Raw genomic sequence first — 144179 nt, 5'->3', positions numbered from 1 at the left:
CGTTCAGGTCTCTATGACTCATTGTAGAAAATCTTCCTCAAAAGAAACACGTTTGCTCAACTGTGACAAACTGCTAATAATAATGGTTAGTCTATAAATCAACCATGAAAATGAAACTAAGCAACTAGACATTCAACAATGCGCCATCAAACTGGCATTCTGGGTTGCCAAATGAGACTTAGACCGAATTAGAATTGCAGTCGCAGGTGGCGTCAACCCAGTGCAAAATATGCCCTTGGGCACAAAAGTCAAAGTTTTTTTTCGTTATTATTTCCCATTTTCAAAAGGAATGATGGGCGATCTGTTATGTTAAAATGTGTGGATAAAAGTCGTATTTCAAGATCGCTAAAACTCCTCTACTGTTTACTAGTTTCAGATCATTGACGAGACTTCTTCAGATCTAAAATACAAAAAGGTAGCATAAAAGAGAGCAACTATAGCATAATACGTTTTATGCTTAAAATTTCATTCAAACATACAAGTAGTAATATTTATTGGTACGTATCAGCCACCAGGCATTACACAGCGCCATAATCTGTTGAGCTGAATCGCTCTTGTTGCCATGCACACACTGAAAAATTTTATATACCGTGACAAAGATAATGACATGAAGTGCATTTGGTAAGTGGTGTACAGCTTTAACCTCAGCTAGTGCTTGATTTGTAAAAAACGGGTTCCGATACTGGTGTGACCTTCCACGGTGGCAGTGTAGGGGGGGGGGGGGGGGGGCAGATATGTGTTTCTCCCAACTGGCCTCTTAAGACGCTATTTTAACGCTTTTCTGTGCATTTCAAAAGTGACTGTACAACATCTTTACTACTAAAAAGATAATGTTCTATCATACCACGTCTCAAAATTTGCAGTATCGATCCTTTTTTTTTCCCAAGACCGAGACACCAGCGGGGAGTACCTATGCGTATCGTCACAAATCAAGCACTGAACTTGCCGACAGTAGGTCGTACTGGATACGCAGTGTGCAACGTCAGCCATACAGGTCCTCTGCTCATAATGCCACTATTGTGTTGGAATGCACAGACTCTGACAGAGGTAACTATCACTCAGCCCATGTGCGGAAGTAGATATGGCCCGTCACTCACAACGCTGCAGGAACCAGGGAGTGGCAGTACTACGGCCGTCAGGGAACTGGCCGCGTATGTACTGTATATATGTATGTATGTTTTTACTACACGAAAGCGCCGACTGCCAGATGGCGCCGCTAACCATGGAGTGTGTAAGCTCGATTCACAAAAATCTGCCAACGCTATTGACATCAGTGTATGGAGAGGCGGAGTACAGGCGAATTTCACAATGCTATATATTTACTCATTTTGATGTGTAAAAGAATCCTTTATTGATTTCAAAATGTAGGAGAACATAGGATGTTACTTTATTGACGTCATTTTCGTCGCATCAGTTCACCTTGCTACCAGGTGATGGAATGGAAACAAAAGCAAAGTGAGGATTTGCTCAGAATAGTCCTATTACATAAAAACTGACACTTTAGCCTCAGAAAACGAAGTAGGGCAAAAGTTCTACAAACAGTAGACAGCAGAGTTTGACTATATAAAATTACCTTTTAGGACAAGCGTTGGTCAAAGTAAAAACGGCCCAAGTCATAGTTGTAGAAGTGTGTCTGTACTCTGGCAACCCGTTAACACCGTCAGTGAACTACAACCGACGTGGCACAGTACAGAACCGTTCCACATAGACATGAGCGTACGGCGTAGGTAAACATTCCACATCTAGATGTGTTTTGACCAGTGTCGTTAGATGTGTCTGGGTTGCTCATCCAGTAAGAAGTTAGGGTCAAGGTTCAAGGCTGAAGTCTCATGTAGGACACAAAAGTCAGACCGGTTGACGACTGGGCAGGTAGATCGCCATCGCAAAATACTGGACTGCCGGCTGGTGATGGGGAGCTCGTGAATGAGTCGTTCAAATGAACGCTACACTCCAGTGGACTGTGAACTAACCACTCAATTTCAATGAACTGGTACTTCAGATTCTTCACAGATAGCAAACTCCACACTTTTTTCTAGTTCACTCACTCTGTTCCCCTCTCCCTCACGCACGTCACTCATCCTCCCTCTCCCTTCAGTCCTACCTCTACTGCCTGTCGACGAATCGCGCGGTGTTTGTGGGGAACGATAGGGTTAGGAGGGGTTGGGAAGGTGAGGGGCGAGGGGAAGGCAGCGTCAGCTGCTTCCTGCAGTGCTGACAACATTACCCGTGACTATTTGTGCAGTTATACTTCGCGTCTACCGGTAGCCTACCGTTGGCAGCGCTAGCAGACAAATGAATATTAAAGATACAAACGAAGAGGCTGGCTGTGTGAGCACGCACAGCCAATATGAAAGTAAAATGCTTACCCTCTAAATCTGGAACTGAAGCATCAGTCGAATCCACGCTTGAAAGATAATCGTTCATGTTGGATTGTTTATCTCGTACACATTATTGAAATAATTACACTAAATGTGAATTTTATTTCGTTTAGGCAGATACTGTTACAGAAGCCTTACCCGTTACTGATGGTAAGTCACTTTTAGGGAATTATCGGTAGCCGCTGACGCCAGATTTACCGACACTTTAGCATGATAAAGTACTCAAAATCTTGAAGACTTCTGAAATGTCGTATATCATTTAGACTGCATATCGTCGTCAAACGCAAATTTAAGTACCAAAACTATGAAATTGCCAACTTTAACTTCGCAAACACATAGATCAGCACAGCGACTGTTCAGTTTGCTCGCCGCATCCAATCGCAGCAAAGGACGCGTGATGTCACATAAGAGAGACTGTCTTCACACGTGAGGGACGGGATGATTAAATAAAAGTTCCACTAATTTTATAAACAATGCGGAACCTGAAATCTGAGCTCCAGCTGGTCCTCACTTTCGTGACACTTAAGTGTGTGTGGTGGTTTCCGTTCTTATACTCGGCTGTCACAAAATGTGCAACGCAATTGATGCACCGAATTGAAGACCTGTCCAAAACGTCTCGTGTGTAGCGAGATTAGTAGTGCTGAATTGTCGGGAAATGTGACGTTGACGGATGAAGAGTGGCCGCAGCCAAAACAGTTTCAGAAAAAGGCCGCCATTTAATCGATAATGTGTGTTATTCGCTCTCTGAAGCACACATCGATTGCCCATAATTACGGATTAAGGCCGCTGGTGACTTACGAATGTGAACAATGTTTCTGAGTGCTTTTAATTCTTCGTGTGTTCTGTCCAGCAGCAGAATATTTGACAGTGTGGTGTCTCACACGATACTTGCGCTGGCAGTAACGGTACTGTACCACTGGGTGCTCATAATCTGAAGTTGAGCCACTCACAGGGGTCCAGTGTGGACTGTAACTATTGTATGGCAGCGAAACTTGGTACACTAAAGCCCCCTTGCGGAACCGGTTTACACTGGAAAGGAATTATTTCCGATTTTGGCCACCAAATGGCTCTATCAACGGAAGAAAGACGTATAGAAATGTTTCCATATGTAATGGATTGGCAACGGAACGTGGGCAGGAAGGGTCAAACAAGTGAGAAGGGCAGAATGTAGATCTTGTTATTAACCGCCAGCTGCACAATTTGTTCAGTATGAACACCTAAGACTTCGGCGAGACGTTGCACAACGACAGATTCGCACCTGGTAACTAAAATCGGAACTGATTTCCTTCGGCGCAAACTGGTTTCGCATTAACGCCTCAGCATACCTGCCAAGTTTCGTTGCCATACGGTAATTACAGACCACAGTGAACTTCGGTGAGTGGCTGCATTTTACTTACGACCACCCGGTACTTCTATGCCTCTGCTGAAGAAAAAAGCGATTCGCGAAAATTTCGCTGTCGCATTTGTGGCCCATTTGGTCATAAACCATTTAGTAGTTAGCCAGTTAAAAAAAGTCTGCAGTTGCCTGACTTCCGTCTTGTTTCACCTTTTTGAAGCTTCAACACTCCTTAGGTTGTGCAAATACCCGTCTTCCCAGTACAGGCAACTGGAGCGGGTCGCAGCTACCGATAGAGGGTGTCGACATTGCCCCGAGGCGTAATGATGTACTCTGTGACGTCATATATACTTACGGATACAACAGAACGCGGTGATGTTTACATGGCTGCTATATTACGTGTTTTTTCTAATATAGGTTGTGGTGGAAAAGTGATGTGTTGCATAGCCCGAGGTCTAGGCTGGGTTGACAGGTTACAGTACGGTTGTCAGCGGAGCCAAAGAAATGGAGTGTTACAGTAACGATAATTATTGCTGTGTCAGATATTTCATGCACGTTAGATTTCGACGAGTGTTTTATGTCCGTTTTGATGTCGTCATGGATCGAAACACAGTTGTAACGACAGGTTCAATATTTTTCAGCACTGGGCACAGTTCGTAGCTAATGTAAACTTACGTTTACACCTGTGTAAATTTGCGTGTGCACAAGACGGACGCAGACTTCGCACAAAGAGGCATCGGTGCAGCCAGCCTCGTACGCCTGTTGACACGTGGGCGCGGGCAGTCAACACGTCCCAGGCGAATACAGGCCGTGCTGTCCCGTCCACGGTTTTGTTTCGTTTGCTCCGTTTTGCTGCGTCGCACTATTAAGTTCTAGTCTTTCGTGCGGTTTCAAATTTTTGTTTACCCATTGGCCGAGTGGCCTAAAAAGGAACAAATGGATCTGAAGAATATTATCGTGCATACTTATGACGCGAGTTATCGGTGTCATCTAGTGCGTCTTCTGAATGATATAATGGATAATCGAGTTGAACTTTTTACTGCTAATGTTATGAGGAAACGTGCTTTCCAATGCAGTGGTAATGCCTATTAATTACTAATGGCCTTTTGAATAATATTCATGTTGATTTGGGACACACTATATAGTGCCTGCTATCTATCGCTGCATTCTCGAAAACAAACAGCATGAGAAACCAGGCTGTAGTAAAATTATAAAGATTATAACTCAATTAGAGCAGTCAACCACGAATATGATATGCAAAGTTTATTTACACAAAACCGTTACCGGTTTCCGATTTAAAAAAAAAAAAGGAGTTACGTGGCTTTCAAAAGCTGATCAGTACTTGCGTTAACCGCCATTTAAAAGAATATTCCTTTCTGTGCAAAATATCAAACCTTCACGATCGGTTTTTCTCTGCAGATGTGAAATTATCGACTAAATTTTCCCATGCAATTGACGTCAAAGCTTTGTGTTCGGGCACTACATCACTAGATGGAACGCAACAGTGAACCCAGCTACAGATTCAGTATGCCTTAAATGAAAAATAAACAGGAAGCAGGATCATTCGTGAGTGGTAACGAAAATGATTGTACATTATCTGTACATGTCATCGATATAGTACAGGCCCATCTGCCCTTTAAAGAAAGTTAGAACAGTAACTGTGGCACTTCGTATCTTGTAATCGGTATTTCAGGTAAGGAAAGCAGCCACTCGTCACTGATTCTATAAGTAAATTGTCAGTAAGACGCGAATTAAAAGTTAATGAATAGCAGCACTGATAGCTCACCATACGTGTTAGAAAACACTGTCATACATAAATGTCTCAGCATTGTTTTGCAGGAAGAATAAAGCCATTGACGTATTAATTTTTCGTTCTTGAGGCTGCACAGAAAGAAGTTCTAGATTTAATTACGGAATTCAAACACACGCTACCTATTGACGATACCTGTGTCTTGGTCTATGAGTACGTCAGTCAGGTGTGAAATTGCGTTGGGTTGCATGTTCGTACTTAATGAATAGTGTACTGGAAAGGAGTAATAAAAGTCGGATACAAGCAGGCATATACTCACCATTTACGTACATCATCGTTGACTGCTTACGGCAAGATGGCAGATACTAATGTACGCAGCATAAATAGTAGCATTGAAGTCACTACATAGTTTTGGCAGTATGTGATTAGTTAGTACAGAAGTGCTAGTACATTTTGTGAATGAAATATTAGTCGATGTGGTGATTAATTGGAGATGCACAGAAGTACTTTGATTTTTAATATTATCAGGAGAATCCTTGGAGGCAGGTTTTGTGTGCAAATATTATCTATATTATTAAAAGAATTTGTAAATACAACATTGTCAACCTTTCCGACTAATAATTAAGAGAACTTTTGGCGTCACACGAAAACAACAACGGGATCGAAATCATGAGTTGAGTCGCTCAGTGACCATACCGTCACAGCAACGGAAGACGACATAGGAGGCGAAATACAGGGCTACCAGTAAATCATTCACTGGTCTCCAGAACTCTACATTTTCCGAAATATTTTTCGCCTCGGCGAGTTAAGACTGTGGCGACCACCTCATGGTAACAATGCAGCGCCTTGCGAAAATCCCGACAAAGCGAGAGAAGAGTTTTCGTGTGTTGGAAAGTACGGGATGGTTGACCAAATACGGCAGCTGCGGACGTGGAGGAGTGTGAGCGAGATTTTTGTACAAAGAAGTCAACAGCAGCGACAAGCCGCGAACTCTGAATACCGCAGCAAGGTGTGTGGAAGACCGTGCGTCGGCTGTTACACTTCGAACCGTACCGTCTGCAGCCCGCACAACAATTAAAAGCAGAGGGTTGCGGCCGGCGCATTCAGATTCCGCCACAACGGAGGGAGCACTGGAGGATGAACCTCCATGCTGAACCTCCATGCTGATCTTCAGCGACGGAGCAACCTAGAATTTATCTGACAAACTTAATCTCCACAATATGAGTGTGGGCGACTGAAAATCCTCATGAAATTGCGGCGCATGAACCAGATTCGCACATGGTTAATGTTTTCTGTGCAGTCACAGACAAAGCTGAACGGGCCGTTTTTATTCTGTGAAGGAACTACGACGATCCTCAGGACGTCACACTCTCACATGGCGGAGATAAACATTTTCAGATAAATGCGAGGTTGCTTCGTTGCTGAAAATGAGCATGGGGACGAAATGTCCATCCTCAACCGGTCCGTGCATTGTGGCGCAAATCTGAAGGCGCCGGCCGCAACCTTCTGCTTTTAATAGTTGTGAGAAATGCAGACGGCGCGGTTCGATGTGTGACCGCCGACACACGGTGTTCCACACACTTTGCTGCGGTGTTTAGAGTTCGCGGCTTGCGCCTGCTGTTGACTTCTTTGGACCGCGTACAGAAATCTCGTTCACACCCCAACACGGTTGCAGCTGCCACATTCGGTCAAATATCCCGCATATTACAACACGAGAAAACTCTTCTCTCGCTTTGTCGGCATTTTGGCAAGGCGCCGCATTGTTAATGTGAGGTGGTCGGCACAGTTTAAACTCGCTGAGTTTGCTGTTATATTCATGCTCCAATCATATTTGTACAAGCAATATTTCCGAAAATTTAGAATTCTGGAAACGAGTGAATGATTCATGGAAGCTCTGTTTTTCGCCTTAAGTCGGTCATCATCCGTTTCTGTGGTAGTATGGTTACTGAGCGACTCAGCTCATGGTTTTGATCCGCTTGCTGGTTTTATGTGATGCCAAAAATTAGTTCAGTTTTTAGTCAGATCGGTTGACAATATTTTATTTACGAATTCTTTGAATAACGTAGGAATATTTTCACAGATAATCTGCCTCCAAGAACACCCCCTACAATGTTTACAAACAAAATACTTCTGTGCCCTTACTATTAGTCACAGCAGCGCCTAATCTTTCTTTCACAGAACGTGCTTGCACTTTGCCCCTTCCTGACCTCACAGCGCCGACACTGAAGGTACCGCCTCTGATGCCAGTACTTACACTGTCTACGTTACTGTCCGGAATCTTTCCGTAAGCAATGAACGATTACGTACGTAAATAGTGAGAATAGCCCACTTGTATCGGTCGCATAATACTCCTTTCTGTTACACATCTTATGTACGTACAGTCATGCTCAAAAGTATCCGAACGAATCGAATTGCATTTTGCCTGAATCGCATGCAACCCGCATAACGCAGCTGTTTAGTAGGTCCTCTAATCGCCCCTCAGTACAGTCGTTTGCCTATTGAAAATGGTTCCAACAAGTCACCACTAGGAAACACTGCCCTGTATCGCAGTAACTCAAGATGTAAAGTAATACCACGATACTACAAATATTAGGTAACCCCTTATCACATATAAACTGTCCTTAACGCTTGTAAGCTCACATTTATTACAATAAATGACATACCTCAAATGTTATCACTCTCATTGTTATGTCGGATAGGTAATACATATAGTAAGTTCGTCATATTCATGATTTTTTCTTCAAAGTAACATACCATACTTATTATTTAACGCAAAATGGCATTAAAAATTTAAGTTATTCACGAGCAGCTAGTTGAGAATATCTATGAACTTCAAATGACACGACGAACCGTCTCGTTCTGCATATGGATTCAAACCCAGGTCATGTAGACTAAGCAAAGATTTCGTGACCGACGGAAACTAACAGTCATTCCTGACTAGGCGTACAGAGAGTGATATACCTCGATTTTAGACAGTATCAGTTAGCAAATATCAACTATAAATTACATAACGTAAACATTTTTAACGGACGCGGATTCCTACCCAGCATCTATTGTCCTTCTTAACGAACTACGAGAGATGTTAAATATTGCTTCTTCACATGTAACTTATTTGAAATGCCGTGACGTGAAGCTTTGTGTTGGACTGGGGTTCGAACCCAGAACCTATTCTCAACAACATTTCTCCTCATACTATTACCCGCCTACTCCTGTTCCGTTCGCGAATGTCGCGTGGTTGGGGAGATCGTCGGCAAGGCCTCTTATATTGACTGCATTTCCTCATTTTTCCTCGTCGTGGTCATTTCGCTGCAAGCCTGAAAGCCTCGAGGAGACGCGTTGGCACGCCACTTTTTCAATTACAGGCCACGCGTCCTGTGGATACATTCAGTCGAGACCGTTCATAGCGACATCACTTTTAACGACTTATTGGCTATAACATCGAAATCTAATGGTTCTATCTAAACCTTACATCAATGCCGTATTTAGGCTATAACACAGGAATATAATGGTCCCATCTAAACCCTATATGAACACTGTAGTTATAAAGTCCCTTAGGACGTCTCTTTTTGTGACTTACCGAATAAAACTACGTATTTTTATTCCATTTTCGGACAAATGTATCGGCTGTAAGATCCAATGTTAGTTTTTTTTGTTGCTTATTTGGGGAGGTAACTCTGATTTTCAAACATTCGATTTATGCAGATTTTTGGTTTCAAATCAGGCGTCGCAACGAATACATCGTCAAATGCAAAGTAAGTACGTACATCTTAGATGCTAAAAGCAAACTAATGTAACAGATTACGTTAAGTAGGGCAGTATATTGTGGTATGTGTTACTGTACAGCGTGTAGTTCAGAATCGCTAACAAGAGATCCATTTTTTGCATTCACATGATACAATTGTATCGTCAGTTGTTTTTCTGTTTTCAGGAGTGAAAATTTTTTTGATTGATTCAGATACTTCTTTCCCAGGTGTACTTCTTCTCTGAGGTTTATGGACCAAGTTCGCAGAACCACTTTTACATATTCTTGGAGCTGCTTCTGGATGCACTCTACCAGAACTTGTAGCATTTTGGGAGTGTTGTCTGTGTGCATTGTTTCTTCATTGCTCCCCCCCCCCCCCCCTGTATCTTCTTTATTTGTATTCTCTTCAATGTCTATATAATTCGACTCGAAATCCCTTAACTCGTTCGTCTATTAGATGTTAAGCGAAAATTTCCGCCTCGTTCAGGTCTCTATGACTCATTGTAGAAAATCTTCCTCAAAAGAAACACGTTTGCTCTACTGTGACAAACTGCTAATAATAATGGTTAGTTTATAAATCAACCATGAGAATGAAACTAAGCAACTAGACATTCAACAATGCGCCATCAAACTGGCATTCTGGGTTGCCAAATGAGACTTAGACCGAATTAGAATTGCAGTCGCAGGTGGCGTCAACCCAGTGCAAAATATGCCCTTGGGCACAAAAGTCAAAGTTTTTTTTCGTTATTATTTCCCATTTTCAAAAGGAATGATGGGCGATCTGTTATGTTAAAATGTGTGGATGAAAGTCGTATTTCAAGATCGCTAAAACTCCTCTACTGTTTACTAGTTTCAGATCATTGACGAGACTTCTTCAGATCTAAAATACAAAAAGGTAGCATAAAAGAGGGCAACTATAGCACAATACGTTTTATGCTTAAAATTTCATTCAAACACACAAGTAGTAATATTTATTGGTACGTATCAGCCACCAGGCATTACACAGCGCCGTAATCTGTTGAGCTGAATCGCTCTTGTTGCCATGCACACACTGAAAAATTTTATATACCGTGACAAAAATAATGACATGAAGTGCATTTGGTAAGTGGTGTACAGCTTTAACCTCAGCTAGTGCTTGATTTGTAAAAAACGGGTTCCGATACTGGTGTGACCTTCCACGGTGGCAGTGTGGGGGGGGGGGGGGCGGCAGATATGTGTTTCTCCCAACTAGCCTCTTAAGACGCTATTTTAACGCTTTTCTGTGCATTTCAAAAGTGACTGTACAACATCTCTACTACTAAAAAGATAATGTTCTATCATACCACGTCTCAAAATTTGCAGTATCGATCCTTTTTTTTCCCAAGACCGAGACACCAGCGGGGAGTACCTATGCGTATCGTCACAAATCAAGCACTGAACTTGCCGACAGTAGGTCGTACTGGATACGCAGTGTGCAACGTCAGCCCTACAGGTCCACTGCTCATAATGCCACTATTGTGTTGGAATGCACAGACTCTGACAGAGGTAACTATCACTCAGCCCATGTGCGGAAGTAGATATGGCCCGTCACTCGCAACGCTGCAGGAACCAGGGAGTGGCTGTACTACAGCCGTCAGGGAACTGGCCGCGTATGTACTGTATATATGTATGTATGTTTTTACTACACGAAAGCGCCGACTGCCAGATGGCGCCGCTAACCATGGAGTGTGTAAGCTCGATTCACAAAAATCTGCTAACGCTATTGACATCAGTGTATGGAGAGGCGGAGTACAGGCGAATTTCACAATGCTATATATTTACTCATTTTGATGTGTAAAAGAATTCTTTATTGATTTCAAAATGTAGGAGAACATAGGATGTTACTTTATTGACGTCATTTTCGTCGCATCAGTTCACCTTGCTGCCAGGTGATGGAATGGAAACAAAAGCAAAGTGAGGATTTGCTCAGAATAGTCCTATTACATAAAAACTGACACTTTAGCCTCAGAAAACGAAGTAGGGCAAAAGTTCTACAAACAGTAGACAGCAGAGTTTGACTATATAAAATTACCTTTTAGGACAAGCGTTGGTCAAAGTAAAAACGGCCCAAGTCATAGTTGTAGAAGTGTGTCTGTACTCTGGCAACCCGTTAACACCGTCAGTGAACTACAACCGACGTGGCACAGTACAGAACCGTTTCACATAGACATGAGCGTATGGCGTAGGTAAACATTCCACGTCTAGATGTGTTTTGACCAGTGTCGTTAGATGTGTCCGGGTTGCTCATCCAGTAAGAAGTTAGGGTCAAGGTTCAAGGCTGAAGTCTCATGTAGGACACAAAAGTCAGACCGGTTGACGACTGGGCAGGTAGATCGCCATCGCAAAATACTGGACTGCCGGCTGGTGATGGGGAGCTCGTGAATGAGTCGTTCAAATGAACGCTACACTCCAATGGACTGTGAACTAACCACTCAATTTCAATGAACTGGTACTTCAGATTCTTCACAGATAGCAAACTCCACACTTTTTTCTAGTTCACTCACTCTGTTCCCCTCTCCCTCACGCACGTCACTCATCCTCCCTCTCCCTTCAGTCCTACCTCTACTGCCTGTCGACGAATCGCGCGGTGTTTGTGGGGAACGATAGGGTTAGGAGGGGTTGGGAAGGTGAGGAGCGAGGGGAAGGCAGCGTCAGCTGCTTCCTGCAGTGCTGACAACATTACCCGTGACTATTTGTGCAGTTATACTTCGCGTCTACCGGTAGCCTACCGTTGGCAGCGCTAGCAGACAAATGAATATTAAAGATACAAACGAAGAGGCTGGCTGTGTGAGCACGCACAGCCAATATGAAAGTAAAATGCTTACCTTCTGAATCTGGAACTGAAGCATCAGTCGAATCCACGCTTGAAAGATAATCGTTCATGTTGGATTGTTTATCTCGTACACATTATTGAAATAATTACACTAAATGTGAATTTAAGGATTATCCTAATTATATTTTTAAAAAATACATATATATTTATGAATAAACATCAACGGATTTGGCGAATGTTCAGAGATTTCCGTTTGATAACGTGATTTGTTCCACTTTTTCCTGTCAGGCGATTTCTTCTGTCAGTTATAAGGTGTCCTGCCTTCGAGAACACTCTTTCAGGCGGCGTGGAGGTTGCAACAATACACAGTCGTATTTTTCCAAGTTCAAAGAGCGAGGGGTATACCGACAGCCTTGTCTCTGTAGCAGGGGTCTTGTAAATGTTTGTCCCCTTCCACTATTGCAGCAGCTCTCGGGTGTGGACTACCCTGCAGCCTGGAAAACACTTCGTCAAATTCGAGCCAGAGACTAGAAGTAGATTCAGTGGTTGGAACTGAGATTGTTGCAGTAGCAATGGATGTGTTCGTCACAAATTTCTCACAGTGCCTGATCAGGTTTAATTTCACCTTCTCAGCAGAATTTTTATCAGAAAAACCTTGTAATTTGATCCGGGGATTTAATGAAGTTGCTTTTGCGAAACTGGAATTTTCTTCTACATTTCGAAACCCTCATTTTAGGTCCTTAGCTAGCTTTTCGGCCATTTGCTGCACATCTACATGAATTTCAGTGTCATTAACAAACCTGCAACACCATCTTTTCAGCGAGCGACTAAGGAGTATAACTTTAGAAGCAGTGACAACATTTTCACTTTACCTTTCCTACGTGCAGTGTTTGAACACTTTCAACAGGTCACAGGCCTGTGTTACACTTGCAATGTCCTCTGCAGCCAGATTTGGAAGATCCGGATAATTCAGAGTGATAACTGTCATTGTTGTTGTTGTGGTCTTCAGTCCTGAGACTGGTTTGATGCAGCTCTCCATGCTACTCTATCCTGTGCAAGCTTCTTCATCTCCCAGTACCTACTGCAACCTACATCTTTCTGAATCTGCTTAGTGTATTCATCTCTTGGTCTCCCTCTACGATTTTTACCCTCCATGCTGCCCTCCAATGCTAAATTTGTGATCCCTTGATGCCTCAAAACATGCCCTACCAACCGATCCCTTCTTCTAGTCAAGTTGTGCCACAAACTTCTCTTCTCCCCAATCCTATTCAATACCTCCTCATTAGTTACGTGATCTACCCACCTTATCTTCAGCATTCTTCTATAGCACCACATTTCGAAAGCTTCTATTCTCTTCTTGTCCAAACTAGTTATCGCCCATGTTTCACTTCCATACATGGCTACACTCCATACAAATACTTTCAGAAACGACTTCCTGACACTTAAATCTATACTCGATGTTAACAAATTTCTCTTGTTCAGAAATTCTTAACCTCGATTGTTCTTGGCAGCATATCATAGGTTGAATTCCATCTTGTAACAGTGTCCTGTCTTTGTGTCAGAACTGGCTCATTTAACTGTTCCTGCATCATTTTCAGTTTCATGCAGGCCTGTGAACTTTTTAAAAAAATTCAACATTTTTTTTACTTTATTCAGAATCGGTTGAATGTGTGGAAGCCCATTCTGAGCAATTAAATTGATTGTGTGTGCAAAGCAGGGGTTGTGTTTCCAGGCTGTGAGTCTTATAGCTGCCACAATATTAGCAGCATTGTCACTAACAACACAAACGACTTTTTCTTGAATGCCCCATTCCCTTGTTACATGTCGCAGTTCTTCGGAGAGTTTTTCTGACGTGTGCCTTTCGTCGTATTTAAAGCACTCTAGGAGGGAAAATGCCAGCTCCAGGTCTTTAACGTAGTGTGCTGTCACCGACAAATAACTCTCATTTGTGGTTGAGGTCCACCCATCAATTGTCAGCACAACCGCTTCCGCAGAATTTATTTTGACTCTTACAATTTCTTTCATCATGGTGTACTGTTGTTGTAGTAGTGTATTGGAAATGGTCTTCCGAGCTGGCATTCTGTAAGCACCATTTAGTTTACCTACAAAACTTTGGAAATGTTTGCTTTCCACTATGTTGAAGGGCAAATAATCCTTTACAACAATCTCCAGAAGTGTGAAATCTATCTCCTGATTTCTTTTGTTCGAAAGAGGTTTCGAAAAATACGTCGGTAATGTCCTGTGTTATTGATGCCTGCTGTCTGATAATGAAGTGATACTGTTATTTTCTGGCACCGGCTGCTGTTCGCTTCTGACAATTGCTGGTGTTGGTTCCGTATTGTCCGGGTTATTTGTCCAAGAAATATCGGAAGATGCAGGAGCAGGGGGCGCTAAGCGCCTGACTGACATGACACTGTTGGATGCAGCACTCGAACATGACGCGCTAGATTAAATATATTTCCTCCTTTATATGAAACACACTTAGAACAACAGCTGCACTTTGCTTTCCCATCACCTAAATCGGCGAAGAAACCCCAAATTCCACTGCTTTTACGCGATCGCGATTTGATTGCCATAGTATAAGAGAGTGTTGGGACGAGACGACGCCACCACTCGGCTGAAAACCCGAGGAGAATTCGTCGAGTGACGCCTCGGTTTGCGGGCTCGCGCCCCTCCGCCAGGCCCATCAGACTCAAATGTCTCAGCAAGCTGGAGAGTAATCTCCCCTGCACAGCCGACACAGCTGTAAGACTAGGCGACAGTGGCAAATGGTAGAATGGCGATGTTGAACAGCTGAAAAATTTTTTTTTGTCATTGTCTCTTTCATGGTTTCAGACCACTCTTTCTCACTTCTCTTTCGCGCTGCATCTGTCATTTCCTCACTGACACAAAATTTCCGCTCTAGTTTCCTGTTGCACTTTCTCGCTCTTTGGCCAGCTTGTGTCCCAATTCATTCACAGGACTGCAGACTTCTGATCGTTCCAAGATGAGGTGCCACTTCCCCTTGCGCTGTTCTCATTTATGCCCTTATTTATCTAAGATTGTTGTAATTTTTCAGGGAATCCAGCGTAACTGGACGGTCTGTGCATATTTCTCGTGCGTCGTCCTGAGCGTCTGTGCCTATATCTGGAACAAGCAGCATTTTCTAAAATATATTTTCCAGTTCCTAAAATTATTCTCTGTTCCGTGGCTCGAAATGCCTCGATTATGGCCACACGTAGCTCATACATGTCAACAGTCACAGCTACTTTCATCATTTCCACCGGAAGATAGCGATGGATTTGCAGGTATGTGTGCAAACTGAGGAAGTAACTTGATGAACCATGATCGCTGCACCTCAGAACTCTGACGATTCTGAAATGACGGTCGAGAGGAGGGTGATTAAATTTTGCTATCAGCAACGAGTAACTGGCCTTTTCCACTACTACAGACATATTCGTAAGGTACAAAGAACAAAATACAAAAGGGCTGACGCGTCAAAAAGAGTGAGAGGTAAACTATTTAGTGCTCGTTCCACAGTATCGAACGTGAAAAAGTGCTCATAGCTCATAAGGTATGCATTTTAGAACCTCGTTTACTGGACCGTTTCTCTCTGATCGCCCTTTATAGAAGTGTCCTTCTTATTCTACTGAACTGGATAATGCGCTATATTGCAGTATCAGTATATAATGAATTCTACTGTAAATGATGAAAGTCTATGTGAATGCAGCTTGCCGCTAACTTGGTGTAATGTGTTGACTGTACAGAAGTGTATCTGTCGCCTTTATCGCTCTTTCCCTCTCACACATAAATCGGTACAATAAAGTCAGGGCTTCGTGTTTTCTAGTTAGGCTGATCCGTGAAAAGACAGAGAAACAATTATGCTAATGGAGGATTCTCTCTCTCTCTCTCTCTCTCTCTGTCCTTTATCTGTGTGCAGTTTAAATATATTATTTACGTGAAATCAGCCTAGTAGAATCTCTGGTGGAGCCCTTCGTCTTAATATCCAGCGGCTGGCTTGCTAGAAAAGATCTTTACATTTGTTATTATTATTAAGCGCTGCATTCAGTTGGGAAAATCGATCGTTTGAACAATTCGTTCAGTTTACGACAGATCTAAAATTTCAGATGTGGACGAAGCCTTTTTGGACGATTTCTAAAAACTCAGAGATTGCAGGCTCTCTTCGTCACAGCTGAAACCTCTCAATTAATTACAGGGCCCAGACAATCATCAATGGTTCAGACAGAGAACTCATTCGTCATTCACTCTAGAATAAAATGGTCACAAACCTTATTTCTGAGGAAAATTGTATATTGAATCCATTTCCGTACATGTTCCGTTTTCTGTTGGTTCCAAGTCTCATGTAATTTTCTTTTACAGGTTTTTTTTTTTCTCTTTATCTATCACGCTAGCGGCACAAACTTTCCTAGCTCGCTTTAGCGCGAAGAAGAGTAAATAAATCTCCTTTAGCAATCCGACAATCTTCCAACCGATACTTCCGAAGCTGTTCCTCTCTCTCTCTATAATAACCATGGAGCATACATTTCTGTACCTCTGTTGTTCCAAAGAATAAACGTACTAGAAAAATACTTTGGCGTCGACGAGCTGTCGGCGCATATATTACTAGAAAATCTGGATACTTTTCAAACGTAAATACATGTGGATGATTTGGTTGACCATTATTAATTATTGCGTGGTAGAGGGTAATTTTCCGTGGGGAGATTACAATGCCCCTCGCAGCGAGCGAAGTTTGTGAGCTCAATTTTGATTCACCGAACACACTTCGCGAGCTATCTATTAGCGTGGATAACCCGGAAGTGATGATTGTCAGTCCTCCGACTGAAAAAGAATATTATATTTGAGACAGACGAAGAAAAGAAATGTTGAAGACAGAAGAAATGAAGAGACCGGTACCGCGGCTGTATTGCTTTTACGTGCATCTAGGTGTTATATTTGCTGTGCACAACCAAGGAAGATGATCTTTCATGAACTGATGACAGGGTCTACCCATTCGGGAACTTTCTTAAGCAGGGAAACCTTGGAAAACCTCTTAAGCCTAGACCCCCAGCCTACGGTACATAGAAGATAGGAAAGCCTATACAAGAAAAAAAAATATAATTTTGAAATAGATCTCTAAAGGAAAGACAGGGATCAATTTGTATCACGATTTGGAGAAGAGTGGTTTGTGCCTCTAGCAAAAAAAACGTTTTACAATAAATAACGTGAAATCTCGTTTTACAATCTTGCTCCTGGTACAATATCTTGCGGTGCTAAACTCCCCCGGGTCTTGCATGTCCCCGACGTCCACATTTGTAGTCGGTCTTCTACGCGGCCCCCCTCTGTAGTTGATCTTCTACGCGGCCCACAATGGGAAGAGTTGAAGGAACAGGGATACTCGAATTCACATGCAACATTCATTCCAAAAGAATTAGCAATGACCAAAAGGAAAACTCTTCCTGTAAGAGAACTGATTAGGTTGCACCGTCCAAGATTCTCCTTTTTGAAAGCAAAATCCTTATGGCTTCATGGATCCTTTTTGTTACGACGTACTTCAAGGAATTCAACCATTAACTAATGATGTTGCCAAAAGCATCATCCGATTTACTCCCTTTTGAATACTCCTTTTGACTTTGCCTCCCCACTTGTGCTTATAAGTCCAAAAGTTCTAACACATTTTCTATCACTGATTTGTTCTTCGTAATTTAAAGGATTCATGTAACTTACTATAGATTTTGGATTCAAATCATCGAATAATGGAAAGTGTAGTTCATTTTATACCAAGACATCATCCATATTTCCTTGATAAGTCATACAATTTAGCTATACTCAAAACTTTTTATTCTAAATACATATATTTTTACGCTTGAGTGCTGAAATGTAAAATTTATTAGCATTGAGGAATGCGGATTCACTTCTTTCATTTACTCTCTGATTCATACGGCGTTCATCCATGCTCATATATGGAAATGGATTTTTCGCACAAAATTCCCAAACGAACACGAACCATTAAATTACTACTGAATCTATGAATATTACTTTCTTTAATCATTCGTTAATAAATTAAAAACTCTTAACTTCTAATTATAACACCTATTCCTTTTAAAGTTCAACATGAATCAGTTTATCCTCGCGTTTGGTGCGAGTCTCTTACAAAGCGTATCTGTGTCGTCTATATCGATTTTAATTCTCGCGCCGACGTCAACTGTTTTGCGCGGGAAATTATCTTTGCGGCGTTAACCGTCACTCACAATTCACTGCCACAACACATCCCTTCACTCGTTTACACATCTCAGCGTTCACATGAGATTATATATGAATATTCACTCGGAACCTCTTTTGATTATTCAACGTCATTTGCGGGAAACATTTCATTCTTCTTGAAGGTCAGTTAGATCCTTAATCATTCTTGATGACATTAGCAATGCTAAAGTTCTATGTTCACCCAAACCACAGGTGAAGCCTATCTCCACTATCTTCTTTACAACACTCGATAATAATAGTTAGTCACTATTTCTATACTCTATGTCACTGATTAACTATTTCAATTTAAAGGTTTCTATCACTACACACACAGTTTATTGTTATGTTTTTTACGAGCGTTCATTTCTGTCACTCGGAACACCATTCCTCCCTATCTTCTAATCTTCATTATACTTTTTTAAGTCGTTATGAGAAAATAACCCTTTTATTTTGTTCGATCCCGGGTATGCTAACAGATAAGCCCCCGGATTCGGAATTTGTAGGATAATGTATGGTCCAGTATATAGTAACTCCCATTTCTTTATACTTTTCTTTATTACGGATGATTTGGTATGTCGTTTAACTAGTACCTTCTCTCCGACATGGTATGTCTGTACCCTTTTGATTAATTTGTCGTATCGTTGTTTTCTTTGATCAGCCTTTTTCGTCATATTTATGATAGCTTGTCTTATTTTTTCTTCCCAAGGCATCTCAGTTTCCTGAGTTTTGGGGATATGGTCAGTCCAGAAGTTTTCCTCTTTTGCTCCGAACATCAATTCACAAGGTGTATATCCAGTTGAGGAGTGGGGCATGTTATTGTATATCTGCTCAAACTCTTCCACATAATTTGCCCACGCAGTTTGCTTATTATGGCAATACGTCCTCATAAATCGATTGAATTCTCTAAAAATCCTCTCAACCAAATTACCTTGTGGGTGGTAAAATGATGTTAGTATATGTTTCACACCGACTTGAGACAAAGTCTGCTTCCATCGGAGTCCCGTGAATATTTTAGCATTGTCTGTTATGATCGCCTTAGGTGTACCAACATGTGGAAGATAATCCCTTATCAATCTTAATACAATTACTTTGGCTGTAGCCGCCTTTATCGGGTATAGCTTTACGTATTTCGTACACACATCGAGAAATGCCAACACATATTTAACACCACCTCTTGAAGTAGGTAACGGTCCACATAGATCGCATGATATTAATTCTTTTGGTTCTTGTACTAATATTGAGCATAATGGATGCTTAGTCCCTTTTGAATCGGGCTTTGCTTTTTGACAGATTATGCATCTCTTTAAGATCTCATGCACTCTGCGCTTTATGTTGGGAAAATAACAGTACCCACTTATTTTGTCTGCACATTTTGTCGCCCCGAAATGTCCCCAGGTTAAATGAGTGAACCATACAAGTTTCTCTATTTGTGCCTCAGGTATACAAACACACCAACGGACTTTGTTTGGCCTTCCACAGCGGAAAAATAATACGCCATTTACCAGCTTGTAATAGTTTGCCATCTGATCCGAAGGTTGCTGTTGTAACCTTTGAATGACACTTCCCCATTGAGCATCCTTTTTCTGTAACTGGGCCATATGCACACACAAATTGACGTAGTACGTCTTAAATGGATTTTCCTGCAGCAGCAATAAAGCGAATTCTGAGGAATAATTTACTTCAATCTCTTTTGTTAAACCCTGCGGTGACCTTGATAGAGCGTCAGCAATAATGTTTTGCTGCCCTGAGACATGTACGATCTTAAACTGGTATTGTTGCAGAGCGAGCGTCCATCTAGCCAGCCTGGGGTGTAACAGTTTACACGTTTGTAAAAACGTTAATGATTGGTGATCGCAATATACGATAGTCTTCGACCCATATAAATAATAATGAAATTTTTTAAATCCCCAGACGACCGCAAGAGCCTCTAATTCTGTCATCGTGTATGTTCGTTCACAGTTGGACAAAACACGACTAGCAAACGCAATAGGACAAAAGGTAAGCTGTCCATTTATCTTGCGTACTTGGAAAAGGCACATTCCAAGACCCACATTTGACGAATCTGTTGACAAGTAGAATTCCTCTTGCATGTCCGGATGGTACAAAAGCGGTGCATTTACTAATTGCTTCTTTATCTCTTCAAATGCTTCTAGACACTCTAATGTCCAGAGCCAGGGCACATCCTTCTTCAGCAAACTATTTAGAGCTGCTGCATTCATGGCCTGATTCGTTATAAATCTTCTAAGAAATGAGGCAAGACCCATAAACCCTTTTAATTGCCTCCTATTTCTCGGTGTTGGAAACTTACTAATCGCAATTAGCTTCTCCTTGGTCGGTAAAATTCCCTTTGCGTCAACCATATACCCCAGGAACTTGATTCTGTTTAGTGCAAAATGGGATTTCTGTAGGTTAGCAGTTATTCCCATGGTTTTGAACACGTCCAACACCCGACTCAGTAAGGTAATATGCTCCTCCCAGGTCTTCGATGCAATAAGCATATCATCAACAAATACTGTTATCCGGCTTCTTAGTTCTGGGCCTAGAGCATAATCTAGAGCTGCTATAAAGATTCCAGCACTAATGTTGAGTCCGAAAGGAACTACAGTAAATTGGTAACTTCTTCCGGCATAAATGAAAGCTGTATATTTCCTTGATAACTCATCCAGCTTGACCTGCCAATACGAACTCCGCAAATCGATGCTCGTCAAATATTGGACATCCTGGAACCGTTGTATCAGTTCGTCTATGTTTTCCGGATGTGTTCTCACTGGAATTATGATTTTATTTATTTCCCTGGCGTCGAGTACCAGTCTCACAGTTCCATTTGCTTTTGGCACGACCAACAATGGGGAGCAGTATGGGCTTGTAGAGGGTTCGATCAAACCCCATTTCAACATGCGATCTATTTCTTTTTGAACTTGAGCCTTTAACCTCCAGGGAACAGAATAGAAAGTTCTACAATACGTTTCGTGCGGCTTAACGTAGAGATGGCATATGTATCCCTTAATAACTCCTGGCCTTTCATCAAACACGTTTTCATACACTAATAATAATTCTTTGAGCTGCTTCTTCTGCTCTTCAATAATGCAGTCGGATTCCTTTAACTTCTCATACACTAATTGACCGAAGTCTCCTTTGACTTGGAACTCATTATTTTACGTGCTGTTTAGAATTTTGTGCAGTCCTGATTACTTGCACACTGATCCCACTATTATATTTTCTGGTAAGGCTTTCCTTTTTCAACAAGTCCAACTCAATTTCTTGTTTATTTACATTTAACCAAATTTTTCCTGTTTTAAAATCTATTCTGCATCCGTATTGACGTAGGCTGTCGACTCCTATAATGCAGTCTACCACCAAATTTTTTACAACAAGGAATGTGCTTAATATTGCTACATTTCCGACTTCTACACTAAGTAGTGACTGCACTTTTACATTAGCCGATCTAGCCCCAACGGCGCCTATTATTCTGCAATTTTGAACTGGAAAAATTGGTACACGTCTTATATTTCTGACCTTGTTGAATAGAGCCTCCGAAATAACATTCGTGGTTGCAGCTGTGTCCAAAACCGCCACTATAGGTACAGTCTCCAAAATGACTTGCACTTCGGCTACTGCCACCCGTTCCTTATGCTCATCTTGGACTTCTAAGTCCTCGGTCAATTCATCTGCCAGTAATCGTCCATCATTATACGTTAGCATGGGTACACATATCCTGTTGCCCCTCAACCAATTGTTGACCGCTCCTCCGGGGCACGAGTGGGTCCTTACAAGTTTGTTGGATTTTGATTCGCCTGGTGGTTGACATCGTCCGTCACTTCGGTAATTACCGGTTGATTCGTAGATGTCCGTCCCCACTGATGTTGGTTATTTGAATCTATTCCCCCCGGTTGATTCCACTTTCTATTACTGTTATTGTTCCAGGCTTGCGGTCTGAAATTCCTTTCGTTCCCCCATACGGGATTGTATCGTTTCCCATTCCTGTTGTTCCTTGGATAGCCCCTCGCAAGACTATTGCCGGTATTATTATTGAGATTTTGAGGGGTTTCTTCACTATTTATCGATCTCTGTGCGTTCCCTTGCCTACCATTTGGCGGAGGTTCTATCTCCCTATATTGGAATCTGTTGTTACGGGCTTTCTGGTTGCTCTCTTCTATAATGTGTATATGATCTAACGTCGTGAGGAACGACTCCAAGTCTTTATCGTTCCCGTAAATTAATTGATTCCGGATGTTAGTTGGTAATCTTGCCTTAAGTATGTTTATTATGTCTGGCAAAGGCATAGGTCTGTCCCAATATCTATTTTTGTTTATATATTTTTCAAAATACTTCCTAAGGCTTCCTTTTGAAAAAGAGATAGGCTCTGGGTAGAGCACCTCCTGCCTTAGGCGTTCCTGTACCCCTTCTGACCAGAATTTTGCTAAAAACGCTTTCTCAAAATCGTCATATGTCGAGCAAACAGAAGTCATGTCCGAGGCCCAGATCGCCCCCGAACCTTGTATATACCCAGTCACGAAACTGATTTTCTGCCACTCCGACCAATTTCTGGGTAGCACTCCCCTAAAACTTCGGATAAAAACAATCGGATGAACCCCCCTTTTGTCAGTGTTAAAAATCTGAAATTGCCGATGCTTTATCATTTTTTCTTCAGCATGGCAAAGACTTTCGTAATCTCCTTCAGATAAAACTTCACGCGAACAACTAGCTCGTGGCAATTTAATATTCGAGTTACTCACACAAGTCGGTATCGTGTGCGAATGTGCAGTAACTGGCTCTACAGACGCTGCCGACTTCTGCTGCTGTCCTGTATTCATTTGTTCTGAGCCTTGTTGTGAAACGCGTATCGACTCTGCTATCGTTTGTTTCCAATGCTCGAAATCAGCCCCTAACTGCTGTCGCACTTCCTCAAGTCCTTTCGCAAACAAATTCTCTTCCTGTTTGCCACATAGACTCTGGAATGCTGCTTTAACATTTTGCTCAACGTTTGCACACATTAGCCTTTTGTTTTCTAATGTGATTTCGGATAATTTACCCGTTAATACATTAATCTGGTGATCTATAACGTCTTGACGTTCGGTCAGATGTTCAACACTTTCCTTTAGGTTCGTCTGCGTACCAGTTAATTTTCGCTCCGTCTCTTCGGCCTGATCTTTAAGTTCCTTTGTCTTTGCCTCTATCCGCTGCTCTAATTCGGAAAAACTGTCGTGTAACTGCTGCTTAATCTCAGCTTTAAGATTTTCCTGCCCCTCATTAACTGAGGCGAACTTCGCGTTAATGTCAATTTTTAGATTTTCTTGCCCCTCAGTAACTGAGGCTAATTTCGCATTCAAATCATTTCGCCCCTCGGTAACTGAGGCTAACTTCGCATTAATGTCGGTTTTCATATTATTCATGCTCTCGGTTATCATCTGCATCTGTCTCATGATAATTACTAATGGATCTAATCCATGTTGCATACTTGCTGTTACATCTCCAGCCGTGTCTACCGGGCGTTCTATTGCACTATCTGTAGCGATCGGTTCTACAACACTTCTTACTACATCACTATTATCCGTGCTCACAGCTGAAGGCTGTTGCGTGTTGCTCTGCTCTGCTTGACTCATCTTAAACATTGCCCTAGTTAAAACCATATAAATGTTCTACAGTCAATATGTATATATCTCCCTTCACACAAGAATACTTCTGTGGCTACTTTCTTATAGTACTTATACAGGTAAATGCAACTAGGACAGGTCAATCAAACTACGTCTGGCATGAACACAATTAGTAAATGTTCAAATCTACGTCTACTTCCTCAATACTAGCAAGCTTTAATAAAAAATTATAGATCTGGCCTTTCTCTTTTCTGCGCCCAGCGTGCTGCTTTTATTTGTAGATGGACTTAACCATATAAATGTTCTACAGTCAATATGTATATATCTCCCTTCACACAAGAATACTTCTGTGGCTACTTTCTTATAGTACTTATACAGGTAAATGCAACTTAGGACAGGTCAATCAAACTCCGTCTGGCATGAACACAATTGGTAAATGTTCAAATCTACGTCTACTTCCTCAATATTAGTAAGCTTTAATGAAAAATTATAGATCTGGCCTTTCTCTTTTCTGCGCCCAGCGTGCTGCTTTTATTTGTAGATGGACTTAATTTGGCTGCGAGTATTTCTTCTCTTTTCCAAGTTAAGTAGTCTCGTCGTATTTCACATGAAACAGAGAACAAAATTATTTTAAGAACGTCCAAAAACGTGTCCTGTCACGGATTGGCCATTATAATGAATTCTACTGTAAATGATGAAAGTCTATGTGAATGCAGCTTGCCGCTAACTTGGTGTAATGTGTTGTCTGTACAGAAGTGTATCTGTCACCTTTATCGCTCTTTCCCTCTCACACATAAATCGGTACAATAAAGTCAGGGCTTCGTGTTTTCTAGTTAGGCTGATCCGTGAAAAGACAGACAAACAATTATGCTAATGGAGGATTGTCTCACTCTCTCTCTCTCTCTCTCTGTCCTTTATCTGTGTACAGTTTAAATATATTATTTACGTGAAATCAGCCTAGTAGAATCTCTGGTGGAGCCCTTCGTCTTAATATCCAGCGGCTGGCTTGCTAGAAAAGATCTTTACATTTGTTATTATTATTAAGCACTGCATTCAGTTGGGAAAATCGATCGTTTGAACAATTCGTTCAGTTTACGACAGATCTAAAATTTCAGATGTGGACGAAGCCTTTTTGGACGATTTCAAAAAACTCAGAGATTGCAGGCTCTCTTCATCACAGCTGAAACCTCCCAATTAATTACAGGGCCCAGACAATCATCAATGGTTCAGACAGAGAACTCATTCGTCATTCACTCTAGAATAAAATGGTCACAAACCTTATTTCTGAGGAAAATTGTATATTGAATCCATTTCCGTACATGTTCCGTTTTCTGTTGGTTCCAAGTCTCATGTAATTTTCTTTTACAGGTTTTTTTTTTTCTCTTTATCTATCACGCTAGCGGCACAAACTTTCCTAGCTCGCTTTAGCGCGAAGAAGAGTAAATAAATCTCCTTTAGCAATCCGACAATCTTCCAACCGATACTTCCGAAGCTGTTCCTCTCTCTCTCTATAATAACCATGGAGCATACATTTCTGTACCTCTGTTGTTCCAAAGAATAAACGTACTAGAAAAATACTTTGGCGTCGACGAGCTGTCGGCGCATATATTACTAGAAAATCTGGATACTTTTCAAACGTAAATACATGTGGATGATTTGGTTGACCATTATTAATTATTGCGTGGTAGAGGGTAATTTTCCGTGGGGAGATTACAAGTAGCTTCAGAGACATTTAAGCTTGCCTCTCCATTACTTAGTACTTACGTATTCCACTTTTTTGCGTATTGTTTCTTCCTGACTAATGTTTCAAACTTCAGTCTACTCTTCACCACTATTATATTGTGAGCTGAGTCTATAACTGCTCCTGGGTATGCCTTACAATCCAATACCTGATTTCGGAACCTCTGCCTGACTATAACGTAATGTAACTGGAATCCTCCTGTATCTCACGGCCAGCATGTTCTCCAGACATAAGCCCTATCGAACATGGCTGGGACAGATTGAAAAGGGCTGTTAATGTGCGACGTGACCCACCAACCACTCTGAGGGATCTACGCCGAATCGCTGTTGAGGAGTGGGACAATCTGGACCAACAGTGTCTTGATGAACTTGTGGATAGTATGCCACGATGAATACAGGCATGCATCATTGCAAGAGGACGTGCTACTGCGTATTAGAGATACCGTTGTGCATAGCTATCTAGACCACCACCTCTGAAGGTCTCGCTGTATGGTGGAACGATATGCAGTGTGTGGTTTTCATGACCAATAAAAAGGGCGGAAATGATGTTTATCATGATTCTACTTAAGTTTTCTGTACAGGTTCTGGATCTCTCGGGACCGATGTGATGTAATACAATTTGATGTGTGTATCTACAGGCAGATCAGATTTTCAAACCTTTTTAGCATCAAATGCTAAGCATTGTCCTGACAGAAAGCCTGAGGGTAGTACTATTGGACCTCCTCTTACAAAGTCAATACCGTCTTCAGTTGCTCATATCTCTGTTTTAAGTATGTGGGTATTTGCAAGTAACCTGAACCCTTCTTAAGCTGTTTTAAGTGTGTGTTTATATCGTCGAAATTTTTTGACACTGTACCATACTGGCTCTATTCACTCAATGAGTGAATATATTTACTGTATGTATGATTGAGGGTTTGCAGAATAGTATGACGTATTTATCATATCTGTAAATATCTTGCATAATATTTGTTTTGCACTGGTGCTCTTTCAATGAAAGACAAATACACATTTTAAATAACTTTGTTTATTAACATTTTTTACATGCACAAAATAAAAAAACCAATTGTTGACACATTTCTTAATATTCATTCTGTCTTATATCTCTACATTATTCTTTAAATAACTGGTTTTTTTATGCTATAAGTTCTGCTTCCATTGTGTTCAATCCAACAGGAGCAACGACGTATCTCCGTTCTCTGTCTGTAAACCAGGCTCTACAGTTTCAATATTTATAGGATTATAGTAGCAGCCCTTGGTGCTGCAAGCATACATGTGTTTATATATTGTTCTAAATCATCTTGTATGCAACATTCACTTACATAACATACAACATCGTTTAGTAACGCTTTCACATATACTTGCCACCGTATTTGTCTGTTGCAATCCGTAGTGCACTGCATAACCAATACAACTTCACAACACTTTTATACAGGTCGATGATGGTTGCCTTATTGCTACAGATGTTCATGTGAAGAGGAAGTTGAAAAGGATCGTAGTCTGTTGTCATCAACTTCTCAGTGTGCTTCATCGGCTAACAATGCTCGCCCTAACTCATATCTGTAAATTGTGTTTTACATTACGACGGATATCCTCAGTTTCTACTATAACTTCACACACACAATCTCATGGTAATCCTACATTTACATGTTTTGAACCATAAGCTAACATGTATGTACTGCTAAATAGTAGCAATCTGAAAAACTGATAATATCATAGAGCTGTATGGTTTATATACATACGTCTCTGCAGTATAGATGATCTCGAAATCCCAAGACTTAATGCAATGACATACAAAATTATATAGCACGATGAAGGGCAGTTAACACACTTTCTAAGCAGTGAAGACATAGTGAAAATGACACTGTGCCGCGACTCTCGTCGGTATGTACTATTTAAGTATCCACAGTCCAGTTCACTTAAGGATACAGAGACCAAGACCATGGGAGAAGCATAACTGATAAATCATATGTAATTATTTGATGAAATTATGACATGCACCTCAGGATCCAGAAGACAGCCCTGATGATTAAGCATGCACATAATAGAATCAGCACGTGTGAGGATAAAGAGATCTCTGGAATTAGCATTAGATTTGATCATCATGTGACGTCACAGCAGCGGGCAGGACATGTACCTGCCTCAAGCGTGTTGCAACATGTGACCCTGTTTCTGTTATGATAATACTGAGGCCATTGAAACTGGAATATTTAGAAAGTGACATTGAATTGTCTGTAAAAAGAACACTTACCCCATACTTAAGATAAACACATCAGTCTTCTCCACTGCTAATCCATTTCAAGATCCTCTACTGATGTCTGGGGAGATCGAATTCTGTCTGCATGAATGGGTCCTTGACTAGATGCGTGTTGACTATTGATGACGGATTCCACTGAATTTTCCGTAAATGGTTGACAATCAAAGAGAACACAACGAGGTTTTCTACTGTGCATGATGAGGGTTTCCTTGATTTCAAGTGTTGATGTTCTGCCTGTGGAGCATCTCGATGACTGGCTAGCTGAGGATTCTTCAGAATGTTCTTCCAGACCTTTAGGAGAGCTGGTTTCTTAGAACTGGGGGTGGGATGATGCTGAAAACAAGATGTGTTAGAGCGATTGTACTCTGAATGCATCCCATAATACCTGATTCAGTTTGACATCTATGTCCTTAGTATGTGCACTATTGATCCTGGTCGAACAGTAATCTTCAGCAACAGAGCACCTATGATAGGGTTAGAGCTATGGATCTCAAAACACGAGCATTAGCTCCCAATAAGACACCACCAAATTTTTGAAGGCTGTCCTTTCTCGTTTTGACTAGGTGCTACTTGTAAGTCAAGAGTTCTATCTAGCGCTGTTCCTATGTATTATGGCGTAATGCAGTACAACGAGACTTGGTCTCTGAATCTGTCTTCTGGTGTGCACTCTGACTGTCTTCTGGATAGATGTAATGTAGATACAATTATTTTCAGTGGATTTAGGTGGAGCCACTATTTCTTGATGTATACATCTAAGACTTCCATATCAGTGGATAAAGAGGTTTCAGCATCATAAACGTTGAGGCTCTGAGCCACCATGCAAATGTCATCAGCATAAATCAATTTTTTTGAAGACTTTTGGTAAGCTGTGCATGTACAGACCAAAGAGGTAGTGGACTCAGAACAGACATTTGAAGTTAACTATCATTTGGTTTAAGTACCCTGCATCTGTCATTGTGAGAATGGATATGAAATGCTCTATTGCTTAGCATGTTGCTAAGTAAGTCCTTAAAGTTACGACACAATCGTGAATTTCTAAAGAAGTGCTTCTCACCAAGCAGTGTCGAGAACAGCTGATAGGGCCAAAAAGGCAGCTACACTTACTAATTTCTGCTCATACTCATTTTCGATATTAGTAACTAGAGAGAGTGTATCTTCCTTAAATTACTTTCGCTTCTTAAGCTGGGCTAGCGCCTTTATTCTTAACGAAAGAGTGTGTTTCGATTGTTACTATATGTTGAGAGTTGCACTGTGTAACTTCGTTGGTGTAACCAATAGTCTATGGAAAATGTGGTTCATTAGTCAGCATGGTATGTTTTCATTATTTCTATTTGCTTATTTCTTTAATATCTGAAAACAGTTTACTATTCACATTCACCCGATAGGTACTTTCCAATTACTTACACAGTTCCGAGATATGCTATTAGATGATGGCGTTCAAGCCTACAGAATTCATAGCCACATTGTATTTACCATGATTGGCATATCATCACGCAATACTACGTAACTTTGTTAAATTTGGTTAAATCTAAGGCAATTCCCTGTTTATTGTTTCTTTAACAAGCTAACAATAGTTGATTGGCAACCAAAGCGTGTAATGAATGGTAAAAAATGGAAATGAAGTCCCATGCTTCTTTACAGAGCGTAGGGGAACGATGTGGGAGACCCGCACCGCCTTACTAGGCAAGGTCCTAATGGAGGTGGTTTTGCCGCTGCCTTCCTCCGACCATAATGGGAATGAATGATGATGATGAAGACGACACAACACCCACTCATCTCGAGGCAGGAAAAATTCGTAACCCTGCCGGGAATCGAACCCGGGACCCCGTGCTTGGGAAGCGAGAACGCTACCGCGAGACCACGAGGGGTGGACAATGAATGGTAAAGCAATGTGTTTTTGCGATCAAGAAAATTAAAAGGTTTCGTAATTAAGTTTTAATGTTTTAGAAATACATAAGATCACTTATCTGCAGCACCTGATAAGTCAGGTCTTAATAACATCTCATTAATGTCAAGCTCATTCGTCGACTACTTCAGACTGACTTTGTTAAAGAATGTCTGTTTCTGAGTAGCTGATCCCAATTACAGTCATTGTTGACAGGGGAGAGGTGAAAATGAAGAAATTTAAGTTTAGTACAAGCAGCAATGTGCCCTAGCCAACGTGTTACTCTTTGAACGGATATGCGCTTAATGATGTAGTGACAGTGTTCATCTTTAATCTGAGGCTCTTATTTGGTTTGGACGCAGCGTGTAATCCTGGCGGATTGGAGGACGATGCTATTCTTACAGCTGAGTCCTGGCATTCGCCTTATGAGTGGGTTAAAACCTTGCTTTAAAAAAGCATCACCTGCGATTGTTTTTCGATCGTTATGGCATTTTGTGTCCTGTTACATTGTACTAGTAGTCTTTAAGACTAATGCTTAGGAACTAATCTCTAGTATGATACGAAGGGATTTGCAACATAACCGTGTAAGTCAGAGGTAAGTGCCATGTTACATAGAAGAAACTGGAGTCATTCTGAATGGTGTAGTGGTCTAAGTCTTTGTATAGTCAATAGCATAGCTACATCATATTTAGAATTTCTGCTGTCATGACATCACATAGGTTTTGTTTTTTGCTAATGTAGTTATGTCAGATATATATCTTACTGAAGGTAATATTACAGATAGGGAAGTGGTGATGGATGTAAATGAGGTGGGAGATGTAACTGTGCGAGATCAAATTTGACAGTGTTCTGAAACATCTAAGTCGAAACGAGGCCCAAGGAGTAAACAGTCTTCTGGAAGGATTACAGGCAGCCTCGGGAGAGCCGGCCACGGCGGAGCTCTCTCACCTGTTGTGCCAGGCGTATGAGACAGGCGAAGAATGCAATGTTCTCAATTCCAAAGAAAGCAGTTGCTGGTAGGTGTGAAAATTACTGAACTATCGATTTAATAACTCATCGTTCTAAAATACTAACACAAATTCTTTACGGAAGAATGAAAAAACTGGTAGACGCTGACCTCAGGGAAGATAAGTTTGGATTACCGAGAAACGTTGGAACATGCGAGGCGCAACCTGACCAAATGGAGGGGCTGTTGGTAGCACACGTTCCGAGACGTCGACAGGTAACCAATTTAGTTTTGAACTGAAGTGTGGGTGAAAATCGTAGGGGAAGGCCAGGTGGTGAATACAGTAAGGAGATTGGGATGGATGTGGGCTGCAGTATGTACTTGGAGATGAAGAGGCCTGCAAGTTATACAGTAGAATGGAGAGCTATTTTTAAAACCAGTTTTCACACTGAGGGGCGGAACAACATCTCTCTGTGTTATAACATCTCATTTTCCAGTTGGTGTATTGCTTCATTGTTGATAACTGACTGTCAGAGTACCTCTGAAGATGACGTGAGGAATACATATTTATTTAAAGTGGGTGTAGTTGAAGATCACAGGTTGGTGCTGAAGGATAGATTTCGTGGATCCGCTGTATTTTAATCTACTCGCTTAGCGATGGTTCCTGCTTGTTTGTGAAGGGGCTGACCTGCTCGTTAATTCTGCCGCATGTCGGGCCGTGACAACAGTACGCAGTGTCATCTGTGTACAGGGCTCTTCTTTCGATCCTCGACCTTTAGCGATGTCAGCCGTGTTGTTGGTGTGTAGCGGTGGAGACGTGACTGTCCCACGTGGCGTTGCTGCGGCTGGCATAATACTTGTCCAATGGTGATCACCAAGCAGCGCTTGTACTTACCTATTTCCAGCAACGTTTTTAGTAAACTGCACACTTCGGGGTGGGAAGTTCAAAAGTAACGTTTCAAAGAGCAGCCCAGCATGCCACAACCAATGGAAGGCGCGTTCGCCGTCCACGAGAAAGCGTGCTGGCGTTGCGCCTGCCGTGTTGCGTTCAGCCTGCGTCGCTCTGCTGCTCAGTGCTGGGACCGGGTCACCTGTGCTGTGGTTGCCGCTGAACCTGGCTTGTTCTTGTGCCATTATGTTGCTCTATTCCTTGAATAACTTTCTTCTCTCTCGAAAGCTTTCCCTGTCACTGAGAGCACGGTAACCTATGATTTGGTGTTGTTTTTTGGTCTTTCGGGTTGGGAAATCATCTTGATTTTAGCTTGCTTCTATTTTAGAGAGACTATTTTCAGTTTAATGGCCGCGATGAAGAAACGTCTGACGTGTTTGAGGCAGGTGTCTTGTGAAAGGAGTGATTTATTTTGTTATCTTCCAGTGCCTCCAGTCTCTGAGCTGCTTTCTTTCCATTTCATATTCGTCAATCTTATAAAGTAGTGGATGTTAAGCGGTTGCATTCGGATTGTCGAGTATTGTTTCTTCGTCAGTTTCATCGAATTTTGCATACCGTGGATGACCGTGAATGTTTTTCTAGCACTTTGAGGAACTTTTTTGAGGTCGTCAGTAATGAATGACATTCTCATCTGCTATTAAGGATGGCTGTTCGCAAATGATGTGCTATGACCTGCTGGAAATTTTTTCCAAAAACTACTGCTATTGTGGGACCTAATTCTTGTGATTACCTCGCGCATCATTTGGTGGGTTTCTCTTCTTATTAAGTCATTGAAAACTTTCAATCCAATCGTAGCATATCCATTTGGCTAGTGCCGTATGGTCAATAGAATTTCCCTACTGTTTAATTTTGTTTCTTATGTACGTCAGGAGTCTTAAGGAGTGGTTCACAGCATAATAAACGTGAGGTATTCGTTAGTTATGCAGTCGCCAAATTCAGTATAGCTTCAGAATCTGGGTAGCTATGTCGTATGTAGTATATGATCTAAGATACAAATGCCATAGTGATTGATAAAAGGCGGCGAGTCATTTCTGAGTCTTGCGTGATTCAAAATGGCTACAACAAGTTTAATATCTTTCTTGTACAATTTTTCAGCAAATATCACAGATCTAGTACTGAGCCTCCTGTTCCTTTAGCTTGGCAAAATGAGAGTATATAATTAACGAGATCAGCTGGCAGTACCGCGGCAAGATACATCGTTGTGGTGTTTTATATGTAAGACTCTGAAGCATCTATCTCAGCTTGTACTACGGTCTGGTTTGCGTGACAGATACAGTTATCTAGATTGATTTCTCTACCTGCTCATGGGGTACGTGCTGCGACTATAATACCAACTTCTTTTTCTCTTATTATGCCTTTAGGGAGTTTGTGAGCAGAAACCCAGCGTGTTAATGCAGATAGTGGCAATATCTTTCTTAGGCTTGAATGTGAAGGTCAATTCTTGCTTCCTGGTGTCTCAGGCTAGGTTGGGCATAGGCCTCCTTGTCTATCAATATGGCGATATAGACGTGGATCCGTGTTCGCCAAAGAACGTAGTAGGAGCTTTTTAGAAACTGCTGTTATTATTTCCCTTCTTTCAAATATCATGTTGGGAGGGGCTGTAGTGAAGACTGTGAGTATGTTCTCCGTTTGATTGTTTTCGTGACATTCTTGGACGAAGACCGTGATAGTTTGATCAATGCGCTTAATGTTTTCAGTTCTGTTTACTGAGATAGGCTGTTTTGGTCTTTCTTTGCAACTCTCATCACTATTAACGTTATCAGTATTGCAGCTCCTGCATTTTGGTGCTTCTTGTTTCGGGTCTATTTTGCAATTAAAAATTCGATGTGCTCGACTCCATTCTTCACATTTCAATTTATATCGCAGCTTTTCGTGTCTTATTGGAAAGTGTTGCAATATGGACGTTGCTGTTATTGAGGAGGTAGTGTTTAAATAGTCCAACCTTGTGAGGTACACAGTGCATTCTGAAATGGTGAACAAGTAGCTTGTTAGTTGGTTCTGTGTAACTGTAGATGACTGGAAGGAATAGCGGGGAACTTTGATTTAGTTTCCCGGTATCTCTAGGTCCCCTTCAGTTTTTTCGTTTGTTGTATCACGGTCAAAATTGGTTATCACAAAGGCGAGCGTTAGTCTGTGTGGTTTCTCTTTTGCTTAGTGTTTGGCGTGCGGTGTGATTTCTGTTACTGTTGCTTCAGATCGGTAAGTAACTCAAACTGTTCTCTCGGGTTTCGATATCTGATGGGTGTGTTGTGATGTTGGCAAATTTTTTCGGATTTTTTTGTGAACGGCTTGGTGGCCCAGGCAACTGTTTTAGTGCAGGTTACAACGATTTGGCGGTTTCTTTGCCACCTTCTTAGTTTATAGTTTATTGTAGGGTTTGATAAAGTGCCATAAGTTGTGTTAGATGTGCTTTAATTTCATCTGCACCCAACCAGTTGTAAACCTTGTTCTTCGTGAGCTGTATTTGGATAAGTGTAAACTTTTTGTAATTGGAGTATCGTGTTTGTGGCGGCTTTGCCTGTTTACTTCGGGTCTCTTGTCTGGGTTTTAGGCTAGTTCGCATAGCGTTGCGTTTCTGGAGATCTGGTGGAGACAGAGTTCTCTACTTCAGTCTGGTGCGCTGAAAACTGTTGTTGCATATCGGAAAGAGGACGATCCATAGTCCCCACGCCCTCCTTGAGAACGCTCACAGTCAGCGTTGAGTTCTGTGCCTTTAGGCTTGGCAGATGCGAGTTGGTCGTCCCTGTCTCAGAGTGTGGCGGTTGTGCAGACTGCTGATCCCAAGTCTGAATAGCTCTGACAATGCTGCGTTTGGCGACAGTGGCGCGAGTTACGCATGATGCTCTTTGCAGGGGACATCGTCTGAGTAACACGTGTGCTGTCGAACAACTACGTACATGTAACAACAATTCAAGCAGTTTCGGCTGCGAGAATGCTTGTCTCCAGATATATCAGAGGAAAGCCCTTAATAGGTATATCGGTTGCAGAAGTTAATGCTTGATACCCCACGAGTCAAAGGGTTGTAACAGGCAACTCCCTGACCACCCATATCTGCTTGCTGGTTCGCCTTTTTGAAGACCAGAACGTGACAGCAGCGGCTGTAAGCAGCAGCAGGGAGTGGCCAGTGGTGGGGCTTCCTGTTCTCTACTGCTCCTGATTGGCTAAAAGGCCCACGTGTAGAATGATTTCGTGGAGAGGCTCGGAGCTCGGGGAATCGAAAGCTGGCCGTCGGCGCCCATGTGGCCGACGTGGCGGGTCGCGGGCGCTCTGGAGCGGAGTTCTGTGTCGCGACGCACAGTGATCTCGAGTTTCAAAACGCGTTCGGATAGCGATAATCTCAGTTTGTTATCCAAATCTGGGAGTAATGTTTTTTGAGTGACCGTCCTCCTGTTGAGTTTGAACTGTGTATTTCGTACAGCCAGTCGAAAGTAATTTCCTGGACTTGGCTGTGAATGTTCCCAGTACTGCAGTCGGAACTCGGGATCTTGCCTGGGGGTAAGTAGGTAGCATGAGGGACGTTAACTACTGGCTTTCGAGCGATGAGGTTCGATACTTTCCAGCGGGTCGAGGCTCGGCTGGCGACCACTGTGTCGGACCGACTTTACGCGTGTCCCGGTGGTGCAGGACGCTTGTGTGGGTGGGCCGCTATGCGCCCCCAGTGCGCCCCGTGTCGGCTCTGGCCACCACCACCTAAAGAGAAGGCCGCGGCGCGCTCTTGTGACGTCACGCAAAGTGGGCCAGGGTTGGCTTGGCGCTGCGCTGACAGAATCGAGGCGCACGGCCTGCAAATCTTCGTCAAACGGTTTTACAGAATGTGTTGAGCTGCCGGCGCCCCCCTGCGGCCAGGCGGGCTGCACCCGGCACCTGCCTCCCTCGTGGCGCTGCGGCCTCTGGTTCCACTGCGTCCAGCACGAAAATCGCGGTTAACACTGCGGGTGCCTGCTAAGTGCGCGATGATTGCAGTACTTTCACAATTCACAAAAATCACTCCACGTAGTACTATTTATCACAGAATTTTCAGTTGGGCTGGATACTAAATTCACACAAACACTCCTTTACTTTGCACACTCAGGTTTTATTTGAACAAATTGGAGATCGTCTATTGATTACGAATCACAACAATTTCGGCGTACTGTGTGCTTCTAGTGAAGCTGCTATGGCACATGTTTTCCAGGACTCACAGTACTGGCACAAGTTTATCCTTCCACAGTGCTGTTTCTGCAAATACGCCTTTAAGTAATGTTCTTCCTTGCTCAAGAGTGGCACATGGAACACTAACTTTTTACATCTGCCATAGTACCCTTACAAACTTCTAGCTTAACAAATCACCATCTTGTCTCACAAACCCAATAATGCTAATCTCATATAACTCTGCCATTCGACACTTTGCGTTCACTTCAAGCCACATTTCACACAACAAGTCATGTGTTACTTTCTTACTATACCTGTTTGAGCCACTCTAAGTGATCCAACCACTAATAAGCTCAACAAACCCATTTACACTTTCATGCACACACCACTTCAGTCATTGGCCCCTCTCTTTTGATTTTATAAGTATCTGAATGTCTCTTGTCATGGTACTTGAATTACAAATCATGTAAAAGTACATCTTTCACACTCATATCGAAAATTTCCTTGTTTCAGACATAATGTTATATACTATAATCATACATTATACATTAATAAAACCGACAAACTGCAAAGACAGATCCTCGAAGGAAAACGGAGAAAAAACGTCCTACGAACATGTGTCCAGAAATGCACCATCGCCACGGTAGATGACCCTGACGAACGGGAATCCCTCCGACAACGTGCTGCGTTTTCCTTGTATATAACAGGCTGTGTGATTGACGCAGCCTATTGTATACACAAAGCATTTCCCAACAATTTTAGTAAGTAGTCTCAGTGCATTAGAATAGGTAGACAGAGGCTACCACTCACAAATAAGCACACAGTTATAAATGAAGGAGACGTTAGGAAAGAGAAGTACTGGCTGTACGATATCAGATTTAATGACATTTAATATTGTCATACCAGGTAGAGTCCATTTTATTGCTGAGTTTAATGCAGTGTAGTGTGGAAACAGTTATTTGCGAAAAATACTGAAGGAGGCTACAGCGAGGATTCTGAAAAGGGAGCCTGTTCATTGTTTCTCCTGGCCAGATTCCTCTCGGCTGCCGAACACAGCTCTAGACCTGCAGGGATGCTGGTTGGGTCCCACCAAAGAAGTATCCTGTTCTTCAGTATGGGGAGCGTCGTTCCATTGCAAACGAAACAGACGAAGAGCACTGGTCCTTGCACCATCGAAACTAGATGCATACAGTACACTAACTGCGCTATTCCCTGAGCCTGGTGGAACCCAATTCTAATAATAATTCCTATTCCACTTAATATAATGGCTTTAACTGACATAAAAAGACATTGCTTCTTTGAGGCAAATTTCTTGTTATCAACAATTTCGAGTTGCCGCATGGAGCACCGATTACATAGGTACATGTATCCAATCAGTCCGAGACAAACCAAGTTGAATGCCACAGACACTGAAATCCCTGCAAGGACTACTATGCGACTGTGGATGAGGTAATGTTTACTCGTCTTTTCCAAAGCAACAGCTGCCACACATACTATACTCCACGGTATAAACACACACAGCATCCCACGACGGAATAACTGGCTTACTTCAGCAGGTAGTAGCTGGTTAGGAAGCCTGAGATGGCGAACACAAGAATACATGTGGTAGCAGAATGAGTTCAGCCAGATACAGCTGAGAAGTGTGAGGGCGCTGTCTATCAGCACTGCTGTAGGTAAGTCAGGGACGCCTGCCATACGATACACGACCTCAGAACACAGGATCTGGACTATGCACGTGATCTGAAAGGACAAGAGTATCTTTCCAGGCAAGTTGCGTAACTGGGGAAGGTACATGTATACTCCAGCAGTCGAAAAACGGAAAATTATATTTACCAGTACAAATGAGATTTCTAAAGGCTTCAAGCTGTCAATTTTGAAATCCTTGTATTTCAAGGTGGCGGTGGTTAAACTGTTTTTGTAGTTCAGTGTTTCTTCTGTGAGCTTTTGATACAGTACACTGCTACTACTACGGAATAATGCAAATGGGAAACTAGCGAACCTACAATTATGGAAAGTCCTGATGGAGGAAAAGTCGCGACACTTTAGCAACAGAATAGCTCTGGAAACAGAGCAGATGGCGTCTGTAGCGTTCGACTGCAGACATGATTGATCGTCGGGACAATCGAAATAGCAGCGAGCATCGTGCACGGACTGTATCATACTAAACGGGACGTCCTGACAAATGCCGTACGAGTTGACCGCCATCCAGGCCAGCAGACAGAGGTTGACGTTTGCCCTCTGCGTGTAGGCCAGGTAGCTGGTGACGGGTATGTGGGGCGACCTCTGCACCACGTCGTCCCACAGCTGCTCGCGGCACTGCTCGCGCTGCTTCGCGGCTTCCAGTGGCAGGTCTTCCAGCGGACACGTGGGGTGGTCCAGGGCGTTCACCAACAGCTGCACGCAGTCAGTGTCCACGGAGAGCGTAGCGTGGCTTCTGTCCTCCAGCGGCCACTCCTCGTCTGCAAGAAAACGACAGCAAGTAGGTGGTGGCCGTACACTGCAGGCAGCTGAATCCAAAGTCTTCTCTGGATGAGGAGCCTGGGCGTTGTTTACCCACATTACCCAGGTTCAGTTACCCAGAACTATGTAAGGCGGCATGTCAACACAAAGTAAGAGTATTAACAAAGACAGATATCATGTTACTATGCGCGTCTATTTCATCTACAGGGTGTCCAAGAAGTCCCTGCATCGCTCTTGACGTAGTAAAAATAAGGAAGTAAATAGGTTTTATTGATAGTCCTGCACTGAAGATGTTAAAAAAACAATGTTGTCAGAATTATATTTTTGTTTCAGAACTGCAGTCTTTGAGTTCCGAATCCATGGACCAACAGTTATCTTGTAAAGGAGAGATTAGTGGAGGATTCGTGGGTTCATGAACGTCCGCAGATAGGAAAAACTATGTAAGGTATGATGAGACCATTTGCCTCAGTCCCCCTCGTGAAGTAGCCATGCCTGATTGAGATAAATGTCCTGTATTTTTAGGCTGTCTCAAAGACAGATCACATATTGGAAGCAATAAAAAGTGACAGGAAACGTGTGTCACCCACTCTTAATCAGATGAGCAGTCACCAATGAAAATCATTTGCAGAAGAGCAGTTGGACTTCAAGCATCTTCTTCAACAATGCACGACCACTCTGAAAAAATATGAATACGAAAGGATTTAGGCCCATGGTTGTTACTGAATTATCTGACAATGGTGTGGAGCAACGATTTGTAACCTACTGTACTTCGCTGTGGCGACTTCTGCCATGTCTCGCTCAAGAATGTTATTTACCTATAAATGTCTCATATACCACTATTTGATCAGGAAAAAATTGTTTTCTTGTCTAAGGAAAGTACCCATTATCAGCAAGAGTTGGAAAGGAACCTACCTCACATTATGTGGGCCAGAATATGGAAAGGAACCTACCTCACCTTATGTGGGCCAGAGTTGGAAAGGAACCTACCTCACCTTATGTGGGCCATTGTGTGATCAGAATACCTGTTAGGACCACATTCTTTTGAAGCTTGCATGAATGGGAACTTCCATTTCTCTGTACAACAGACGTTTTCAGTATCTCAGCTCCATGACAAGGCAATCACGGATGTTGTGTGGTTGTAGAAGGAAGGAGCTTGAGTCTCGTTTTGTTGTTCAGATGTGTGGGTTTCTTAATGAACAACTTATTCTCGGATTATTTGGTTCTGCAGCGTTTAAAGCCACATTAAAGTGGTTACCACGAAATCCCAACATTACCACCTCAACAACCTTTTGAAATCGTCATGACAAACTTTTGATCTTACCACGCAAATAACTGAATATGAAGAATAATAAAGCCTCATGTGGCTCAACGTTGAAAGATTAATGGAAAATTGACACAAGTGTTGAGGAAGTCTTTCTAAGCAGAATTACTAGGACGACCCGCAATAAAGCAAGGGGGACAGCGAGACACGTAGATATCTGAGGAAGGTGTGATCGCCCATGCACTGATCCGTTGGATACGTATTTTTTTTATATCTAACTACGTCCATATAGAATATACTCTTTTGACATAACTCCATAGGCGTCCTCTACAAAGAAATAGGATGCAGTCTGAATTCTCGTCTTTGTGATATTTCACTTTCCTCCGTGAACTTAGTGACCCCATCATGCAGCGTAAAAAAAAAGTGATGGAGCATATTTGTCACCAGTTTGTGTCGTTAGCACGAGATTGTCGAGAAAAAGCACAACAAAATACAGTAACTGACGATTTTGGGAGTTCCTTTACCACAATGAACGATTTACTGTTAATACTCTGTTTGCATACATTCCAAAACACGCACAAAAATGTAATTACTTCGTCTGACTCGTACCTTATGTAATGATAATAATGCAGAAATAAATGCAATTGGGACATACATGCCTCAGCCGCTGAGTGGATGAATGTGGGATTACAACTCCAGAGATTTGGGGTTCAGGCATTGCTCCCGAGATTCCTTCTGTCACTTATCTCTTCTTTCACCTCTGACATTGATTTATGGAAATCGAAAATGTTCGAACTGTAGAATTGTTCGGAGACCCAATAATTAACTGTGTCCCACAATTATTAACTGGGTGAGTTAGTTCAGAAGTAGGAAGACGGCGAGTGACCACAACCTGCAGTAGGACAATGGCTCGCGAAGCACTGTGGTGACCAAACCAGGCTTCAGCTTGATGACGGCTTTACCTACTGCATTCTGAGAAGTCCTGATGGTCGTTTTCCTCGAGCACTATTCCTGTTCAGAGTACAAATCAAAGGAGAATGATACTGATATGCTACACATCATCCAATGTATACAGGGTGAGTCATCTAACGTTACCGATGGATATATTTCGTAAACCACATCAAATACTGACGAACCGATTCCACAGACCGAACGTGAGGAGAGGGGCTAGTGTAACTGTTTAATGCAAACCATATAAAAATGCACGGAAGTATGTTTTTTTACACAAACCTACGTTTTTTTAAATGGAGCCACGTTAGTTTTGTTAGCATATCTGAACATATAAACAAATACGTAATCAGTGCCGTTTGTTGCATAGTAAAATGTTAATTTCATCCGGAGATATTGTAACCTAAAGTTGACGCTTGAAACCTCCAACATTCAGTTGCGTCTTGTAACAAACACGGGCCACGGTCGGCGAGCAGCATCTGCAGGGACATGTTTCGATGACGACCGTGTTTACGAGTGTGGCTGTAGTGCACTGTTGTGGTTTGGTCTAGCTGTCGCAATGACCGCATGTAGCGCTTGCTGCTATTGTTATTCTGCATTCGTCTCCGCACGCAGACCAACTGTAGTACACCGTGTTACCAGACGTCTGTGATAGTGTGGTGTTCTAGGAACTGTGACCATGGTGTATTCGAACTCTGAAAAGGCCGAGAGTGATACTCATCTATGGCGAGTGTCGACGAAATGCAGCTGAAGCTTGCAGGGTGTATGCAGAACGGTACCCGGACAGAGAGCATCCAACGTGCCGCACATTGCAAAACATCTACCGCCAACTGTATGCAACAGGTATGATCGTAGCACGCAAACGGGTCCGTAACAGGCCCGTCACAGGAGAAGCGGGTGCAGTTGGTGTGTTAGCTGCTGTTGCCATAAACCCACACATGAGTACACGTGACATTGCGAGAGCCGGTGGACTGAGTCAAAGTAGTGTCATGCGCATACTGCATCGTCACCGCTTTCACCCGTTTCATTTGTCGCCACATCAGTAATTACATGGTGATGACTTTAATCATCGAGTGCAAATCTGTCAATGGGCATTAACAGAGAATGCGTTGCAGTTCTACCTGTTTACCGATGAAGCGGGTTTCACAAACCACGGGGCAGTGAATCTACGGAACATGCATTACTGGTCCGTGGACAATCCTCGCTGGCTCAGACAGGTAGAGCGACAGCGACTGTGGACTGTAAATGTATGGTGTGGAATCATTGGCGACCACCTTATTGGTCCTCACTTCATTGCAGGGGCCCAAACAGCTGCAACATACATCGCGTTTCTACAGAATGATCTGCCAACGTAGCTCGAAAATGTCCCTCTGGAAACGCGTCGACGTATGTGGTATCAGCATGATGGTGCACGTGCACATACCGCAATTAACACTAGGCTGACCCTTGACAGGATGTCCGACGGGCGTTTCATAGGACGTGGAAGACGCATAAATTGGCCAGCCCGTTCTCCTGATCTTACACCTCTGGACTTCTTTCTGTGGGGTACGTTAAAGGAGAATGTGTACCGTGATGTGCCTACAACCCCAGAGGATATGAAGCAACGTATTGTGGCAGCGTGCGGCGACATTACACCAGATGTACTGCGGCGTGTACGACATTCATTACGCCAGAGATTGCAATTGTGTGCAGCAAATGATGGCCACTACATTGAACATCTATTGGCCTGACATATCGGGACACACTCTATTCCACTCCGTAATTGAAAACGGAAACCACGTGTGTACGTGTACCTCACCCCTCATTGTAATGTACATGTGCGTCAAAGACCAATAAAAAGGTGTTAGCATGTGGACGTAATGTGCTGTTCCAGTCTCTTCTGTACCTAAGGCCCATCACCGTTCCCTTTGGATCCCTACGTAATTCGGTGCTCTCCGATACACACGATCGAACAGCGTGGTACTCAAGCATCAACTTTAGGTTACAATATATCTGGATGTAATTAACATTTTACAATGCAACAAATTACGTATTTGTTTATATGTTCAGATGTGCTAACAAAATTAACGGGGTTCCATTTAAAAAAAACGTAGATTTGTGTTAATAAACGTACTTCTGTGCATTTTTGTATGGTTTGTATTAACCAATTACACTAGCCCCTCTCCTCACGTTCGGTCTGTGGAATCGATTCGTCAGTATTTGATGTGGTTTACGAAATATATCCAGCGGTAATGTTAGGTGACTCACTCTGTATAGTTCATTGGCGTGTTGAGCGCAAATGTATACCCAGTAAGACGAATAAGTTCTGAAAGGTTCTCATACACCGCCATGTTCTGTGAAAGGCCGAATGCACGACTTTGTCGTAAACACTCCATTTTCTTTGTTATTCATTCCACTCCCACCACATTATCGTGTGGTGCGCAAGCTTCAGACACTTTGCTGCTCTTCAGCCTATCGAAGTTAGGCCAGTATAGCTTCTATGGGAGAATGAATAAAATGATAAGTTTCAAAAAAATAAAAGCCATAGCGTCTCTACATAAACAGATGTACATTGAAGCTGATGATGGTGCTATGGTGAAGATAAGTCTCGTGCTTCTGGCAAGTCACTGGCAGTCAGTTCCCAATAACTACTACGAGGGTAATACAGAATGATGCAGGTGCCGGCCAGAAAGGGTGTATGTATTCAAGGTGTTGGAGTGGGCTGGGAAGTATGATTGACAAGTTGATGTGGGTACAGGGAGGTGTGAGGGAGGGATGACAGTGGTCAGGAGGCTGGAAGCGGGATCATCTACATATTGAAGCGGCATATACGCTAGGATTATAGATGGTTGGAGGATTAAGTGTCTACATACTATTCTGGAACAGGAAGAACCAGCCAGCTGAAGTTCCGCTCGAATAGGATACAGAAGGGTGGCAAGTGGAGGGTGGATATGACATGTTGGTATAGACGCACCAGAAGCCTAGGTATCCAGAGGATAGGCGAGAAAAATTGCTTTTGTTCCCCATGTTTATGGGACGTTTACAATTTGTGACAAAGTCTGAGGAACTTCAGAAGAGAGGGCAATCTAATCAGCTGGTAGAGGTTGCGTCTGAGACGGCAAATATGATACAGAGTGCAAGGTGTTCTAAGACTGTAAGGAATGGTAAATTTTTGAGAGTGCTGAGATCCAAGCTATATTGGCGAAAGTAACACTGGGGCCACTAAGGCTTTTGGAAAGACGAAGGAAGAGACAAGATCAGGGGTTAACGTCCTGTTGGTGAAACAGCTATTAGAGCATAACCCAGAATTGGGAAGAACGGGGAAGCAGGACAGCGCCGTCCATCCATAGGAACCGTCGTGTCATTCACCTTAAGCTGTGTAGGGACATCACAGAGAAACTAAATATGGTCGAAAACCAAGTTTGGAGCCAACAGCTTACCACAGCATCGCCTCGTTCAGTGGGTTTTACCCAAGTACAGAGGATGGCTGAGTGATGGAAACCCCACATTGTCGTGTTTCCTGTCTTCTTAATTTGAGTTTGTTGTAAGCTGGGGATGCGTGATTATTCCAAGATATGAGAAAGTAAGAGTCCTCTGCCCATGTCAGCAGAGAGGAATGGAGCAGCAGGTCCACCGCCTTACTGCAAGCGCTTATCTTCCTCCACATAATTGGGCACTGTCCTTGCATTGTGAGAGAACTGTGACTCGGAGTTATCTGTTGAGTGTACATGACTGTAATGGATGCGTTAAGAGCTTAACATCCACATCTGACACACATGTTGTTGTGTCATGCTTTTAATAAATTTACAAGTAGATAGATGAAACAGTCAATGATCAGAACGCCTTATTGTTTGGAAAGCAATACACTTATCTTTAGCTCCTCGTGGCTGTGGCTGTGTGAGCACGTGTGGTATTAATTGGGGTCCAAATACAAAGGAGCTGCTGAAAACACTGAGCGGCATTACAGTGCAAGTCTGCAGATGATGAGCACTGAACGTTTACTACAACTGTGCCAAATATGTGTCTGTTGTTGGCCCTCGACTCTCTGTACGTGCATGTTTGGCCTAGGCTTGACTGAGTGACGTTACGCCGACACTGCACTCTGAAGGCAGAAATTCGTCGCTTCTCTGCAGTCGTCATGGAACTGTTGATACCCTCGTAGACAGAACAGAACTCAGGCTGGACTCTGGCAGAACTCGTACCAGGCACTGGCAGAGCTGGAAATACTTGTCGTGTGTGGCGCCTCGAAGCTACAGGAGGAGTGGCTTACTGCTTCTTTCTCATAGGCGGTGGCGATGCTGCTTAGGTGTACAGCATCTCTGCGGTGGTCGATTGACGATTTGCTGCAGGCGATTATCGTCGACACCACATGTGTCACCTTCAACAGTGTCACAGGCGTCATCAGTGTATCATGATACACTGAGGAGAGGTAATTTAATGTAGAACACTGACGCGAGGTCTGGTGATGAGAAACTTTATGCTTCAATTCCCCCTCCCATTACTGGGGAAATACCAGCAATGCAAATTTCTTCCATCACCTGGATTCGAACCAGCTTACCTTTGAACAGAGTACCACCACACAGTCATGTTTATGTGTGTCATGGTGGAAGTTAGGGAGAGAGAAATGATTGGTGGTATTTACTGTAATAATTCCTTGGGTTTTTAACAAAAGTGTTTTTGATGTAGCAGAGGCTACACCAAGAGGTTAAGTTATCGAGGCAGATGGAGATATGCTGTTGAGTAAGATTTAGAGTAACAAAAGAAGCATGGTGTGCCAGACAAGGAGCTATACAGTAAACATAATTCATTGGGACACCTGGCACTTGCCAGCTTCCTCCCAGAGATCCGAATGTGCGACTATTGCGGAATATTTCGCCAGTGGAGGAGTCATCATACCACTTTTCAATTATAGGCCACATGTCCTGTGGACAGACACCAGTGGTTCCCATTACCTTCTGCATTCTCATGCCTTTGAGCACTGCTGACTCTTCAGGGTTTTAGGAGCAGGGGAAGAAAGTGCCTTGAAGCTCTATCCGCCCATCCATCATTACTGATGATTTTTATTCTAAATTTAAGCAGTAGCGAGGTTTGATCCTGGGTCCCATGACGTTTTGATTAGTATACAAAGACACTACCCTTAAATCATAGGTGAGCCGTGGGATATAAACTTGCATACAGTATGATATCACACAACTTGACTAGAGCTAGTATGAAATAAGATGTTTTTTATTTTATTTTATTTTATTTTTTTTTTTTTTATTGAGGTCGAAAGTAATGGAGTCATGAGCAGCCTCTCATAAGAATTTCCTGAAATTGTAAGACGTCGTGGTCTCCTTCATTGCTTACATATTCCGCCCTCACAATCATATTCTGCACATCAAGACGCTTCATTCGAGCCCAAACTCGATAAGATAAAGTCAGTATTGTATGAATTCATGTAAACGATATGCAAATAACTAATAAATCGCAAGTGCGCACCGAGGTCGAAATACTCGAGGCTGGCGTACACGCATACATTCCAGACACGACGGTCACAGGAGCTTTTAGCTCGAGAGAGGCAACTGCACCCCAGGAGGCCGGTCCCAAGCTATCTACGTCGGCCAGTGACCGCCTGTAGAGCAGACAGCGTTAGCCCGAGTGAAAGGACGATCTCGTGTTCGGCTTAAAAGCAAATTCCGCTACATTGTGTGGGAGCGGTTAGCCTACGCATTCTTTACACATAGCACGCAGTTTCAGAGATTTTCACAGGGAGACAGCAAACGCCAAACACCGATACTACAGATTTCCGGATTGGTCGCCTTAAACAAAACGTCATTCTCGCGTTTTAGAAGAGCAATTCTGATTGGCAGACGATATTTCTGACGCCTTGAGTTGAAGGAGTAATGGGAGAGATCGAAAGGTATACCGCTTCTCGTCTGGCGTGCAGAGGGGCCGTTCCATTGTCGCTCTTGGAGCGAGAACACGTAACGAGAGCGTGCGCGCTCATACATGTACTCGAGAGAGCGAGGAACAAGTCTCTCCTCAGTACTTAACTGGGAGAGCACCTCTGTCGAGAGCGAATCGAAGTGCAACTGTATATTGAGTCCTTGAAATTAAGCATTGTTCACTGTGTTGGCCGCCACACTTATTATGCGGTGTGAATGGACAGAGTAATAGTTAAACGCCTGTGAGCGAATTTTTGAGTGGCATCGCGGTGGACTGGATATCTGACCGGTGTACCACGCCAATAGACTAGGGGCAAATAGGAGTCCTTGACTTCATCAAGGCGTAGGGAGAGTTTGATTGGCAAAGGTCAAGTTATAGAACGAGAGTTTTCTTATTTGTCGGCAGCGAGCGGCGCAGACAACAGTCATCACAGCTACAGCTCTTGCAACCCCCACATTTCTTCCACAACAGTACCCTTCACTGCATATCACACGTGATAGCCTCGACTGTACCTAGCGACATTCTAACCGATAAATATTCAAGTTGGGTAGGTGCTGCTCTCAGCCATTCTGCCAAGTCAATAACAATCTTAAACTTTGTATAGAAACTTAATTACCGAATCCTATCCTTAAGAGGTAACTTCACATTCTGAAAAGAACCTGCAAATAACGTGTTCAATTCATAACTAAAAGTGCTATGGTGATTTCTCAGAATTTTTGCAAAATAAATAATAATTTTCGTTACTTTCGTGTTTTTCTTACACTAACTAGCACTACTCCAGTACCCAAGTATCCCACTAGTTACGTAACAAATTTTGTGAATTTTTGTGTCATTTCCTTACAGTGGACGACTCCAGAAGGTATTTATTGCTGAAAGTTTTTTAGGCATTTCTCTTTGGAACGTCAAGGCTGTCCGTCTGACTTCTATAGTAGTGTGGGGGTGGAAATTGCATCTTGCAGGGGCCAAAGGGTAAAGGGTACATCTCAGATTAATCTGTTGCGCAGAATGACAGAATAGCACCAACCCACACGCTCACAAAATGTGTGGCTTTATAGTCTTGTGCTGTAATTGCTATATTTAATTCGTTTTGTGGCATTATAGACAGGTATTTTAAACTGGGACCAAGAGATATGGTGGTCGTAATTGTGTGACACTGTATGTACCAAATTGTCGAACAGTCATTAGATACAGTGAGTATATCTTTAAGATATGAAGCACTGAGTCTGCCTTGTTGAGGTTGTTTGGTAACGTGTTGTTGTTATGGATGAGAGGAGAATGAATCCTTTTTCAATAGATTGTTCAGTTTATGGAAAATGTGGCAGTGTTTTTGTTCATGTGTATCACCAATCCCAGGGTTTCTGATCTGCTGAATGAGGTGCTGGTATCAGGATATCTCACAAGCACCCATTGGCAGTACCATCTGATTCTATGTTGTAGCAATTATCTGTGCTTTGTAGAGTGTAGAATGACTGGGACTGTGTTACGAGACTCTAACAATTTTCATTAAAGTATAGTTGTAGCATTGAGATAACATGTGAGTGATGAAGATCTCGTTGGAGCTGAGGGAACAGACATATGGATGGAATGCTATGCTGCTGCTTTGTCTTGATGTTTTATGTGGCGAAACAAGGTTAGGTATAGGTTTTAAGCTGATGTTTTGGTGTGGCTGAAGTTAAAGTTGGATTGGTTTTTGGAACAGGTGACTTGGATGTTAAAATGGAAGGTGATTGTGGCTGTTATCGTCATCTGTTGGACGATATGGGGACGCTGAAAGAATGTTGTGGAAAACAGTGGTTCTAAACTGGATGTCTTTCATGTTAGGAATGCGACACAAGAAACTGTTGGGATGATGACGGTGAGCTCGATTGATGGTGTAGAAAACTGTGGATCTGAACTCAGTATCTTTGATGGTGAGGATGCAATGCATGTAGTTGTTGGGATGCGGAATGTAAGTTTAGTGTCGTGAATAATGCGTTTACTTTATATTTATTAGATCATTCGAGTTGAGGCTGTGTAGATGATGCAGTTGTGCAAGGATTGTACATTTGGGCACAGTTAATATGGGAGGTTTAACGAACTTCCAGTATGCTGCAGTAGTTTGGGTCAGCAACTTCTGGTAATCAGTGAACGAAAAACCGTTCCAAGTTTTTGTTCGTTCGGTGAGTTATCTCTATGCACTGTAAATGTCCATTGCACGTTTTTGACATCTTCAGAAATGCCATTTTCGACTATGTTATGGTGATTTGAAAATTGGTCTCGGTCCGAAACAAATCATCGAATGAATAAAAAATAAAAATTTTCAACTTGGACTGGTCTTGTTTGTAACTGGGATAGGCCAGGTGGTTCTGCAATACTGGGTCAGATAGTCGTCACACTGGAAGTATTTGTGAGATCTGTAGGCTTGGATTTGCGATTTAGGTGATTTTACACAATGGCAGCGACAACAGATCAGGGCTCAGTTCTCGACACGTTGGTCTGTTGTGGGCAAGCATCTAGTTCTGCTGGACAGTGATGCGTAAAGAAGCCGGCAGAGAAGCGCCACGGTTTTAATAGTGGCGAGGGCAACTCTTTCAGACAGGGCCGTTGTAGCAGCCTGCTGGATGGTGCAAACCATTTCGAACATCGCCACGTGCTCAGAAGAGATTCGCACGACTTTATTCTTTCCCTCCCCCTCCCCCCCCCCCCATCTCGACCGAACTACCACGACCTCTCCGATCTCTCTGGATTATCACGACCACTTTCCCCTGAAGATAAAATGGCTCTGAGCATGATGGGGCTTAACATCTGAGGTCATCAGTCCCCTAGAAGTTAGAACTACTTAAACCTAACTAACCTAAGGACATCACACACATCCATGCCCCAGGCAGGATTCGTACCTACGACCGTAGCGGTCACACGGTTGCAGACTGAAGCGCCTAGAACCGTACGGCCACACCGGTCGGCCCCTGAAGATATCTTCAATGTCGGGCTTAAAGTTAGCTTCCAGACAAACGGCTAGTGGTCCACAACTCTGTAAGGTCTTGTCCCTGCTCATTCTTTAATATCTTGTAGCGGCTCGTGATGAATTGAAACATCAACTACAGCTCACACGTTTGTTCTCGGTGCCCATAACAGTTTCAGTCATCATTATAGACATGCTGCAGAGTGCAGCTCAGTCTAGCAACAGATGGGGTAAGAGTCTGCTTGTTTAGTAACTTGCTAACAATGCGTATTTCCTTTTATGTGCCAGTATTATTCTTGTGAGTGTCTGCAGTAAATTATCGGCGACAGCCGAAATTTTGGAAAGGCCTTTCTTCTCAGTATTACAGTTCCTGGTTCTACTATACGGATATTTTTGTGATAACTTACTTCCTTATCTGTTGTAACCCTTTTCGACCACCTTAGTTTCTTAATTAGTCAGCTTACTACCAATGAAAACCCTGCAACTCGTTTCTTGTCTGGTGCACGATAGATAGATGATCGAGTAAGAGATAAAGCCCAGCAACGAGAGTAAAATAATAAATTTAAAAAATATAGTGATTCGAACAAATAGAGTTGTTTAGCAGACAGATGCGATAGCTGTGTTTCCTCAGTCCTACTACAGTTCATAGTATTAACATTTCTAAGGATAATATTAACAGTGTATCTGATAAAATTAACTGTTCAGTTACAAATCGAAATATTATTCGTCAAAGAAAATTAGTAAATACGAACAGTATCATGCCAGGATCATAGATGAGAAATGTAGAACACTACACAAGTTACAGTATTGACAAAACATTAGCTTGTCTGTAGCCGTTAAGTTGCAGAAACCATTCGCCATTTTTAAATCAAGCCTTAGACTGGATCTCAAAAAAAAACTACGTGTACAGAAGTTTAGACCGTTTATAGAAGATAAGAAGGAACACTTTTTTATATGAGGCACGTGTCGCACACGTATGAAGGTCTTATCTGCACTGGCGTTCAGAGACGGTGTTCAAAGTGCTGTGGGATGGGCACTGTTTTAGAGGTGTTGCGTGCCTCCTACGGGAGGGAGACGAGTTGTTGAGTGTACCAGACACTGGCGGACATCCCAGGTGAGGTGGTTGCTGTTAGGCTGAGGCTGCAAACATTATTTGTGAGACACCCACTTGTTTCGAGTGTGTTGCGCAATCGTTAGCACCCAGCTGGCACTTGAGTAACGTCTCCAAAACATGACACCTGTGACATTTGTGTCACATAAAATTTGTTCTTTTTAATCTTCTCTAAACACTCCAAAATTTTGTCTACGTAGTCTTTTTTAGTCCCTGCATAATGAAGAAGTCAATAATACATCGAAATGAAGTAGTTAGCTTGTCATAGATCCAGACGGAGAGTTGCCGAGGAATCTAAACACTGACTTTGGAAAGAGCACCAGAGATTATCTTGCGTGGCATGCAAAATCACGCAAGAGCTAAAACTACAAATTCAGAAGGGTATTAGAATCTCATTCCTCGAACAACTGAACAGTTGTCAGCGCATAACCGTGAAGTGGCCGGGTCCCAGTATTAAACTTACCTGCAATCTTGATATCATCTTCGTAGACTGAATCGATGTACTCAGCTGTAGTGTACCAGGAGACACGATAAAGGGCGTACAGTTCGTCAGCGAGGCTGAACATTTGCGAGGCCTCTGGCTGCCGCTCCTTGCACAGCGCACTGAAGTCGTCGTCAAAGGAGGGGCTCCACGGCTGATAGCGCAGCAGGCGTTCACTCAACAGCGGCCGCCTGTAGCACACAAGGTGCCAGGTTAAAAGTTAAAAACCAAGCATGTATAGTCTAGCAAGAACGTACAAGTATCGAAAAATGTGTGTGAAATTTTATGGGACTTAACTGCTAAGGCCATCAGTCCCTAAGCTTACACACTACTTAACCTACATTATCCTAAGGACACACACACGCACACACCCATGCCCGAGGGAGGGCTCGAATCTCCGCCGGGACCAGCCGCACAGCGCGACTGCAGCGCCCCTTGACCGCTCGGCTAATCCCGCGCGGCTAAAAGTATCCCGAGCGGATTTCCACTCAGCAGTGGATTAGAAACTTCCTGATAGATGAGTACTATGTACCAGACTGGGACAAAAACCTGGAACTTTTTCATTCTTTAAAGGATGCATAGTAACACAGCAAACAATCGCAAATCCATTGGTCTTTTTAGCATTTTAGCGCATCGAGATTTCATCTTTAGATTTCAGATCACTTGAGTGAGATACCGATTGTAACTATTTCTTGCAGGTCATCCACTCCGTTCTGTGCTGCTATATCGTTTTAAGTGGTTCCAGACACATCAAACAGCAGGACTGCAGCGCTTGCCGCAGAATACCTCTTTTCCTTATAGAGGAATTTCGTATGCATTGCAAGAGAGTGAACATGTGATATTTATGTTAAGGTAATGAATGACTTGTTCAAATTTGTTGTAGATGATTTTAGACGCTGACATGTAGACATGTCTGTCATGAGCTGAAGCAAAATCTTCCACATTACCACTTGAAAATGGCTCAAAAGGCCGAAACTGCATTTGTAAAACAATTTTTAAAGTCAATGGCGAATATGACGTCCTTATAAAAATAGACATAGAGCTGGGCAGGCAGGAACCGAGAGCCGCCGTCGCAGCCTTACTTCCGCCAGTACCTCAGCCGCCGCCTTCCAGCCGTCACAGAAGCTCCCCTGCACGGCTGGAGGGACCAGCGCTCCCGGAAGGATGGGCACTGCAGTGACCAGAGGCCTCGGGAGTTGCTTCCTGGACGAATCCTCACTCTGCAGTGGAGAGTGCACGTAGCGGATCCGACACACGGCTCTGACCTGCCAGGGAGTTTCCTATCTACATTTGGTGATGTGACATCTGCGATAATTTTCCGTAAAGACTGTATGACACAGGAAGATGAGTTCAGTGGACAAACGTGAATGTACCGTCAAGCAGGTCCACTTATTCAGTCCCTTTCACCTAATCCAACGGTTAAGGACAGCGCGATACGATGACTAAAGCTATTTCAAATCCGTCTTTGCAAATACCAAACATCTGTTTTTATTTCACAATAGGTCTTTCGTTTTACTCATTATACCCTTATCAGTTGTGGCATTTTTATAATGTTTCTGCTTACATCCGGCAGTGTGCATCCCACCATCTCACACCGCTAAGCTTGACGTGCGGAAGTACATGTCTGCTGACGTAAAACTTGACAAAATGACGCTTCACTATTGCATACAAATATTTGTTTACTTGGCTCTGAAGCATTCTCTCGATCTCGCTTTGTGAGTGGTTGGTGCGGGTCTCTAGTTTGGCAGTGAAAATTATCATACAGAAATTGTTGGCCGTAAAACTTTTTCCTAAGGTCAGTGTTCCGTATATCGATTCGATACATATGTGTCAGGTACACGTTGTGATGAGAATGGAGCCCTCAGAATCGGGTATGTGACAATTTTTTCCTGATTAATCTACGACTGCATTCCCTACAGCCCATCAACGACGGAAAGTTTCCATACTGCCAGACACAATGCAGAACAATCAGTACTCCCTGTACTCCTTGTAGTATGGTCCTTGGTTATCACTGTTACTTGACAACGACGTTGTCAATTAAAGCATGAAGCTGCATCATAATGAGTTCCGTGTGATGTTTGGGTCCCCAGTTTGACCGGAAATCTGTCCCTCCCATAAGACATGTGGTGCCATGGTGCTAAGGCTCGCAAATCATTTCCACGCCACGTACACCAGCACGCTGTTCTGCTTGGAGCTACAGTACCACACCTACGCCACTGACAAGCTGGGACTCAGAATCCGCGCCGTGATAAAATTTATCGTTTGCATGCCACAAATCCAGGAAGTAGATGCATACTGACAATGATCTGAATAAACATTATACGGAGATTTGGTTGCGGAAGAATTTCGGGAAAGGGCTGTTTTTAACATAATGGAGCCGTTCATTCCATAAGGCAACGAAAGAACGGATTTAAATGCAGCAAGGAAGTGAACAAACAATATCCACTGAAACAAGCTCTAAAGAAAATCTCGAAACTTCTGGACAGTAGGGAATGTACTACACAGCTATAATGATACAACACTGACTGCCATATTCAGTTTAGGAGCAAGTGCGTTGTCACACAAAGTGGCAAATCAACAGAGGACGCAATAAATACTCGCCACATGGAGCTGGAGTGTCGACAAGCGGGGCAGACCGCTGCCACGGAAGTCAATCGTCGACAATTTGCGTGCAGAGGCAGGGGTCAGTGTGCGACCGATGGCTTTGGCCTGTAGTGCTGGAGCCATTACTGAAGGTACCATGCGAGTCCAGTAACGAAGTGATACGTGAACTGTAGAATAGGCACGAAATGCCGCGCTGCCTAGACTGCGAGGGCGGTACCGAAGTTCCTCCACTGCCGCTGGAGCTCTGTGACCGCCTCCCCTCTTGCATCTCCGGTTTTCGACTTTGTACTGACATCCAACAGAAGATAAACACGCTGGGTCGTATGAATAAACAAGAGAGAGCTCTTACGAGCAAAACATTCGAAGCCATAATCTGTGACGAGAGGGTTCCTTTTTCTCACTACCTCTGCTCCCTGCTGAGTTCTTGGTGTGTGTGGTCTGCCGTGTCCGGCACAGAAAGCACGCGCAGCGTCACGTGTCATTCAGCTCGCTCAAACGGGCGACATGTCTGGAACCGGCACCAGTGTGTTCAGGCAGAGTTGCACTACGTTTCATTTTGTTTATTTTATGTGCGGCAACAAATTACTAAGACAATTACGTGCAGCATACGAAAAAGCATTTTCTGTAGATGTTACCGAATTTACAACATGCGGAAAACTTTTCAGTTATAGAAGTTAGGCGAACATTATGCGAACGAAATCGTAAGATTACACGACTTTTTATCTACTCCAAGCCGGAACTCTGTCAGAGTTCTCTAACACGAGATAATTTTGGTTAAATACGGCGCACAGTGTTCTGCTCGCGTGGCAAGCACGTAAGCGCCCCACCAAGCGTTCGTTACGACTAACAGGTCGCTAGGTTTGCAATAAACCAGTTATTAATTTTTCTGGTAACCCTACTTATTTCTAACATCACACTATATAAGACTTATGCTCTGAGAAGACATGATGGTGAACGTCTGGAAAAGTCAGCGACACGGTTGTTTGGTGTAGGCATACAGCTAAATGTTCTCGTACGTCAGTCTGAAAACTTGGGTCTACTAAATAGCAATAAAAATGTTTCAATTTTCACTTCTTTTGAGAGGTAGTCCGCAGATAATGTTCTTATTGTCAAAGCGATATTAACTTCTACAGCTCCTCAATTCAGCACTTCGTTCGGCTATATATTTCTTTTTCTGCCTCCCAAGCAATATGAATTCTGCCATCATGTAGGTGAAACTTAACAGAACTTACTCAGCCCGAAGAATGCTACAGATCTCGCTTCAATATATTCCGGTTGTGAGAAGCTCCTCTCTTCTTTGTTTTGAGCAACATCCCTCACCCTTTTACTCGCGATGAGCACATTCTCGGCTGGAGTATATTCTCTGACTCGCTTTACTCATGTGAACCTCAAAATGTCGTCCCAAAATTTCCAGTACGAAGTATATCCTCCGTTTTACTGACACGCCCCACTATACTTCGCCAGCACCTCAGCTCTCACCTGGACTCTCCCAGTGGTTCTTCGGCGATCATCTCCCACCCTTCGCCGTCGTCTTCATTGCTTCACCATTCACAGAGAGCCGTAGTCTGGCAGCTCCTTCGCCACTGCCTCCGTCAAATGCTCCACCACCGTCGCCGCCACCTGCGCCACCGTCGACTCCCTCTCCAGCAGCGTCGCTGCCTCTGTCGCCAACACCGTCGTCAGCCCCAAACCGCGGCCCGCCCCAACGCCCCCACCACTGCCGGAGCCAGAAGTTCCAACCACATCCACCACCACTGTAGCTTCGTCACCGCCGTCATAAACTCCTGTCAATGTCCCTATCTACTCCCAACTGGGGCCACCTATTACACCACAACCCCCATGCATGCAGTCATAAGACCAGACAAATGAAATAGAATAGATAAAACCTCACGATTCCAAATGAAACCAAGCCAAAAATGATTTCACTAAATTTACGGACATGAAACCAATAATTCCTCTCAACTATCGTCTTTTGTATCTACATCTACATACATAATCCGCAAGCCACCGTGCGGTGCGTGAAGGAGGGTACCCTGTTCCACAACTAGTCGTTTCCTTTCCTGTTCCGCTCGCTGACAGAGCGAGGGACAGACGCCTGTCTATATGCCTTCTTACGAGCCGTAATTCCTCGTATCTTATCTTCGTGGTCCCTACCAGAAATGCATGCTGGCGTTGTTAGGATCGTTCTGCAGCCAGGTTCTCTACACTTCCTCAGTTGTTTTCTTCGAAATGAGCGTCTTATTCCCTGCTGAGCTCCAGAAGCATATACGTAACACTTGCATGCTGATCGAACCTCCGGTAAGAAATCTACCTGCTCCCCCTGAATTGTTTGGATGCCTTCTGAAGTGGACTGACAAGGCAGCCAGTCCACAGTGACGGGTAGCCGAAAGAAAGGCACGCGTACACACACACGCCGACGGGCGTCAAATACTGGAACAGGCTACGTAATTAATGCTATGAAGAAAAGTACGTAGCTGGATTAATACTTATCTTTAATCAATCATTGTGGTACATCGCTCTTGACTATACACAGGAGACTTTAATTACAATCACTGTAAGGCTACTGGCGCCTTGCTAGTTGGTAGCCATTAACTTAGCTGAAGGCTATTCTGTCTCTCGGCTAATGAGAGTGAAAGGCTTTGTACATCTAGTCGCTAGCTAGGTCGTCCGTCCAACTGGGGCGAGGGCTTGTTCGTATCACGAGACCTGCCCTGTGGTGGCGCTAGGTCTGCGATCACACAGTGGCGACACGCGGGTCCGACATGAACTAAATGGACCGCGGCCGATTTAATCTACCACCTAGCAAGTGTGGTGCCTGGCGGTGACACCACAGCTTCTTTCAATCCGACCTGGTGCAGATCCCAAACACTCGAGCAATGCTGAACAAGAAGTCGCTCTGGCGTCCTATACGGGGTCTCCCTTACACACGAACCACACTTTCACAAAACTCTCACAATAAACCCAAGTCGACCGTTCCCCTTCCCTACCAGAATCCTCACATGTTTATTCCATTTCATCTCGCTTCGCAACATTACGCCCAGATATTTCAACTAAGTGACTGTGGTAAGCAGAACACTTGGAGTGCCGTATCCGGATATTATGGGTTCGTTTTTGCTACTCATCCGCTTTCTTCTACAGCAAGAGCCACCTGCCATTCATCACACCAACTAGAAATTTTGTCGACGTCATCTTGTGTCAACCTGCAGTCACTCAACTTATTCCATGTGCTCGTTCTTCCGTTAGCACCCCGCAGTGGGACACCGTGTCAAATGCTTTCGAGAAATCTAGAAATATGGAATCTGCCTGTTGCCCTTCATCCATAGCTCTCAGTGCATCATGAGAGAAAAGGAAAAGGTGAGTTTCACAGAAGCGATGCTTACCAAAACCGCGTTGATTCGTGCACATAAGCTCCTTAGTCTGAAGAAAGTTGATTATGTTCGAACTGAGAATATGTTCAAGGATTCTGCAGGAAACAGGTGTTAGGGATATTGGTCTGTAATTTTGTGGGTCCGTTCTTTTACCTTTCTTATACACTAGAGTCACTTGCACTTTTTTCCATTCGCTTGGTTCTTAGCGCTGATCGCAAGATTCGCGGTAAATGCAAGCTAAGTAAGGGGCCAATGCCGTACACTACTCTTTGTAAAACCAAACTGGCATTCCATCTAGGCATTGCCACTTATTTATTTTCAGATGTGTCAGCTGTTTCTCTACGCCAGCGGTACTCATTACTATGATTTCCATACGGGACTCTGTGCGATGGTCAAACGACGGCACGTTTGTACCATTCTCCTGCGTGAACGATTTCTTAAACGAGGAATTTTTAACTTCGGCCTTCCTTTTGGAATATTCTACCGCCAAAAGCAGACTGGTCAACGTGTGACTGAATAGATTCGTTAGATCCGCTTAACGATTTTGCAGAGGACCAAAACTTTTTCCGCTTCTCCGGTGGTAGCTGTTGTATGCTTCGCGCACGGATCTTTTCACAGACGTACGAATCTCTACAAATCTTGCTGTCCTCATTTGCGCGTTCTCTTTTGAACCGAGAATGTAACAGCATTTTGTTCCTCAGCATTTTAGGAATTTTGTTATTAAAGCACGATGAGTCTTTTCCGCCCTTGATCCGCTTAGTAGGCGCATACTTTCCGGATCACGATTTACAGTCTCTTTAAACTTTAGCCATAATTCCTCTATGGCCATAATTCTGGAATTAAATGATTGTATTTTATTGTCTAAGTGAGACGCTGACAACTGCATATCAACTCTCCTAGCCTTCTTGATTGATTTACTGACTTTCGTAACCATAGTCGCTATGATGACATCACGATCACTGATCCCCATCTCTATGCTGACGCCATCGATAAGGTCGTGCCTGTTTGTGCTGGCTGACGAACTAGCTGCTCAACACAGTTGTCGGAAAACGTGTTCAAAAGTCCTTCACAAGACTGTCTGTCTGCATGACCTGCAGTGAATCCATAGACGTCCCAGTCTGTACTCGGTAGGTTAATGTCACCGCCAGCTAGTGTCGCGTGACCTGGATATTTATGCAATGCTGACTATTTACCTTCATTGAATGACTCCATATCTGTCCCAGCGGAGTCGGTTGGGTGGTAAAAACATACAACAACTGATATGGTTTCACCTAGTCCTGTTATGTGCGACCACGTAACTTCACTATTGCACTCAAATTCAACCTCAGTAAAGAGAATATTTTTTGTCAACTGCAATAAACACTTCCCCTCCTACGGCGTCGAATATGTCTTTCCGATAAACATTCCAAGACTCGCTAAATATCTCAGAGTTGTTTTACTTTGGGTCTTAGCCAGCTCTCAATTCAAGAATAATTTGAGGCTGAGAACGTTCATGGAGGAGAGTAAATTTGGGAACTATGTTACAAATACTTCGACAGTTGACTGATAAAAGTTTCAGAGTCGAACTAACTTTACTCTGAAAGCTATCTGATTTCCTTAAATGTGTACCAACTGGCGAGTGTTAATGAGAGTACCTCAAACTACTGGCTAGCCTGAAACCCCCATGTGCACTCCACAAGTACTCTGCTATCCGATTAGCTGCTTCCTTTGTGTAGTGCACCCCTGTCTTGAAATCTACCCATCTCCGATTTTCAGTTCACCTTCCCAATTACTGTTACCTTCATTCCCACTGCCCGACACAATATCGATAGTTTTATCCCGTCACACTATCTGCATGTGTCCGTACACAGTGAACCGGTAACCCACTCACAGTTCTGATGACAGATGTGGAGTAGGAAACCAAAAATCCCCACACAATAAACATTGTGGAGTAACAATACTGTTCCTCAAAAACAGCTCCAGTAGGCTACAAATCATGTTCAATCATCCTGCATCATTCTTTATCCTGAGTGTGTATTTTACCACCCTGACCGTGGTCTGTGCTACTGCCTGTCTCTGTCCGAGCCATCCTATAGCACATAATTTCGTTCCTCACACTGACCACTGCCTCTCCACAACTGTATACCCACATCAATTCTCATGATGAACTTAACTGTGGATGTCGGTTGATCACCTTCGTTTCAGAAGACCTAGTCCATTTCCCAGACACACTCATCTCAAAGTGACTCCCCTACCGACCTCTTCAGATATAACTGCAGAAGTCTTTCATCCTATTGATAGTAATCACGACTGAGTCTAACTGTCCATCGTAATCCATGTTCTCCACCTCCATAGCTATCCCACAATAAGCCACCTGAAAGAATCCAGCAACACCGCCACAAGACCTGTGGTGCCTGCTGGGAGCTTGCCCATTCCCACATAGGAAGCCACCTGGTCACCCTCCATAGTGCCAACATATCTCCCACTATACTCCATTCCACGGCCCCATATGTCAACCACTCGAGAGACTATTCCGCTTTCCTCCCGCTCACAACCTCCAGTATTTACGCTCTGTACTACGGACTGATTTAAACACACCAACCACAGGACAAAATATAAGAACGATGGCTATCCGCTTCCTTCCCTCATCGCTGCTTAAATTTTTCCTCCATCTATTGAGATGAACATGACTTGTGGCCTCTTTTCCTCACCGACTGGATGCCAGTATCTGGACTAGAGTCGCTACTACATGGTATTACCGTAATTTCTCCCGAAGTGTTTTTTTTTTTTTGTCCCGAATAAGACGAGGACACGCTCACTTTTCGTGTTAGGTTCCACATCATTGTTTCCACAAATTATGAAAACTTCAGAAGTGTCTGTAACCATCAATACTTTCTCTAGTAAATGCAGTAACATCGTTTATTGTGTCAGTTTTCTCCGCTGGTCTGTTACGTAATACGTGGCACATTTTAAGACACAATACGAATCAAAATATCGAAGGCTAAACGGAGTCAAAAAACTTTGTGAATCACGAGTTTCTTTAACCATGTTCTTCACTACTGTCTGTTAGTGCTAGTTCTTTACGTCATTGTGAATTAAATGATCCCTGTGTTTTCTATAACTTTAATGAATACTTCCATGGATAAAAGTGAGATAAACTCCAATAAACCATAGTGAGTACGACAGACATTTGAGTGTACACTGGTTTATACCTGAGTATCAAGTCCCCTGGCCCGTCCTTGTCTTCTTCCATCTCGTAGTGCTCCACCTGTTTGCTGGCGAATTGCAAGTCCTGTAACCATCCGGTTAATTTCGTGCGCAGCATGTCTTTCACACGTTCCATGTCCTTAATCCAACCGTGGAGTTGCTGATCACTTGCGTGGTTACCCTGAGACACACAGAAAATAGTTCAAATTACTTTCATAACATCCACAAGCAGCAGCCTGTCTTAATATACAGTTACATGTAGCACTATTACATGACACTGAAATTACTGCCAGCGCATGAGTGTAGTACATTCAGTTTTGTACAGGCATAAAAACATTAACGCACAGCAGATGCCTAGTGGGGTTTTATTAAATAAATACAGTTCTCAAACTGTGACATCAGATAAGAGAGGTGCAGATATTTCTTGGTATTTGACATTACAGACGTCTGAATGTATGAATGAATACTCCCGTGACGATGTATCCAACTGAAATGTTCTGGAGCTGCCAGCAGCGTCGAGTCCCTACGTGTAAAGCCACATGGCGTGGCTGGAACTCTGAGGAGATTCTATTCAAACTTTTGAACGATTTTCGAAAGTAGAATGGCCAGACTGTTGACAAATCCGTCAAAATCCTACTCGTTACCAACGCTGTGAGAAACCTGAACACATGTTATGACCTTCTACAAACGCAACGATAGACATCAGCCGCTCCATATCTGAAACATTATCTCAGTTAACTGTGCACACACGAAATGTCAGTTTGACTCAAAATTTTGTAGCATTTGTCTGTTGCCTGGCTGATCGCTTTTGCCAAAAATTTGCGTTTGTTGCTCGTCATCGAACACGATGTCGTCTGTATCTGAACACGTCTCGAATATTGCAGATTTGAAGGAATGTATTGACTGTCCGAGTGTTAAGATCATTTTTTCTGGACCATTTTTGGGGTACGAAGTTCACATTTATGTCACATATTAAGGTCTATGCTCCTTTGGCGTTGTACATATTGTAGGCTTCTAAGTCACTGCAATAAAGATCTGGCCATTTAATTACACATTTTCATACTTGAAAAGTCACTCACAAAAATCTATACGGTGCTCCCTGTTGATTTAGAATCATGACATTTTGGAAGAAGGCAGATTTCACAGTGCAAATAAAGGAAAAATCTTAAAATCCGTAATTGGTAACTATATAACTCAAGAAAATACTTTTCGTATTATTTTTTATCAGTCTGTCTATTTGTCTGTCCATCTGTTACGAATCTTTTTCTCTGGATACGTTCGGGGTATCATGTTCAAATTATGTCACATACAAAGGTATACGGACCCTTGGCGGCGTAAAAACTGTAAGCTTATAACTGACTCCAGTCAACAGATACGGCCGTTTATGTCTCGTGTTTTGATAATCTAAAACTCTGTCATCGAAACCTATAGGGTGCTCTCCATTGACTTGGAATCGTGAGATTTGGCAACAACTTCCGGTACAAGTAACTTGTTAACTTGTAATTATATCACATAAAAATGTCGTTTTCGATTTGGACATACCTTGTATTCATGACCTGTTGAAAGTATAACATACGAACATTACTGCATCCAAACATAAAATGTATGTTGTATTCATGATTCAGTACGTAAACGGAAATGTGTTATTAAATGTTCTCTCCCTACATACAGAAACTAAAGTCCTCTACTTGCTTGTTCTTGTTTGTTTGGGTTGGGCTGAGGAAATAACGTAGAATTTTTGAACCGATCTTGGTATTCCTGGGAGCAGTATCTTGCCAGTAAAGTTACAGAGTCTCGATAACAGGCAAAAATCATTGGGAATCTCGATTCCCAGGACGGGGAGTTTGTACAGAACCCTTAGTGCGTGAGTCCCTCTCGCACTTGCCCATTCTGTTTTCCTTTCTTCTGTCTACCCTAGCATCACCCAGTATGTTGTTGTGGAAGGTGAGTGCTCACCACAGACATGGGTGCCGTCGGGAGAGTCTGAGGGAAGTGGGACAGAACTGCTCTTGTTCTCTGTAGGTGGAGTCTCCAATCCTTTTGGGTCACACTGAAACAGGTGACAGTGGTTCCACAATAGATTATATTGAGATAGGGAACCAATACTCGAAAGTGCATATTTATTGTGTTAAGGACATACACAGCATACACCACCTAACAACAATGTAGCTCATAGCAATTCTTCAAAGTAACGACTGTCAGTCTGAATGAATGCATGTACTGCAATGATGGCTGCAGTTCTTCACACCCTTGCAAAGATCTCGGGTGTCCGTTGTGCACTCGAACAGTAGCAGCTGATAAACAGTGTAGACACCTGACCACCAAACGGACCTACTGTGCACAACTAGGCTCGTAGCACTCAAGCACCGCAGTGGCGCATTAACCTGTGCCGCAAGCACACCACTGACCCTGCTGTCAGCTGTCCATTGCATCAGATAGCTTGTGTCGTGTTCATGGTGAGGTGTGTTGCTGTGTACAGTGCACAATGAGTAATCAAAGATGAAATGTGCAAGCACTGGGACAAACGGATTTTGAGCCCTATGTCTGCTTGTGTCAATCCAGTATCGTTCACTGCGCTGCAGTGTTTAACTTCATACAGTTTGTATTGTTTGTGGATGAGGCCTCATTCATCCGTAATGTTGTTTTTAAAAGCCAAACAGGCACATCTAGAATGAGGACAACACCCACGCCACCCATATCGGCCAACAGCAAAGATTCTCAGTCAAGGTATTTTAGGGCATTATCCAAGATCATTCCACTTTGATGTTAATGTTTGCAAGCACCTGAAGGATACTGACACTCATTGTAGGACTGGAAAGGGGGGGGGGTCCTCTCTGATGGCCATTGCGATCGCTGGATCTTACAACCCTCGACTTCATTCTCTGAGGTTATGTACGAAACACCTGTAGATACAGCTGAAGACCTGATGGCCTGGGTCCAAGCTGCCCGCCTCCTGGTACAACATTGTTGCTCACGGGCGAGGCCGCCACGACGAGTGCGGCTGCTTCATGTTTAAAGATGATTAAAGGTGTACCTGTTGTCACACGCATCGACTCAGTCTGTCTTTCGTCAAGTTTCTACACAGTTGTCACTTCTGCCCAGCTGCTCAGAACAATGAAGTGTGACATGTCTTGGAAGACAGTAGCGTGATTGACTCGATTCCACTATCGCAGTAGCCGCCACGATACAGGAATGACCTGTGAGGATATGCTGACATCACTCCGAAACTGTGATCACAGAGAGAGCGTCATGCACGTCAAAGGTCGTGAGATGGTGGTGTGAATGTGGGATATTTTCAAGAACACTGCCATCCTGAATTTGGAATCATTCAACTGTATGTCAGTCAGACACCTTAGGCAAGTGTACGGTGGTGGAGAGAAAAATGGATTTACTTGTGTTGCAGATATGTGCAAATATTATTTTCTTAATAAAATTTTTGTACTTATTTAAATACTCCCGAGCTCATTTTTTACAGTTCTTTTGTCAGCTATGTTTATTTACCAGGCGGCATCTACACTCTGTTTGGAGAACTGTCGAGATGATTTCCCAAGTTTCTACAATGTGTCACTCAAAACGTAGCCGAACAGCAGCTACTTGTAGCCAGCATATTCCATTTCACGCATTTCTGTCACAGCACAATCCCACTCGTTTAATATGTGGAAGGTCTTCTTCTTACGAGAAATAAACCCGTTTGTGCTGCCTTGCGTCCACGCTTGGTAAGTAATGAGAGCAGTTGAAAGTTGAGAGAGGCATGTTCAAATGTGTACCAACACGCTGGGCACTGTCACAATGCGCTATGTGTAAGTAATGTTAGTGGGGAGAGCAGAAGTGTGATGAACTGCGACTTGAATTGCTGATCAGCGCACGCTGCGCGGCTGAAGGGTTTTGTAAACAGCCCTGCGGGGGGCGACCCGAGTCTTTCTCTCTCTCCGACCGCCAGCCAGCCCTGATATCGGAGTCAAGCACTCGTGCGGTATCCGTGACGACGATGGTGACTGCAGTCATGGCCACGCACGTTGGATAACAATGATGACGCCGCACTGTTGTCGCTGTTTACCGACGACGGTGTGATGTCATTCATCATGGTCACCTTGGCTGAGGATGAAAGCAAGTATACATATTTTCTATAGTGTTTTTGTTTATACACTACTGGCCATTAAAATTGCTACACCAGGAAGATGATGTGCTACAGACGCGAAATTTAAGCGACAGGAAGAAGACGCTGTGATATGCAAATGATTAGCTTTTCAGAGCATTCACACAATGTTGGCGCCGGTGGCGACACCTACCATGTGCTGACATGAGGAAAGATTCCAACCGATTCTCATACACAAACAGCAGTTGACCGGCGTTGCCTGGTGAAACGTTGTTGTGATGCCTGGTGTAAGGAGGAGAAATGCGTACCATCACGTTTCCGACTTCGATAAAGGTCGAATTGTTGCCTATCGCGATTGTGCTCTATCGTATCACGACATCGCTGCTCGCATAGGTCGAGATCCAAGGACTGTTAGCAGAATATGGAATCTGTGGTTTTTGGAGGGTAATACGGAACGCCGTGATGGATCCCAACGGTCTAATATGACTAGCAGTCGAGATGACAAGAATCTTATCCGCATGGCTCTAACGGATCGTGCAGCCACGTCTCGATCCCTGAGTCAACAGATGGGGACATTTTCAAGAGAACAATCATCTGCACGAACAGTTCGACGACGTTTGCAGCAGCATGGCCTATCAGCTCGGAGACCATGGCTGCGGTTACCCTTAACGTTGCATCACAGACAGGAGCGCCTGCGATGGTGTACTCAGTGACGAACCTGGGTGCACGAATGGCAAAACTTAATTTTTTCGGAAGAATCCAGGTTCTGTTTACAGCATCATGATGGTCGCATCCGTGTTTGGCGACATCACGGTGAACGCACATTCGAAGCCTGTATTCGTCATCGCCACACGGGCGTATCACCCAGCGTGATGATATTGGGTGCCATTGGTTACACGTCTCGGTCACCTCTTGTTCGCATTGACGGCACTTTGAACATTGGACGTTACATTTCAGATGTCTTACGACCCGTGGCTCTACCCTTCTTTCGGTCCCTGCGAAATCCTACATTTCAGCAGGATAATGCACGACCGCATGTTGCAGGTCCTGTACGGGCCTTTCTGGATACAGAAATGTTCGACTGCTGGCCTGGCCAGCACATTCTCCAGATCTCTCACCAATTGAAAACGTCTGGTCAATGGTGGCCGAGCAAGTGGCTCGTCACAATACGCCAGTCACTACTCTTGATGAACTGTGGTATCGTGTTGAGGCTGCATGGCCAGCTGTACCTGCACACGCCATCTAAGCTAGGTTTGACTCAATGCGAAGACGTATCAAGGCCGTTATTACGGCCAGAGGTGGTTGTTCTGGGTACTCATTTCTCAGGACCTATGCACCCAAATTGCATGAAAATGTAATCACATGTCAGTTCTAGAATAATATATTTGTCCAATGAATACCCGTTTATCATCTGCATTTCTTCTTGGTGTAGCAATTTTAATGGCCAGTAGTGTAAATGATTCTTATTGGTTCTACTTCTTCTTTTCTAGGTACGAGCTGGCGTTACTCGGTGTGGGATCTGAACCCAGCAGCTGATAATGATGATGACGATGATGATGATCTCTGGGGAACGACTTCGATTGCTCAGAGGTAGATATCGCTTGTTCTACAGTATTAAATTTTTTGTTGTTATTTTTGAGATGCTCTTGTCTGTAGATGTGCTCAATGCGAATATCGGTGTTCTGACACAACTACCAGCTACTAGTTCTTTAGCACCTGTGTTTTCGTTTGGGTTTGTTCATATTCTCTTAGACACATTCACCTACCGACGTCATACACCTCCTCTAGTACCCATGTGGGATATGCACTTAATGACAAACATGCCCACTAATGATGAGTTGCTGGAAGTGTATTCCAGTAATGAACACAACAACAGTTTTACTTGTAAGTACTCAGAATTTATTATTATTATTATACGAATACGGATTTTTGTTTCTCCTTCCTTAGATACTTATCAACTGCGTCTCTTTCTCCTTCTTGTGTGCAGAGTTATTAGGAGTTCGACGTTGTTGAGGGGAAGAGCATTGTCCAAGTTAGGGGGAGAGCTGTCGTGACATCATGGGGTGAGTCGATACCAGAGCGGTCATACTGAGTCACTTTTCTGAGGTGCAGGAAAGGGGGTCCTGTAAGACACTCAGCTGTATACCATACCTTGATTTATATTCATAAGATTTTGATCAACTTATTGTGGGGTCCAGTTACATCTATCTTCAAAAGTAAACATTGCAAAAAAGCATGTCCTAATGCCCAGAATCATGATGAGAGGAATTTAAATTGTTTTCCATGGTTGCTTCTCGCTAGCGATAGAAATTACCTTAAAAATACAGGGCATACAGATACACAACAAACACCAGATATCCACTGACGATCTAATTTCTCGTATATGGCCGGATGTTGGAAAGCCATAAGGAGAAGACAAACATTAACACACTGTGTGGCACATCGACAAAGAAGTCAAGCGTAAATTAGGTGGTCCCTTCTTCTTGTCCATATTAGCTGAGAAACATCCAAAAAGTGTAGACCTGCTGCTAATCTCTGAAGGCGATAAGCAACACAGCGTTTGGATCAAATGCATGTCCCACCTACGTTCCTCTGAAATGAAAACAGAAAAGGTGCAAGACATTTTTGCTGTGGATGTCTCGTTTACCAAGAGCATGTATCTTGAAAGACCTGATTGAATGCTAGAGCCAGGAAACAATATGTGTGGAAATGCTTATCAAGGAAAAACGGTTCTAGAAGTTGAAGAATGCCTCTCCCCAACACTTCTGTCCCTTCGTCGTTTACGTCGATTTAGAGCGCCTCCTAGCTCCTGTGGTACAGTGTGAACGTGGTACCTCTGCCTCCCGTATCACTGCCACAAAATGATGATTGTGACATGTGGCTACCCATCAAGTTCTGTGCACGTATAACTCTAAAATTAAAATCTTATGTCAAGGGAATCGTGCGAGATGGTTGCTCACTGAGCTTGAAAGTCTTGTATGGGATGTTTATAACATTTATAGTGAAAACGTCCTCATGACCAATGTGAAGGAGAATGATGCACTGTACAAGCAGGCAGCTGATCGTTATATCTGGGGACTGTGACTGGACAGAGGTGAGGAAGCTCCCTGTAGAGTCTGTTGCCATGTAACGGGGAAGTCCCAGAGTGCAGCTGACAACCCATGTAACTTTAAGTACTAACTGCCACAGCACACAGCCATCTTTTCCACAATTTCAGTGAGCATGATGCCGACTTTCTAGTTCATCACTTTGACGAGTCTGGGTAGTAGGATGAAAAGATCAGTGTCATTGCTGACACCGTTGACAAATACATGCCGCTTCACAGGGGATCACACTGCTTCCTGGATTCACAACGCTTCATGCTCACGTCTTTTTAGAAATTTGCTGAACCAATGCGTCCTGAAGATATTCGTAGCAAAGGGAGCCACTTATCTCGATGGTGTAGAGTTTCAGCTTGTGATGGAGAAGAGGTCTTTCCATACGAATATCTGGACTGTCTAGTAAACTAAGAGGCATTTCCATAATGAATGCAAAAACAGCCACTTGGTGAATGAATGGCAGGACAGCATCTCTGATTTATCAGAACATGTAAAATGATGAACACCAATGTACATCTGACCGACAACATCTTCGAGAAGTTCTGTAGCCTATGGCTGAGATTTCGTGGGATGCCATGTTAAGAAAGACACAAGCCATTCTTGACCAACGTTGACATGCTTGTCTTCCTGGAACATGCGATTCACGAGTTACTTTGCCAACGTGTGCGCAGGTATGCCAAGGCAAATAACCTGCAAATGATTGGGGGGGAGTACAGGTTGTCTGACGATTTCAGTATCATCCTTTACCTGGTTGGAAACTGTCTCTACAGGCAAACCATGCAACAACGTCTACCATTTGGAGGGTTCTGATGGATGTCCAAAGGTGAAATCACCAGACTGAGGAAGGAGATCAAATATGTGGCTGCTGATGCTGTTGAGGGATATGTCCTAGAGGTAGAGCTGGACTATCCCACAAGTCTGCATGACAAACACGGTGATTTGCACAGCCTGAAAGACTTTCACGTTCAGGGACTTCAACAGGTGCCTCCTCTAGGACATTGGCGCTGCACCACAAATGCTTATCAGGAGACCTTTCGACCGAGGTTATATACTGAGGTATATACTGCAATTCCAGCTGGAAGCAGGGGTGTCCGATCACGATCACAAGTGGTTCATCGGGGGGCATAGGTGTGGAAATCTGCTGCACCCAGACTATTTACTGATGTGTCTGGGTGGGTTTATTTGTTAGTAAAAAGGTAAAAAGGTGTTCCACTTGACTGGGTGTGTGTGGAATAGTTTGATGAGCTGTTTGTCACAGTTCTGACTGCATGTTTGAGATTATGAATGTTTCATTGCACACTGCGTGCGTCCATGTGTGTGTGCGTGATTGTATGTGTGTGTGTGTGAGAGAGAGAGAGAGAGAGAGAGAGAGAGAGAGAGAGACACAGAGTATATATTTCGTGTGGAACATGTACAATATGCATCCGTGTAAAGAAAGTATTTTATATGTTTATGGTGCGTGTGTGTGTGAGTGTGTGTGTGTGTGTGGTGTGTGCGTGTGTGTGTGTGTGTGTGTATTGTTTTTGAGCTGCCATTGCTTTTGCTGTTCTAAGTATGTACACACTGAAAACTTCTCTCTCTCTCTCTCTCTGAGTTACTAATAAGTGTTTAATAGACATTGGAAATTAAAAAATTACCTTATTCACAAAAGAATGTGTATACTGTAATGAATCAATTACGAAATAACAAAACTGTTATGTATATAACAAATACGAGAAAAAATGGAAATTAAAAAGCTTTCAGTTGTTTTCACAATACAGTTGTTCTTCTTTTTCATATTTTTTAAATGAAATACCTCCTTTATCAGTTTTATATTGATGGCAGGAGCCAGAGAATAAAGAAATCCTTTTCGAATACAATATTTTTTAAATTTACATACATACATACATGGCCGACCGGTTCTAGACGGGATCGCGATTTATCGCCTCCAATTCGTATTTGCGTAAGTAGAGCTTTGCGGATGTGCGCCAGGAATACTGCACGCGTTTACATGTGTGTGTGTGTGGGACGTGCGTCACGTCCTCGCTGTGACAGCGTGCGGTTCGCGGTCAGCGGGCAGCTAACATCCCGTTTGCGGTCTGAGCCGCTTCGCGCTTCCGACAGCCCGGCTGTGGGCGTCACAGCAACACAGGGCGAGGGAGGCCAGCGAGAGACACGGGCCGAGTCCACACAGTAGGGGGCCCGGCGCACGGTCAAACCCAAAATCACTGTAGTGGTGACACGTGGCTGCAGTCGACTCTTACCCGTACGTCGATAAGCAGTATAGAAAATGAAAAATAAAATTCAGAATTTCCCTCGTTGTGCAGGAGCAGTGAATTGGAAGGTGGTGCACACTTTTGAATCGGCACCTTCCAATACGTTGAATCCGTCGTCCTTGCCATGGCGGCATTGCGCTTTCTGCCATCTAGACCTAATCTATGCCGGCCGCTGTGGCCGAGCGGTTCTAAGCGCTTTAGTCTGGAACCGCACGACTGCTACGGTCGCAGGTTCGAATCCTGCCTCTGGCATGGATGTGTGTGATGTCCTTAGGTTAGTTAGGTTTAAGTAATTCTAAGTTCTAGGGGACTGATGACCTGAGTCCCATAGTGCTCAGAGACATTTGAACTATTCTGACCATACATACATACACAGTATGATGTGAGAGCCCAGTTACCAGGGGCACAGGGTCAAAATCGTAAGCTGCGTCGTTACCTGGGCCACAGCACGCTTTGCCGTACTACTCTGCAGGGCTGTAGTGAAGAACCACGAGAGGAATTATCTCGAATACGAATACCTCAAGACTGCTGCAGCTGTCTGAAGACTTAAGTTTCATTCAGAAAGCAAAGTGTGTCTTTAAATCGAAACTATCTGTACAACATTGGTTTCACGGAATAACTTTTCGCAATTACACTTTTCCTAAGCAGGTGCAGTGTATAATCAACGAAGCGTATCTGCACCGCAAATGTAATAAAGAAGTCGTCCTTTAAACATTCTCGCAAGCTGTGAGGTACTAACTCTACAAAATATTGGATACGTATCAGGTAAATTGACTTTGCTGCAGTGAAATGCTTGGATGATGGTAACGAAAACAAGATGTAATGACAGGACATGATACGATGTCGGCAGAAACCATTCTTAAATACGGAACCCGCTACTATCAATCGTTGAAATTACCATCCCGCAAACATCCGTAATAGTTATAGGAAAAAGATTTAATCTACCCAGAACCTTTTCAGTTCACTAAAACAGATATCGCCTAATTCTCTTCTCAAAGGATCCAAAATGAGGCTCACACGATACTTTAGGGACTGGCACGTTGCTACATACGCCACAAAAAGTTACACAAAGACACAGATCATACTGCGTCCTTTTACTTTCCATGTATACTACTGTCAGAATCCAAACAGCCATAATGCACAGTGGCCATTCTATGTGTTAAGGTTGGGTTGTTTGGGGAAGGAGACCAGACAGCGAGGTCATCGGTCTCATCGGATTAGGGAAGGATGGGGAAGGAAGTCGGCTATGCCGTAAATCAGAATGGCCGGACACGGGATTGAACCGTCGTCCTCCCGAATGCGAGTCCAGTGTATGTGTTAAGACCACATAGCTTTTATTCCCGGTAGTGTGAAAATCACTGGTGGTAGTGTTCATAAATCATAGACAGAGAATTCAGACTCGATAATGGTTCGAGTTAGGCCACGAGACACGTGCAGAAAGGCTAACGACTAAGATGAATGCTCTCAGAAAGCAGCATCCGGTTTCACGTTAGTCTGAGATTTTCATTGGCCTTGACATATTCATAAAATGTTCTGGTTGTGACTGTAGTAGCACAGTGCCTTTAACAAAGCCACTCGCAGACGCAACACGCGCTAACTGGTGCACCTCAACTGCAGGTTTTCGTTATTGACGCGCGTCCTCTGTGGCTGCGGCGGCTGGGGCATTGCCGTGTCACACGGACAGTGCTGGCTGGCAGTGGTGAGCACAGGGGGCCGCCAATGGCGTCGAGCCACAAGTGTCAGCTGCGCTATCGTCTGGTCATGGAGTCCTGAGAAATGGTCACGTGAATGTTAAGGTGGGAAGACGTTGAACAGTTGTAACGAACTGTATAAATTATGTGGTATGTATACAGGTTCATTACGAGACTTGAAGTTGACGAACCTCCATGTTGAGAGAAGTAATTTTATAGGCCTCCCATATGGATTAGAGATTCTTAGGAAGCGAAAATGCTGATGGAGACTTTAAATGCCACACTAAGACTCTAGACCACTCTCCACTAAATATGAAGCTAACATGCTTCAGCTTCTAAAGCAGGATTGGATGCAAAGTTATCTGAATCTGTTAAAGAAGTAGCTAGCAAATACGAGAAAAGAAAGATACAGACGATTTTCTTCGATCTCTAACCATTCCGAGCTTAGCCTCCCTGTGTCATAGCCCCAAAAGGGTCACAGAAGTAGAGGTTGATTCAGAATTCTTCCAGATGGTTAGTATTAGAACTGGAGAGCCAAAGATAGCTACAGTATGAAGCAGGTAAACTGGGAAACACTCTCCAAGAACTGGCCAGGTGGTGTGTGTCATTTTCTCACCCCCTGTACGTATAATACAGATTATAAGAGGAGGAAAAAACTCCACTTACCATACGTTCGAATGCCAGGGGAACCAACAGTTGTGAGAAGTGCGTCGCACCGAGTGAGAGCAGCTGCGCCAAGTCCCGCCAGTAGCTGGAGAGTCGTTCCCGGAAAACAGCCGCCTGGGCCTGCAGTTCTGCACAAGACGGGAGACGACGGACTGGTGAACAAGCCAGTGGATCAGACTTCTGTAGAAGCACAGCTTTCACTTTCTGCCCCCACAAAGTGTATGCAGGTAGCATTTACCATTTGAAACTAGATCAATATACAATGTCAGTAATCGTATGAGCTACAGCACGGACATCTTGACCGGACGTTACAAAGCTCATATTCCAGCGACAAATTTAAAGAGCACATCAAGCAAAGAGAGAGGAGTATCGCCACCTAACGTAGATCCAGTAATAAAAATTAACCTAAGGGTAGAAGTATCAAAATATCTGAAGAAGTGGAAATATACAACTATTTCAAAAAACACCCACGCAGCTTGCCCAACAATAAGACAGTTTTAAGAAATAAGAGATCTTGAGATAAATTCCAGTCAGTTTTATGTGTTAATAATAGAAAGTAACATTAATGAGGATGTATTGTTTGGCTATTTCACTTTGACATACTGACAAGCATAGGACGTAACGATTTGCACAGGATCGTGTCTATGCTGGTTTTATAATATGAGTAGTCTTTATGATGTTTCCCATGAGTTGTATCTTTTGTATGGAAATCAGGAAGAATTATGCCCACTCATACGCGTTTTTATATTTAGGGTGTATTAATTTAACGTAAGTAATATATTTTAATAATTCAGTAAAAAATTGAATAAGGTGTTTTGCAAGTGTAGCTATAAAAAGCCATTCTCGGCCTAAACGTTCTAAGGACCATGGAAATGTATGACTACGTTTGTAATGGTAGAGTACCTTACATATTAACAGTACATTTTGCAATTACATGGTGATACACAGAATGTTCTGTAATTGGTGACAAGTATCCCATCACATGTTTTTATCTCATTCTTGTACTTCTTTCTCTTTTTATTTGTCCAGTGGATCAATTCATGTACGAAAGTTGTTGTGAAGGCGATTTATACCTTTGTTATGTTAATATGGTACAAAGAATACATATGTAAAATTATATATATATATATATATATATATATATATATATATATATATATGATTATTACTGCCATGGTTTCATGAGCAGCCAAGCTACTGTAAGCCTTTGACGATGGATACCATATGTACTATTACGCACTATCACAATAAAGAAGTGTCTTATCTTATTTCTTTACGTCAAATGATTGTATCGTAAACAAAATGGCAAATTCTGTTAACGAATGTAAACGCAATGTTAAGATACTCTGATATAAAACGTTTACTGTGGGATGTATAATCACTGCTAAGAACAAAGAAGAAACGACTTGTGAATATGTTACCCACCAACCGCCTCAGTTGTCATATGAACAACATGAACAGTGATTTGAGGGGATTCATGTTAGTGAGGTTAACATCAGTAACAATAAATTTACCTTATGCCATAACTATGATCCTTACGCTCATCTAAAGTTGATGTACACTCGGAGATAGGAGGCTCAACATACAGAGACAACAGTGAGATATACACACGTCAGAAGATTCGTAAATTTTGACACCTCCAGTGGCCCAATGCAAGTTATGTACAGTTTTTAGCATATGTTGTAATATAACTCCCTCATGTATGGGATGATAGTGGCGTTCTATACATGCCATCTGCCCTTCACATTTCGGTTATTGCTGTATACCTGTATAAAGGGCATAGGATCGAAACTGTAGTCGTGAAAACAAATAATTTTACAGTTAATGGCAGATACGTCGTCATTGAGAAAAATACAGCATTTTTTTTAAATGTCTGTGCAGGATTTTTCGCATTTCGTCCTTATGCGAGCTTATTTTCAGTACAGAAAAGACATTGCTACAGATGGAGAATGATGTGTGTACACGATGTTTATTGTGTTCCTAATGCTATTGGAATTACTCAGCGGCAAATCGCAAAAGAGAAAGTCCAAGGAACGTGCATCTTTATGTCTCTGTAAAAAAACGAATCTTCGGCATGAGGGACTTGAGAGCATCGTACCGACACATTACACTGGCATCTGGCTGTAGGGCAACGACTGCAGAATGTATAGCCACGGCTTGGGGTGGAGACAACAGAGTGCTGAGAAGTTCACCAGCCATCACAGACAGACCGATGTAACCTGGGTTGAGATCTGTGGCTACCACTGACACCACACCACAAGCAGCATAGTGTAGGACGTTCTGTGGTGTTCAGCGGCGGGAGTCGCTTTTGCCTGTGGCGGTCAGGTCGACGCTGCTCTGTCCTCAGGTGGCCTCGTGAGACTTCACGGGAAGCAGCGGTCGTCGAGATGCCTACCTCCCCAGCCCACAGAAACAAACAGGGGTCAGGAAGACTCGCGATCAAACCATGTCGAAGGCATGTGGAAGAGTTCTTAGGAATTTCGAAAATTGTTCGGAAATTTGGAAGCCAAATTATTATTCAAATTGGTTCTCGAGATAAACAATCAGTATCTCTGGAAAATATCATTCACATAGTTCTGTATGTTGCAAGGGCACATAAGTGCGAAGACATCCGCACAATTACCTAAAGAGCTCTCACACTCAAGTTGCTGACAAGAATATTTGTATAAGAGGAAAAAGAAGATTGAGGAAGTGCTAGATTACGATCAATTTGGTTTTAGGAAAGGTAAAGGCATCAGAGAAGGACTTTTGGGTTGGCGATTGATGATTAAAGCGAGACTTAAGGAAAATCTAGAAACGTTCGTAGGATTTGTAGTTAGATAAAAATCGTACGATAATTTAAAATGATGCAGGATTTCCGAAACTCTCATAAAAATGGGTGTAACCCCTAGCAAAAGAAGGGTTACGTGCAATATGTACATCAAACAAGGGGAAAAAATAGGAAGACCAATAACAGCTCAGATTAGGAAAGGTGAAAGACATACATGTAATCGCCCCTACCATTCAATCTGTACATCGAAGAAGCAATGACAGACATAAACGAGGGGTTCAGAAATGGAATTAAAATTCGTGCTGGAAGGATATCAATGACAGGAATAGCTGATATCATTGCTGTTCTCAGTGGAAGGGAGAGGTAATTGTAGGAGGTGTTGAACAGAATGAACAATCTAATGTGTACACTCTATGAATAAACTGAAGAAAGACTAAATTAATGAAGTCTAGCAGAAATGGGATCAGTGTTCAAGTTAAGGTCAGAACTATAGGCGAGGATCTAGACCAACTAAATTCTGCTGCCTTGAGAATAAAGTAACTCATAATGGACAAGTTAAAGAGAACATAGAAAGTAGAGAAGAACATTCAGAGAGGATGATCCTGGCCAAACGAAGTCAACTAACATCAAATGTCAGTTTTGTAACAACGAAAACAAACAATTATTGATAAAATTATTTAATAGGATAGATAAAAGAATCTACTCACGAAGCAGCGGCAGAACACACATGAAAGACTGTTGTGATTGGTAAGTTTTTGGAACCAGTGGCACCTTCTTCAGGCAGAAGGGTTGAAGGGGAAAGAAGAAGGGTGAAGGAAATGGACTGAAGAGGTCTAGGAAAAGGGGTAGATTTTGGGAAAGTCACCCAGAACAGAGGGTCAGGGAGTCTTACCGTACAAGATGAGAAGGAAAGACTGACTGTTGGGGACTGCATCGGACAGGATTCAGAAACCTGAGAGCTTAAAGGTGGAACACAGGGTAACACGCAAGATAGAGATTACTGCTAAAACAGTGATCACAAGTTAATAAGAGTGTGTCCTCCTATCACCACCTATAGTAGCCCTGTAACTGGCAAAACATATTCTATCAAAGGGAGAGCCAGCTGCGAAACGACACAAGTCATATCCCAGCTATTATAACACTGTTCAGCCTTCTAAATAGGCATGACTACCATCAGATTATCAGTTAGGATGAATGGGTATAGGGTGAGGGTATACACTGCCAACTCACAATATCCTGTGGCAGAGCGTGCTCTACAGCATGACATTCGTGAAGTCGGTGCCTGTTTCACCATCTGGATCTTCCCCCAGACACCAGTTTCTCAGAACTCCGTAGGTGGGAACTACCTCTACAACATGCCCTTGGTTCTCACCACCCAGCTTTTTATCACTGTAACTGCTCTTTGCTTCACTCCGTTTCAGTTTCCTGCATCTTTCATTGTATTTCCCATCTATTTTTCACCGCGCCATCCCACCTCTGTTATTCTCTGCCTCGTGATGACTCGGTGTTGTGTGATGTCCTTAGGTTAGTTAGGTCTAAGTAGTTCTAAGTTCTAGGGGACTGATGACCATAGATGTTAAGTCCCATAGGCTCAGAGCCATTTGAACCAACCCACCTCTGTTATGTACAATGCACTTAGCTTCTCACTCTTTATAACTTGTGATAAATGTCTTAGCAGCAATCTCTGTCGTACATATCACCTCGTCTTCTACCTTTAAGCTCTTAGGTTTTCAAATCTCGTCCGATGCAGTCCCCAACAATTAGTCTTCCTTTCTCATTCGTACAGTAAGTCTCCCCTGACCCACAGTTCTGGGTGACTTTCCCAAAATCTACCCCTTTTCCTAGACCTCTCCAGTCCTTTTCCTTCACCCTTCGTCCTTCCCTTTCAACCCTCCTACCTAAAGAAGGAGCCACTGGCCAGAAAGCTTGTCAATCACAACAGTCTTTTATGTGTGTGCTCTGCTGCCGCTTGGTGAGTAGTTTTTTTTTATCTATCCAATTAAATGTCGGTTTTAGTTGGAGGACGAGTAACTCATAGTGTAAGTTTGGAGCACAGTATTCTATGAAAGTGAATCATGGACAGTGGGAAAACCGGGACAGAAGAGAACTGAAGCGTTTGATATGTGGTGCTAGAGAAGAATGTCGAAAATTAGATTGACTGATAAGAAAAGAAACGATGAGGTTCTCAGCAGAATCGGTGAAGAATGGAACTTACCAAATATGGGACAGCATTTTGTTCTTGGTCATGCAACCTTATTGTTCCCTCTTGGTTCTTGTACGTATTACCCGTCTTTCTTTGCAACTTACTCGTATTTTTCTCAATATTTCGAACATTTTGCAGAATTTTACATTTCCAGATGGTTTTTCTAGGTTTACAGGGCCTATGAATGTGTCCATTTTTTTCCCAAGTTTTGCTTCCCTCATCAGTTACAATGTCAGGCGTGCCGCTCTCGCGTGCTAATAGCCTTCTGACAGTCAAAATGATCGTCATCTATCATATCCTCTATTATCTTTTCCATTCCTCTGTATATATTATTCCTGTCGACAAATTCCATACATGAGGTGTTAAGCTGATTGTGCGATAGGCCTCGCAAGTATCTGCATATATCTTCAGCGTTGTATCTAATGGTATAGCGCCATTCTCGTATATTCTAGACGCCAACTTCAGTAGTTCTTGGTTGACACTTTCGCCAATGATTTCGGAAACTCCGAAGGTATGTTACCTATCGCTTCTGCCTTCCAAAGCTGTGTTAAGCTCTGACTCTTATGTGGGGTCGCCGAGCGAGGTGGCGCAGTGGTTAGACACTGGACTCGAATTCGGGAGGACGACGGTTCAATCCCGCGTCCGGCCATCCTGATTTAGGTTTACCGTGATTTCCCTAAATCACTCCAGGCAAACGCCGGGATGGTTCCTTTCAAAGGGCACGGCCGACTTCCTTCCCCGTCCTTCCCTAATCCGATGAGACCGATGACCTCGCTGTCTGGTCTCCTTCCCCAAACAACTCAACTCAACTCTTATGTGGGATCTCCAGTGTCTTGCGTTGTGATTCTCATTTCTTCTTCTGTCAAGTCATCAGACGGGTCTTTCCCCTCGTAGATGCCTTCAGTTTACTCTCTCCACCTACCTGCACTCTCCTCTGCATTTGACAGTGGAATTCCCAATGCACTCTTAAAGATTACATCAAATGTTCTTTTGAGTAATCTGTTCAATGAATAAATCTTTCAGACGCCCATGTGTTATTCTTTCTCTTCACATTTTTCCAACAGCCATTTCGCTTTGGTTTCACATCTACCCCCAGTTACTTCGTTCCCAAGTGACTTATACTGCTGTATTCCTGTGTTCCTCTGAATGGTTTTGCACCTTCTACATTTACCGATCAGTTGCAGTGTTTTTTGTTTGCCAAGGTTTCTTTTCCGTTAGCTCCTTATATCTACCTTTGTTTGATATATGGAACATAAAATCCCGTCTGAGGCCTGCGATCATTTTTATGTTAATAATTGGCCACCGATGCTGTTCAATCGCATGAGATGTTCAATTGAATCTTTTATTAGAACATGTTATGCGTTTGGGATTACACCCATCTTCAGACATATGTTACAAGCAAGTACAAAACATAAGTGAACAGCCCACTCAACACGTCTCAACGTTACAGAAAATGAGATCTGGTCTTATGAGTTACATACCACAAACTTAAACTTCTTCCTACCCTACCAGGCGTACAGTCTTGACAACTCACAGAAAGTGTCAGGGCGCTGCATGGTCATGTGCTCCATGCATTCACATGTAATTCAATAATAATATACTCAGAATATAAATCTAACAGTGTGTAATTACGACAGGCTAACGGGTACTCGGAAAAATTTTGTACGAGAGTTTGGAGCTAAAATTCTTAACAAGACGCGGCAGTCAGGCCGCCAAAAATTAAATAGTAATATTGTGTCAATGGAATATTTATTTATTTATTGATTTATTTAACCTGGCAAGATTAGGGCCATCAGGCCCTCTCTTACATCTAACCAAGCATTCTACTTATTTTACATTCACATGTTTTAGTAGACATGTTAAACTACATCTAGTACAAAAAGTGAAATAAACAATTAGGAAGGTACACCTGGAAAATACATACATATAGAGTTTATATTCGTAGAACATAAGTACTGTTATAATTAGACATTATTGAAGAGACAGATTTTAGATAGGAGTGCTAGCAGCAGGGAGTATGAGGGAGACTCATGGTGAAGGGAGGAGAAGAATAGAGAGACATGGTGAAACATAAAGGAAATATAAAGGAAAAGAAGATTGTGTGGCTAATAGAGATAGATGAAGAGGAAGGCATCTCAGGAGCAAGATAGGATGCGCTAGCTTTGCTATTTGACAGATGAGAGGATTGGCCTCGTACATTAATTTTGTGGAGAACGTTATGAGGATGATAGCAGGAAATGCTTCAACTTCTTCTTAAAAGCAGCAGGAGATTGAATTTTGCGCAAGGTAAGGGGCAGTTTGTTCCAGAGGCGGACAGCGGCAACTGAGAAGGAGTTTGCTAAAGTTTTTCTTTTGTGAGTGGGCACAGTTTGGATACCAAATAAGAGTGACCTCGTGTTTCGATTATGATGGCATGACAGGTTTTTAATCTCTGAAGCAAGGTACTGGGGTGCTTGCGCGACGAGGAGTCGGTGAAGTAGACATAGAGTGTGGCAGTCACGCAATTTGTCCGGCCGCAGCCACCCTAGCTCGGAGTATGAAGCACTAACATGATCATATCGGCGAATGTTGCAGGCGTAACGCACACAGGCATTCATGGTTAGCTTAGCCGTCTTTTGTTTTCACTACTCTTGCCTTGTTGGATCACGTCACAATAGTGGAGGTTCGGTAGAACGAGTGCTTGCACGAGCTGGCGTTTCAAGTCCTGTGGAAATATGTTCCGAAACTTTTTGAGAGCATAGAGACAAGCAGACGTCTTTCGGCACACTGCGACTGTATTCTCCGCCCAGTTGAGATGCTCATCCAAAGTTACACCCAAGTTCTTAACTGTTTTCTGATATGGTATTGGAGTACCGCCGAGCAGAATAGGAGGTAGCCGTTCGCGGAAATCTGAACTTATCAATTTCTGATGGGCTATTAAGATTACTTGCGTCTTTTTTGCATTTAGTTTAAGTCCCATGTCACTACTGAAGACAGATCATCATTCATCTGACCGATTGCAGTGTTTACATCTTCAGGTCTGACACTTAGGTAGAGCTGGAGGTAGTCGGAATAGAAATGATATTTACAGGAGGACACAACCAACGAAATATCGTTGACATATAAAGAAAACAAAAGTGGTCCTAAGTTTGATCCTTGTGGCACTCCCGAGGAAACACGTTTCCAGGAAGATTTTTCATTTACGCAGACAACACATTGCGGTCTGTCTTTTAAGTAGCTTTCAAACCATCTCATTGCACTATCAAAGAAATTAAGCTGTTGCATTTTTCTGAGCAATATGTCAAAATTAACAGTGTCAAAAGCTTTGCTGAAGTCCAGTAACGTCAATATTGTTGCCTTTCGATTGTCGATGGCATATTTCAGGTCATCAGTTACTTTAATTAGAGCAGTGTTTGTGCTGTGATGTTTACGGAAACCGGATTGAAATTTGTCATATAGGCTGAATTCATTCAAGTGTTCAGTGATTTGGTCATGAACAATACATTCAAGTGCTTTGGAAACAGCAGGCAGTATGCTAATTGGTCGGTGATCACTAGGCAGTTGCGGGTTTTCGATCTTAGGGATGTGTCGAATTATGCTTCTTTTCCATGCAGTGGGGTATATTCCGTTCACGAGGGAAAAATTAAATATGTCAGTTAAGACAGGTACTAAGATATCGGCAACATTCTTAATCATGGTTATACCGATACTGTCGTTGTCTATTGCATCAGAAGAGATTCTCATTATTGCTTTTCTTGCCGTATTTGTTGTTACATGTTTTAGACGGAAGGTATCGTTGTTAGTTATCCTGGTTGGGGATTCTTATGGTCGGTAATTATCAGCCGTGCGGGTATTCAGAGGTGCAGAGAAGAATTCATTTAATTCGTTAGCTGACACATGAAAAGTAGTTTCCGATTTTGCCTTTCCGACCCCCAAGCTACGGAGATTCTTCCATAGAGTCGTGGGCGTCGGATCGCTGCATACAAGGGAGCGAGCGTGCCTGATTTTAGCATTGCGAACGCATTGTTTCACTCTGTTCTGTAGCTTTCTATATTCTTCGAAACGCTCGGGTTTCGGATCTGCCTTGAAACGCCTATGGGCAGCATCCCTATTAGTCATCATTTGACGTAATTCAGCTGTCAGCCATGGAGCAGGAGATTTTCTTACACGGATTTTGCGCACAGGTGCATGTTTGTCATAGAGGGCAGTGAGTTTAACACCAAGTTCATTAATTTTGCCGTCGATTGTAGGTTCTCTGATTATTTGATGCCATGAGATTTCTGAGCAATCGGCTGTTAGAGCGTCAAGGTCAATACGTTTCATGTTCCTCCAAGTTACGTAACGCGATTTGATCCTTGGGGGCTGCACAGAGTAGGCCACGAATATTACATCATGTGCTGAGAGGCCAGGGTCCGATGTTTGACCAACATCTCTTACTTTGTCAGTCTGTTTCGTTGCGATTACGTCTATAAGAGTATGACTGTGCGTCGTATGGTGTGTAGGTTGTAATGGAAGAATGTTCATGCTATTGCAACTAAACAGTCTTCTTAGGTTTATTGCGGAGGGAGTGTCTCTTAGCAGGTCTATGTTCAAGTCACCCATTACGATGACATGTTCGTATTGACACTGAAGTGAATGTAATTCCGACTGGAAGGAACCCATTGAGCTTATTTTTGGCGGCTTGTACACGACGCCAGTCAAGAATTTCCGACTTTGTATATTTATTTCAATGAACATGAATTCAGCCTCTTTTTCTTCAGCAGGGTTTGACGTACATAATACTTTCGCTTTGAGGTCTGTTCGAATATACGCGCCGACGCCGCCACCTCGCTTTTTTTATCTGTCTGCCCTAAGAAATGTGTACCCTGGGAGATGAATAGATGCAGAGGATATGTGTGGTTTCAACCACGTTTCGGATAAGAGGATTACGTGGTAGTTTAGTTGGTTGAAGAGGAGGCTAAGTTCTTCGTAATGTGCAGGTAAAGACTGGATGTTGCAGTGAGCCGCTAAAAGCTCTGACGCATTCCGCCGAGCAGCCTGGAGTAGGGTGGCAGACTGGTTTGTCACTTTGTTAGGCACTACCTGCCGCGAGGGGCACTGGCCGCTGCTACCGACGAGTGACATAACACAGGGGTGTCCAAGATTTTGCGCGCCCTGTTTGTGACTCCGCAAGTGCCGAAAGAAAGGCGACTGCAAGATATTTCCTGAGGTTGCGGGAGAATAGAAAATGGATTAGTGGTATTCGGTGCAAGGAGAATATGACCAAAATAGTGACGGCTGTGTGTCACTGTGTATCCTATGTCGTAAGAGGAGAAATGTAATTGGCATATTTGAAACATCGTAGGGTGGAAATAAGGGAAAGGGGAGTGATTTAAGAGGCCGATGCTGCCAGCAGAGAGAAGTAAGCTTCATAATTAATAGATTATCGTAGGAAGCTAGAATTGAATTGAGATTTACTAAAGTGATACTGGTAGTGATTATCGTAGGACGCTACAATTAGATTGAAATTTGCTAAAGTGATACTGATAGTGATTTTTGTTATGAACAATTTAAACCGAAGAGATGGGTGATTAATGAACTAAAGGAGAGACTAATAATTACAATAGAACTATTACAGAATGGAAGAGAAAATGAAAACGAAAAAAGTATTAGCAGTAACTAAAATTAAGTAATGGTTAGAGCTATAGATACAAAAAAATAGTAAAAAGTTAATACAGTTACAAAAACAATTAGTTGAAGGTACAAATATGGGTATAATTAAAAAGTTAATACTATTACAAGACTATATCAGAGTATAGGGCTGTTACAATTTGCAAATGGTGTTAAGTTTGCACTTTTGGCTCGAGTAGCTTCACTTAATACTATTCAGTTCTGTCATGTTTGTGACTGTCTTCTTTCCAGCTGCCGTCTTAATGATTACTCTGCCATCCTGAGTCCACACATTCTGAAGACCGAAATGGGATATGGCACTGTTTAAAATCTTTAGCCGTTCGTGTGTCAGATCTTCCCTTATTGTCAGCCCTGTCCTTGCTAACTTCTTCTTCTGGGTAAAGATCTCTGCCCTTTTTCGCTACGAGACAAATTTAATGATTATTGGACGAGGTTTGGTAGCACCTGGTAGTTTTCGTCCCACCCGATGACTCCTGTCAATGTCTGCCTTGGTCACTTCAACGCCTAATTTTTCACGTGCAACCCGTATAAGCAGGTTGTCGGTGTCTTCTTCCTTATTTTCTGCTACTCCAAACAGTCGTAGACTATTTCGCCTTTGGTACTGTTCTAGCTCGTCTGTTGCGGCAGATAGTTTCACTTCCAACTCTCGTGCCTTTTTCTCGTATTCAGACACAGACTTTTTTAGTGCTGTAATTTCGGCAGTATTCGCCTCAACAGTTTCACGCATTTTGGCCAATACTGCTGCCGTTACAGTATCCGTTATAGTGCCTGCTATCAGATCGAGATTGTTTTTATCGTGAAGCGCAGCGTTTACCTCAGAGCGGACCAGCTCCGCTATACCGGGAGCCGCGGCCGCACCTTCCGCCAAGAGCAGACCCGACGCACCTGCTGCTTCCCCGCTGCTGGACGCGCTGCTGTTGACTCTTCTGTTTACCATTTTCTCAAAGATATTGGCGGAGCACAGAAAAAAAATAGCACTACTGCACAGAACACTGTTGTTTACACAATTTCCACTGGTACTAGACAACACCACCTGCGAGAACACCTTCGAGTTCAACTAAATTTCGCGAGCCGAACGTAACACGTGTTACACTGCAGCCGCCATGATACTCCATATGTTGGACCATGTTGCCAAAAAATAACTAGAGCCTTCAGGAAGGCTGGCGTTTGCGTAAGCTTCCATACAAAGAAGAAGTTGGGGGGAATATTAGTACATACGGATGAAGGGAAAACAGATAAGTTTAAGCAATCCAGTGTATACGAAATTAAGTGTGGGGGATGTGCTGGGACATACATTGGCCAGACGGGTAGGGATTTTGCCACAAGGTTTAGAGAACATAACTGTAGTAATAATAGTGGGCTGGGGCGCCATATGAGGGAGACTGGCCAAAAGCGGGCCCCGATAGAAGATAGCCTAAGAATTCAGCATTTACAACCTAAAGGGAAGATTTTAGATAACTTTGAAGATCTGGAGATCTACGCACGTATACAGCACGCTGCACACCCAGTATTTAATAAACAGGCTTCTGGTGGGAACAACTGGTTTTCTGGCTTGTTTGAACGGATACTATTTTGAACTTGGTATCTATTATCCCCTCATTAGAAGTATGATTGTGTATTTTATAGGAGCTGGTGGTGTTCTGTCGACGTACCGTTATGATAAGCTACGTTTTTTGCCCAGTGGTTGGCTAGTTTATCGTCATACAGGGAAAGTTAGATGAGCATATAGGTTGTCATTTACAGATTTGTCCACCACGGTGCCCTTTGGGTGCTCTTTGGTGACACCATGGTTATTTTATTGATTTTAGACTAAAGTTTTAACACTTTTAATGTTTTGTATTTGTTTTTTAAAAACCTATAGCTCTCCGGAATCCGGATAGCATAGGTAGGACTCGGGCAATTGTCGTGCCACTAGTTTATATAAGGAATGTATGAGGTATAGCCCACGTATCTTTTGCGATTTTATGAAAATGCTCTTCTTCTCACCATTAAACTTTTTCCATGTGGCAGAGGGGTGTAAGTTGGTGTCTGGGCAGTCATGGCCCATGAGTATCAGTTGGCTGCAACTCGATAGGCGGATGGGCCGATGTGGTTGTCGTTGGCTATAACAGATGGCGCCTAAGACGTTTGTGTACGCGAGCTGATCACAGGGCTTTAGTTTATGATGGATAATGTTGGTTATATTTAATTTGGTGGTATTCTTTTACAGATTTGAGAGGTTGAAACGTTTATTCACCGAGAAACTCCCCCTCCCCTCTCCCTATTATTTATTTTATATTGACATATGTTTTGAGTAGTGTTTAGTGCCACTACTGGCTATAGGCATAGTATGGCAATGTAAAAAATTTGGAGTTTAAAAAAAATTAAAAAAACTTTTAGTGTTAACGTGTACAGAAGTACTATTCCGACTGCTAGTCGTAATTACACACTGTTAGATTTATATGATGAGTATATTATTCTTAAATTGCATGTTAACACATGGAGCACATGTACCGAGGGCGCTTCCCTGCAGGTTGACTTGTTTAGCGTCAGTATACGCTCTGCTTCAAGACTGCTCGTGCCGCAGTCATATGTTATTCGACACTTTCTTTGAGTTGTCAAGGCTGTACGCCTGGTTGGGTAGGAAGGAGTTGAAGTTTGTGGTATGTAACTCATATGACTACATCTCATTTTCTGTAACGTTGAGACGCGTTGAGTGTGCTGTTCGCTTATGTTTTGTACGTGTTTGTAACATATGTCTGAAGATGGATGTTAAACCTGAAACGCGTAACATGTTCTAATAAAAGAGTCAATTGAACATCTCTTAACTTTATAGCGATTGTAGAGCATTGGTTGCCAGTTATTAACTTTGTTTTTCCAACTTCTGTGATGCCCTTTTCATAGATGTCCATTCCTCTTCAAATGAACTGCCTGTGTGGTATTCATCAACATAGTATCTACAACCCAAGAGAAATTCAGACGCATTTCATGAATGCTCTCCACTTCAGTGTCCCACTCCTTTCCGCATTTATTCTTCCAGGCAATTCTCTTAAACTCCTATCCACTCTTCATCGCAATTCAATTGAGTTCTGAGCTTATATCTGGCCCTAGGCGAGCCACAAAATCTAAGAGCAGGATTTAGAAAACGATAGATTTCGACTTCTTGCCGTAGATAATCGGACAATTCTTCCCATAAATACAGAAGTACGAGTATTAACAAGAGTTTCACCAGGACGTTACCTCACATGGAACTTTCCTGTGCCTCGATCCTTTTGGAAGCATACCTCCCATGGGGAAGCGAGAGTTTTCTATAGCTACCGACGGTTGCGAATTAAAACAAAGAGCGACAGAGGGAGAGAGAAAGGGACTCCCCTCTCTTCCACTCCGCTCCAATGCCAAACCTCGTGTGCAGTCATGACTGTTTGTACTGAAGCCATAGTGTTATGTAATTGCAGTACGGAAAGTTTAGAAATTTTTATCATAATGTAATTTGTTAAAAGAAAGGCGAACAAAGATGTAAAGTAATGCATCCACAGTTTGAAACAGTTGCTGAAAAAATCGATGTTTTACACTGTTTTACATGTAAGTCAACTTAAAGATGCAGAGCTACAATTTTTGTAGTATGTGTATTCTGATATAAAGCATAACATGTGGAATTTATGAAAGCCCACACATTAACTTCTGTCATCAGTGATAATACCTGCAACAGTTGCAAAATTTTACATCAGCAGTTGATTTTATCACTGGGAAGTGTATCAACAGTTGTGCATGTCCCATCAAGAGAAACGTGTATTCTTATGTGTCTCCATTGTTGTTGTTGTTGTTGTTGTTATTAGCAGAAGTAGTATAATTATCACTACCGCATGCTGCGCGTGTACTTCACATGTCGTAATGTTGACACATTGAGATGTCGGATCATATGTAAGAGAGTGCACTAATGCCTTAATTTTATCAGGTGGAATAAACGCATAAAGAAGTAAATAAATGTACACAATGTGCCAAATTCCGCCACTTTTTATAACGCACTTTACACTATTTCTAAGGACACGGGCTCTGTCGTTTCTTGCGACTCTTAGTGTCTGTTCTGCTGGGGTTGGCATCGTGTAGTGGATCCCCATACGCTCTGTAGCGTATGGCATTAAAGGTCTAAAATTTTTGTAAAAGTTACAGTACCTTCCTGCATTGTCACTTTTATCGCAACGACAATGAACGGGAGTCTTAAAACGTCACGTGTCAGAGATCTGTGCTGAAGTTTAGTGAGCGAGCAGTCTAGATCGCATCACATTGCATAGTGATTTTTTAATCGGGACCTGTGCGCTACCTTCATGCTGAGTGGCCTGGGGACGCTCCCAAGACAGCAGCCGTGTTCACAGACCGCGTGGACACGCTCCTGGCTGGACGACCGAACACTCAGCCGTCCTGCCGCATCCCGACATGCCCGCTAAGCCATCCGGTCTCAGCCTCACAGGAAATGTCTGGCTCCAGCGTGTGGACAGCGGCGGTCTCGACGTCGCTGCGATCTGGCGGCTCTACGGGACCTGTTGAGTGACGTCAGCTGAACACGACACAACTGGAGAGACTCGTGGACTCTCTTTGTCGGCCAAAGCAGGCCCTTGTCGAGGCTAGAGGCGGTGTGCTCTACTGATGTGTCAGCATGATCTCTCCTTATCTGACATCGAATGAAATCTGTCCTCAACCTTCATGTTTTTTACTTGTAACCTTCCACGTAAACGTAACTAACTCGACCTTCTTTTGTAAGGAGAAAAACATAAATTTGCACGATCTCAACCCTAGATACCAAACACCCATCCTCTCTTAAAATAAATGGCCATACTTAAGATAATACTCATTTCAGACGTCTTGAATGCAGAGTTTTTAAAGTTCTGTAGGTGCAGGTTGCCTGCCACTGGCTCCGCCCCACTGCAGCTGCCTGACGCACGAGTGCAGAGTACTGTGCAGCGGGGTGACGTCCAGAGCCCTCAGACCCGCTTCATGTCGCAAGTGTGGGAAGACGTGTGTGGAGCCGGTCACGTCTGCCCCATGTGTTCCGAAACTTTGTTCTTCAAGTAGAACACATGTGATTTAACATGAAAAACGGGTAAGCAATATGAGCAGATAGTATTTCAATGCCATGCGCATATATGGTCAACACTGTTTAGCAATATTTTAGGACATATTCTGCAGCAGTTTTTTATAAAACACACGCACACACACACACACACACACAGATCTCTGTTACGGACAGAGGCAAGGTGAAACCTGACAATATTACCTCTTCAAAGCAAGCTTCCTAAACAGTCAGTTCGCGATTTTACGTCTCCGTCACATTGTGCCAATGAAGTTGTTTGACGAAAATGATCGTGGTGAAAGGGTATCGTCATCATTGTCACCGCCATCCTCTCATAAAGAATTGTCTAACGTCAATCAACTATTCTTCTCTCCATTTAACGGGTCTTCTCTATGACTGCCGCAACTAAATTGCAAGGTACAAATAGTAGCACAAAGAAACGCTCATAGAGTTTCTTTTGCCTCGTGTAAGAGTTAGTCGAATAGCCACATATAAAGACGCTTATCGGTCACAACTGTCACGAGCTTTGACGTTTAGGCGTGGCAATTTGACCGTCACTGTATACTGCTCCTGGAGGTGCCATACTGTCGCTTGTCGGTTGACTGGCACTATAAACGCGAATCTCTTACTCACCGTGCCGTACAGTAGTTCGAGCTCCGACAATGGGCGAACGCAGCGGAGCGTGCCAGAAACACGTGGTACACGAACGTTGAAAAGCTATGTGTTCAGAAGGTCTTAACTGCGTACAGTCATAATCGTGGTCCAAATCTCCGCGCGACATAGACAGCTGGGGCTCACACCTTGCAAGTGTGCGTCTCGTATATGAGTCCTGGTTGGTGATCTTCTCTTGTTAGATGAAATCGGTTGTGATTAGATAACTGTTTCTTTTCTCCGGTGTGATTATTATTTAGTTCTTATGTTTTTATTTCTGTGCACTTTAATTAGGACAGAATTTTCAAATGTGGTGCAACTCCATCACCATGTGTTGATTAACTTCGACGAGAGTTTTTATAGAAAACCTAAATGAGCACATTGCGCTTTATTTAACAATAACGAACTTCCAAATAATATACTCACCAGGTTTGTCCCTCCACTCAAACTGAACTGGACGCCACCACTCACAATTCACCCTGCCGATCGTCGCTCTTGTGATGCGTTGAACAGCATGCACTGACTGGGACAGGATATGATGCCTCAGATCATCCGTTTGCAGCGTTGTCATGTTCCATACCATGTTGTTCAACCTTTCAAAATAAAATCGAGTCAGCTTATGTGACAAATGATATTATGAAACTTGACTGTATTTTGTAGAATAGAATAGTGAAAACTAAACTCAACTTGCACTTCTCCAGCTTTCACGTTTCCCATTGATAGAGGTCGCCAGCCCATTAGAGACGAATCGAGGTGTCAGGAATTATGGCGTACATTACGGCTGGTATGCGAGTCTGCTTACATATTCTGGCGAACTGATCGTTTCTGATTAAATACAAGAATTCACATACAAACATGCAGCCAGAACTCTGAGTGGACAAGCGCAGCAGACCGCCTTCAAAGGCATGGAGTGGGCGCTCCCCCACAACATGGCTCACCGTCTGCTCCTTGGCGACATAGTCACGAGCAGCACTTCCACTATAATACCACGTTTTGAAGACGTTGCCATGTTCTCTTGTGCCGTTTGGATGAGGTTGAATCTTGGTCTTTCGTGACAAGAAAGACCATACTGCGCTACCTTACTGAGTTGGACTGAATTCTTATAGCACTCTGTCTTAAGAATTAGCACATTGGCATCCTTGATTGTGAGATTAGCAGGGACAAAATTTAACAGAACATGCAACCCCTAAGTGGGAGCTGTTGTAGCAATGTCATTAATAGTCAACATGGCTCCTTACGTCTTAACTGTGTGAGTGCCATTCTCCCATGCTATAGCACAATATGCGACAGCTCAATAACCAAGAGAAATTGCAGCGTTGTTTTGTTTGTCTACATTTGCTCCCCAGTTTTTTGCAGGAATGTAGTGCAGTTGATTTAGAATAGAAGCAAACGACTTTCACAGGTCCGTGCAGTGCTGCATAAATGACAGTGACAGGAAGAGGGAGACACCAAAGTAATTAAGGAAGTAGCTGCAGGAAATTTTGGTCCTATCCAGGGGCACATATGTGTGCCTCTGTATCATGGAGGTAGAACTCTGTGGGCTCAGTTCCGCTTGTGTTTGGCTGGAGTCTCTATCTGTAAAAGTACTCCCTCTGTTTGGTGTCAACATGGAGGCTCTTTGACACAGTCAGTAAGTAGCCAGTTCCACTAGATCAATGTGGTCACTAGGCCACCACTACGAGCAACAATAAACAACTACCTGGAACCTTGGAGTGCGAAGAAATTGGCTAAGGGGACACGTGAAACAGAACTTGGATCAGTGGAGTGGGCTTGTGTTCACCGGCGAGTACAGGTTTCGAATGTCGACTAGGGATCGTCGTACAAGGCTGTGTAGGTGACCAGGCACCGGTGCAGGTCTCTATCCATGGGTGCTGCTGCGGGGCGGGACGGTCGTATTTTGGGCTTGTATTATGGTAATATCAACAGTAGCAGAAAACAGTATAATGGGAGTAGGATTCTTTAGGAAGGTAGAGCAGAGAGTGTGTTACAGTGAACAGTTCAGTGATACAGTTAAGCTTATCACAATCGACAGCAAACCAATACCGACAACGATAGTTCAGAAAGTACATGCCGACGTCGGAAGCTTAAGATGAAGAGACAGAAAAAGGATATGAAGGTATTGAAAGGGTAATACAGGACGTAAACGGAGATGAAACTCCATTACTCGTGGGAAACTGGAATGCAGTTGTAGAGGAAAACGTGGAAGAAATGGTTACTGGAGAATATGGGGTTGGGATAGGGAATGAGAGAGAAGAAAGACTAACTCAGTCCTGATATAAATTTCGGCTAGTAATAGCGAATACTCTTAATCGCAAGAGGAGGATGTATAATTGGAAAAGGCTGAGTGATATGGGGAACTACAGTTAGATTACATCATGGTCCGACAGAGCTTCCGAAAGGATATAGTGGATTTAAGGCATACGCAGGAGCTGGTATAGACTCATATCACAATGTAGTAATGATAAACAGTACGTTGCAGTTTAAGAGATAAGTCAGAAAGAATCTATACGCAAATGTGTCAGTTACAGAAGTACTAAGGAATGACGAGATACTCTTGAAGATCTGCAAGGCTATGGATACAGCAACAAGGAATATCCCAGTAGGCAGTCCACTTGAAGAGGAATGGATATCTCTGAAAATGACAATAACAAAAGTTGGAAAGAAAAACATAGGTACAAAGAAAGTAACTGCGAAGAAACCATTTCAATTAAAATATTATTACCCATGATGAAAGAGGGAAGTTCAAAAATGTTCAGGGAAATTCAGGAATACAGCAACTTTAACGGAAAGAAGAATGAGTGAAATTAGACTAGTTGCTGACCTCAGTGCTGAATACAGAAACCAGCGCCAAGTGTTCCCCAGCAGAAGCTCGACAACACACGCACTCGTGACTCTGCGCTCTTAAGCAGCCGTCTGATGACGTCACAGCCCGACTGGCAGGGATCCGAACAAACAGTTCAGCTTGTAGAGTTTATAGAAGTTTCAAACTGCTGCCTGAGCCGTTATAGCCTCTGAAGATATCTCCAGTATTTGGAGACGAAACGTTATAGACTTTTCGTTTTTTTTTCTTTTTTTGAGTCATCAGTCTTCTGATTCTTTTGATGTGGTCCACCACGAATTCCTCTCCTATGCCAACCTCTTCATCTCAGTGCAGCACTTGCGGCCTACGGCCTCAATTATTTGCTGGATGTATTCTCTAATTTCGTTAAGCAGGCTGTTCGATAATTGTCGCACTTGTCAGCTCTTGCAGTCTTAGGAATTGTGTGGATGATTTTTTTCCGAAAACTAGATGATATGTCGGCGGACTCATACGTTTTACACACCAACGTGAATAGTCGCTTTGTCGCCAGTTCCCCCCAATGATTTTAGACATCCTGATGGAAAATTATCTATCCCTTCTGCCTTATTTGATCTTAAGTCCTCCAAAGCTCTTTTAAATTCTGATTCTATTACTGGACTCCTATGTCTTCTAAATCGACTCTTCTTTCTTCTTCTATCACATCAGACAAATCTTCCCTCCTCATGGAGGCCTTCCATGTACGTTTTCCATATATCCACTTCCTCCTCCTTTTTGACGGTGAAATTCCCACTGCACTCTTCATGTTACCACCCTTTGCTAAAAATATCACTCAAGGTTGCTTTGACATTCTTATGCGCTGACTCAGTCCTTCCAACAATAATTTCTTTTTCGATTTCTTCACATTTTTCAGGCAGCCATTTCGTCTTAGCTTTCCTACCCATCCTGTCTATTTCATCCGTAAGGACTTGCATTTCTGCCCGGATGGTCGTGGTATACCAACCTTACTGTCGTCCGCCATATGGTCTGACAACCTCGTGTGATGGTGTGGGGTGTCGTTTTTTTTCACAGCAGGACTTCTTTGGATTTAATCTGTGGTACCTTACAGCACAGCAGTTCTTCTATGCTGTTCTACACCCCGTTTTGCTGCCTTCAAGGTAAGCCATTCTTGGCTAACTTTTTTTGCAAAATAATGCCCTCTCGCATATGGGGAGAGTTTTTATTAGTTGTTTTTAGACTTGCCAAACCCTACCTTGGCCAGCAAGGTGGCCAGACTTCTTCGCAATTGAGAATAATTGGAGCGATATAGACAGGGACGTCCTACCAGCTCGGGATTTTGACGATCTACCGCAGCATTTGGACAAAATATGGCATGATGTTCCTCAGGGAGACATCCAACAACTCTGTCAATCAATGTCAAGATAAAAAATTGCTTACATACGGACGCATTATTGACTTACTTAACTTGTTAAGCTTCCCTCTTGAATAAGTCATCCACTTGTTTGTCTGCTCATGTAAAGTACAACTACTACTTTCTGTACCTTTCGGATATTTCCTTCACGGAGTGTTCCTTTTTTTGTCTAAGAGTGTAAATTCGATATGTGACATCGTTTTACTAAGAGCAACTATAGTAAGCAGTAATAGAATGTCTAAATGGGCTAATATCTGATGGACATGAAGGATTCTATTTTTTGTATAATGAACTGAACCTTTTATACGTCTTTTTTTGCTAAAGAGGTCTGTAGAAGACTGTCCAGGTATTTGGCAGTCACGCTTGTCGAACAGTCCATAGCGCTAACAACTGGTCTTAATGGAGTGAGGGGTTTGTGAATTTTTGGTATACCACACAATCTTGATGGGACCAGTTCTGATTTAGTAAGACACTTCTAGTTGGTGAGAAAAATCAAAGAGGCTTTTACTAGCTGATCCGTTACCCTAAGTACTGATTTTGGGAGATTGCTTTTAATCTCACTGTACCTTCTTGGTTGCAATACAACGCAAGTTTTTCTGCAGTAGGTTCATTATTTCATGAGCATTGTAGCGTTGCCCTTATCTGCTGGAAGCTCTAGAATACATCAAAATTGAAATCTCGGATAGGTCTGTTTCCACAAGTTAGTGTTGTGTCATTGTTTATTGCCTCTGGTGGTGTCTCTGGTGCTGCCTCCACATTTAGGCGACGAAGTCTTAGGCACACAAATATGCCATGGACAGTGGCCTAATCCCCATTAAGCAAAATTCACCAGTAGGTTTTATTTAAATAAGTTATCAGTACGAATACAGGTGTTATTGTTTGTAGGAATTACAAAAGAAACGAGGAGTGTAGAAATGGGGTGGCCAAGACACTGGCTCACGGGCCATGCCCAGGCACAAGTGCATTTGGCTCATTACATACATTTATTAAATTTTCTCTGAAGTGCTCAATAAACACTGGATTGAGCAACCTTACAGTTTTATTTCACGGTTTCTGAGCTGTACACATTGCTGTGTTTTCTAATTCAATCAATTGTACATCATGGGCTGACAATCCATTTATCAATGGAAAAGCATGTGTTAGTTTTACACCCTCTTGCTGTACAAATACATTATCTATTAGAGCGCTACTGCCTTGAGCTATATGTACAGGGAAATTGATAGCTGATTCTATTTTATATACAATTAATAACACTTACACTTTTCCCATCTGAACTGGTTAGAAAGTTTACTTAGAAATCATCACAGATTAACAACTTCCTGTTTTTGGCTGACAGACAGTGTAATAGGTCATCTACATATGCTAACAGATCATCTACTTTATTTTTTATTCCCCTGATATTCTGATGAAGTAAGTTGATACTACCCTCAGCTTCATCCCTATTTACTGTACATGAAGCTTCTGTTATTCTATTTTTCTTGAGTGTTGCCTGTTTGGACTTTGACCTTAACATAAAAAACCTGTCTACCTAGTGCCATTAACCACAGGGGTCACCCTCGTGTGACTGAGGCTCCCCCTTACAGTGTCTGCTAATGGAGAAGCTGACTTATCTTTCCCCTTCCTATTTAGGTGCAGGCCATGCGTAGTGTATCCTCACCTACCAGTAGTGTCAACAGGAACATCGCGTATGTGAGGTTTTGGGGGTATCTGGAACATCCCTTTCCTCCACTACTTCAGATAGCAAGCCAGAGTGTTAACACGCCTTACACCAGTGTTTACGCAGGACCGAACATGGCGCTGAAAGACCTCCACAGACACCACATTTGTGTGGCCAGTTCATGTTCCTATTTCATCCAAGTCTCTCGCAATAGTACACCTTGGATTCATACCACAGGCTGTTTCCTGCTGCTCCAACTGTGATTGCCTCATCTCCCTAGCGTTTGTTTTCACAAAACTTGTGAGCCGGTAGGCTGCACCTAATTCCTCCTGACGCTCCTGGCCTTGACTGTTAACTAGAAGCAATATTCTTCTTTTCCTATTCTGATTTGATCCCTACATGTCTTTTTTTTCTTGAAGCTAATATTCTGCTTCAAAATACATTCAACTACATCTGGATGAGGCCCTTCCTCCACTACTTCAGATAGCAAGCCAAACTGATTTACTAACTGAATTTAAAAGTTTTTTCAACACTTTCTCTTTTTGCTTCTACCTCTCCCGTCCCTGTTTCTTCCCTTAGCCTACATAATTCCAAGTCCTCATTTTCTAATTCAGCCTCAAGGGCACAAATTTTTGCCTCCTTTTCAGCGACTTTTCTGTCCTTTCTACATAACGTACGTTCCCATGGAGAGCGTCTTATCTACCCAGTTTCCTCACCGCTACATTCGCCCCAATAAACTATAATCTACACAGTCTTCACATCCCCGCCTTCAGATTTCTACAGCTAACATCGCCTTTGCTAGACGTGTTTTGACAGAAAAATTTACACAAAGGAAGAGGATAACTTGGCACAACAGCACTGATGTTACGTAACCTGTATTAATACGCAATGAAGCGCTAATGTAAACAAACTTTTAAAAATCTCAAAAACTTTATAAAACTACCCTTGTAATTCTTTCTAGGCCACAACGTATTCTTCAAACTCCGTATTTCCTTTAACACCAGTGATCTTAGGGAACTTCACTGTCTTTGTCAGAATGTGTCCGTTCCAGAAACGCGATTTTCTTTTTAAATCCATCCCCATCAAATGAGGAAAAAGTTACCTTGCAGTGCATTACTGTGGGCAGTGTGCAGTCAAGTCCAGTTAAAATGTGAAATATGCACTAGATTGCACATGTTTTAATTTTCGTTCCTGCATTCCTTTATTAAACGCTAGCAAGTTTTAAGTTGTTCCAGGTATGTCTCTCGATATAACCTACGTACTTTGCAGTACGATATGAAGTCTCCATAGGAATCGTTCAGTTTCACTGAAAACCGTTGCAGCTGAAAACGGAAGATACGTGTGACTTCAGCAATTATAATATGCTTTCTTCCACTTTCGCCATGTGCCAAAGGCCTGCAAATTTAGCACAAAGTGCTTTTTGATGTACAAAACAAGGAATCTTGTGTGTCGACATTCGTGATTTAATCCTGTTTCATTGTCAATCAAATCTTTAAACTCTTTCTGCATATTCCAGAATCCGAATCAAGAACAGTTCTCCACATGAGTAACCTAGAGGCAGATATCCTACGATTTGTGAGGCAACTTAAATCACTTAATAACAGCAAGTCTTCCGGTCCATACTGTATACCAATTACGTTTCCTTCAGAGTATGCTGATGCAACAGGTCCACACATAACAACCTTATACAACCGTCAGCTGGACGAAAGATCCGTGTGAAAAGATTGGAAAGCTGCACAGGTTACACCAATATTCAAGAACGGTGGAAGGAGTAATCGAGTAAATTACAGGTCCATATTATTAACTTCGATATCCAGTAGGATTTTGGAACATATATTGCGTGTGAGGACTATTAATTACCTCGATGAAAACGGTCTGTTGACACACAGTAAAGACGGATTCAGAAAACATTATTCTTGTGAAGCGCGAAGTGTTGAGTGCTATCGACAAGGATTTCGAAAAGGCCTTTGACACTGTACCACACAAGCGGCTTCTACTGAAATTGGGTGCTTATGGGATATCATCTAAGTTAGCTAACTGGGTTCGTGATATCCTATCAGAGAGGTCACAGTTCCTTATAACTGACAGTCATCGAGTGAAACAGAAGTGATTTCTGGCGTTCCCCAACGTAGTGTTATAGGCCCACTGCTGTTCCTTATCTATATAAATGATTTCGTAACAATCTGAGGAACAATCTGAGATCAAAAAATGCAAAACGATTTAGAAAATATATCTGTATATTTTGGAAAGTGGCAATTGATCCTAGATAATGAAGTCCTCCATATGAGTGCTAAAAGGAATCTGTCAAACTTCGGTTACACGATAAGTCACTAAATCTAAAGCCCGCAGGTTCAACTAAAACCCTAGGAATTATAATTACGAGCCACATAGATTGGGGGTTGGGGTCGGGTTGGGTTGGGTTGTTTGGGGGAAAGAGACCAAACAGCGAGGTCATCAGTATCATTGGATTAGGGAAGGATGGGGCAGGAAGTCGGCCGTGCCCTTTCAAAGGAACCATCCCAGCATTTGCCTGGAGCGATTTAGGGAAATCACGGAAAACCTAAATCAGAATGGGCAGACGCGACTTAAATTGGGAAGAACACATAATGTTGAGGGGGAGGCAACCCAACGACTGCGATTCATTAGCAGAATATTTAGAAAATGTAACAGATCTACTAAAGAGACTGCCTACGCTACGCTTGTATGCCCTCATTTGGAGTACCGCTGCACAGTGTGGGATCCTCACCAGATAGGGTTAACAGAGTACATTGAGAAAGTTCAAAGAAGAGCTGCACGTTCTGTATTACCCCGAAATAGGGGAAACAGTGTTACTGACATGATGCATTATTTGGGGTGGACATCAAAAAGGCGTTTTTCATTGTGGCACAATCATCTCACGAAGTTTCAATCACCAACTTTCTCCTTCGAATGCGAAAATATTTTGCTAACGCAGACATACTTAGGGAGAAACTATCGTCGTAGTAAAATAAAGGAAACGGGAGCTATCAGGGAAAAGTATAGGCATTCGTTTTCTCCTAGCACTGTTCGATATCGGGATAATCGAGAATTGTTGTGAAGGTCATTCAATGAACCCTCCGCCAGGCACTTAAGTGTGATCTGCAGAGCATCCATGTATATGTACATCTAATGTCGTTTCACAGTAGATATGCACTACCTGTAACGTATATGAATTGAGAAACCTCTTCGCTCTCTTCTGTCACTGCCACTCATTTTAAAGAATCGCGACGGTAGATGGCTCGACTGCCTCCTTCGTGCAAACAGCCACTGGTCCAGTGAACCTCCACCGTACCGAGATCACACAGCGAAGGGTAAACAGCGCTGACAGCGCGAGTCTGCCGAACTCGAGGGACTTGTGCCGGCCGGAAGACGCCGCACCGCGACGCCGGATGAAGCGCCGCGCTCTTCCGGGCGCCTCCGAGAAGGACCGAGCGGAGCCGAGCGGCAGGCAGGCCGGGCCCGCGCCGCCCGTGGGCCAGACACGCTGCACGCGTGACTTGTGGCACGGCGCGGCCGGCTGTGATTATGAGCCCCTACCCAGCTGCGGGGAAGTCATTCAGTCAACTCCTGAGGCTTCACCGGTGGCCACAGGTTAGATGTAAGATGTAATACTTCACATATGTTCGTTTGATATTTTCCAGGAAAAAGATGTCCATTTTTACAAGTGACAAACAGCAAGCGTGTAAAACACAACGCATTTGAATAACACATATTAAAAGCATAATATTGCCAAGGAATACAGCAGTATCAAGAGCCATCAACTAGAGACAATAACAGAGAACACAGCAATATTTTGAGAAATGTCATTAGACCAGCTGATTGTATCAGCTGTGTGAGTAGTATGTACAAATCTGAGAATAACATCAAATTACGCTGGTATATAACGAGGACAGTGCCAGGCGAGCAGCGGAAATCTTCGGTTATCTGTTTACTGAATGTCGTAGTGTGAAGACGTTACTAACGTTAACGGGATTTGCAAACGTTTAAACAATAAAGTCTTGTACGTCGAAGAAAGTTCAAACTCCTGCGCCTCACTCACTCAAATTGCTTGTAACACCATTTTTAATGTGGGCAACTTAAGGTAAAACTGAAGGATGCAAACTGTAAGGAAATGGAAGCAGTAATTACAGAATAAATAAGAGTGCATGTGGTTGAGATCATATATTATTTGGGACAGTATATTTTTCCATATCATGCACTACCACTTTTGCGTCAGTCACCCAGCTCGTGAAATTTATTTTTTCCTGTACGAAAGTAAATATTCAGTCATAAGGCTGTAAAAATAACATGTTGGTAATATCTAAATCAACTTCCACTTTCGTACTCCACAAACCCCTGCGAAGTGCACTACCACTTTTGCGTCAGTCACCCAGCTCGTGAAATTTATTTTTTCCTGTACGAAAGTAAATATTCAGTCATAAGGCTGTAAAAATAACATGTTGGTAATATCTAAATCAACTTCCACTTTCGTACTCCACAAACCCCTGCGAAGTGCGTGGTAGAGGGTTTTTCCTGCAGTAGCACATACTGGACCGTCTCCCCGGCCACTTCGCTCCTGTGCGCCCTGTAATTAGCGTGACCTCGTCTTTGCCGGCCCTACGAGAGCGACAGCCAGGCGTCCGTCTTGTATTCTCAGATTCTTCGCTTCATACAGCTTCTTGGAATGTTGTGAGTAGGTATTCATCTTAGGTGATTTCTCTACATGAAATCTCAGGGTTTTTTTTATCTCGTCTTTGATTTAAGAACAAAAATTTGAAAAGATTCAACCTTGAACAAACACGGTTTCTTCTCTTTTTACCGATACGTATTTCAGCCATATTTCATTATCACCAGCGAGTTTCCTTTATTCATCTGCAGAGTAAAGAGTAAAATATCGCATTGGGATACGCATATTTTTGGGAATGTGTTATTTTTGCTCAGAACGTTATAACAGACATGTAATCCATAGTAGCACATGTCGTTGTTCATGTCGCTGCACGTCATCTGCAATACCGAGATACCAGCCAAACTGGAAATAGCAGACACGGACATCAGCAACAGCATGTGCCATTAACGCATACATACTTCTTAGAACGTTTCGAATGCAAATGTACAATTCTAAAATTATACGTTTCCCCATATAACAATTATTCTTTCTAGAATCAAATTTTCACTCTACAACGGAGTGTGCGCTGATATGAAACTTCCTGGCACATTAAAACTCGAACTCGCGACCTTTGCCTTTCGCAGGCAAGTGCTCTACCAACTGAGCTACCAAAGGACGACTCGCGCCCCGTCCTCACAGCTTTAATTCCGCCAGTACCTCGTCTCCTACCTTCCGAACTTCACAGAAGCTCTCCTGCGAACCTTGCAGAACTAGCACTCCTGGAAGAAAGAATATTGCTGAGACATGGCTTACCCACAGCCTGGGGGATGTTTCTAGAATGAAATTTTCACTCTACAGCCGAGTGTGCGCTGATATGAAACTTCCTGGCAGAGTAAAACTGTGTGCCGGACCGAGACTCGAACTCGGGACTTTTGCCTTTCACGGGCAAGTGCTCTATCAACTTTCTTTTCCTTTTTTTTATGAAGAGGAAAAGAAAATTTTTCGCATCCACCCACGCGCGAACCTATGACCTTCCGTATCCTATTCCCGCGCGCTAAAAACATTTTTTTTTTATTTTTTTTTTGAGGAAGGTCACAGGGCGTGGTACACGCCGCACTAGCAGTGGGGTCTCTTCACGGCACTGCCGGCGCGTCGAGGCCCAAACCCCTCCCACCCCTTTTTGCATGTCCCCAGTTGGGTCATAGCACTAAGCACTAAGTGTGCAGAAATCTTAACACAAAATTCCCATTCTCCGATGTAAGAAAGACAAAGAAACCTCTTCTCTGAGTAGAAACTGATCACTGACAAAAACTTAACAATTCTTCTTGAATCACACAAATACTTTGGAAGTCGGACACGAGTAATTCTGAAAATTTTGAAAAACCTCTTCGTGTAACATAGAAGTAAATAACAATAAGAACACAAGTGACTTTTAATTTTCTTCTGTTCGTTCTCGTTCAAGGTGTTGTAGTGGTGCCACATATTTAACCGACACCCATTCTTTCAAAAATGATCTCCAGCATGTTGCCGTAGTGCTTCTTGTGGTTGCGATACGTGCTGATTTTTGCGTATTCACACTTCATGTAAACGCGGAATTGTATCTCGTTGTCCGACCCAAGTTTGTTGATGACATAACTAACACATTTTCCCAGTAACCAGCTTATGGCGTTCGTTTTTAATTTCGGAATGTATGTCATGTCTGGTCTCAGAAGGAGCGATGGCGTTATATATTCGGTCGAGGATCGGTGAGAAAGGCGCTTTGTTGCCTGATACAATTCCAGTTATTCATACTGCCGCCACAGGTGAATCTGTGGATGAGTGTATCCACCAGACGGCATTTTCCACAAAGGTGTGTCTGGTTTAAACCGATCCCATACAGTCTCTCGTTGGTGCTGATGACACTGTTAACTGTTTTGTACCATGCGGAAATAGCGTCTGCAGATAGCCCGGCATAGTTGATGTTCCGCCATACAGCTTTCCAGTCACAATTAGGGAATTTCTTTTCAATTTTGTTTCTGCCCTCATTTAACTTCCTTTCAAGTATGATGTCACGCACTGTGGTACATGTGTTGCTTCTGATTTCGTCACTAAGGTAACTTGCTTCGAGGAAAAAGTTCCTCACATACTGCAGACGGGTATTAATCCTTCGCACATCAATCGGTGCTTGCAGGCTATGGGGCGTCACAGTTCTCTGAGTACATGGAAAGTCCGTTTGAGGAACAGAGCAGACGCTTTATTTCGAATGTCCACCAAACCGAGGCCCCCGTTTCTGACATCCAGTATAACGGTAGTCGCACCAACACTGAATATGTCTCCTCGCCATAAACAATTGGTAACAGTGGACACGATCCCTTTCGCTACTAGCTTGGGGATTGGAAATACCTGTGCAGTCAAATACGCTTTAGACAAAATGCAGGAGTTCATGAATCTGACGTTTTGCACCTGGTCCACAGTTCGATGGATGTTCTCCATTACAGCACCATGAACTTTCCTCCTAGCTTCCGTCCAGTTAAAAGCAGCCATCCTCATCGGACATGCCATTAAGGTTATTCCCAAAGTTTTATGTTTGTTGTCTTGTTTTGCCCATGCCAGTCGGAGATGATCTAGGCCCCGCAGATTCAATATTTTACTTTTGTTTTCATTGGTTGTCGCTCCCGACGCTAGACAATACTTTTGGATTTCTCTTTCCAGTGTAACTGTCTCCTTATTCCTTATTACAACACTCACGTCATCAGCATAAGCTCGTATGACGGTTTTCCCAACACTCAATGTTATGCCTGTTAATCTTGCGTGGACACTGCGGAGAAAGGGCTCTACAGATACGGTAAATAAAAACATAGATAAGGGATTGCCCTGTGGAACCCCTCGCCTTATCTGTATGGGTTTACAGGTTTGGCCATTGATTGCTATTTTCGCATTTATACCTGTTGCAATATTTCTTAGCATGTTGACAATCTGAGGGTGGAAAGTCATTCTTGACAGCGTCGCAAAGAGGTATCTATGACTAACGCGGCCAAAGGCTTTGTTGAAATCTATAAAGATTTTATACTTGCCACTGACGTAATTGCAATGACGTCTCTGTATGCAGATAGACTTTCGAATACCCTTCTGGTAGGAGAACAAGACTCATGATGACTCAATATTTTGTTGGAAAAGGCAGGGAGTCTTTTGTTGATAATACGCGAAATTTTTTTGTAATCAGAATTTACTAGCGAAAGAGGCCGAAATTTGTTAAAGTTGGTTTTGGCTTTACTCTTAGGAATCAGTACTATTTTACTTTCCTTAAACTCTGCAGGGACCGCTTTTCCGGTCTAGACCACATTCGCCATGGAAGTGATCTTGTCCACAATTATACACCAGTAGCGGGCATAAAAATCCACAGGGAGGCCACCAAGTCCCGGAGATTTTTTGAGAGGTGAGTTACGCACTGCCTCATGCGCTTCATCTTTAGTAATAGGTGACAGGATGTCAGCGTTTTCTGTTCCCGACAACTGTGGACCTAAAACAATGAGAAAGTCCTCGAGAGCTGCATCGTCCACTGTGGTAGGGGCATACAAGTTGTCATAGTACCTGTGGACTTGGTCCAGTATTTCTTTCTGGCACGTGAGCCTTGTACCAGTATGCGTCTGGACTTCATCAATAAAAGCTTGACGTCTGTTTTTAGCATGCCGCACCAAGTGATACACAGTAGCAGTTTCATCAGCTACTACTGATGTGGCTTTCGATTTAATTTTTAGTCCCTCCATCTGTTGCTGTTTATTGCTTAATAACTTGGCTTTTATTTTTTGATATCATTCATAAGAATTACGTCATCATGTGCCTCATGATATAATTCTCTTAAAACTTTATAATAAAATTCCATTGTATTCCTCAACTCCCTGCGCCTCGCTACACTATACTGCAAGACAACTTTCAGCAACCTTGGTTTAGCCCTCCTAGTCCACCAGTCAGTGACTGTTGGGTGTTTGTCTGCTGTGCGGAGGCACATAGTCCACGCTACTCTTATTTCCTGTTCCAGTTCTTCGTCAGTTAAAACAGATATAATCAAATTCCATTGCCCTCTGAATCGACGGGTTGGCTGTACACTTAAATTAAAGCAAGTTAAAAGTGTACTGTGATCGCTAAAATACACGGGAACAGTTTCAACGTTTAATAAAAATTTTTGCAAATTTGGTGACACATAAATTCCATCTAGTCGGGTGCTGAAGTTCCTATACATCTTTGAGTTGTAGATCACTTACTTTTTTAACTGTGGCGAGTAGTTGAAATTGGGTTGTTGATCTTTCTGATTTAAAACACAGTTAATACAGGGTGTTTCAAAAATTACCGGTATATTTGAAACGGCAATAAAAACTAAACGAGCAGCGATAGAAATACACCGTTTGTTGCAATATGCTTGGGACAACAGTACATTTTCAGGCGGACAAACATTCGAAATTACAGTAGTTACAATTTTCAACAACAGATGGCGCTGCAAGTGATGTGAAAGATATAGAAGACAACGCAGTCTGTGGGTGCGCCATTCTGTACGTCGTCTTTCTGCTGTAAGCGTGTGCTGTTCACAACGTGCAAGTGTGCTGTAGACAACATGGTTTATTCCTTAGAACAGAGGATTTTTCTGGTGTTGGAATTCCACCGCCTAGAACACAGTGTTGTTGCAACAAGACGAAGTTTTCAACGGAGGTTTAATGTAACCAAAGGACCGAAAAGCGATACAATAAAGGATCTGTTTGAAAAATATCAATGGACTGGGAATGTGACGGATGAACGTGCTGGAAAGGTAGGGCGACCACGTACGGCAACCACAGAGGGCAACGCGCAGCTAGTGCAGCAGGTGATCCAACAGCGGCCTCGGGTTTCCATTTGCCGTGTTGCAGCTGCGGTCCAAATGACGCCAACGTCCACGTATCGTCTCATGCGCCAGAGTTTACACCTCTATCCATACAAAATTCAAACGCGGCAACCCCTCAGCGCCGCTACCATTGCTGCACGAGAGACATTCGCTAACGATATAGTGCACAGGATTGATGACGGCGATATGCATGTGGGCAGCATTTGGTTTACTGACGAAGCTTATTTTTACCTGGACGGCTTCGTCAATAAACAGAACTGGCGCATATGGGGAACCGAAAAGCCCCATGTTGCAGTCCCATCGTCCCTGAATCCTCAAAAAGTACTGGTCTGGGCCGCCATTTCTTCCAAAGGAATCATTGGCCCATTTTTCAGATCCGAAACGATTACTGCATCACGCTATGTGGACATTCTTCGTGAATTTGTGGCGGTACAAACTGCCTTAGACGACACTGCGAACACCTCGTGGTTTATGCAAGATGGTGCCCGGCCACATCGCACGGCCGACGTCTTCAATTTCCTGAATGAATATTTCGATGATCGTGTGATTGCTTTGGGCTATCCGAAACATACAGGAGGCGGCGTGGATTGGCCTCCCTATTCGCCAGACATGAACCCCTGTGACTTCTTTCTGTGGGGACACTTGAAAGACCAGGTGTACCGCCAGAATCCAGAAACAATTGAACAGCTGAAGCAGTACATCTCATCTGCATGTGAAGCCATTCCGCCAGACACGTTGTCAAAGGTTTCGGGTAATTTCATTCAGAGACTACGCCATATTATTGCTACGCATGGTGGATATGTGGAAAATATCGTACTATAGAGTTTCCCAGACCGCAGCGCCATCTGTTGTTGAAAATTGTAACTACTGTAATTTCGAAAGTTTGTCTGCCTGAAAATGTACTGTTGTCCCAAGCATATTGCAACAAACGGTGTATTTCTATCGCTGCTCGTTTAGTTTTTATTGCCGTTTCAAATATACCTGTCATTTTTGAAACACACTGTATGTCCACCTAATATAAGAGAACACGGATTTTTCCTCAATAAATAAATTAGTTCATCTTAAAAAGCATCGCACCATCCAATTTATGGGAATTTCCTGATGGGGTGTTAAGGTTAAGCACGGTCATATCGAAAATTTTTATGCCTACGGCTCTTCCTGATTCTAGTCGTTCGATTTCAGTCACTGGAATGCCTTCCCTTATAAGAATGGCTGTACCGATATGGCTTGCGTAGAAACACTAACAATTCCAAAAAAGCCTGGGATCCGAAATGCCGTCATCGCAACTTCTTGTAGCAACGCGATATCTGTCCCAGACTGGAACAAGAAATCTTCTGATTCTGCCAATTTGAAGGGTGACTGTATTTTATTAATGTTAATAGTAGTAATGATATAAACTTGCATCACAGACATACCTGAAGAAGCTATTTGGGATGAGGATCGGTATGATTATAGCAGCAACGTGCTTCTCTACAAGTCACGATCTTTACAAGCTGTGTGCCCATTACATGCACTAACTTCATAGAAAAATTTTTACTGCTTTGAAACAAAGTGCTTGAAAAGAAAATTATCCTGAAATCCTGACAATGCATCGCTATAAGTCACTGTGGTCTTTCTCCTCGTCAGTGTTGGCCCTGATGACTTCATATTTAATATTCTTTTTCTTGACGTCTTTCTTCTCTGGTGTGACTTTCGCTTGATGACGCGTGACAGCAAGACCTGGTTTCGGTCGCAGCCTCCGACGGTGGCCGTCTTGCGCAACGGCGGTGGCTTGCGAGTCGTCAGTATTTGTTTGGCTCCGGGGAGTTGTCGGTTGCGTTGTCTTGCTGGCGAGGCGGTGATGCTGGTTTATTTCCTCCTTCGGCGCGGTGTTGCGCTTCGGAGCCAGCAGGTTGTTTGCTTGGTACTTCATCGTACTGTTCGCACTGTATGGGCTGTGCACTCGATGCGGTTATTGCAGCTGTGACCTCAGGCTCAGGGTCACATTTCTGTGAAAAGTCACTACAAGCTGCGTCACTATCTGTTCGTGGCGGTATAATTCCTTGTGCGGGAGCCACATCGACCTGCATTTCATCTCCTTTTACCACTTCCAACAGGACTTGGCTTCGACTTCCTGGCAACGGATGTTTCACTGGAAGATTCCTTATCAACATTTTTTTCAGTGTCCTCTAGAGGACGCTTTTTAGTGAGAGTCTCGCTGTCACGGGACGGAATTTCACCAGTTAATGCAGGTTTTAAAGATGGAAAGTCATTAACATTAAGTGCAACATTTTCAGAGGTAGTAACAGGATCCACGACAGCCGCCGCATCTGTTGTATTACTGGCTGGCAACAAATCGTTGAATGTTAATTTCCGGCGTTGCGTAAGGTTATTTTTTAGCACAAAAACACGGCGAGGGCAGTCCTCACGGAGGTGACCTGAATCGTTACATACATGACATGTAGGGGTTTGCCTTAGTAAATAACATGCGCCTTGTGCCCGTTAACAACGATGTGGGAGGGAATGTTTGCCTTCACTTCCATCTCCACGGAGCGAATGCCGTTAAAGCACTGCAGCTTGAAATGCGAAGCCCACCTTTCGTTGACTATTTGCCTGACAACCCCACACTTTGAAAGGACATCTTTAATTTTGGAGTTGTCTACTTCTATGGGAATATTCAAAACCCTAACATTTCTAATTACAGACTCGGAATTCCTGAGTTTTACAGTAGTACCATCACGGTGTATAAATTCCGTTTCATAACCAAATTTTTCCAGAAAGCGGTCTACACTCACGGAATCGTTAAACTTAACAAAAATGCAGTGTTCATCAGAGTCTAGCTGCATGGTATGAACAGATTCAAGATGAATTCCAAATAACTCGGTAATCCAGTCGTGTATTTCAAGTGCAGAGGGCTGTACTGGACGGGTGTACTTGTCGAAGGTGAAAATCACGGTGTTTTTTCTCACGGAGTTTGCCATGGTGTTCTGCAGCGAAGAAATATCGGACAACGCCGAAATCCCAACAGCACTACGTAGAAAGACGACATGAACGAAGACCAATAGCTTAATTTGTAACACTTAATTCACGTGCAAATAGCCGATTAACAGTCACGAAACACGAAAACACTGGCGGAAACACTGAACGTTCACGGAGCAAACTTGGGGAGCGTGCGACCCCGGCGACAGCTAAAGCCAGACTGCTGGCCACGCGAACTGAGCTACCCAAGCACGACTCACGCCCCGTCCTCACAGCTTTAATTCCTCCAGTACCTCGTCTCCTAGCTTCCAAACTTCACAGAAGCTTTCCTGCGAACCTTGCAGAAACTAGCACTCCTGAAAGAAAGGATATTGCGGAGACATGGGTTAGCCAAAGCCTGGGGGGTGTTTCTACAGCGAAATTTTCACTTTACAGCGGAGTGTGTGCTGATATGAAACTTCCTGGCAGATTAAAACTGTGTGCCGGACCGAGACTAGAACTCGGGACCTTCGCATTTCGCGAGCAAGCACTCTACCAACTGAGCTACCCAAACACGACTTAACGAGGTACTGGGCGAATTAACGCTGTGAGGACGGGGCGTGAGTCGTGCTTGGGTAGCTCAGTTGGTAGAGCGCTTGTCCGCGAAAGGCGAAGTTCCCGAGTTCAAGTCTCGGTCCGGCACACAGTTTTATTCTGCCAGGAAGTTTCATATCAGCGCACGCTCCGCTGTAAAGTGAAAATTTCGTCTAGAAACATCCCCCAGGTTGTGGCTAAGCCATGTCTCCGCCATATCCTTTCTTCCAGGAGTGCTAGTTTCTGCAAGGTTGGCAGGACTCTCCTGCTTCTGTGAAGTTTGGAAGGTAGCAGACGAGGTACTGGCGGAATTAAAGCTGTGACGACGGGGCGTGAGTCGTGCTTGGGTAGCCCGCGAAAGGCGAAAGTCCCGAGTTCGAGTCTCGGTCCGGAACACATTTTTAATCTGCCAGGAAGTTTGAATATATTCTTTGTTCGACAGAAAAATGAAGGGAACCTCTCATGACGGTAAAGCTTCGCCGAAACATGTATGGGTGAAAAAGAAGAAACTGTGTTTAGTTGAAGGCAGGACGTTTTCAAATAATTTTTATTTACAGGTAGGCTTTAAGGGAATAATTGCGAATGCCAGTACAGGTTTCTGTGTTTCGTACATCTACGTGTTTCTGTAAACCGACTGATTCCAAATATTACTCACTGGTATGGCAGGTGTAGGATAACTATTATCTGCTTATTTTTTAAGTGCACAGTTTTACGTTTACAAACAAGTAAAGGAAGTTTTCAGTCTTCACTGCAGTTTAACTCTCGATTGAGCGCGACTATGCATATCATGCGCCACCCGCAAATGGCATTGTCTTGTCCAATTCTCTGCATAATAAATAAAAAAATTGCATTGATGTTATAAAATTGCCAGCCGTACCTATACCTTCATTATAGCTTCAGCTAGCTCAGTGGTAAGTTGTGTAGTCCAAGTGAGCAGCAGAAACGTAAAACAAACAACGCGTGTGCCGTCTTAGAATACAAGGTACACAACGCGCCCAGTCGTGTAAGTGGCGTTCCTTTCACTCTCATCTCGTTACTTTTTGTCCACAAGCGGGCCCTGCCACCCTGTACAGGCCACAACAAAGCTAGCCGACAACGAGGAGGCTGCGTGGCCACTCGACGAGGACCCAGGGTTCGACACCGAATCAGGCCAGGAAATTGGCAATGACGCTGAGGAAGAAGAGGAACAGTTGGCCACACGACGTGACCGAGGTTCGGATCCCGAACGGGAACACAATTCAGACGATGACCGCGAACAGACGCTCTCCACTGTTTATATTTTTATTAGGACAGAGAAAAATGAAAATGGAATCAATTATGCGCTAATGTAGTCATAAAAACAGAAGGAAAGAATATTCTAAAAATATTTCCTGGGTCAGAAAGTGTATCCAGAAAGGTCATAAGTGAAATGGACAGTACTTAGCCTGGAAACGATTGACAAAATGTTAAGTACACACTCTTCTGTACTCAGTCTAAAAAAGAAAGTGTACAGTATTCAAGAGAAAGGGGTGCTAAAAACACTACAGATGAAGAAATAATGGCATTACTGGGATTGCTTTACCTCTCTGGGATTACGCAAGCCAGCCACACTAATGTTGTCGAACTGTGGAAAGCAGATGGCAGAAATATGGATATTACGGGAGCTGTGATGAGCTATAGAGGACTGCTGTTCCTTTTACGTTGCATCCGTTTTGACGACAAAAGCTCAAGACAAGAAGGGAGAGCAACTGATAAACTTGTTGCAATAAGGCAGTTATTACAATGTGACAAATGGAGGGGTCTACATAGTCGATCAAATGGGAAGAGCGTATTCCATAGCATGAGTCACAAGAAGATGGCCACTGGTCGTATCCTATTCTGTAATGGATATAGCTGGAATAAGAGCTCAAATCATTTTCGACGAAAATGAGGTAAATCCAGAAAAGGAGCATTTTCGTTGAAAGACTTAGCATTTTCCCTTGCGAGGCTTCAGCTAGTCAAAACAGATAAGGTTGCCTCACTTCCTGTCGACGTAGCAACTTTCCTAGAGAAATTCAAAGATCCGTGGGTTGAAACACTTGGGTAGCCTGCCACCAAGAAAAGAGGACGGCGTGTGACATGTGGACGAGAGAAAAAGTAAAAGCTCCTCTACTACCTTAAGTTGCAGCTCAGATCGCAGCTTTCTTTAGCAAAAGGCATGGGAGAACAGCGCTTACATGTGAAAAGTTTCAAGCAGTTCTCGAAAATGCGTAAGACAGTTAACAATCCATATAGAAAGAAATTTGTGATAAATGACACTGTCCAGCTCGAAGGTTAAGATCTTATCCAGATGTGATTAGGTACATGCGGTGCTTTTGCTTTGAGGTAGTACTTTTGGACGTGCTGATAGCCAGTAAAGGAATATTTTAGTGAAATGGTTTAAAGAATTTACTTCAAAGGCCCAATAAAATCATTACAAGTTTTCTCCCAGAGCAACTTACGCTGTGCCTACGTGACAGAAGCTGCCTGCCTGTGGCAGTTCTGTTCAGTTGAAGCCGCTGACAAGAGGCGCCTTGAGCCCTGTGCTGAGACTGCTAGTGGATTCACGCCATCGGTTTTACCCAGTAGCGTGTGTGGGATACAGGTCACGTGTGTGGACACTGGAGCACTCTGCAATGCAGAACACGGTTGCTTCTCTCTCTCGTGATCCAGACCTCGAGCAGAACAGACGTCTTTCTTGGGAGACGTTCCATGAACGGCCACCAACATCAGTTAATGTGAATCGCCTCCCCTTCCGTTGCCATCTTCAATTAGTAGTTTGGCCTCCTAGAATGGCCTAAACCTGGTAACTTCCATCTCTGGGCGCGCTCCTTGCACAGTGTGCACTGAAATATATCCTCTTTATTTTAGCTATTTTCCTGTACTGTCATTCGACGGCAGCCTCAGATGCCCACTTATAAATCCTGACTGCGCGACCTCCTGTGCGTTGTCGTCGCGAGCAGAATCCAACATTTCCCCTCCTTCCCTGACCATGTTCACTTTGGTACAGACAACTTCACCGTCTGTGCAGTGACTGTTAACTACGTCTGCCAGATCATTAATGTCCGACATGTGCAGCAGGAGCCCCGCAGCTCCCCCGGGACGCGCCTGCCCTCGTCGTGCTGCCCACACACTGGCCGAGCCGTCGCTCCTCGGGCCTGTACCACCACAGTCCTGGAAGGCGGCCCTCGCGAGCTCACGTGACGAGTGTGGAGAGGGTTCTGACACCATCAGGCGGTCTGAGCACCCTCGTCCCGGTTCGTGTAGCAGGTGCAGTGCAATTTTATTCCTTCGAGGATCCATCTTTGATGAAAACTGGGCATCGGTTGCTTCACAGGTTGACAACTGAAAACATGTATATAGAGGCATGTGGACACCCGTAAGTCTAGTTTAACGGGGATGAGCAGACAGTTGGCCGTGAGGTCCTGGAAGGAATCATCTGGGCATTTGCCTGAAGTAATTTAGGAAGATCACGAAGTAACATAATCAGAACATCTGGTGGGAATTACACAGCCAGCATCATCCTGTATACAAGGTCAGAGTGTTAGAAGCAGCGATTTGAAAAGCCCGTAAACTGTTTGTCAAACAAGGATACCTGATCCGTCTATTGTGACTTACGCTTGCTACTGTTTGCCCAAATCATTCCAAAGAAATGACAGGAACATCATTGTCATCCTCATAATCGTCATATCAGCCTTTTCCCGCATCATGTGGGGTCGGCGTTGTTTTGCTGGATCCTTCTCTTCCATAAATTCCTATCCAGTGCTTCTTCTCTGAGCCATCTTTTCTCCCGCAGGTCTCCTGCAACCTTGTCTTTCCACCTCAGTTTCGGTCTTCCTCTTCTCCTTGATTTTTCGATTTCTAGGTCTTCAACTCTTCTCCCCGCGTAATACTCCCCTCTTCTCTGCATGTGTAAATATCATCTCAAACTACTTTCTTGGATCTTCTTCCCTATGGGCTCCACTTTCACTGTTCCTCTGGTGTACACTTTCCTTAGTCTATCCTTTCGTGTCACCCCACTCATCCACCTTATCATTCTCATTTCAGCCACTTCCATCTTTTTCTCTTGGACTTTTGTAATTGGGCAAGTTTTTGCACTATACAGCATCGCAGGCCTCACCACAGACCTGTAAAACTTTCCTTTCATTCTGCAGCTAACTTTCTTATCACACAGTACTCAGCTCAGTTTTCTCCAGTTCATCCATAACTGTTTATCCTCTGCTGTATTTCGACCTCCAGTCCTCCATTACTTTTCATGTAAGAGCCTAGGTATTTAAATTTCTTGATCATCGGTTGTTCTCCTTGCAGGTTAATATATAGATTTTTCGCATCCTTTGTTGGTTTTTCCTCTTCCCGGCATAAATCCAAACTGTTCTTTACATACGTCGGTTTCTAGACGCACCCTCTTCTCAAATATCCTTTCCAAGATCTTCATTGTGTGGGACATCACTTTTATCACTCTATAATTGCCCTAATATAGAAGTATACTGCTTCTCCACACATGCGGCGTTCTTTCTCCTTTCCAGATCTTCTGCATTAGATCCCAGAGAATATCAGTACGCTGTTCTTCCATACTTCTCCATGCTTCTATTGGGATTTGGTCAGCTCCTAGGGCCTCCCATTTTTCATTTTCTTCATCGCATGTTGGACTTCTTTCCTACTTATACTTTGGGTCATTCTATCATTTATATCTCCTTACTCATACTTCTCTCATACATTTTCCTCATTCAATAGCCTTTGAAAGTACTCCCACCACCGATTCAGGATTTCCTCAAGGTCGTATAATACTACACCTGATTTATCCTTTATCGGCCTCACTGATGTTATGTCCTTGGTCGCCTTATCTCTTCCTTTAGCTATCCTTAGGAGTTGCCTGTCGTCCTGTCTTCTTTCCAGTTCTTCATACGCCTCTTCCAAGACAGGAACATGCATACCAAAATGCCGTGGCTTACATCTTATCATTCCGAGAACGAGGTGCCGGAGAAAAGAAAATGTCAAAACTGAAGCTGTGAGTACAAGTCGTGAGTCATGTCTCCATAGAATAATTTTATTTGGAACTCTTCCAGATGATGTGTGCATACAAAAAAAGGAACTGTGAGTCCTTCTGGATGCAAAACGATTTTGTTGTTTCGTTATTTATTCCCCAATCTTGTTTCAGCGACAAATGTCGCCTTCATTAATGGGTCATGGGGTCTTTATATCTAAAACATGCAGAGAATAGCATAGTTATAAAACACTGTAAAACATTATTATATATGTACTGTTTGTTTTATAAATACTGTTTTCCGTGAGTACTTTCATAATACCTTATTTATTATACAGTACGGCATTGTTTTAAGATTGTTGCTGGTGTTTGGGGCATATTTTCTGTGTGCCTCTGTTGCCGTTTTTCGCGGCATAGGTTATGTCATCTGCAAATGTATGAGCGGCTATTACTAAACAAAAACAAAAACATTAACTTATGTATGTCAGCGTCATACAGTTGGGATTGCCGCAGTGTTGTGGATACAGTTTTGATGTGTACTCGGTTGTTACATAGTTTCTCGTGTACTTACGTTCGCGGCACGGCTTTAAGCTAATTTTACACACAGAAAAACGTAAGTTTCGCACTTCGTTCATAATCCAAAACATTACGCCATCTTGCCATTAGCATGTGTCGCGAGAAATCTATCGCATGTTACAAGGACGCTATAAAAATTGTAGCGGAAGTTCTGACGACTTCTGTTCTTCGTTTATGTCTTTTTGCGTGTGTGTGCATTCTGTTATGTGTAGATCACTTTCGATATTAGTAGAGGTGCAGTTTTTGTTCATTGGGTGTCTTGCGAAAGTTGAATGTGTGCTGTCACTTTTTAGGACTCTGTGTACTTCGTTCGGATATTTTTGATTGTTTCTTCTATGGGTTAGGTCTGATAGCAGTTACATGTGAGCTGGTATATTCCAGCATGCTGAATTTTTCTGAGATTCTTTTGTCTGGTCTTAGCCTTTTATGAACTATGTTGTTTGTTTAGAATGTTATTGGGATCCCTTGCTTCTTCAAGATGTTTCCAGTTCTATGTGATATTTTATTACTGTATGTCAGTGTGTACCATATGTTCCCGTTTCCTGGAGTGATGTGGTCTGCCGTGTTGTCTGTGTGTTTGGCCTGTGGGTTTTCAGATTCTTTGCTTGTGCTTTTGAGTGGGTGGCCACTATTTTTATGTTTCATATTTACCTTGCTGTTGAGCTTGTTTATGATATCTGTTTTGTAGTCATTTTCAACAGCAATTTGTTTGATTATAAATGGTTCAAATGGCTCTGAGCACTATGGGACCTAACTGCTGTGGTCATCAGTCCCCTAGAACTTAGATCTACGTAAACCTAACTAACCTAAGGACATCACACACATCCATGCCCGATGCAGGATTCGAACCTGCGACCGTATCAGTCGCGTGGTTCCAGACTGTAGTGCCTAGAACCGCTCGGCCACTCTGGCCGGCTGTGTTTGATTATATTTAGTTCCTGTGTGTACTCTTCAGCTTAAGACGTGTTCTGTTTATCCTGTGGAGTATATGTGCAAAGTTGGCATATTTACTGAATGTATGGTGGTTGGATGAGATAAGGGTAGCAGTGGTTGGGGATGTGGGTTTCCTGAAGATGGAAAAATAATTTTGGTGCTTGTTTCTTGTAACTGTAAGATTAAGGAAATTTGGATTCTTGTTTTTTTTTTTCTCTTTCCTTTGTGAAGTGGGTCTGAGGTAGTACTGTGTTGATGTTACTGTGTAGCTCTTCAACTGTTTCGTGTTTCATCTATAAGACAATTATGTCATCCTCGTATCGGTACCAGTCAATTATTTTGTACTCATCTTGTTTTAGAAAGTTGTTGAATATTGTGTTCTCTATACGATCCAAGATTATGCCTACTAATTTCCCACTGAGGGGATATCCCATGGCTAGCCCCTCTTCTTGCAAACAGAAGTTGTTGCTGAAAGTGAAATAGTTTTGTTCAGTGATTAGACTAAGAATGGATGAGATTTCATTTATTTGTCTTTCTGGGAATTTCTTGTACTTTAGCTGTTGTTCTATAGTGTTTATAGTTTCTTCTGTGAGTATGTGTGTGTACATGGATGTAATGTCAGAAGATACAAGTTTTGCTGTTGGGGGATGTTCTTAATTTTCTCTATTATGTCTTCTGGCGTTTTGAAGCTTCTGTTGTTTGTGTATGTGTATGTTTTCTCTAGGAATGTGTACATGTGTCTCTCTGAAGTCCACCGCTGGCCTGACTAGAGTGAGAAGTTTGTGGACCTTTGGGAGGCCTGTTAAGAGTGGAGCTTTAGGACTCCTTTTTATCATTCTTTTTGTCTGGTTCTGTGTGATTATCCGTGTGATGCTTTCTATTAATGTCTCTGGGTTCCTTTGATATCTTTGTGTTGGGTAATCACTTAGGTTGGTCATTATATTCTATTCCAGAAGTTTTTCTGTTTATACCAACAACAACAGAAGAAAATTATCACATACAAAAAGCAATAGCGGAAGGGAAAAACGTAATAAACGGAGAAACAACACCTTTCAACGACACAATCTTCACTGCTCTGAGAGAACTGACGCACGACACACAACAGAAAGCACACACTTGCAAAAGAACCACTCGCCCATCAGACAGAGACACATAAATGAGGAACGGAAGTCGTCAGAACTCGCGCTTAAATTTTCATAACCTTCTCGCAAGGTGTGATACATTTCTCACGAGACACGCCAGCGGCAAGTTGGCGTAACGTTATGCATTATGAAAGAAGTGCGACGGTTATGTATTTCTGTGTGTAGACCTAGCTGCAAGCCGTCCAGTGAACATGAGTACACGAGAAACTATGTAACAACCTAGTACACACCAAAACTGTACCCACAACACTACCGTAATCCCAACCGCATAACGCTGACATACGTAAGTTCACGTTTTCGTATTTGTTTAGTAATAGTCGCTCACACAGTTGCAAATGACATGATTTATGTTGAGAAAAACGGCAACAGAAAAACACAGAAAATATGCCCCAAACACCAACAAGAATCTTAAAACCACGCTGTAATGTATAATAAATAAGCTATTATGAGTGTACCCACAGAACACAATATTTAAAAAGAAACAGTAAATATTTATAACGTTTTACACCGTTTTATGGCTGTGCTATTTTCTGCATGTATTACATTGATGGCGATATTTGTCTCTGAAAGTAACATGGGCAATGAATAAATAAATAAATGAACAACAAAAATATTTTGCATCAAGGCGGACCGACAATGCCCACATTGTTGTTCATATCTCGATACTACAGTTGGTGTGAGAAGTGTCCGCAGAAGGAGGAGGACTGGGTTTGAGTGCCGGCCTGACACACAGTTTCCATCTGCCAGCAAGATTCAGGTTTCAGATTGATGTGAAATAACTCTATTTCTGTTATCATTACAATTGTTGTAGTTATTTGTCTTTGTCATTGTTAGTTCGAAGACAGGTTTGATGCTGCTCTCCATGCTACAGTATCCTGTGCGAGCCCCTGCACTTCCAAAACACTACTGCAGCCTGCATTCATCTGAACCTGTTTCCTGTACTCATTACTCGGTGTCCCTCTACAAGTTTCTCTCCCCACACTACTTCTCCATTACCAAACGGACGATTCGCTGACGTCCCAGGAGGTGTTCTGTCAACTGATCCCTTCTTTCAGTCCACTTGTGGCATATTTTTTACTGTCTCTAATTCGATTCAGTATCTTCTCATTAATTAAACCATCTAAACACCTATTCTTCAGCAGTTTGCCCTAGCACTACGTCTCAGTACCTCATATTCTCCTCTTGTGTCAGCTGCTTAACATCCATGTTTCACTCCATACAAGACTACACTCGTAACAAGTACCTTAAGAAATTACAGCGTAAAGGTTAAATTTATGTTAAACAGCAAAACAATTACTCTCTTCCAGAGATGTTTTCCAAGCCCTAGCCAGTCTGTATTTTATGTCCTGTCTACTTCGGCTGCAAACAATTATGTGGCTGCCTGAATAGGACAACTCATCTACTGCTTTAGAGTCTTCCTTCCTAATCTAATTACCCTTTAGAATGTGACAGATCAACGTTTCAGCAATCTTATTAGCTCGCTTAGTAAGATATGGATATGTTGAGATGTGTTTCACTGCTTAATACACACATAAAAAAATAGATTGCATCACCTCGGTTCCGAGAGTTCCGGAACCTGTACAGAAAATTGGAATAGATATCAATATAAACATCATTTCCGCCCTTTTTAGTGGTCAAGAAAACCACACGTTGCACGTTGTTCCACCATACAGCGAGACCTTCAGAGGTGATGGTCCAAATGCTGTACACACTGGTACCTCTAATACCCAGTAGCACGTCCTCTGGCATTGATACATGCTTGTATTCGTCGTGGCGTGCTATCCACAAGTCCTTCAAGGCACTGTTGGTCCAGATTGTCTCACTCCTCAACGGCGAATCGGCGTAGATCCCTCAGATTGGTTGGCGGGTCACATACCGCGCTGCACGGTGTCGTGGTTCCAAAGATGGACTTCGCCACGGACGTCGGGAGTGAAGTTGCGCATTATGCAGCCGATTGCGCACAGTTTCAGTTGTAACAGGACGTCCTGTGGCTGCACGAAAAGCGTTATTCTACATAGTGGCGTTGCTGTAAGGGTTTCTCCGAGCCATAATCCGTAGGCAGCGGTTATCCAATGAAGTAGTAGTAGCCCTTGGGCCGCCTGAGCGAGGCATGTGGTTTGCAGTTCCTGTCTCTCTGTATCTCCTCCATGTCCGAACAACATCGCTTTGGTTCACTCCAAGAAGCCTGGACACTTCTCCTGTTCAGAGTCCTTCCTGGCACAAAGTAACAACGCGGACGCGATCGAACCGCGGTATTGACCGTCTAGGCATGGTTGAACTACAGACAACACCAGCCGTGTACCTCCTTCCTGGTGGAATGACTGCAACTGTCGGATCCCTTCCGTCTAATAAGCGCTGTTCATGCACGGTTGTTTACGTCTTTGGGCGGATTTAGTGACATCTCTGAACAGTCGAAGGGACTGTAACTGTGATTCAATATCCACAATCAACGTCTATCTTCAGCAGTTCTGGGAACTGGGGTGATGCAAAACTTTTTTTCATGTGTGTATGACGGAGACATTACCATATTTGACAGAAAATGAAACTAAGTAAATGAATTATCGTTCGATGATCGACAGAGCACGAAAATAATATCACAACGGAAACATTTTCCCAATGTTGTGCAGATGTTACGAATTTAATCACAACCCATCATATCTCAGCATAAGAACATGAATCCTAGTCCGTGATTATGTAAATAGTAGTTGCAGAACATCAGGAACGTTTTCCTTTATGATATTAAAATGGCATTATATGCAAATGAGGAACTAAGATTGGAAATTTGTGTTTGTAGAAAGAAAGTAATCCACCGATTATGGTACTCCATTTATGAGTGAAATTAACAACGAACAAAGTGTGCTTGAAGTCGCCAACTACAAAGTTATTTCCCACCTGATGCTTATCATACAGGGTTTAAGTGTTGGCTAAAAGTGTATAAAACGCAGAGCTTCTGGAAAGCATGAACTAATCCCATCAGACGAAATGATATGCCTCCACTTAATTGAGCACAGAGGTCGCTTTGGAGGGCTGGATGCCGTGCTGCAGGGGAGGAACCAGGCGGTCACGTGACGCTCCACTGTTGACGTCAGTGGTGACGGTGAGGTGACAATCGCGGTGTGTACGTGCCAGTCGCTCGCGTGGGATCAGGCGGTCACCTGCGTCGACGTGGAGATGTCGAGAATTGGTAGAAAGGAATTTTTGCGTTTCGACATGTCCACGACCACACCACTAGTAAACTTAGACGATTTGTTGGTCTATCAATGTGGACTGTCCAAGTATCTGCAACGAATAGTGAACCACTCGTAGTGATGTGAGGCACTGGCGTAAAAAGATCCTAGCCGACAGGGCTGTTGACGAGTGTCACTCCAAGTGACTGGCGATTGCCAATGCCTGGCAAAGCAGCTCCATCTGAACCAGCTGCCTAGCAATTGTTCGGAAGGCGGCTGCATAGACTCGACATTTGGAGTCAGCGGCCGTCGCTCACACAGACACACACACAGCTGCGCGTCTTGAGTGGGCCAAACGACACAGAGACGGACAGTGGCTGGGCGGAGGTGCGTCACACGAGTCGCGCGATTTCGCCTCTTCTGAATTATGGAGGTGGCGATGGGACCGACGGCCTACAGAGGATGCAGTTCAAGCCACTGGTGGTTCCATGGTGTCATAGGGGTGTTCTGTCGCCGTGACTTGGATTCAGTCACCAACGTTATATTTCAACATTGTCGGTGACGAAGTGTTGCCCTATTCTCTGGACACTTGCATTGTAGAAGATGACACACACAGTCGTGTTCCCAGGGTTGCGTGCATACACTACCGGTTTCACGAACACTCCGGCGCCCTACAGCACCTCGAGGCGACCACTAGACAACCCGGTCTCAGAGCCGCAGACGTTGTACGGTACTGTCTGGAACAGCGGCTGAGACGTGGCAGCCGACATCCACACACACTGGTAGCTCTGCGGGATCTGATGCAGCAGTGGGAGGCCTCGGGCAGATGCTGCATATCTGAAGAAACTTTCGGAACTCTCTTCCCCGCCGAGTTGACGAAGTCTTCGAGGCTAGAGGCGGTAATACCGTGATGCCATTTCATGATCCTTGAAGCAAAAGTTGGCTTGAATGTGACTGTCTTACTATAAGTTAATGATGTATGGAAAGAATGGGAATCATGCACCAGCTAGTTGTACTTCACAAGTTTATTCGAATCCTTACCTAGGTTTAAGCAGATATAAACCTTTCTTCCTTGGAAGAAGTAGTAATATCTGTAAACTTATTGTGTGAAAAGAGAAAACAGGTCATAAAGCTCAGTCAACACTAAGATGACCCATATAAATGCTAAGGTACAGTAAAGCAAGGTAAAAGTGTGAATAAACATCTGACGTGCCACTGGTTGGCTGTTCGATTCCTATGGCTTCCATAATTTTACTGTTGCTGACTGCTGCCATGTTAGAGATTTTAATTACGTATATATAGCAAATGTTGTTGAGTATTACTGTATTCTGGTGGTGCAGGGTGTTGGCTCTATAATTGCTTCTTTCGAAAAGTAATTAATTTAGCCACTTGCAGTGTTTATTGTTCACTTTTGAACTAATTTACAACTAACAACGATATCGAGCTACAGCTGTTGTCATCTCAAACGACGCTGTACTTTTATTGATTTTTGATAATACGGTTGGGAAATAGGAATATAAATTCAATTTTAGTAAGGCAAGCAGTCTGGATGAAAAGCTTTTATTGTTAGTTACCGCTTTCAGTCTTTGACTGTCATCATCAGATGATTTACTCTCTGCTGTAGCGATATGCGGAGACAGCGAGCGGAGAGAGACGTATGCCACGAGGCACTTTCCATTGACTGCTCGGTGGAAAGTGTCAACAGAAGAGGCGGCGGCAGAAGGTATTAGCGCGCTTCCTCTTTGGGTCTCACAAATGTGCCCTTATTGACAGATAGTTAGTATCGCAAAATAGGAAAAGTAGGTGACAGCATTGAGAATAAATTTAAGGAAAGAATTAGTTGTACGGTTAGTAGTAATGGCGTCGAGTGGTCTACATACCTCGGTACACAGCGGGAGTCGATACAGTCGTCAGCGATCCGGCAGTCGACCTCCTCGATGAGTTCCACGGATTCGTCCCACGTGAGGCGGCGGAGCTGCGCCAGGGCGCCGGCGCATCCCCCTCCCTCCTCCGCTCCACCTGCTGGCGGCGGCGGCAGTCCGGAGTCCCAGATGCGGTCTGCCAGGCGCTGCGCAGCTGACCACGTGGGCGGTGGCTGCTCCAGTCTCTCGCACGTTGTGAACGCCGGTGACAAAACTGCAAAACGTTCTTCAGTCACCTCGAGGTCTGCACTCTGACTCACGAACTTCCCTGGGCTACTCATATGCACATCAGTACTAGCAGCTACTGAAAGTGAAACACTAAGAGAGCTGCAGCCAACGATAATCGACACGGCGTGAGGTGTGCTGCACACTTTTACAAGCAAAAGGTCAACAAGTCAGCTGACTGTCAGCACGGCGGCCACTGCTGCGGCTCCCCTTCACGAGGAAGCGGCAAGAGCTGCGCCGAGAGTACAACACTGGACACTGTGCCGTCATTCCGTATGAGCCGAGGTTCTGACTGCAGCATCGGTGTGGACGATCCGTGCATCGAGGCCCTGAGCAGAGCGGAGAATGCCACGTTGCACTCTCGCCCATCTCACGGGGAGTCACTCGGTATACAATACGTAATTGGTTACACTGATCGCAGCTGTTACGTTTCTGAGTCCTTGAGACAGCTCGCTTGCGATATTTTCGACATCCTTTCAACAAAATAATTTAATGTCGCATGTCAGCCATGCTGTTCTGCCCCAGTTTGACAGAGTTAGCACCGCTACCACAGCAACGTGTGATGTACCGGGCTAGGCGCAGACAGTAATATTTAAGTGAAAATCACACTTATCGTTAACTGGTTTGATTGGCGAGATTGGGAATAAGACTTATGGACCCGTGCTCATAGATCTTTGCAGAACGCCAGAGCAAATACAGTTTCACGTTGGTGTCAGAGCTGGCAGTGCGGGGCTGGAGAGGAGACTCCAGGCTGGCCGAGAGGCAACTGGGCTGCAGGCGGCAGGGCGCTCCGGACTGGAGCGGCAGCCGGTGGGAGCCTTTCCTGGTGACTTCAGATCTCCAGTCCAGGCTGGGCCGTGAATGACGACCCCAGGCATTCTGTACTCTCATCTCCTGGAGCGCCGCACACTTAGCCTGTCTCATCACAGTCTACCTGCCAAGTACTGCGTCACAGTCAAGTAACTGCAGCCAGAAAAGCTGGAATTCCCAATGATGTAATCGGCATACCACTCTCCTCTCGCTTTAATCTCTGGGATCCGCCTCTGAGCTGTATTTTCCTCTTAGCTGTAGCCGTGTTTACCCGGGGTATCTCGTTAGGTAAGCAGCAGAGGCGCTGCCATTCGTTGTTCTGTACACTTCCGAGGCAGTAGTTGCACTTCTGTCCCTTTGTACTTGTGTGCGAACGTTCAGCGCTTACGGAGCAGGGAGAAAACAAATGTAATAGCTAAGTACTCATAAAATGTTGAGATCATTTTAGAAATAATCGAACTTAAATTGTCGACCGATATGCAAGTGCGGCTGACATACGGTTCCTCGCCGCAGATAAAGCAGCAATGAAGGCACTGAGTGGCAGAGAGTGGCTTTGCACTAAAAAGCGCTGATCTGTTCTCACCTGCAAGAAAGTTTACGGCAGAATCTCTGGAGACACAAAAGATATTCTGCCTGCTCATCCCCTCTGGCGAGAGCGACTCACGTCTTTTTAAGGAAATGCGTGAAAACACCAGCTATGAGTCAGACTGCAAAATTGAGAAATAAAGAAGAAAGCGTAATGTCTCTGTAAAGAAAGAGCCCACGTGGCTACACACGTCATATCCACTTAGCGAAAGAGAGTCCAGCTGAGGGAACATCGGCGGTGAGGTAATATCGCCAGCAAGCATTCTAAAAGTTTCCTATCTGCCCAGTGAGACTGCTAATTCAGATAACGTGTCTCGCAATCGGTGTGGCTACCGGCCTGTAAACATACAAACAGTCTCTTCTGATGTGACTGTGGGCAGCTGCTACTGTTAACCGAAAAATCGGGATGCCATTGCGGTGTGTCTATTGTAATTAACCACTGTGAACGATCGAGTAATGCACACCTGATATCAATGAACGTAATTGACTCGTACAGAGGGAAGTCCACGCTGCTGGCACAACACGGAGACCTCCGCCTCGTCGTGTCTGAGGGCCGACTGACTCACTTGGCGCTCTCCGTAACCTGCAATGTATTCTCGCGAGAGCCTGTCCCCGTCAACTGTGCAGCGATACTTGAAGCTTCCCGTACTGGAATAATGCCACAGTTACGGCCAATGACTGAGGGACTTTCCCTGACAATCACCGTAACGAAAGGAAACTACTCCTATTGTGATTAAGCGAAACTGTGTTTACGGCCGACTGGCGCACCTCCTCCACGTACTCCCCGACCTGTGTGTCTGGCTGCAGGCAGGCCGGCCTCCCACGCAGCGGGCCACGGCCCCCACCCCCGCACTGGGCGACTCGCGCCACGGGCCGCTCGCGTTCTCCGGCCGTGGGAACACACTCCAGCCACAGCCTGGAACCTCTATAAGTCTGGAAACTCTATAAGCCCCAGAAAACAGCTGGTTGTATGTAATGAAACAATCGTCCTTCGATTCTGCCTCGTATGTTATCATTGTTTCTGCATCTTTAGTTTTTATTGTGTGATATTTTAACTTGTTCAAATAGCAAGTGTATGTCTGAAAGCATTACCCGGGGACTGATGAGGTTCACTTTCTCTTCGGAACCTCCGTGCGGAAGTTGATGATCGTTCCTTCAGCAGAGAGGAGCGAGGGCAATGGTCGCTAGAAATACACTGGCGGAAAAGAAAATCTCAGCACAAAATAAAAATTACTGTAGAGGATTGAGATTGCGGGGGTATATCTCCCTAGGTGACACACCTTATAGCTTAGAAGAGAACTATGAAGTACAAAAGCCGCTGCCTCAGCTCGAAGTAAAGCAAAGGTGGAAAAGCCGAAGTAAGGCATCCTGCAGCTCTTTTAATGTAAATGTTTGTAAAAGTAACATTTGGATTTCCTGGTCAACTCCTACGAATACCCCATTTTATTTTCCGTGTATGCTGTAAGCTACGGGTAAAGACACAAGCCGGACATGCACTTGCATGTCAGATGTGACAGCGTTCGGCGGCCCACATATTGCCCACGATGCTAACACAACACTGGCTGATGATGCCAACAGTGGGCGGGACTGGAGCTATCAAACGATGTCGACAGCACGAGGCTACGGAGCGTGGCTGAACTGCTTAGTCGACGAGTAACTCACGACAGTGCTATAGTGCTAGTGCTGTTGATACAAAGCAGAGCAATGGCAACGATAAACGAAGCAAACATTGCGTTATATCTTCACTAACAGTAGCCAAAGTCGAGATTTGATCAGAAAGGAAGTCAAGAAATTTCGTTGAGTGAGAAAGAAGTGGCGGATGAGTCAGCGGAATGCGTGGTGTTGTGCGAACAATGTACAAGGAGAGTGCAGTGATGGCGATACGTGCACGGCACTAGAAAGTTGTACTGAAACAGGTGTGCTGTAGTTCATCGTCGTTGTCGGACAGAGGGCCGCAGCTCCCGTTTCCAGTCAAACGTAGTGAAGGACAGTCGTTGTCCAAGGACTTGGAAAATCGCAGACAGCATAGCAAAAGAACAATTACGAACAAATTTTGAACAAGTCAGCTGAAATATGACCGTTAGTGTGTAAGGAAAACTACTGACATTCAACGGAGGACAAGGCGCACTTATCACAAAAACTGGTGTTTGCGCAGTTCAAGGATGCTCGACATACATTATAGAGATTTAAAGATAAGTAGTAGATGCTTGCATGGCGACAAACAGTGCTACAGAAGTGTGAGACGTGAGATAATGAAATTTCGAAGAAAGTGTCAACTCTACGATGCACAGCAAACTACAGGATCGACCGAAATATTTGTAGATGAGATAAGCAAATTTACCCCGTCGTTGAGTAAGGAACTTGTTTTCAACTGCAGCCAATCGGCATTTGAAGAGGAAACGTACATGAAAGGGACCCTGAAAATTAGAGGTACCAAGACAGATCAGTCAATATCATCTATTATCAATTCGCATTCGTATACAGTTATGCTGACTGATTAACCAGATGGTAAAATGGCTGGAACGCTGTTTATTGCTCTGCGTCCTTTAATTCTTTCTCGTGTGTGTAATTTTGGCAGGGGCCGTAGGGAATATTTACGTCACAGAAGACAAGAGTGGGAGAACAGACGTAAGAGAACTACAGCTATTGTATGATCACTGCTTTTGGCCAATAGCTCGTCAGAAAATAGGTGTTTTTTCTTCATTACTAGGCTGTGCATAGATATCATACTCCTAAAGAACAAGCTACCGCTCCTGGAAAGTGTGTGACATAGCAGTTCGTACCACCTGGAACCACCAGATGAATAGTACCTCCAGATATCTGTCTTTTCAGTGTGTATGAAACATATTATAACACTATCTGCACCAACGCCTTAAAGGACATCCAGTTTTACGATAAGCTCCACGACAGGCTGTTTCGCATTCGGTTGCATGCCATCACTTTCCTTCAGTTCTCGTCACCCTGTTACACCAGTGTCATTTGTATACGTATTCCTTAAGAGTGGATACCTAGCTGAGCGTCCTCATAATAAACATAGTCCTTCACTGTCAGGCAGAAAACGTATAATTTTCAATAACAGCATATGTAAGCCAAGCCGCCTGTGAGTGTTTGATAAGTGGACTGTGCATAACGTCTTATCAATACGTACAGCAGGAAAGAGCACTTACAGGGATGGTGACAGTAGCACCGCTGTAGCACATATTCACCGGCACTGAGCTCGGAGCTTTTGTCCATGTGCCTGCAGACGCACTCCAGCACCGAGTAGGTCCCGTTTGCTGCAAGCAGAGCTGCCACTGTGGCAATTACGCCCGCCGGCTGCATTGTCCGCTGTCGACACTGGGGAGCAAACAGAAGCAGTGCGCGCCGCAGGGAGCGCGCGCTCAATATGACGGCGGGCGCAGCGGAAGTCTGCCGCAGGACGGCCAAACCACGGGAAGCGTGACGCTTCTCATCCGGATGACCGCCGTATTCCTGTCTGCCTGGTGAGAGCTCGCGAAAGTCGTCGAGTAAAACAAAAGTGGTATCTGCCCTTCCCCAAGGAAGTGTTGTAGTCATTGTGCTGTTCCTAATCTATAAAAACAATTTAGGAGGCAATCTGAGCAGCCATTGTTTGCAGATGATGCTGTCTTTTACCATCTAGTAAAGTCATCAGAAGATCAAAGCAATAGCAAAATGATTTATAGAGTGTACCGGTGCAGTGCGTAAAGTGGCACTTGATTCTAAATAATGAAAAGTGTTACGTCATCCACAGGAGAACTAGAAGGAACTCGTTAAATTTCTTTTACTCGATGAGTCACACAAATTGAAAGGGTGCCGTTTAAGCTAAATGCCAAGGTATTACAATTAGGGCCAACTTAAATAGGAACGATCAAATAGAAAATCTTGTAGGGAAACTGTGTTTTGTTTGCAGAACACATAGACAAAGCGACAAGCGCACTAAAGAGACTTTCACTTAGTGATGCTACAAGAACCCTCCGCCACACACCGCCGGGTGTCACGCGGAGTACTGGTGTAGATGCAGATGTACATCTACAACTCCACACAAGTCGCAATATGGTGCATGGTGGAAGTTGCCTTGCACCATCACTAGTCATTTTCTTCCCTGTTACGCTCGTAAATACAGAGAGGGAAAAGCGACTCTCTTTATGCCTCCATCACCATCAGTTATTTGCTATATTAGCAGGTCCCTTGCCTCTCCATTTTCTGCGATCCATTGCCTCCTTCTTACGGCTGCTGCATGTTGTACCGTCCATTACGTCATCCAGTATCTGAAATCTCCTCCTTCCTCGCTTCGTTTTCCCTTCTACATAACCTTCTACACATGTTTTTATCAGTCCGTCATTCTTTATTAATATATGCCCAATCCAATTTCATTTTCTTCTCTTTATTACATCTAGCAACTGTCTTTTCCCTCCCACTCATCTCAATACCTCTTCATTTATTACTCTGTCCATCCAACTTATTCTTTCCATACTCCGCCATGTCCACATCTCAGAAGCCTCCAGCCTTTCTCGGTCTTTATTCCTCAAAACCCATGTTTCACGCCATACAGAAGAGCACTCCATACAAAACAATTGATCTTTTCCTCAGTTCTCTGTCCACACTGCTGCAGAAAACTCTCCTTTTCTTATAAAATGCCTCTTTTACTACTGCTATCCTTGTTTTCATTTCTGTGGTGCACTTCCAGTCGGTGTCTATCCTTCTTCCAAGATACTTAAAATTTAGCACCTGTTCTAATATTTCTCCATTCAGCATAACTTTTATTTCTTTATTTTCTCCTAGTGCCAATACTTTTGTTTTCTTTGTGTTAATTTTCATTCCATAATGGCGTCAATGCTGTCCATTAAATCCTGTAATTGTTTTTCCCCTGTGGCTAGAAGGACCATGTCATCAGCAAACCTCAAACACCCTACTCTTCTTCAATTTCTACTCCTTTGTCATCTAATTTGCATTGGGCAATCATATTTTCCAAGTAGAGATTGAAAACGTTAGGTGATAGACAGCATCCTTGTCTTACTCCTCTTCCTAGTCCGATCCAGTTTGTACTTTCTCCTCTCACTTTAACTGAGGCTTTTTGATTAAGATATAATGAATCTTCTGGTTTTACAGTCCACTCTCTTTTCTCTCATTACAGTCGCCAGCTTGCCCCAAGCCACACTGTCAAATGCCTTTTCTAGATCGGTGAAGCACATTTAGAGGTCTCTTCCTTTTTCAATAAACCTTTCTCCCAAGAGTCGTAGGAGCCCCACTGCATCTCTGGTGTCCGTATTCCGTCTAAAGCCAAACTGCTCCTCGCCAAGATTCTCCTCCATTAATTTTTAAAGTCGGTTATTAATTATTCTTAACATCATTTTGGCTGCATGTGAAATGAGGCTGATTGTCCCGTGCTCACTCCATTTCTTGATTCCTTGTTTTTTTTTCGGTAATGGAATCATTAGTTTTGTCAGAAAGTCCTCAGGCTATTCACCACTGTCACATATTTTATTCATAACCTCAATATTTCCCTTATTTCATCTTGTTTCAAGCATTTTAATATTTCTCCCGGCATTTGTACCTACTGCTTTACCGTTTTTCATTGCACTCATGCCAGACGTCACTTCTTCCATTATGATGGCTGGGCCTTCATTTCTGGTCATCATTTACACTGTTGAGTAATTCAAGTTCCACAGTTTCTGGTTTGCGATCTGTGTCATATAGCTCTTTTAGATATTCTTCCCATCGCTGGAGGACATCGTCACGATCTTTGTACACTACCTCTTCGTCTTTACTCAAAATTTCCATAGTAGCACTTCCTGCTCTGTTTTAATCCCATGTCATAGTCTTTACTCTGTTGTACAGTAAGTCGTATCTTCCCTTCCTGTCCAGTTCTTCGATTGCATTACATTCCTCTTAACCATTTTTTCCTAGCCCGCTCTGTTTCTCTTTGCAGTTCATTATTTAACCTTCGGTACATCTTTCTTGCACCTTCAGTGTTCTTGTTTTTAAATTTTCTTCTCTCCTCCACATTCGAAATCATTTCTTGTGTGACCTATCGTTTCTTTTCCCTTTTCCCTTTTACATATCCTATATTTTGCTGTCCTGCTTTGATGACTTCTTCTTTCAGCATATTCCAGTACTCGTTGACATTATCAGGTGGTTCTTTGTCTCTTAATGTGTTTAGAAACTCAAGTGACAGCATTTCTGTAATTTGTTCTTTGTTGGATCTTATCTTCTCTAGATCCCACTTCTTCGCCATGACTCCACAGACACCCAAATTTCTCTGTTAGTGCTCCTTAAGCGAAATGGACGTTGACGCCAGTGAAATCGTTCTGCAGTCAGCTTCTAATGTCGGTTCTCTAAATTTCCTCTATAATTTTCCTAGAAATAATATCGTGTTCGCTACAGGGGTTCCTATTTTCGTTCACAAACCACCTCCATAACACTAGCATGTTGTTCGATCCTGGAGGTAACAACTCTGGCTGCACAGTTAAATTGCTTCGACGTCTTGCCTTAATAAGACCTTGTGCGGATCCAAAACACTCAAACAGTGCTCAAGAACGGATTGTACTAGTGTCCTATATTCTGTCTTCTACAAATGAACCGTTCTTTCCTAAAATTCTCCAACCCGAAGTCGAGCATTCACCTTCTCCGCTGCACCCTTACATGCTCATTTCATTTCACATTGCTTTGCAACGTCACAACTAAGTATTTCATGGACGTGATTGTCAAGCAGCGCGCTGCTAATTCTGTATTCGAATATTTCTACATTTGGATCTAACTATAATTCATCTTACCAACCAGAAATTTTGCATAAGTCATCTTGTACCATCCTACAGTCACTCAACACTTAGACGTCCCTGTACACTACAGCATCATCAGCTCATCCTGTCTGTCAGATTATGTTCTGCCGCACTCCTGGCGATACCTTTGTCTCTCATGAACACTCGCTGTCGAGTGCAAAGTAAGGGGTTCTGCTATTATGAAATTTGCGTTCCACTCCCATATCTAGAAACCTTTTCTGCGTTCATCCGTTAAGAGACTGCACGAGCGAAATCGCTCCCTCAGGATCTGTCAGTACTTTTCTTCCGGTGTCATATTACAGCAGATACATATCCGTATGTCGTCTTCCCGTCCACTCACCCTTCCCTCCCCACTCCAATCCCCCTACATTCCCCTCCCTGACACTGTTCTCGCCCAATAAAGATCATTTAAGTTCTGTATAAAGTAGTGAAAGGAACATCACAAAGTGCAGTCAGCAGGGGTGGGCCGAAAAACCAAACGTACTCGATAATACCTATGTATTACACCAGGCCAATGAACTCCAGCTGGAAAGCAGCAACAACCCACAGAGTATCTTCCAGATTTATCAGACCTGCAGTCTTTCAACTATTTCACACAGAGATCAAAAGTTCCTCAAGTCGGCAAGTCTCAGTTAAGTTGCAGAAGCGTACTGCTTTTCACCAACACATATACTGTGACTGTTAGTCTATCTAAAAGCGTCAGTGTAGGTCTAGAAATAGAAAACTTTCGACGTGTTTTTGGCATCACAGGACTATCTGTGCAGCATGAGGGAGTATACAAAGAAGTAGATGACAACAAAGTGTGGTGCATTACAATCACCAACTGACTTTAAAATGTATGGGAGGAGGGTTTCAACAGTGCTTATCTACAGGGAAGCTATGACTGAATCAACTTCAGGGGATATGCGCATTTAAATAAAACATTCGAGTGTGGGGAATTTGGATGATTTATACTGCATTTTAGCGACTGCTACAGACAGACTGAGGTACTGGTAGTTGAATGTAAGAGGAGCAGTGTATAAATGCATTTATTCTCGCTGTACCAGGAGAGCCTATTACTATCGAGTTCAGTGAAGTAGAATTCAGGGGTGGTATGTCTACTAATACATATGTTGAGGCACTTGCTGGACAGAATACTGTACAAGCTGAATTTTTTAGACTCATATGAAGCAATGTGTGGGAAAACATTGCTCTACACAATGAGTATAAAACGTACATATGTAAATAGAGAAAATACAGAATATATTGTTCTTCCTGCCTCACTGCGTACCAATCCTCACCATTCAAGTGCATATAAATGTACCATGAGCCAGTGTTTACTCGGAAGTCTCCAGCACTGTGCGCGAGACGGCTCTGTGGCGCTCGTGTCGGCCGGGCAGTGCCGTGGCGAGCTGCCGCCGCGGGCCCCACGTGGCCACTGGCTGGGTGGGGAGCCGCCAGCCCGCCTCCAGAGGAGACCTGCAGAGGCGGGGCCGCAGCCAGCAGCCAGCAGCCAGCTCCCCACCCAGCCAGCCAGCCAGCCAGCCAGCCACGGCCTCCACAGCAGTGCTGGCGCCGCAGCTGGTGAGGGCAGCCAGAGGGGTGGCACGCCACAGACAGTGGCCGGCAGCAGTCAGCCCTTTGATGTTAATGCTGAATTACGTGTAGTTACTCTAACTCAGCGGCAGTGTTTTGCGAAGCTGCTGTGACTGTACATAATTTTTTTAGTTCCTATTGTTTTACCTTGAAGTTTATTTTGTGCTTTGAAGAAAAGACATGTGTAATGCAGCACACTGTAAATAACTAGCCACATCTACAATATTGATTTAAGGAAATACTCCTTTTTCATCATTTAGATCTGGCTAGTCATTTGTAGTGATTAGGTTCTTTTCTATGAAATAACAATGATATTGTTAAGAATCTTTTTTTGTAAAAAAAATGATCGATGTGTATTTTTTAGTATATTCATTTTCTATACCATTTAAGCCAGCCGGTGTGGCCGAGCGGTTCTGGCGCTTCAGTCTGAAACCGCGCGACCGCTGTGGTCGCAGGTTCGAATCCTGCCTCGGGCATGGATGTGTGTCATGTCCTTAGGTTAGTTAGGTTTAGGTAGTTCTAAGTTCTAGGGGACTGACGTCCTCAGATGTTAAGTCCCATAGTGCTCAGAGCGATTTGAACCATTTATACCATTTAATCACATATATAATTTCACATTTAATTCCATATACATTTTTAAATTAATAAACTATCTGCTTTTTCCGTTTAATTATGTGCCATATTTGCATTTAATTCCATGTACAAATTAAAAACTAATAATAAGCACTCTGTTTTCCCAGTCAACCACTTTCTCTTTTCTAATTGGTTTTTGCCTTTACATAATGTGCGTAGGTGAAAAAAGATCCACACATATACACATGCACACATGTAGGCACTGAAGAGTAAAAGAAATTGGTTCATGTGGCACAGACTTGACTAATGTCTGAATTAGTGCTGGAGGGAGCTGACACCATCAATCCTACAGGACTGTCCGTAAATCCGTAAGAGAACCAGAGGGTGGACATCTCTTCTGAACAGCACGTTACAAGGCGTCCAAGATATGCTCAATAATGCTCATGTCTGGGGAGTTTGGTGGCTAGCGGAAGTTTTTAAATTCAAAAGAAAGTTCGTAGAGTCACTCTGTAATAATTCTGGACATGTGGGTTGCCGCATTGCCCCGCTGGAATTGCCCAAATCAGTCGGACATTACAATGGACATGATTGGATGCAGATGATGAAACAGGATGCTTATGTACGTGTCACCTATCAGAATTGTATATAGACATATCAGGAGTCCCATGTCACTGCAACTGAAGACGCTCCACACCATTCCTGAGCCTCCAGCCCCTCGAACGGTCGGTCCCCTGCTGATATGTATTCATGAGGTTGTCTCCATACCCTTAAATAGTCTTGTTTGAGGCACAGGTCAATGTCCTAATGGATTATCAGAGGTAAATTATATAACTTTTGGCGCCAAAGGTAGCTCCATGTTTATGTCTCGTTTATAATCGATCTCTACAAATTGGCCATGGAAAATCGCGGAGGTAGTTGTAATCAAGGAAGTCCGATAAATCTACTTGCTTCCTCGATGTTCTGTAAAAAGCCTTTGAAAAGCTGGTTGGCGCCAGAAGTCGTCTCACCGGCTTCTGAGCGGTACAAACTACTGGCAGCTCGCTTTCCGTGCAGGGAAGGCCACTAAGAATGCCGCAAATGCAGTACAACAACTTGTCTGTGCAGCGGCGTGAAAACACGTAGTTGGCGGCCGAGTGGGTGCCTCAGAGGCTGACGGCAGCTGACGGTGGCGGCCGGCGCTGTCCTCTCAGGCAGTGGGGGCTGAGCGCTCACTGCCGAGGTAGCCGCCACGGCTGCGGCATCGTGCTAAGCGTCCTGGAAAACCGGCACGAGTGACTCCAGCAAAGGCTGCACTTTCTTTCTTTTCAGAGCCTGCATTTGCACAGCCAGGGCCCGCCACCTGATAACTTTCTGCGGACCTCGGTGCTCCACTCAGTGCACTCGGCCCCCGCCTCACCGCGGTGTCTGGCTGCGCAGCTGAGGTCACGGGCAGCGCTGCCCGTGCACTGCCGCGTGGAGGTCTTTTGTCATTTCTTGTGTAACATACAGCTGTAATCACTTCTCGAAATTATAATACAAGAAATTTGCAAATCGAAAATTATATAATTTTTAACTTTTGAGAAGAGAAAAAAAGCGAAGTAGGAATGATTGGTAGTTGTGGCCTCAACAACGCTGCTGAGGAACGCGGTCTCAGATCGTGTCCTCGAGCCCGACCTCCCTGGGCGGCGCCTCCCATTATTAGTTTACCACATGAGATATTTCACGCCTCGAATGTCACGAAGCCAGTCATCTCTCGCATAACTGTTCTCATGTCTAAATGTAGTCCAAGGAAGGACAGAAAAGACGATAGAAAGAAGCGCAGAATGTGGCAAGGTATCCAGAATTATTTACTGTGCAAGGTCAGCTTGATGGTATTACTTACAGTAATTACCATCCACCAATTTACCCATTGCTCACAAGCCACACTGGAGAACGTGGTTCACGTTCTCCAGTTGGACTGATCACACAGCAATACACAAACTTTGCCACAGCCAACAACTCCCACTTGTTCTACAGGGTGTAAATAAACCAAAGAGTGTGGCTGAGGCTAAGGTTCAAAGATGTTGCATTTGGACGGAGTTTATTTTTGGTCAACAGTAGCATTCTAGAAAACTGCGCACTGATGACGCTGAAAATAAAGAGCGTGTCAAAAAGGACATTGTAGCTTTGGAAATACATAAATATATTGAGATAACTTACAGTCGATTGACGTGTTATTTTATAAGAAATTTGAGGTTCTTTACTACAAAATAACACGTCATTTCGTTTCGATGCGAATACCAATTATGATGTGGGACACATCCCACTGGTAGTCAACTTCCCCTTCCCACATTCCTTGCGGAAAATCGGGTGAAAGTTGAGCAACAGCAGCGTAGATTAAATTTTTCAGGTCGGCCGAATTCGTTGCTACGGGAGGAACATACGCACGGTCTTTAATAAAACCACCGAACAGTTATTGCAGAGTTCGTTTCATGGAACCAGAACACACAGCGGGCACGCTCCACACCAGTGAAAGCAGCCATCTTAACTCTGCACAACGCTGGCATTCCTGGTGGTGGAATGGGGCACTGATGGACTGAAGTACATGGAGGTTGTTTGCTGCATAATCATACACCTAACGATTCTATAAGTTATCTCAATACATTTCTATATCATTCTAAAATTGCAAATTCCTTTTTGATTCGCCCTGTACATCTCGATTTGGATTACATTCATTATAATTAAAGTCACATCTATTGGATTACCTGGCACAGAGAGAGTCTTGTAGAAGACTCTCTATAGCTTTAAATGATGAAGTCTTCTAATTCGAAAACTTTACTTGCCGAAATCGCAATTGATCGTACAGTGATGACTAGTTTCGGCAAATTTGAACTGCCATTTTCTAATTATTCTTCCTTAAAACATATTTATTATAACCTAGACGTCTGAGCTTGTAACCCCACACCGTGTATGAGTTGCAAACCATTGTCGCCACATCAGTAGTAGAGCTAGAACAAGCCTACAGGGCTTCCACGGACATTTCTGTGTGAAGTTATCTATCATAACTACAAGTTACTCGTGATTTAATGTCTATGGCGAGCGTAGACTAGAGGTGGAAGATGGACGCTGGTGATCTCATAGTATAGGATTATTGTCTGCAAATTTTGCCGCTCGTGGTTGCTAATACACTGCCAGAAAAAAAATGGTGCTTTTGGAAGTTAATAGGTCACTCAAGATTTATTGTTGCAACACTGCATATGGAGTACATGAAGTGGTAACACATACAGACGAATAGCACACACGCTTGGACGAACCAGGCATCGACCCAACCTGAGACATCCATATTAGCAAGTGGCGTAGCCACCACAGGCAGCAACACAGGCACTGACTCTGTCGTCCAGTGGGTCGTACAGGTGGCGAATACAGCCCTGGGATACGTGGTGTCACGTCGTTGTGTAAGAGTCCTCGCCTGACACGTCGCACCTGTCACTTGTCGTCCCATCATACCCCACACCTGCTGGACTGGAGAGGAGTCCAGAGATCGTGCCAGCCACGGAAGTTGCCACACGTCTTACAGGGCACATTGAGCTCGATGAGCAGTATGTGGGCGAGCATTATCCTCTTGGAACAACACACCATCTTTCTGTTACAAGAAAAGCAAAAGAGCAGGTTTAACAACATTCTGCATGTCCTCTCCAGGAACGGCACGGTAAGGCCAGTGTGTACACTCTTTGAGGTAGCACTCACCAGCTCTCCTTCGTATGCACAAACGACCGTCACTTGGATGCAGGCAGTATCTGCTGGCGTCGCTGAAGACCAGGGCGCGCCATTCCTTCTTCCAGGTGAAGGAAGCCCTGGCGGCACCAGTCGATGCTGTGGTGTGGGTGGGTGAGGAGGTAGAAGTGTGGGTGCCCATAGTGTCATTGCTAATAGGTGGTTCACAACAGTTTGTGTTGAGGTGTCTGGTCTCACGAGCTCTGTTACCTGTGCTGTGGTAGATGTACGAACTGTCGCCGCTGTCCCTGGAAATACACAGGGGTACGTCTCGGCTGTAAAGAAACGTGAAAACTTCACGTAAAAATCATACAAGAAAAGCGTACAACAGAAGAATACTTTTGTAGCTACTTACTGACCAAACATGAGAATTGCATCCTTCTACTGTACCCCACACCTTCAAACCTGGGAATTGACTTGTCTCATGTTCAGAGCTGGTATTTTCTATGAACGCCCCCTGTGAACATCAAATGAATGACTGCTGTCGAATAATGTTCACAGAAATTTGTTGCCAAAGCATTCGTCTGCCGCATTCTATAAATAAGTTGTGTAATTAGTCACTCAGGAAATCGTGAACAGTTCCAATGCAACACAGTAACCAGAGTATTCTGATTTGCAAATACTACGTCATAAGATATAGATTCATCTATGATATTTCTGCAGCTGTGGTCCAGGGATAGTTCCGCATCGAGCGCCAGCTGGGAGGATCGCCATTTTACTGCCTCACCACAGTACGCACATACCTGGACAGCTTTGCCTCGGTGTTTTCGTGTCCTCGAGTGTAGCACATCGTCTTGGCCAGAAGATAACAACAGTTTACTTTGGTTTCTTAGAGTGATGTGAAGGGGTATACGATGTGAACGCTAGTCCACTCAATACCCTTCGCAGAGTTACAGTAGGATCTGTTCAGTGGAGATGGTAGTAAAGAACAACACTCCTTTCCATCTACAGTTTTGTGTGAACCGCATTCATACTACATATAATGAGGATATAGCGACGTGCTTTCTCATCACCTAAAGTGACCACCTCTGATCTAATTGCTAGTGGAGGATATTTGGGTTGAAGTCCTATTGGGAACAGCGTCGAAATTGGCGTTAGCTGATCTCGTTTCTATTGTCCACGAGATTGTTTCCTCGTCTTGGCCAGGTGGAATGGAGGAACAGCTGAATGCGCATCTACCTGCTCCTGACTTTTCAATTTGAACTTCGTTGCAGGGTCGTGAAACTGTTGTTAGCAGGCTGGCTGTGTCCGCAGTGCAACACAAGAGATGTCGTACACAGGACAGAGAGCAGTTGGGTACATCTACTCCTCACACAGCGCTCCCTGAAGTGGGTCTGTTGGTTGATATATACTGTAGTGCTGACTCCTGCTCTACTGGTAGGATCGATGGTGCGAAAAAGAAAGTTGAGATAGCTGGTGTGTGTCCTAGCATCTTCCAGAAACATACAGGCGTGGGGAAGTCATTGGGATTTCTGGTGTTGCAATGATTAAACAACAGAAAAACTGAAACGCCTCTAAATTTGTCTGATCCGTTTAAGTCACCCTTTCCTACGACCTCTTACTGGCATTCTCCTGTTACTCCCATTAAGCCGATTGGTGGCCAGGATGTCCTCCCTCTTTATCCAGATGTGATGCCTGACTCCTCTCATCTGTGCCGATCAGATTTGCAAGACAGAGCCTCTGGTTCAACTTGTTTTTCAGATAATCTGGCTAATGTTCAAGAACAACCTACGTACCTGACAGCAGTCGCTCTATTGCCTCATAATCGCTATAAGCAACGCATCTTACTTGAGCGGGTGACAACTTGTAAAAGGAAGAAAATGGGTCCTGGCCCGAAACTAGCTATCAAGTGAATAAAAAAGTGAAATATCCCACAGTGGCTGGTGTTTCGTTGTACAGATATTTTGTTTCAACCAGTATGTTGCTAATAACTTCCGTGACTTCGAGACAACGTTGATTTAACAGTACTCGCTCCTAATGACTTATCTAGTGTCATAATATTATCAACCAAAGAAAATGAAAAGTAAGAGTTGTATCGAGTGGATGGACGGACACAACCTCACGAATCTATGGACCCTGCTTATCAGCAGGGGACTGTTCAAGATGATGGATGCTCTGTAATGGTGTGCGGCATGTGCAGTTGGAGTGATATGGGACCTCTGATACGTCGAGACACGACTCTGAGAGGTGACATGTATATAAGCATCCTGTCTGGTCACCTGCAGCCACTCATGTCCATTATGCATTCTGACGAACTTGGGAAATTCCAGCGGGACAATGCGACACCCCACACGTCCACAATTGCTACAGAGTGGCTCTAGGAACACTCTTCTGAGATTAAACACTTCCACTCGCCCCAAACTCCCAGACATGAACATTATTGAGCATATCTGGTATGCCTTTCAACGTGTTGTTCAGAAGAGATCGCCAGCCCCTCGTACTATTACGGATTTATGGACAGCCCTGGACGATTCATGGTGTTATTTCCCCCAGAACTCATTCAGACATTATTCATTTTGCGGCACTTCTGCGTGCTCACGGGGACACTACACAATATTAGGCCTGTGTACCAGTTTCTTTGGTTCTTCAGTGTATAACGTAACAATTCAGAAATTTCATGCGGATGATACAGAAATACACGACGTTTCAATGTATAGCTATGCTGATATTGAACGACAGGAAGAACCTGAACCTGAATGTGGATGTTCAAGGAGTGTACGCCGACCTACATATGAAGAAACGATCACCATAATAAAATAAGGGAAATCAGAGGTCGCACGGAAATATATAAGTGCTGTTTTTTCCACGCGCTATACTTGATTGAAATAACAGAGAATTGAACCCTCTGACAGGCACTTACATGGCATTAGCAGAGTATCCATGTAGATGTAGATGTAGATGTAGATGTAGACTTCTGCTGCAGCACCTGGAGACCTGGTCAAGTCGGCATGACAGCGGGTATGGAGCAAAATCAGAAGGAGTGCTAGGACTGAGCATACGTAGAAGTAACAGAGGTGGTTGTGGCATTCAAACCGGAGTGTTTGGCAGAAGGGCGATGTTGTTTTCGTGAGATTCTAAAAAAAAATGGTTCAAGTGGCTCTCAGCACTATGGGACAACATCTGAGGTCATCAGTCCCCTAGACTGAGAACTATTTAAACATAACCAACTTCAGGACATCACACACATCCATGCCCGAGACAGGATTCGATCCTGCAACCGTAGCAGCACCGCGGTTCGGGACTGAAGCGGCTAGAATAGCTCGGCCACAGCGGCTGGCGTGAAATTGAATTAGGTTAATTTACAGAAAAGGAATTCGAGGCAAAATGTGCTACATATACGTTGAAACTATTGCACGTCTCAAGTAGGAACCTCGAGAACGAAGTAAGAGAGGTTAATGTGCGTACAATGGTATCTATTCTGTCACACACACTCGCTAAATATGGCAAAGAAACAGTAAATACATTCGTTAAGGTTGTTACCAAGTACCATTGACCATGCTGTATTATTCATTGATCAATCTTCAGTGATTGTTTGCTTAATGGTTCCTCTAAAACATGATACTCAAAAATTAGGCTAGCATGTCATTGCCAGTGGAGCTGATGGACATTAGAACAACTTGTGCCACTTATCGCAGAAAGCGACAGAAAGGCCGGTGTTCTAGTGGAACATCGTCTCCTACTCACCCAGCAGAGGCAGGACAACACTCTGGACACCGGCAGAGTTCAGTAATTCCTCAGACACAGGAGGATCGTTTCATGTTTAAGTTCCCCAAGCCACGAGACTGAGAGTGTATCTGATCTGTTACTTCCGAGGAAACTGTGGTATGTAATGGAGAGTAGTGAAAGTGTATAAATGTCTTGTCCTGTTGAAAGATCACTCCCAAAAGTAGCACAGTAGTACAGCTTGGAGGAATCCAGCACAGTTTAGTGTTCCCTCACAGAACAACATGGGTTATTTTAAGTTACAGTTGGCCACAAAGGATGTTTAAAAACTGATCCTTTAACCAGTAATACAGGATATGAGGAACATCTGCGCTAGAGCAGCTGTGTGATTCAGAAAGTTAGTCAATAAGAGCTGTCCTGCTGAAACAACACATCCCAGTAAAGTTGTCCAAAAGGCAGCAGACCAGGCTTGTTGTATCTAGCAAATTCTGTGTTTTCCGACCAAACACCACTGGTTATTTTGGCTTATTATTCTGTCCAGCATGAAACGCCAATAAATCAGCATGTCTGCAACAGGTGAGCTGAGCAACACCCTGCAGAGGAGATCCGTGTAACACAATAACTGAGGAGATGGGTGTCGTTCTGAGCAAAGGTTAAATCAGCTGGTTCTGTAGGAACAGGTCTGGTGTATACTGCTCTCATCAGGGTGCCGTGAACAGGCTTCAGGGGCTACTTTCGGCCTCAACTGAACACGACATGCGACCTGGATTAGCTCTTAGATGTCACAACCAGGTTGGCTGAGTTACTTCAGCGAGACTGGAGCTATGAGTGGGGCGCATTGTCGTGCTGGTAGATATCAGTGTTGCAGGGTCAGTGCAGGCTAACGCTTCTTATGTTCTCCACAGTTCAGCGTCTCCTTAACAAACACCAGGCTTCGTTTCACCCTACGTTTCCGCACAGCATGATATATTAATCAGGTCTTGCATGTCTTCATGGTGGGACATAATGAGCATTACGTCGGCTGTATCACTGCAACAGAGTATGGGAGATGAGGTAAAGCTGATAATGTACCAACGGCAGCAGAGCAGGCTGGATGCTCCTGCTAACTTCCGTTTTACCTCCACAACCACCACTTGTGATCTGCTGTAATCTCGTAATATTCACTCTCACCTTTAAAGTTATCTTTCACATCAGACGCTATAACGTTTCCACGTAAAACATACTTTATAACTGTGCAACTACAATTTTATTTATGTATATACAGGCACTGATTACGTGTGTGAGCTCTGAATAGTAATAGAATAGAGACAATTATGATATATTTTGTATTTGTAAAGGATTAAGTAGTGGATTTCCGAAATAATATCTGTGTCGGCGAGTTCTGAAACCGCCACAGAAAAGAATTAATAAAGAAAAACTCAAAGATTTCATGACAATCAGCCATTTTATAAGTAGTAGTGTAAGAATAATATTGTCGTTGTCGTCTTCTTGGAGTCACATAGAGAGGAGGAATCTGTGACGCTATGTTTAACACGTAGCTAGCTTTCATTTGTCAAGATTGTAAGCAGGACGCTATTGGGCGCTGAGTATAAAGAATGGTGTGTGAACTTGTTATTCGAGTTTTAAATATAGTTGTGTAATAAGAATTCGTATGGTACTATTAGAAAGCTTGCCTGGTATTTTACACATCTATTTGCGACACTTTCAGCTTTTTAAGTCGTGTCTGCGGTGCAGAGCTGAGACACGGCGGAGCGAGCCGCCGCCGCGGCAGATTCAGATCTGATAGTAAGGGCAATCATACGGCAATAAGCGGTCAGGTGAAAAGTGCATTTAAAATTATTTCTCACAGCAGTTAGAGATCGGAGTACAAAGCAGCAGATTTTACGTCCTGTTTCACAGGCGGACGCGAGCTGCTAATATTGTAAACTTTAACAGTATCAAAGTTAAAATACTTTCATGTTTCAAAAGGAAACCTTGCTAAGCAAAAATTATGGGCTCGTAAAAGTTATAGAGAAATCATTTTCCGGTTAACAATGATAGTCTTACGCTCTAGTGTTAGCCATGGCACTGATTAATAATTAATGTTGACGAAAAATCCACTGCAAGGTTTGAGGTTCTTTAAGCGTTCCGTACGGTAACTTCATTATTTTTGACAACAGAAATAATTTCAGAACATTTTTACGATAACTGTAGGAGAGGTGGATATGTTGTGCCGTCTACTGAGTTACAGTAACAAAACTGTTCATTTAATAAGAAGCCAGTTCCAGTATAATAATAATTAATCTCATTTGTTCGCAACATACAATTAACCAAAGTAAACCAGTGTCCAGAAAAAAATAATTGGAGCGCGAAAACTCATGCAATGAATTTTGGCAATAATATCCCACATACTGACAAAACTACGGCAACTAACAAATCTGAGCCTGGGGTAGGGAGAGACACAGTAATACGGTGTGACCTCCAGAACTGGAACCTAAGGGAGGAAATCGACATAAAACTGCAGTCTCCGTATGTTCATCTGTCAGTCACTCGACATGAATTTCCAGCTGTTCCATCTCACTTCGTCCTCGAGCCGCGAGTTAACGTCATTCCATTCCAGTCTGGGCATCATACGTGAAATGCAAGCAACAGGCAGGGGCAAATAAAAATGGCGCGGACGAATGGATACGTCTGGACGTGAATGTGACGCAGATACCACGTATATGCCGGCCACGTGATCCAGACCAGTGCAGAGCGCAGTGCCAGCTGTGTCAGTGCGAGTGGAGCAGTGCAAAGGAGACGACGGTACTCACAGAGGAACAGCGGGTGTCCGTTGTGGAAAGTAACGTCACAAAAAGGCATTGGAATGGTGTGATCAGTTGTTTGTCGAGATGTTTAATGGTCTCAAAGTGCCAGCAAGAAACGCCACGCAACGTTCAGTCCAAAAATGGCCTCAGACAGTATCTGTTTTGAACTAGTCAAAAAAAAACATTTCGAAACATGCCCGGACTCCATAAAATGTGAATGGAGCTCACCAGAAAATGCTTTGATGTCCTATCAAATCAATCCGACGCCTGTTGCAAAAAACTGTAATGACACGTCGATCATGCTGACGAATATAGCTGGGCCTGCACATGCATCCCTACTGAGTGTCTGTTGTTCGCGCATTAAAACCAGCAGAGTTCCCTTAGTGCCTCCAGTTTTGTGATTAGCTTCTTTATGTCTGACGAAGACTGGTTTCACCTGAGTGGTTACGTCAACTCACAGAATCACTGGTTCTGTGCAGCGGAGAATCCATATAATTTCCACAAAACACAGCTGCGTTATCACAACTATGGGGTTAGGTGTGCAGTGTCTGCACACCACGTTATTGGCCCCATCTGCTTTCATCAGAGTCTGACTTTGGGGCGTTACATTGCCAACATTTTGAAATCATTTCTGGCAGCACTAACGGAGGAGGTAAACACCTATAGTTAGTTTCAACAGGATGGAGCAGCTGCCCATACAACCAGCCAAATCTAGGAGTTATGTGTGTCAGAGTTTTTAGCGGAGGTCAGTCTGGTCACGACCGTAGCTGGCCAGCCATTTCACATGATCTGTCACTGTGCAATCATTTTGTGTGGGGAGCTCTCATGTCTAGAGTGTGTCGCAACAACCCTCATAGCCTTCAAGGACTGCAGCAGAGCATTTGTGATGAGACTGCATCAATCCCAGCAGTCCAGCTTCGACCCACGTCGCCAGCTGGCTGACCAGGACCCACAAGTGCCAAGAGGTGGACGGTGGTCACTCGCGACATCTGCTACAGACAGGTCAGTACTGTATTTCCTTCACCCTGCTGTGTTCCTTCGTACCCTGGAACTCTGTCCTCTGCGCCACTTTTATTTGCCCCACCATATAAACTGGCGAGCTATATTGAAGGCTAAATTCATCTTCAAGTCTCATCATAAACACATTTATCCTCAGATCATTAGTTTGTAACTCGACAGCATGACATAGCTAGCAATTAAGGAGATGCAACATTGATGATGTGCCACGAAAATTGCTCTGGGCCACAAACTCCGTTACAGCATGCAACTAAGTTTCTGATGATGACGTTCTAATGTCGTATGTTCTCGAAACTCCTTCCGTGTTAAATATGAACAAAATTTCAAGGTCACAAGAAATATCTCCAGCGTCGTTATGAAAAACAACAGATTATCACTGGGCTACCAGACAAGGGGTCGGTGGCAGCCCCACCGTATAGATTGCCGAGCTATCTCGAATGCTGTTTTCTCAAGTTTTGATGTAAATAATTTGGCGAATTACTTTATAGTCTCCTAGGGATAAGATAATTACCGTCATTCAGGTGAAAGCCAATGCCCTACATTCTGATGTCTACAGCCTCTTACACAGCAGAAAATGTAAGACATGAATGGCGTGTCGCGTTTTTTATTGAACAAAACATCCATGACCGTCTTCCGAGAATTACCTGCTCCTTTCTCTTCATTCGTATTAAATATATTTTAGTTTTCTAACATTCTGTACTTTTCTCGAGTGTTTTTCTGTGGTTTGGTAAACAGTTCCATCATACACAGTGCCGAAAACTCGTCACGGTGTAACCAGCGTCTGACAGGCATACGCAGACGTAAAAAGCACCTGGCGTAGAAAACTTCCGTGTCCGTGCACGCCTCACGCGGTTATACACGTCTGTGACGTCACGACATCAGCACTTGTGACACGCTTATTAGGAGTTAGTCTGACCCAGCACATCCAGTCTGGAGAGGTCGGCCGTACATTCCTTTCACTACATTAATGCTTTGTAAGTGTCCAGAACTATGGAGGGTAGATTCTACATTTGTTTTTTGCCTCCTCAGCGATATTGTGTTGCGTGGCTCTCGTATTTGTCTGTCTTCTCTGTAGAACCAGTGGAGATAACTCAGTGCAGTAGCAGAGTGGCGCTGAGGCGGCCTACGGCAGGGCACACACTTTCCACTCGTCGCCGCTGATTCTGCATAAAGCCTCGATGCAGCTGACGTCAGTACCCCATTCCCACCCGCTTCCTTTCTTCCCCCTCCACCTCAACTTACATATAAAAATACATATTCCTCACACACTGTCAGTCGAACAACGATGAATACAATACTGAAATTTTTTTGTTTTAGTCTTCAGTAGCAGTTTATTTAATTTGCTTCTGGTTATGTTTACTTCCCAAGTAGATGTAACGTGTCAAATACAAAAATCTGACACAGTTACTTCGGAAGTGAGGGTCACGAATGCGTGCCAGAGGATGGCCTGAGGATGTTAGTGTGTACCGCAACTGGTAGCTGGGAGGCAAAATAAACGAACTGTGGGTATAGACTAAAACCAACATTTTCAAAACAAAAATAAATGCTCATTTTCACCTTCTTGTATGAGTCCACCTCAACATTATTTCATGTCGGTGTGAGGGCGTTTTGTTCGACCTGTAATAAGTAGTCAAGTAATCGGTTTGATAGTTTATGCTTAACGGACCTGAAAGCATCGATGTACAGTGAGTTTTCCTTAGTCACCAATGTATTTGTTTACTGTAACGGACTTGTCCAAGTCGGCTACACCAGCCTCTCGCGCACTTTGGTCCACCCTCCTACGTACTGCACACCTGGCTGACGTTTGGGCACCTTTTTCTTTTTTTTTTTTTTGCTTTATTTTGATTTCACTCCCCTGCCCCATATGGGCAGGTGAGGGCTGTCAGCGGCACAATCCGCCGTTCCTCAGCCGAGCGACATGACAACTAAATTAAGAAGAAAATGTTACATACATAAGGCGATAAAAAAGGGGAACATAAAACAGAGCAAAGGGAGAAAATGGAGATAAAATTAGACTGACATGGAGACGTTCACAGGGGACAGTTAAAAAAGTCACCAGGAAGTTGAAAAACACAGTTGGCGATGCTTAAAACACAGAGAAGACACTGAATGGACATGCACAGGTTAAAAGTCGGCCACAGTATTAAAAAAACTCCAGAACAACACGTTTAAACCCACTTGTAGCACACATGACGAAGAATAAAACTGCCAGGTGGGACTTGCCTGGGGAAAGGTCAGAGCGAATGGAAAGGAGGGAGAGCAAGGGGCAGCAGGGGAAGCGGCAGGATGAAGAGAACAGGGTTGTCAGTGGGTACATGAAGAGGCCAGGAGATACGTGTGGTGGGAGATGAAGAGGGAAGACAGGGCAGGAGGGAGTGCAGAGACACTGAAAGAGGGCACAAGCGAGGGAGGGAAGTAGGAGGGGGAAGCCACTCAGGAGGAGGAAGGGGGAGGAGAGGGAGCCCTGAGGAGGAGGCAGGAAGATGGGGTCAGATTTGGTAGGAAAAGTAGATGTCAGGGCGAAGCTCATCATCTGGGAGGGGTAGACGGTGGAAGTTGTGATGGAGGGTGTGGAGATGGAGAGAGGGTGGGACACAAAGGTAAAGGTGTGGCAACTGGTTGGGGGTGGAGAGGAAAGGAGACACCTGGGTGTGAGGGGGATCAAGGCGGCGGACAATACATAGTGTGCGGATGTGTTCAAGGAAAAGGAGAAGGTGGGGGAGGGGGATGATGTCATAGAGGATGCTATTGGGGGAT

The 144179-nt window shown here is 43.5% G+C and overlaps 1 protein-coding gene across 1 annotated transcript; it reads right to left on the bottom strand.

The window, feature by feature from the left end:
• Nucleotides 1-35657: 35657 nt before the first annotated feature.
• LOC126426878 (uncharacterized) lies at nt 35658-124631 on the bottom strand. Its single transcript, XM_050088921.1, has 7 exons — nt 124465-124631; nt 119636-119891; nt 88532-88698; nt 71786-71913; nt 59985-60160; nt 50804-51012; nt 35658-38174 (listed from the first exon to the last, which is right to left on the bottom strand). Exons 1-7 carry the CDS (start codon nt 124616-124618, stop codon nt 36697-36699), a joined length of 2568 nt encoding a protein of 855 aa, XP_049944878.1. The 5' UTR covers nt 124619-124631; the 3' UTR covers nt 35658-36696.
• Nucleotides 124632-144179: the final 19548 nt, after the last annotated feature.

This window comes from Schistocerca serialis, chromosome 11 (genome assembly GCF_023864345.2).
Source record: "Schistocerca serialis cubense isolate TAMUIC-IGC-003099 chromosome 11, iqSchSeri2.2, whole genome shotgun sequence".
Lineage (NCBI taxonomy): Eukaryota > Metazoa > Arthropoda > Insecta > Orthoptera > Acrididae > Schistocerca > Schistocerca serialis.
This window is presented reverse-complemented; position numbering and strand designations above follow the sequence as displayed.

Excerpts from the sequence above, each read along its gene's own strand:
- LOC126426878 (XM_050088921.1), bottom strand. The coding sequence starts at position 124,618 with ATGCAGCCGGCGGGCGTAATTGCCACAGTGGCAGCTCTGCTTGCAGCA. Across the intron at positions 119,892-124,464 it reads GTGCTACTGTCACCATCCCT|TTTTGTCACCGGCGTTCACA; the intron begins GTAAGTGCTCTT and ends AACGTTTTGCAG. Across the intron at positions 60,161-71,785 it reads CCCTGGCATTCGAACGTATG|GGTAACCACGCAAGTGATCA; the intron begins GTAAGTGGAGTT and ends TGTGTGTCTCAG.